We start from the raw sequence: 138,809 nt of genomic DNA on the forward strand, positions 1-138,809 counted from the left end.
CCTTAATTGACCATGATTTGCATTGCTGGAAATCTGATAGGGTTGATGCTATATTCTCCCTAGCTGAGGCCAGAGTTATCAAAGCTATCCTGTTGAGTTTTCTGGACTCTCCGGACTAGTTGTTCTGGCCTTGGACTCGTAGCGGAGTCTATTCGGTAAAAGCGGGGTACAATCTTGCTCGAGAGTGGGAGTCTCTAAATGCTCCGGGTGCCCCTGCCCAAACTATTTGCAATAACACTTGGAAAAAAATTTGGAACCTCCACATTCCAAACAGAATCTGTTCCCTCCTCTGGTGTGCCTCCAATGATTTGCTCCCCACTAAGGTTAATTTGACCCGTAGAAAGATGCTGTAAGTCGACACCTACCCCAATTGCAACCTGGAACCCGAGACAGTAGTTCATGCCCTATGGTCCTGTAAGAAACTTGACATCGTGTGGCTTCCAAAGTTTGCAAAACTTAAAGAAGTTTTTGCTTCTCTCTCCTGCTTCGCAAACCTTATGTTCTTAGCACTTTAGGATCCTATTTGTGTGGAAGAGTTCGCAAACACTATATCCCTGATTTGGATGACTAGAAACAGAGCATTCTTCAGTAGTGATTGCTTGCCCCTTGAAAAAATTCCAGATTAGGCCCGTGCCTTGGTGCAAGAATTCCACCATATTCGGCCAACCCATGCAAAAATCCCAAGAATTGCCCGTGCGGTCCGCTGGAAACCGCCACCCCCTGGTTTGGTGAAAGTAAATTTCGACGGTGCTATTTTCTCAACCTGTTCTTCAGCTGGTCTTGGTGTGATAATCCGTGACTAGGCTGGACTGGTATTGGCTGCCCTGTCACAAAATATTCCCCTACCTACTTCGGTGGAGACAGTGGAAGTGATGGCAGCGAGAAGAGCTCTCTTGTTTGCCAAAGAGCTTGGTTTTGAGAGAGTTGTGGTTGAAGGAGACTCAGAAGTGGTCATAAAAGCTATCAAGGAAAAATCCCTTCTCTCTTCTGGCTGGGGTCACCTTCTTAAAGATATCCATGCTCTATCTCTTTCTTTTAGTTGTATTTCTTTCCTTCATGTTAAGCGTTTGGGTAACCGGGTTGCTCATTCTTTAGCCCGTAGATCTTTTTGTAATCCTTTGCTAGTTTGGATGGAGGAACTTCCCCCAGACTCTGTTGATGTTTACAACCAAGATCTTGGTTTTATTAATGAATAGCCTCTGCCCTCTTTTGTGGGCTGACCTCTCAAAAAAAAAAATACATCAAGCTGGAGGCACCCTGCCGGAAGGTCAAATCTTCAAAATATCTTCCTCAAGTGGACAAACAAAAAATTGAATGACATTTCTTGCACCATGGTAAAATCTAAATTATCTCAATCATTGCAAATAAATTTGTAATTGATTATATATATATATATATATATTATATTATGTGTACTAACGAAATGATCATATCATAAATGTTTAACGTATTCAACTATCAGGTACTTTACTAATTGAACTAACTGGAACCTAACTATGACCTATGGTTAGAAGTTAAAAATTAACCCCAAAAAAACACCCATTATTGCTTATGGAAAAAAAATGAGATCAAAACATCCCAATTCTAGAGTTAGGCTCAAAGAATTGAGATAAAAAATCACTACGTAATTTTATATTAAATTTATATTGATGGGAATGACGAGATTACATCCCACAGACGAAGCTAACACTAATGACGAAGAAAGCACCCATGACGAAGTCATCCTGAATAACGAAGAAACCAGTCATCACTGACGAAGGCAGGGGAGTCATTCAATGCAGTCAATCGATGACCTGGGTAGTTACCAAATCAACCAGGCAGACCGTTGGGAGCCTCTTAAAAGTCCCATTATTGGACTAGAGGCGTTATCAAGGAAAGCATTAACAACCACAACGGCTAGCCCTTAAAACCACATGTATAAAGCCCTCACATAGTCAACAGAAGGTAGACACATACATTCACACTTTGAGAGAGCACTCTGGTTTTTTATCTTGTTTTTCATTTCATAAGGTGCTTTCATTATTCTGACTTTAGCATCGGAGGTGTTGTGGCAGGCATCACACCCGTGACCCTTATAGAGGATACACTCACACCAACGAGGAGTTCCATCTGCCCACTTTGACTGACGAGCTCGCGCTTCATCAGTTTGGCGTCGTCTGTGGGGAACGACATTTTCAGATTCATATTTGAAAACGTGGTTTCTATTAACCCTCTACATTCAGATGGAATCCAACCCAGATTCAGCAGCCTTGGCCCAGCAAGTTCAAGCCCTTGTAGCCACCATTGAAGAACTCACCAAACAAAACCAGGAAATGAAGTTACGACTCCAGCAGGTTCAACAGGCTCAACAGGACGAAAACCGGTCCAAGGGTAACCTAGAGGGAGAAGGGGATAGTCACAGGAGAGGTACCCCTCAAAGGCCGACTACTCCGGACGAACAGAACTCAGATCTCCTTCGAGAAATAAGGAAGGAGATGGATGAATTAAGGAGCGCCATTAAGGAGAAGACGGACCGAAGCATAGACAAAATGGTAAGGGCTACAGATTCGCCTTTCACCACAACAGTACTTGAATGCTTTGTACCGTCAAAGTTTCACTTACCTTAACTTGAGCCATTCGACAGACTAAAAGACCCTTAGGATCATCTTAATACCTTTAAGACAACTCTAGGTTTTCAACAACCACCTGACGAGATACTGTGTCGTTCCTTCCCAACCACTCTCAAAGGAGCTGTAGGAGAATGGTTCACGAAGTTGCCAACCTTGTCCATAGACAACTTCAATCAATTAAGTAGTGCCTTCTTGTGCCATTTCATGGGGGCAATGTCCAAAGAGGCCGGTAGACTACTTACTCACCATAAGACAGGGAGAGAAGGAAACTTTGAGGGCGTATGTCAAACGATTCACCTGGGAGACTCTAGAGGTGGATGAAGTCGATGACAAGGTGCAGCTGACGACCTTTAAGGCGGGGCTAAGGTCCAGAGATCTCGTGGCCTCCCTCGCAAAGAACCCCCTAAAGACGATGGCGGAAATGCTCCTGAAGGCATAGAAGTACATGAATGCTGAAGATGCTTTAGCTGCCATAAAGGATGCCGAGAAGCCAGGCGACAAGGCCAAGAGGGAAGACGACTGTAGGGGGCAGAAGAGAGATCGACCAGATCGTCGGAACAATGACGGGAACAGGAGGAAAGATGATAAAAGTCCTCAGACGGTAAGATTTACTCCTTTGGTTATGCCTGTTGACAAAATTTTCACACAGATCAAGGATGAGCATTATCTCAAATGGTCCAGACCATTGCACTCATCCCCCAATGTCCGTGACAAGAACAAGTACTGCCGGTTCCACAAATATCACAGCCACAACACGGAAGATTACAGAGACCTAAAGGAGCAAATAGAGGAGTTAATACGGAAAGAGAAGTTACAGAAATATGTGAAGAAAGGAGAATATAGCAAGTTCAGGGACGACAATAAAATCCAGCATGAATCTTTCTCCCGGGATAACGATCGTCCGTCCCAGCCTCCACACAAGGTGATCGGGGAGATAAACACGATTACAGGAGGGCTGTTTTCGGGAGGATCGTTTAAATCACTCAAAAAGGCATACCAGAGACAGATGAATAGCGTCCACGCCATACCTCCGTCCAAGCACCGACGAACATACCAGGACATGTCCTTCAGTGAAGGAGACACTATGGGAGTGAAGCAGTCCCACAACTAGGACTGTGCAAACCTTCACCGAAGCTGACAAGACCGATCGGCACCGACCTTCCCGCATCGACACTACCACCGACCGACGGAGCCGATGCCGGTGATCGGAATGCGAACGGAGTTTTGATGCCGGTGCGGTGAAGACATCGGAGAAGGAAACCCAGCACCGAGTGAGAGCTGAACCGAACCGATGAAGGTATATCTCTTTACTTTTGCTGCTTATGGCGTCGTTTACACCCAGACCCAATATCCTTTTTAATTTTTTTTACTAAAGCGTCGTCGTATTCGTATTATTATAAAATTTAAAAAAAAAAAAAAAAAAAAACACACACACAAACAAAACAGCACCGTTTTATGCTAGGTTTTCAGATTTCCCTAAGTATAAATTCACTATATTCTCTCTCATAACCCTTAACTCTCTTTCTCGCTCTCACCTCTAGCCTTTCACCGCTCGGAATTGGGAGTCAGTTTCAGAACTCTACTGATGAAGGAATTATACATTATAATCATATTCTAGATTACAGCTCCATTTGATTGTGATTACTTCTTGGCTTCTTGCAACCTTGGAAAAAAGTTTGTGCTGTCTGGTTTGTGTTCAAATGTGCTTTTCTGATTTGCGTATTTGTTGAAACTAAGGAAAACAGTTTGCTTTTCTGTTTGGTTTGTGTTCGGATGTGCTTTTCTGATTTGCCTATTTTCTTTTTGCATGTTGAACGCACTTTGCACTCGAGTGGGGGGAGTCTGTGGGGTGGACCATTTTCTTTTTCAATGTTGCATAGTGTATGAGTTATGGACAATCGGCAAAAACAAAGCCAGGCTATGAGTTAGGTGTATTGTGTAAATAAGCCCACTATGCAATGTTCCTTATATTTATTAAAGCAATGTATAGAGACACAAGTTAGAGATGTAATTAAGCCCACTACTCTGTGTTACTTATTTACATAAACTCACTATTTGATACTATTTTTATTGTACATGGATTACAGTATCTCAGCTCAAAAGTTGTGAATTTTTGTTTGTCATTAGACTTACTATGTTTGTAATAGGCCATTTGTGAGTGGTGCTTTTATTTTGATTAAATAAACAGACTTAATAGAAGTTCCATTACCATTATTTAAATTAATCCTTCCAAATCTTAGATTAGGAACATTGATTTAGCACTTAGCTGGTATCCCATTTTTCAGACTTACTATGTTGCTTTTTGTTTGTCATTAGACTTACTATGTTTGTAATGGTTTTTTTGGACAGTGAAACTGTGAAAGTGTTTGGACAGGTTTTGGAAAGATTTTTTTATTTATTTATGTGAACATATTTTTTTGCACAGGTTTTGGATCATTAGTGTTTGGGTGAACAGATTTTTTTTTTTTTAATTTTTTTAATTTTTTTTTTATAAAGTTTCTGTTGAACAGATTTTTTTTATAGGTTGAACAGATTTTTAAAAATAGATTGTTAATGTTTCAAACCGAACAAACCGATTAAACCAAGCCGATCAAACCGCACCGCTATAGGTCGAAAAACCGACTCTAATCGGTATGCATCGGTTTTAATTATTACAAAACTGACCCCTATTGGTTCGGTAACAAATTTGAAAAAAAAGGAGTCAACCGAATTGCGCACACCCCTACCCACAACGATCCCTTGGTCATAATGCTGAATATAGAAGGGTTCAATACCAAAAGGATCCTTGTCGATAATGGCAGCTCCGAGGACATCATCTACCTCCCAGCCTTCCATCAGCTGAGACTAGATTCAAAAAGACTGCGCCCTTTTGACTCTCCACTCGTCAACTTCAGCGGAGACGGGGTCTACTTCAGGGGCATAGTGACATTGACGGTGACGGCGGGGGCCTACCTAGTGCAATTGACCCGACAAGTAGACTTCCTGGTGGTAGATTGTCCCTCATCCTACAATGTCATCATTGGGAGGCCCACGCTCAACAAGTGGAAGGCGGCGATGTCAACCTACTGTTTGAAGGTAAAATTCCCAACAGATAATGGCGTCGGTGAAGTGAAAGGAGATCAAGTCCTGGCAAGAGAATGCTATCAAGCCGTCCTGGCTGGGAAGGAGAACCACACATGGATGATTGAAGAAAAGGAAGAAGACAGGATAGAGGCCCTGGAGACGGTGGAATTGGTAGAAGAAGAAGCGAACAAGACAACCAAGATAGGAACGACGTTGAGCCCCGAGATGAGAACAAGACTCATAAGGTTCCTTAAAGAGAATCTCGATGTTTTCGCATGGAGCCACGAGGACATGCCGGACATATCTCCAGAAGTCATCCAGCATAAGTTGAATGTGGACCCAGAACGGAAACCCGTCCAGCAATGACGAAGAACCTTCACCCCAGAACGAGATCAGGCAGTTGTAGAGGAAGTTACCAAACTCCTGACGGCAGGGTTCATCCGGGAGGTGTATTATCCTGAATGGCTCACAAACGTCGTCCTAGTAAAGAAAACAAATGGGAAATGGAGGATGTGTGTAGACTTCATCGACCTGAACAAGGCATGCCTAAAGGACAGCTTCCTTCTACCATGAATAGACCAGCTCGTGGACTCCACAGCCGGGCACAAGTTACCGACATTCATGGATGCCTTCTCAGGGTACAACCAGATAAAGATGGCTGAGGAAGACCAGGAAAAGATCGCCTTCATCACAAGTCAAGGACTCTATTGTTACAAGGTAATGCCTTTTGGATTGAAGAATGCCGGGGCTACGTATCAGAGGTTGGTGAACAAAATGTTCAGCCAATAGATTGGCAGGAACATGGAAGTGTACATGGACGATATGCTCGTTAAGAGCAAAGAAGAGCTCGCACATCTGGACGACCTGAAGGAGACATTTGCAACCCTCAAAACACACCAGATGAGGTTGAATCCAAGTAAGTGTGTCTTTGGGGTAGCATCGGGAAAATTCCTAGGATTCATGGTGTCCCAAAGAGGAATAGAAGCAAACCCAGAGAAACTGTAAGCCATCATCGACATGACGTCACCCAGGACTGTCAAGGAAGTTCAAAAACTCATAGGAAGAATAGTAGCATTGAACAGGTTCGTTTCTAGGACTACAGACAAATGCCTGCCCTTTTTCAAGACCTTGAAGCAGGCCTTTGCCTGGACCGACGAATGTGAAACTGCGTTCCAGGAACTAAAACGTTACCTGAGCAGTCCACCCCTTCTAAGCCCGTCTAAAGAACGGGAAAACCTATACTTATACCTGGCAGTGTCAGCCTCGGCAGTAAGTGCAGCCCTGGTCAGAGAAGAGAGCAAGAAGTAGCTCCTGGTTTACTACGTCAGCCAAGCCTTCCAAGGAGTTGAGTCCAAGTACCCAAGGATCGAAAAGATCGCGTTTGCGCTAATAGTAGCCTCGCGCAAGCTAAGGCAATACTTCCAGGCAAATCCCATCCTTGTAATGACAAACCAACTAATAAAGAAATCAATGAACAAGCACGAAGCAGCAGGAAGAATGGTCCAGTGGGCAATTGAACTTAGTCAATTTGACATCGAGTACCATCCCAGAACGGCGATCAAGACGCAAGCTCTGGCGGACTTCATCGCAGAGTTCACTCTTCCAGTTGAAGATAGGATTACCGACGAGGTAGATAAATGGACAATACAAATTGATGGTTCGTCAGCCCAGAGGAAGGGGGGAGTAGGGGTCGTCATAACCACCCCTGACGGAGAAGTGCTGAAATATGGGGTCCAACTAAAATTCTCGGCCACCAACAACGAAGCTAAATACGAGGGGATACTGACGGGACTGAGGCTTGGAAAGGCACTTGGTGTTAAAAACTTGTTGATCCAAAGTGATTCAAAGCTAGTGATCGGGCAGATTAGGGGAGAGTACGAAGCAAAGGAAGAAAGGATGCAAAAATACCTCAAGCTGAAGAAACATCTAACTCAGGAGTTCGACATAGTGGAGTTCGTGCAGATCCCAAGGAGTCAGAATATGGGGGCTGACGAAGTCTCAAAACTAGCGTCATCAAAAGAAGGGGAGATTAGCATAGATCTGGCGATGGAAGTCCAGAAACACCCCAGTATTGAAGAAATTGCAACATTCACCATCCAGAGCACAAACAGTTGGATGACACCCATAATATCCTACCTCCAGGACGGGCACCTCCCTCAGAACACGGAGGAAGTTAAAAAGATCAAGAAAAGGGTGGCCAGGTTCACGATCCTTAATGACGCCTTATACAAGAAAGGCTTCTCTATACCTTACTTGAAGTGTGTCGACGAAAAAGAAGCTAGATACATCCTGGAAGAAATCCACGGAGGAATTTGCGGTGACCACGCTGGCCCAGATCCTTGGTGAACAAGATAGTACGAATAGGATATTTTTAGCCAACCATGCAGGTAGACGCTGCTGAGATCGTCAAGAGGTGCGACAAGTGCTAGCGATACGGGAATATGCAACGGCTTCCTACAGAGAGACTGACGACTATAACTTCCCCATGGCCATTCACACAATGGGGAATTGACATCGTCGGCCCACTATCCCAAGGTAAAGGTCAGGTAAAGTTTCTGCTTGTTACTATTGATTATTTCACAAAGTGGGTTGAAGTAGAGGCTCTAGCAACGATTACTGAGGCTTGAATTCGAAAATTTGTGTGGAAGAACATAATCTGCAGGTTCGGGATTCCCTTGACAATCATATCAGATAATGGGAGGCAGTTCGACAGTCAAGATTTTAGAGAATTCTATTCAAACCTTGGAATCAAGAATCCGTTCTCATCCCCGAGGCATCCCCAGGCAAACGGGCAGATGGAAGTGACGAACCGGACGTTGCTCAAGATTATCAAAACTAGGCTAGACGATACGAAGGGTGCCTGGCCAAAAGAATTACCTAATGTCCTGTAGGCTTACAGAACCACAGCCAGAACCTCGACAGGAGAGACCCCCTTCAGGCTTACCTATGGCACGGAAGCAGTAATCCCAGTCAAAGTGGGGTAACGAGCATCAGAAGAGGAACGTTCAGCGAAGGACTCAATGACGATGAACTGCGACTCAACCTGGACTTTCTAGACGAAGTAAGAGACAACGCATCCAGCAAGATGACAAAGTATCAGAAAAAGATGGTCGAGTACTATAATAAGAGGGTTAAACTCAGGCAACTGGATATAGGAGACCTTGTCCTGCGCAAGACCACCACAACAACTAAAGACCCTACTTAAGGAAAGCTGGGTCCTACATGGGAAGGACCTTACCGAGTCATTCATTACTCAAGACAAGGAAGTTACCACCTAGAAACCATGGACGGACAAAGGCTCCCTCAATCATGGAACATTGAGCATTTAAAAAAGTACCACCAGTAGATGTAATAGACGAATGCATTCATTCTTGAATTTAATAAAAGGATTATTCCTCTGATGTCTTTGTGCAAGCAGGTCTAGTCAATCATAAGGCATACAAAAACTAAGTAACAAGATTCCGTCTCGATGGATGTAAATTACTGACGACAACCCCAACGGGTATGAGACATACTAAAGTAACAAGATTCCACCTCGACGGATGTAAGTTACTGATGACAACCCCAACGGGTATAAGACACCAAAAGTAACAAGATTCCGCCTTGGCGGATGTAAGTTACTGACGACCCTTATAACGGGTACAAAGGCTATCAAAACTAAGTGATAAGATTCCGCTAAGACGGATGTAAGTCACTAACGTAGCCTGAGTGACAAGATTCCTTAAATGGATGTAGGTCGCCAAAAAATGACTAAGTGATAAGATTCCACTTTGACGGATGTAAGTCACCAACGAAGCCATAAACGCAAAAAATGTCCCTTAAAGTACATAGGTCAGACGAGAAGGGCCCGCCTCGATGGTAGCAGGTGCCAGTGACAAGATCTCGACTGACGGATTCAGGCTACTGACGAATCCACACAAAAATAAAATAAAAAAGAAAAGAGAAAAAGAAAAGGGACAAGAACCTTGCAACAAATTTAAACAACACTCAGACTGCATCCAAGCTCGTCAAAATAGTCAAGTAACAGATCATTGACGAATAAAGAGATCGCAGCAACGAATCCATGTGCAAAGTGCAAAATATGGACGAATGTAAATCGGCCAAAACATCTGTTAAACAAGTAAGTATGCTTCATTAAAAACCCATAAACACTGGGCCACAGGCATTGTTTTCAAAATAAGATAACAATTAATTGTTTCGGAATTAGATTTACAAAAAAAAAAAAAAAAAGGCCCAAAACATACGGGCATCCACCAAAAATAAACAAAAGAAAAATTTTCTAAGTAACAAAGTCAGGCGTTAGCAGCGGCATCTTCACCGGTAGGGGCAGGGGAATCACCATCTGGGGCAGAAGACTGAGCAGCTTCGTCCATCGCCATCTCCTTATCCACCTCCTCCAGGTCCAGACTCTCCATGTCGACCCTAGCAGGATGCTTGACCAGATACCTCCTAAAAAGCTCGAAGCCTTTAAAGTACCAACTGGAAAGTACGGTATTGTACTCGTCAGTGGTCTGGAAAGCCTCCACAGATTTGGCAGCGATGGTTATAAGTTTCTCCTTGGCGGAAAGAAGCTGCTCATCTTTCTCCTGAGTCAATTTGCGCTCGACCCTGAGGTCGTCATCCAATGTCTTGACCTTCTCCTTCAAAGAAGTTGTCTCGTCCATAGAGGCAATCAAATTCTTCTTCAGGTCAAAATTCTCTTTCTCCAAAGCCTCCATCCAAGATGTCAGAGATGCCACCTTGGCCTCTTGAGTGAGGTATTCAGAGGTAATATGAAGGCTCCCCCCACACCTAGAAAGAAATCATATAGTTGTCAGTAAATAAAAAAAAAAAAGAAAAAGGGAAAGAGAACACCGTACTTGGACGAGCTTGTGGACATGATGAGACGCGACCTCGTTCAGTGACATGTCGGAATGAGCCCTCAAATCTGCTGGAGTGACGACCTCGTGAGCCCTGTCCACGGCCAACCTTTCATCATCCCATATTATGGACGAACGGGTATCAACCTTCTCCTTTTCCTTGCCAGTCACATGTGGCGTTTTGGAGCTTGGAGTAAGGATCTCCTCTATTGACGTGGTCGGAGAGGCCGTCCTCATCGTCTTAGTAGTAGAAGCTATGGGAGGGACGGAGCTGAGAGGATTGGGGGCGGGGCCCTTCCCGATCACACGCACGGTTTTCTTTCCTAGGTTGGACAGCGGTTCGTCCTTTTTGGACCTCATCTTCGCATACATGTTTTTGTTAAATTTAGTCGTCATCTCTGCAAGAGGAAAACGTTTAACAGGAAATCCTAAGTGTACATGAGAAGAATCAACACTGACGAGGATAATACTTACTTTTTTTGCCCTCAATTCCGATTTGACGAAGAACATAAGGAGACGAGTCAGGACTGAGGTTGTAGAAAGCGAGGGTCTGGGGATCAACCAAGTTGTCCCAGTTCTCGATCATCTCAGCGTACCTGATTGCAGTTTCAATGCGCTCCTTGTGCTTGCTCTTAAGCTTAGGCCGTTTCTTAACTGTACCAAATAGGAAATAAAGGAGATAGCAATACTAAAGCCTCAGAGGTGGCAAAATTAAAACGACGGGGAGAAATACTGACACACCTAAGGTCGGGGTTCCCCACCGACGAAGCAACCTTGGGATATCGCCCCAATCACTGCTGGATTGAGTCTCAAAATCATCCCCAGACACAAAGAAAAAGCACGACTTCCAATATCTGAAAGACGAAGGTAAACCCTTAACAATCCTCGTTCTTCTCTCCCAAGGGACTAACTCATAATACCCACACTTCTTGGACTCTTTCAAACGGTATAGATAGGTGAGTTCACCCATCCTGATCATATCTACATTGGAGACCAACCATATTTGCATACAGTTGATCACGATCCTCCACGAGTTGGGCATGAGCTGCCTGGAGCAATACCAAAATGGGCCAAAAGTTCCATTAGGAACGGATGGACGGGGAGCCTAAGCCCGCAGGAGAAGGTCGACTCATAAAAACACACTTCACCCGGAAAAAAGTGGCTGGCCCTATCTTCGTCCTTGGGTAGATGGACACAAACTCGCGCCGGAAACTGGAACCTATCCTTGAATCTATTCACAGTTTCGGCATCTAAACCACACGCCTCCCTGAGGGCATAAAAAGCCCTAACCTCCCGAGGAGCAGAGACGGCTGTGTCCCCTTCCACTGGGTCGCCATTAGATGAGAACCCAGTCTCGAGATCGCTAGACCTAACCTCAGACATCACTTCTCTCCTTACTAAACCCTCGAACCAATTAAGCGATTGACGAAGCAAAGGCAGTAAGTCGCCCAAAACCATAATTAGACAATTGCCCTCAAACACAAAATTTTCCAAATACGGGAAAACACCCAAGGACCCCTCTAGGCGCGCAAAAAGAAAGGAGATCGATAGGCAAGCTATCCTAACCTCCAAACTATCAACCATGGAAATATAGAAAACAGAGGGCAAAGAAAGACAACACAAGCTAAATCCCCTAGAAAATCAAAGACCGACAAAAGCAAAGGAAGAAAAGAAAAAGAGAATCAGAAACTACACTACAGTAAGATAAAAGGAAAAGATAAGGAAAAGACCGGTAAGGAAAAACATACCTCCAATGGCGAAACACCAAGGCGTAACACAACGGTTTGGAGAAGAAGGAAGTCTTGAGAAAAATGATCGGAGTACCGTTTGGGTGTTTTTGTTTTGCTTTCTGAAAAGTAAAAGAAATTAGAAGAGGAGAAGTTTTAAACTTAGGCCAAAAAACAATTGAAAAACCAGCGGGAAACCCAAGAGTCTAGCCCTTAACTCCACGGATCAGCACGCGCCACGTGGCCACGTTGCGTGTAGCACCGCCACTAAGCATTAAATTCGGAACGGAACCCCAAGAGTCACAGACAGCTCAAGAAAACTTTTCATCTTCCGTGATCGTCATGACACGTCACAGACGACCACAGAACCTAGGGGGCAACTGATGGGAATGACGAGATTATATCCCACAGACGAAGCTAACACTAATGACGAAGAAAGCACCCATGACGAAGTCGTCCTGAATAATAAAAAAACCAGTCATCACTAACGAAGGCAGGGGAGACATTCAATGCAGTCAATCAATGACCTGGGCAGTTACCAAATCAACTAGGCAGACCGTTGGGAGCCTCTTAAAAGTCCCATAATTGGACCAGAGGTGTTACCAGGTAAAGCATTAACAACCACAATGGCTAGCCCCTAAAGCCACATGTATAAAGCCCTCACATAGTCAACAGAAGGTAGACACATACATTCACACTTTAAGAGAGCACTTTGGTTTTTTATCTTGTTTTTCATTTCATAAGGTGCTTTCATTATTCTGACTTTGGCATCGGAGGCGTTGTGATAGGCACCATATCGGTGACCCTTATAGAGGATACACTCATACCAACAAGGAGTTCCATCTGCCCACTTTGACTGATGAGTTCACGTTTCATCATATATTATCAACAAAAATGCCTCTCAATAGAAAAAATAATTGACAAAATAAAAAAACTTCACGGTTGAGATTGAAAAAAAATCTATGTACATATTAAAAGCCAAAATTAAGAGAAAATCAAATTAGAATCCAAATAAAATTTCAATTGGAGTCTAATTTTGTGCCATGTATCCTATTTAATTTTTAATTTTTGTGCCAAGTAAATTATTGAATGTAAATTTTTTTGTAACAAATGAATTATTGGGTACAAAAAATAAAAAGTTTAAATTCAATTAAATTCTAAATCATATATATATGATGAAAAACCATTACATATTTTAGAAATATATGGTTTAAAAAATGTGTAAGTTAACACTATGTATAATTTGAATTTTTTCTTATAAAAATATATAATTTAAACTATGTAATTGTGATTGTTTTTAATTGGACCCGTGCACATGCACGAGGTTATACACACATACACACACACACTATTAATAACATGATTTCCTATTTGAGTTTCAACATTTAGCGTACTAAAATACCCTTACACAATTTCTTAAACTCTCTAAAATACCCCGATCTTTTAGTTAAATAATTTTAAATTATAAAATACAAATTGGTTAAAAGAGTAATTTACTGTTCCTAAATTTTAAGTCTTTTCCTCTATATGGACACTATCTTTATCTCATTTTTAAACATTATTTTACATTGTCTTACCTCTTTCTTAAAAAAAAAAAAAAAAATACAAACAGTTATCTATATAACACTTTTAAACATTATAACACTAAACCAAAAAAACAAATAAATAAAAAAGAGCATTATTGCATACGCAAAGCTTGTGTGATGAGTCTAGTATATATATATATATATATATATATATATATATATATTAGAGTTCAACTTTGCACCACGTATCCTGTGGGGCCAAAGAGTTTGACGATCCCGGCCCACTTTGTACTGGGCCCAAGGCCCGCGCCCAGGAGGGAAAAATGTCCGAGGACGTAAAAAAGAAAGCCCAAATGGCCTAGAGATGTTGCTGAGGACGATCCTGTCCTCGGCATTCCAGACCCCGGAAGGAAAGAATGGCACGCCATCAAAGGCAGCTTCCCAGAGCACTTGTAGAAGAAAGGATGAGTACAATAGGACACACACGGGGGTATGGTGTAGGAGCAATTTAAGGAGAAGCTGTCACCTCCACATTGAATGCACCCAACTAATGTTCTGGTCGCATTAATGAGGAAAAGACCCCTAAACTGTGCGGCCTTGGTTGCCGTAACTCACAGAGGGTTTGGGAAGGTGGCTAATGGGACGAGCACTCGAGTAATGACCTACACGATCAACAGGTGGAGGGTCAAGATCAACTGGAAAAAGGTATATAATGTGAGAAACTCTCCAGGAATGGGGGATTGCGGAAAAAGAGCAGGAGGAGAGAAAAAGGAGAAAACGGTGGTAGTCTGCATGGTCTTGAAAACTACTGTAACCTAGTACTGAAAGTAGAAGAAGAAGAATACTAAGTTCCTCGGACAAAATGCCCGAGGACAAAATTCCATACTTTAAACCACTTCTTTATTGGTCAGCCCGCATCTGACTGTGTCTAGTGATTATGGTTCAGATTAAGACCTAGTTCTTAAACCCATTCTCTAAAAATTTATTGTATTGGGCTACTTAGGCTTGAGACCTTTCGTCCAGTAGGAGGAGCGCTTAAACACACCTCCTACATATCCTATCTAATTTTTAAATTTTTGTGTCAAGTGAATTATTAGATGAAAAATTGAGTAGTCTAAATCCAATTATATTCTTGTTAGGACATATGTGAATCATGTTAGGAAAATATGTCAATTAGAATTGGTTAATCATTTGACAAAATATATTTTACTTGTAATTGGGTATATCTAGGATGTGTTTAATAATTCAAGGAACAAGAGTTCAAGTCCAAGTGTTAAAACCATGCAAATCTGTCTAAAAAATAAGTGAAGAAGTGCTGAATTTTAAAACTTGACAGCTAACTCCACAGATATTATCTATCGAGGTTTAAAAGGATTGTTTAGCCTGATGCTCGACAGCTTCTTGATAGATAACCTATTTATCGAGATTTACGAAAATCAGTTTTTTAGATCTGATTTCACACCAATTCGTGTATATTTGTTTAGCTTTTCTTTTCTCATAACCCTAAACATATATAAGAATTATTTTAAGGATCGTCACAATTGATGCAACTTAATGCAAAAAATTTTCATAAGCATATTGTGACCGAAGACATATGCTTTAGTCCATCTTTCTCTTGAAGAAGTTGCTGCGTTTGTGCGTCGTAGAATTTTGTAACCAAGGAGTTTCGTGATCTTCATCGTGTTGATGAACTGAAGAACTTTGTAGTTAACATTCTTCTCAAGTTGGTAGTTAGTTACGTACTTGGATTCGTGCATCGATTGGTTAGTCACGTACTGAGAGCAGTGCATTGAAAATGAGAGATTGTCACTACAGAACAAGTCCAATTGGGTATTAAGGTAAGGGTTTAATTGTAGGTTGGTATAAAGTACTGAGATTCCTTTACTTGTAACAGCTTGTTACGATAATAGTTAATTTTCGGGAGTAGTGACCTTAAATTCACTCGGTGGGGTTTTGCCTTGGAGGTTTTCCCCATTTGTAAACAAATCACTGTGTCAACTTTATTTTCCGCTGCATATTAATTTAGTTGGTGATTTGTTTGTGCTACCATGTGTATTGCATGTTAATTGAATTAATTAATTAAATTGACTAATTAATTGATTAATTTATCACAAGGGATCAATACATTCTTGACCTATCAATTCTAAATTGGATTTCAATTGGATTTGCAACAAGGAATTTACTAATAACAATTTGAGGGTAGGACTTAGCTCTAGTGGTTCAGTGTATAGGATCTGACACAATGCAAACATGGGGGAAAAGTTAGATGTGTGTCTATATTGTGTTGGTTTACTCTCTCTCTCTCTCTCTCTTTTGAACAAAAATCAAAAGAGAGAGAGAGAGAGAGAGAGAGAGAGAGAGAGAGAGAGTACTCACAGTTTTTGTGTGAAAAAAATATGGATTGATTGAAATAAATGATATCAAATTTATACAAAATAAGATGGAGAGAAGAAGAGTCAAAATATAAGAAAGGAAATGATAAAGGAAGTTCAATGGTAAAGTAAATAGTAGTAGGAAGATAAAGAGGCAAAAAAGGAGAGGAAATGTTGGAGGAAGAGAAGAAGAGTTTTTATTTTTTTTATTTATTAAAATAGGATGATGAAAAGTTTAAATATTCAATTTTAATAATTACTTGAAATTAGAAAGAAAATAATGAAAAGTTGAAATCAATTTGGGTAGTTGAATATAATAAAACATTTGCATCTAATAAATAGTAACGTTTATAATGAATAGTCAAATATGTGCATATATCTACTAAAAAGATAATAGATTATTCAATTTTAACAATTACTTGAAATTAGAAAGAAGAAAATGAAAAGTTGATATCAAATTGGGTGACTGAATAGTCAAATATTTGCATTTAAAACAAATAAATAGTAACATGTTGAATAGTAATGGAGTGCATTAACAGGTTTGTCCATAAACTATATTTAATTATTTTATACAAAATAAAATAGAAAAATTATAAAGAATTTATTATTTATTTTTTTAAGTATAACATGATTGATAAGGTGGCTCAACAGGAGAATATTAACATTAAATTCTACATCTCCTCTTTTAGATATATATAGGCAATATATTATTACACTACTCTATATAAGTTGTTTATTTTTCTATTATACAAACACTTCTACGCTCTTTACTCTCTGTCTTTTTTACTCTCTTGAATTTTTTTTTTTTTTCTTTTTTCTTTTTTCTTGGAATTAGAAAGTATTCCATCATTGAAAAAAAACCAATCATGTATTGCCCATTTTTCCTAGCAAGTTCCCTTCTCTTGGTACCTAGCGAAAGATACAAGAAACAGAGCTTTGGGATACGCTTTGAGATTTAAGAAAATTCACTGGATGGACAAAATTGCCTGTCATTTAACCCAAAAAAAAAAAAAAACACATGACGCGTTCTATCCATTCACCTTGCATCAGTTTGGTTTGTTATTATTTTTATTATTATATTAAGGAATTTTTGTAAACAAAGGAATACAACTTGTCATCTACCTAAAGTTCTAAACCATCAACGACACGACAAGCCGCTCGCCGCACAAGGCTAGCAAATGATTCTTCCCTCAAAGCTACATGTAGTTTGTGTACGAGATAGCTTAAATCGATTATCTCTAATACAAACCGTTAAGGTCCCATACTAGTTAGTTGAAGTTAGTTTTCTCTGTTATTGTTAAATCTGTTTGGGAAGTTATTTCACTTAACGGTTAGTTTGTCACATCTGAGATCGATTTCGTCTGCTATAAACACCAAGCCATGTAATTGTACATAGCGGTGAATAGTCAATGCAATCAGATGAGTAAAATCAGTCTTCTTTCTCATTAGAGCATCAAATCCATCTATTAGTTCTCCTCGTTCAGCAGTGAAAGAGAGCCGAGAGCTCACGGTGCAAGAACATCTACATATATTATCTTAAATGGCTTAATTGCATTTGGATTTGTAATAGGCACAACTTCTATCCAAGGCATAGTTTAATTTAACCTCAATGTCAACCCATTCGATATTTTACAGTCATTGTACAAAAACAGAAACTTTACATTACCATGCAGGGGAAATGGGGAATGCTTAATTACCTGCTGTAGTTACTCTATGCATATTAAAGAAGAATCACACAATATTATTGTCAACTTACATATACAAATAAGGTTAAAATTCAATTTAATTAGCCTTGTAGCTCAGCATCAAGCGTTTCGTAACTATTGTATAAAATTAATTAAGTAGTAAATGACTTAGTACAATAAGGACTACTACATAGCATAGTCTACATCAATTGGTAGGATAAGAACCTCTCTCAACAATACTTTCTTATAGCAACTCAGAATTTGTGCCCCCTATGCAACTCTGAAGAATAATCCTCAACTCACCTCTTCCTGCTCTGTCCATTCTCTAGAGCTTGCTGGCATGGATCAACTTTGGCCATCCACTTCACTGATTATGGCAGTTCAATTGTCCAGCAATGGCTAACTTCCCTTCTCATCAAGTTCAAAACCAGAGAAATAACATCAATGGCTTACTTACAAACCATTTTCACAACCTGTGGAATATTTGGACTCATAGAAACAGGGTGATTTATGAAGGATTAACACCTAATCCTATGAGTGTAATCTTAATATCTCAATCAATGTCTTGCAGGTACAAGGAAGCTTTCTCTGAACAGCCAAGACACACCAGTCAGCCAAGAAGGACTAACATAGACTAATATCCACCTTCAGGACAGTGGCAACTGATTGTTAAATTAGCAGGAGCTAGGAGCAGGAAGCCCAAGAGATGGTCTTCTGCCTATGAAGCTATTAACATGCAGGGAGATAGCATTTTCTACGGTGTAACTAGTAGTGCATCCAGGACAACTTGTGGAGCAATGCTGGATGCTGTGGTAAAAGCTGGGATCAGAGCAAAGAACCATGGTTATCAGCGAGTTTTATTTCTATGAGCTAGCAGAAAATTAGTCCGAGTCTTTAGGCATTGGAAGACTCCAGATTGGCTTCAACAGACTAGATTAGCTGATCTAAATTTTCTGAACCAGAATGGACTTAGCTGCAATATGTTCTTAGTGCCCCACTTGATTGTAAAACCTGTTTGGTCAGTAGCTAAATTGGCAACTCAAATGCCAATGAACTATTGCTGGTACAATCCAGCACTTTTGTAACTTTGTATCTCCCTCTGTTTGGTCACAAAAAAAAAAAAAAAAAAATTCTTAATCCAAAAATATATTATGTAGAAAGCATGTTTATATATACTTTTAACAAAGTGGGTGAGGAGTGGAAGTAAAGTATAAAGACTATCGATAGAAGAATAATTTTTCATCACATGTTTACACCATGGATACATATAGAGCTCACGGATAGCCTTTCCATTAATTTGATTCTAGGTATCAAAATAAATTTCAAAACCTAATTACATGACCTGTATAACCGCATGACTATCATAACATTTATGTATCAAAACATTTGATAATAAGGACAATAACGTTTGGCTATTGAATTGAGCAACTAAATGGGTGAATAGCTAACATGGCGGAATATTTATTTATTTATGAAAATACTGAGTATTTTAATACACACGCAAAAAGAGAGATGAAAAAGTCAAAAGATATAAGTATGAAAATATCATGGAATATATATATCATTAGTTAAATGACTATTTAATCAACATTATGATTGTTACAAAAATACTCTCAAAATCTTCACCAAGTTATCTTATGACTTTTTACACAAAAAAAAAAAAACCTCCAAGTTATCTTATGACTTTTTACAAAAAAAGAAAAAGAAAAAACGTGTTGGCAATGTTGAGATTGTTGGGGTTGTTAATCCAGGCTTACAAAATACAAACAAAGTCATGTGCATCAATCTATGAATATTGTGTAGCATCCATCACCGTGAAAACTTCCAACTACAATTCAACATATAAATCTAGCAAAACAAAAATCAGATCCATTTCCCAAAAACAACAAATCAAGATTTGAAAGTGAACACCGGAATTTTTTACCAGCTGCATGTGGAGGATGAGGGGAGACTTTGATGACTCCCGTACCTTTTGATAATAAGTTAGACACCAACTGGTTTAAATCATTAAATGTGAACACCTGACTTTTTTGACCAGCTTGTTCTTCCGACAGTTGGGTCTGGACGTGGACCACGTAGGACTAAAAATTTCTAAAATCATGAAGATATTTTTACTAAAATGCTCCCACAAAATTCCAAGAATGAAAATCCAAAAAAACTCTATCCTAATTAACCATGATGGCAATTCATCAAAAGACATTATCCACAATAATCTTAAATCCCAGAAAACCAGCAAAGAAAAAGTCTATGAAACTACGTGAAACCCAATATGGATGGGTAAAATAAATTCATTTAGCAAACAACTACTAAAATTTTCCAATTATACTCTAAAGACATCTAACTCAACCAAATTACAATGATTCAGCACAGGTATTTATCATCTCTTGGGATTCTGAAACACATTGAAATCGGCTCTTTTCCAATTATATTAAATATTCAACTGTTTGTGGTTATTCATCCTCGGACAATTCGGTGCTATCTGAAGCACATCTGCCATATCTGTTCATCTCAATCGGAGAAGATTCTCCCGGAAAATCATTACAGGTTAATCCATCAATGGGATAGTCATATTCACCATCCTTCCTTGCAGCATCTGCGCTCTCTTGCAACTGCAGTGCATGTTCAATTTCTACCTCCACTTCACCAATTGTGGGACGATCCTTTGCCTTTTTTCGCACGCAAGAACTCGCAATGTCAACGTAAATCTTGAAACACTCTGGAGCTATCTTCCCCATCAGATACGGATCAATTATCTCATTGATGGTTCCTTCTCGTTTACATTTGCCAGCCCAGCTAATCAGTTGCTGTTCTTCCACTTCTAATCTCTTATTCAATACAATTCTGCCACAGAGTACCTCAAACAGTACTACACCGAAAGAGTAGACGTCGGATTTATCGGTCAGCACCCCGTGCTGGATATACTCGGGATCAGCGTATCCGTAAGTACCCCTCACATGAGATTCGATCCTAATTAAAGCCCTTGACAAACTCGGGGGACCCATTTTGAACAACCGGAAATCACCCAACTTGGCTTCCAATTTCTGGTCCAACAGAATAACGCTCGTCTTCACTTCACGGAGGACAATAGTACGCTTTAGCCCAGTGTGAAGATAGTGCAGTCCACGCGCGACTCCGATACAAATCGCTAGTCTTTGTTTCCACGGGAGGGGATCGTGGTCAGTGCCGTAGATGTGTTGGCCCAGGCTTTCATTGACCATGAATTCGTAGACAAGGTACCCTTCGCCTTCATCAATGCAATATCCGATGAAAGGGATGAGGTTAGGGTGGCGTAGCTGGCAAAGCAACACCACCTCCTTCGTTAACTCGCGAACTGAGTCGATATCCAAACGCTTTATTGCAACGCTTATGCCACGGTCATCAATAAACCCCTTATAGACTTTGCCAAACCTCCACTTGCCAATTACTAAATCGTCAGCGAAGTCATTGGTAGCTTTCTTGATCTCACCGAGTGAAAATCGACGACATAAATCCTCAGGAAGAACTGATGAGAAGTGTTTTGTTTTGTCTGACCTTCCCTTCCCGAATGTCCATACTAACTTTGAAATAGACTCTGATATACCTTCCATTGATGCTTCGGTCCTATAACCACGAGCTTGACGACGAGAGAATGATACAGGATTAGTTTTGGATCCCCTACAAACAACTTCAACAAGTAAAGTGTTGTTTTTGTTTTGTGCGTGTATTTTCTGGGAGCAGATAAGGGTAATTAATTATGGGTGGTCTTTGTTGTATGTTCATTTACACTGGAGTGGCAATTTGTACTCATCTTATGTTGACTCAGGAGCATTCGTTTATACGAGCCAAGCCAACATTGACTTGACATATTTATTAAACGAGCTAAAATTCTTTTTATCTTAATAAAAAATTATTTATTAAATGGGTTAATTTTGTCAACTCGTTTATTAGATTTTATCAAAGTAAAAAAAAAAAATATATATATATATATATATATATATTAACCAAATTGATCCAAACTATAAAAAACAAGATTTTGAAATCCAGACCGTTCATTGAACCGTAAAAGAGAGGTTCAAGGTTTTTGAGGTCGAACCATGGTGACATCATAATTAATTTAATAATTATTTTAAATATATATAAAAATATTAAATTAATAAAAATTAAAAAATTAACTAAAATAGTTGAATTAAAATAAAAATCCAAATTTCAAATATATTTTTCATATCATAATTTTTACAAAATAAATAAAAGAATATCAAATCTTAAGCAAATATAGATATAGTATTTATTTATTTATTTATATGTTAATTAGTAAAACCTTGGTAATAATAATAGTATAATAATTATTATTGTGAGTACATGACTCGCACCAATCGGTATTTGTCCGCTTTGGGGAGCCAGTCCCTCACGGTTTTGTCCTCGTCCCCGAGTGTGGAACCCTAGGATTTTTGCCCTTGTGGTGATTGACACCTAGGCTCACCCGAATCCCACATCGGTTAGAGAACCCTCCCACTCATGGTCGCTCCAGAAACTTATAAACCATGAGTGGGAGGGTTCTCTAACCGATGTAGGATTCGGGTGAGCCTAGGTGTCAATCACCACAAGGGCAAAAATTCTGGGGTTCCACACTCGGGGACGAGGACAAAACCGTGAGAGATTGGCTCCCCAAAGCGGACAAATACCGATTGGTGCGAGTCATGTACTCCCAATTATAATATAAGAACTTGTGGGATTGTGGCAAATTGGCAATACATGTCACATCACATCACATCACGTTGGGTTCAAGGTTGCTCAAAGCTCAGCTCATTTGAATTAAGGTTATGTTATGCTTGACAGCCCTAGTCATTTAGATGGTCAACTATGTATTGAATTTCAAAAATAAACCGCAAAACCAGAGGAGTGGTAAGGAGTGGTAGACTTGCCATTAAAAAATTAGTTAAATAATGAAGAAAGGGTCAAAGGGTTGCCCAAGTAAGTGGTTGACAGCCAAGCATCTGGTACAAGTAAAAGAAGAAAGGGGCAAAGGGCTGATACTTTACACTTTGACAGCCACATTTACTGATTTGTGGAAGACCGTGATAGAAAAAAGTAAAAATTTCATCTTCATCATCGGCAAATGGGCGAAGAATAGCAGACTTTAGAAAGAGTAAAAATGCCGAAACGGCAAAAACGCAAAAAGAAAGAAAGAGAGACAAAGAAGAAAAAGAAGAAGAAAAATAAAGAAGAAGAAATGGAGATGCAAGTTCAAGGTCTGACAACATCTCACTGTGGTTGAGAAGTTTTAACAATGGTTGTAAGTATCAAAAAAAAATATTTCTAACTTGAAGTTGAATCTTTGAGAACGGTCCACAGTTCTTAAAACTGGCAGGTTCAATTGCGGTTAGTTCGATTCACTGCTTTTTTTACATATGCCGATTTTGGAAGCTAAAAGAAGGGTTTTGATGAACGGTTCCCGGTTAACTCGGTCGGACTGTACGATTCGGTCCGGGTTTCAAAACCTTGATAAAAACCAAACAAATAAATTTTTCTAATATAAAATTCAAAACTAATGAGTAACTACATCACAAATAATCATTTAAAATTAAAACATATCTTAATATCACAAATAATTAATCATAAGTCATAACATGTGAAAGAAAATAAACCAAAATAAGTTTATATATCAGGGTTTGAAGGGTAGTTAAATAGTCATTTAGTTAAATGGGATAAACAGGTTAAGTGGGTGCCATGGGTGGGACATGAACCTGACTTGTTTATTAAACAGGTAAGTTGTGTCAACTTAAATATGATACAATCCTGTTAAGGCTCAACTCATAACTGTTAATTTCATGTTGTGTCATGTCGTATTAAGTTTATGCATCGTGTCGAATTTTGCCACTCCTAATTTACACAGCCCAAAACAATTGAATTCCTAAATTTAAGTTGGAACTTAAAATCACAATTTTAGTAATGTTTGTTTGTAGCATAGTTTTTTCATTTAATTATTGGGGAATGTCTATTACACACAATTACACAAACTTTGAAATCTTGACTTGAGGTAAACTAAAGATTTTTTTTTTCCTATTAATTTCATGCTCTTGTTAATGAGAGAGAGAATTGAAGATCCTTTACTATAAAATAAAAAAAATAAAAATTCTAGATCATATGTTTAGCTATAGTATTTTAATATTTCTAGGTTGTATTTTTTATTTTAAATTAATCCCTTTTTATTGTAGCTTATATTTAACTTAAACATTGATAATTTCATTTAATTTTTTCTTATTTTAAATATTCTATCGTATAGTTTCAAGGAGTTGTTTTGATCCTAATTGTAAGGACCAGATTTGAACTCTTAACCCACTACGTGGATGGACGTAGGCCTAAAAAGTCCAAAACAATGAATTTGTAGAGTATGGGTTTGGATACTGGGCTTTAGTTGATCAAACAAACACAAAAATGGATTCAGATCACAGCAGAATGAAAGAAAAAGAGAGGCTCGTATTGAAGAAAAATCGTCCTTAGAAAAATCTGAGGAGGTCTGATCTTATGTATTGAGTTCAAGTTTAGTTCTTAGATGCTATAGTATTTTTCTTGTGAATGCTCGATCCCCTCTCTTGTTTCCCCCCTTTCTTTATATACTCTCATTCCTTCTCTTCTCCTTCTTCTACGTGCGTGCTAGCCAGTCGGTCTTGATACTTGTCCCATCTATACCTTTAATAAGTCTTCATGTAATAGCTGTAAGGCTGAAATACACTGTTCAAGTATCACCTTCACATTAATGCGGCCAGGATGTTAGCTGCAGTGCATTTAATGTGGTGGCAGCTGCTTTCTCTTTAGATATTTTAGGGCATTCTTCTGATCACCACTCTAACAATGCTTATCACTACTGATAAGACTTCTTGGAATATTACTCTTGAATGACCGACAACCTTTTTGAACCTCGGCCTTGGCTAGCCGAGAATGAATTTATCCTCGGCCCATCCCTTGAGCCATAGTGGTCAAAGTTGACTTTTATTCACTAACACAACCTTGCCTAACAAAGATTTCTCGTCCTCGGACAAACCCTTGTCTTCGGATTGGGCCCTAAATCCATAACACAAACAAATGACGGACTCCCAGGCCCAATATCCCTACACTAATCAACATGTATATACTTACAATTTGGTCAATAATTTATCATTTTTTTAGGTACTAAAACGAAACTAATCAGTTGCCACATGTTGCGTCTAACATATTACATAGTTCATAAAATGCCACATATTATCCCAAGATCAATCTTAAGGTGATTTAGATCATTCGTATTTATACAAAAAGAAAGATTAAATTAGGTGTATAATTAGTTTTATTTATTTATTTTATAATATGGTTCATTTAATGTTGGACTCTTCGTTTTTTTCAATGAATAATTAACTTGGCACCAATAAATAAATAAATAAATAAACTTAAATTGGATATGTGGCGCAAAATTGAACTTCAATTGAAATCCAATTTAGCACTAATTGTATTTTCTCTCAATTTTGATTATATATATATATATGGTTTGGTATCATAGGTTGAGAAAAGCACAATCTTAATAAGTTCTTTACACAAGAGCCCATTAATGATTTTTTTTTTTTTTATAAGAACTATAAAGACTGAATTGGATTAGACCCAATATAGGATTGGGTTTTAGCCCAAGAAGCCCAAACAATAAATTTATAGAGCATGGATGAAAGAACTAGATCTACTCCATAAGAAAGACGATATAATTTGCCAATTTAAGGCTACTAAATACAAGTAAGATAAGAAAGTCTGTCCTCGAAATGGTCTGGGAAGCTTATATTATAATGTCTTGTTAACAAAGTTTTACAAGAGTTTACAGTCTTATCGTAAAAATTGCTTGATTTCTTCCCGATCCCTTTTTTTAGTACATCTTCCCATGCTATATACTACAATCTTGCTGTCATCTCTACCATACACGTGTAGGTTAGATTCAGAGAACTCCTTGCTGTCCCATCCAACACCTCCTAGATCCATCAACTAATAGTTGTAAGGTTGCTTGACCACTATTCAAGCATCACCTCCACATTAATGCGGCCAGAAAGTTGGTTGGGAGGCATTTAATGTGGAGGTAGCAGCTTTTTGAAAATATTTACTGCCCTTCCCCTTTCTTACCCCTTGTCCAATGTCCAACTCTCAGTTGTGATGTAATTTCGAAGAAAATCCATGATGATATGACACTCTTACTGATCTTGGACTCTTGTTATCGAGGTGGCTTTTCTCCTTAGACCTTTGTTGGACTTATCTCATATTATCTCTGCTCTTCTCTTTACTCCATTCCCCTTATAATCTTATCTGGATATCCTCGGATGGCTTAATGTCCTCGGATTGGGGTATAGGCCCAGTTAGTACAGCCTTAACAGTACCTCCTGATTAACTGGCCTACAAGAACAATTCAATTATCACCCAAGAAAAACCTATGGATTGGATTGGGTTGGTCAACCAAGCATTGTATATCTTAGGCTTTTTTCCCCTAAATAAATTAATGAAAAAAGAAGTAATGGTATCTAAAAAAAAATGGTTTTAAACCTTTTTTTTAATTTAAAAATGACTTACGATGCCGTTAATTACAGCATTTTGTCTTTTTTTTTGCAGCTTAATTGCAACTCCATGTAATATTTTTGTAACTTTTAAGTTGTGGGACCAGCTTCATAAAGAAAAATATATATCAAAATAAATTGTGGGGTTAATTTTATGTCTTTTTTTCTATTTATTTAAATTTTTTTATTAAATGGACCCACATTAATACAACCTTACCAAAGTACCAATTTGTTCACATTTGCCTATTTTATATACATGTTGTATTAGGCACAATGTCTACCTCAACGTGACACATCACAATGTTATGAATCTCATTTGGAATCTCAACCTGGAGGAGATACAAAGTAAAATGGGAGAAAAAAGAAGCTTAAATCTTAATTGGTGTGAATTGTGCATTTGGAATGTATTGACGTACCCAATTTTGAAACTGGGTATGGGTTCATAGTTTTAAAGGTAGTAATCATTCTTCTGACAAAAAATAAAATAAAATGAGATTTTAATTTTGGACTGGGTTGGAATAGAAAGATAAGAAAGTAAAAGTAACTGTGGTTACAATTTTGAACCGGACAATGATGGCTACAGAGGCATGTTTGTGGGGTTATTTAAGAAAAGGTGAATGTGGAAGCTAGGTACAAATAAATAAGGGAGTTTCAGAGAGAGATTTGGGGATTTTTCAAAAGTGGGTTAAGATAGAACTTATTTTGTTTATTTTGTTGAAATTAAAAATTAAAAATTAAAAATACTATAGTAAAATAATTTTTAAATATATAAATAGTATTATGAAATTCATTTTTAATAAAAAATTATTAAAAAGTGAGATTTGTGCATGTATTAATAAGAGAATAATAAAAAATTACTGTTTTTTTTTTTTCGGTAAAACAAGCTTAATCATTACTTAGGAATTCACAAGTCTATTACAACGTAAATTAGCCTTGTCAAAAGCTAATATATCCTCCACCACAGACGGTGGGTTACAAAAAGTTACAAAACTAGACAAAAATTGCGCTCCTAATTTAGCCAAAGCATCAGCGCATTGGTTTGCTTCCCGGAAGGCATGGATCACGCGCTTGCTTGGGATTTCCTTCAGTAAATAAAGCTCTGAAACGCGTGCCAAAAAAAAAATAAAAATAAAACGCAAACGTGGACGCAGAGTATGTGCATCCAACCCCACACCTAGTTAGGGACTGACTGACTAAGCATAATAGAAACTGTGTGTCCCTCCTGTGTAACCGTCCCAGAGAAAGAGAATAAAGAGGTTGAGCTACTACTTTCCAGTGCTATAGGGTCTGTTTGGATAGAACTTATTTTGCTGAAACTGAAAACTGAAAATTGAAAACACTGTAGCAAAATAATTTTTAAATGTATGAATAGTGTTGTGGGACCCATTTTTAATGAAAAAGTTGATAAAAAGTGGAGTTTGTGGGACCCATGAACAGTGCACAAATGCACTGTTCACAGCAGACCGGGTCAACAGTTGCGGCTGGGGAGAAAAAAAAAAAAAAAAAAAAAAAACGCAGAAAGAAAACGCAGACGGGCAAACGCCCTATCCAAACTGCACCATAGTGTGATTTATTAAAACCACGCGCTACTGAACTTTAGTGGAAAATGGCCATCACTTGTTTATAACACACTTTTTTTTTTTTTTTTTTTTTTGAGGATTTATAACACACACATTAATACCATTCTCCCTGCAACTCCATGCGACATTCCGGGAATTAAAAATGATACTTTTTTTTTTTTTTAATTTGTATAGAATTCACTTATTAAATTTATAGTAAATTTTACCATGAATGTAAAAGAAGAAAGAATCATTTCTTTGTAATATGGAAGGAATTGAGATCTGGTGCAATTAACCTCTCTCATTCTTATAACAATTTTTTACTATTCTTACTTTTTTTAATTTTTCTCATTTTTTTTTAATTTAATAGTGGAGTTTAGATTTGCTTTTTTATAACTTTAAATCTTAGCCATCCATAGCAATTGTGTCAAGTGAAATATTTACTTTAGGTATTGCACAAGATTTCAATCTGACCCTCTGAGAGGAAAATTTATTCAATCCTCCTAGAGCAATGCTCCCCCCTCTCGCATGAGGGGTGGGATTCATGTGTACAGTGTAGGACCCACTCCTCATGTGAGAAAGTAGTGACTCCAAAAAAAATTTCCAAGATGGTCATTTAGAAACTTAAATTAAACAATTTAATAAAAAGAGAACTTTATATATTGATAACAAAAAAAAATTGTTTATATTATTTTTGGTAGGAGATGAATCTTGGGTATATGATTTATGTATCAAATATTTGTCCATAATACTAGCAAAAAATAAACAATAAACTATAAGTTCAATTGAAATATTATTTCTTGATATAATAAAAATATTAATAATTTTTATGTCCATATCATGACTCTATTAACAATTTTATCCAACATAAATATTTGTTGTTTAGTTGTTTCATTATTTTTCTTTATTGACCACTAACAGTCTAGCACACACCCCATTACCACAATGTAAAGTCTAAACTAGTAAATACAATGCCTCATCCCACTGCCTTACAATTGCATAGTTTAATTTTTTGTTTCTTTTTTAATTATTTGTTTACTTACTTTACTATCACTAGTCAGCTAGTCCATTACCCCAATTGCCCAAAGCATACCCAAAGCTCCCATTTTGGCTTGTCCATTAGAACAAAATATTTTAATACCAGTCTATTTCGGTGTACTATTACGAAGTTTCCATTATTATAAATATATATGTATAATATTTGATTAAAACTCATATAAATTATTAAAGGGTCTTAAAATTATAAGTCATATTTCTATTAGTATTAACAATCAATTTTTAAAAATATAATAAGATTAAAATGTATTTAATAATGAAAAAAAAGAAAAGAAAAGAAGAAGAAGTAGACATAAGCTGAATTTTAAAAAAAAAAAAAGAAAAAAGAAAAAAGAAAAAAAAAAGATGATAACGTGGAGGCAAGAGGCTTAAAGTCAGGCAAAATTTGCCAAACAGTGAAAATTCTGAAAAATTTTAGCCGGACAGCACGCGTTGAAACTTATTTAGTTAGTTAGACTGTTTTTGAAAGTCGAGTTTGGCAAACTCGACTTTGGGCTGGAATACAGACACAATAGTGGCGTTTTTTTTAGTGGCGTTTGTTAAAAACGCCACTATAGGTCACCTATAGTGGCGTTTTCTATAAACGCTGCTATAGCCACTAAAAAACGCCACTATAGTGTTCGTTTTTCAGCCCAAAGTCGAGTTTGCCAAACTCGACTTTCAAAAACAGTCTAACTTACTAAATAACTTTGAACACATGCCACGCGCCTAATTTTTCCCCACAAATAGTCTGTTTGGCAATTTTTTCCCTTAAAGTCAGTATAAAAAGCTGAATTTCAGCTTCCTTTTCAAATACTACTTGTACTAGTCACGCACTTGTCACGTGAAGGTTGACAAAACTAAAAATAATATTACACAAAACTAGGCAATAAAGTTGAAGTGAGCAGACAACTCAAGGATTAGAAAAATTGAAAAGAACTGCAGAGGAAATGTAGAACGAAGAAGAAGGAGAAGAAGAAGAAGAAGAGGGAGAAGGAAGAGGAGGAGGCGACAGCTGTGATGGGCTGCATTCCTTCAGGTGACCGGGAATGCGACTGGATGGGTTGATTTAGGCCATTCTTGAGGTTGAAGCGATGAAGGCTGGGTCAGTGGGTCTGGGATTAGTGGTGGTTGGGACAGTGGGACAGAGACAGTGGCTCTGCCGTCTAGTAATGAAAGGGGCTAGAGCGAACTGCCAAGTGCCAAGAGGTTGAAGATATTTCCCCTTTAGGTTACGATATTTTTTTTTAATCAAAATTTGATTGGGTTGGGACGATAGGATAGAGACCGTGGGTCTTTCTTTAATTTTCATATTTTAGTTTTATAAATTTGTTTGGGCGAAAATGGCCAACTGGCCTTAAAAACCAAACTATCTAGTTAGTAGGCTTTCTTTAGAAACATATTTCATTTATAGCATCTCGAGTCTTAAAGACTCGATCTTGGGCTTCAAAATCGAGTCTTTAAGGCTTGATTTGTATGCTTGACCACCTCTGATGTGGCAGGGTTGCCATCTGGCATTGACATGGAAATCGAGTCTCTTAGACTCGATTTCCACATGTATTCCAACCGGAAATCGAGTCTTAGAGACTCGGTTTCCAATTGGGGATTTTCAAAATTAACGTCTTCGTCTATTGCATTTGTCTCACTTTCACTCACACTCACGCTCACACCCTCTCACTCTCACACAAACCAGAGCGCTCTCACTCTCTCACCCTCAGTCTTACATTTTCATTTCCCACACTCACAAAACTCTCTCATTTTCTCTCTATCTCTCACACGGCCTCTGACATTCACACACGCTTACACACACATAGAACCCCGCCGGCGTCGACGAGCAGAGCCCAGCCCAGCCCAGCGACGACGCCGACGAGGCTGAGCCCAGCCATCGGCTCCTCTCCTTGTCGATCTCTCTCTCCCTCACTAGGAGATCCTTTCTCCTTTTCTCCCTCTCTCTCATTACCACCCCCATACCCATTCATTTTTCCTCACCATACCCATACCCATACCCATTCCGATTTTGGTTGGTAAGTTATTTATATGATTTTTTGTTTTGATTAATGTGAAATTTTGGGTTTGGATTTGGATACTTAACATCTAGGTTATTTATTTAATTTTCAGTTTTGATTTTTGTGAAATTTGGGTTTGGATTTTGTGGTAGATACTTTATTTAATTTTTATTTTATGATTTTTATGAAATTTGGGTTTGGATTTGGTGAGTGCAGATGACATTCAACTCTCTTTGGCTGAAGTCAAACTTGCTTGGTTACCCATTCCGATTTTGCTTGGTAAGTTATTTATTTGATTTTTTGTTTTGATTATTGTGAAATTTTGGGTTTGGATTTGGATACTTAACATTTAGGTTATTTATTTAATTTTCAGTTTTGATTTTTGTGAAATTTGGGTTTGGATTTTGTGGTAGATACTTTATTTAATTTTTATTTAATGATTTTTATGAAATTTGGGTTTGGATTTGGTGAGTGCAGATGACATTCTTGCTTGGATAGTGCATATTGTTGCTGCCATCCTTAAGACTTTCCAAATTTCTGGCTTCAGGTTAGATTGTTATTGCTGATTAGGATTATAGCTTTTACGAGAGAATTGTATATCTCATTAGGCCCATTTGCTTGTCTATTAAGAGCTTAGAACTTACAAGTTTATATGAAATAGTTATCTCATATATTTATAGTGCTTGCGTACCATTACAAATTACTAAATTATATGCATATAAAAAAGCACTTAGTAGTTTGCTATTGAAGAAACAAATTACACAGTCTTTTTTCAGTTATGTATTTTGGTTGATTGGTTATGATTTAGGTTTTTGGGTTAGGAATGGTTTTGTTTAATTAGTTTAAATAGATGGATTAGATTTAGTTTTGATTAAGGGATTTTGGTTAGAAGTTTTGTTTACGTTAGCTGGCTTGGCATAAATTGGTTTTAGGTATGTAGAATCGATTTTGCATATTTGGGTGGCTTTGATTCGGTGAACAAAGCACATAGAACTTACGGCTTTAAGCTACGGGTGCTTTTGAACTCTAGGAACCAAATGCCTCTTTGAAAACAAAACCTAAACCCTATTCAATTATTGAGGGGGATTTAAACGCTGTTTTCCTTATAAAAGAGATCAGGAAATGTCACTAAATTACAAGATTCTTGGCCCATTTAAACTGATTCTAAAGCAGAATTGGACCACAATATCTCTAGAAAGTTTAGATGTTCAAACAAGCATATCTCATCCAATTTAGTCTTATTTAGAACTGGGTTCTAAGTTGGCTATGGAAAAGTTAACAAATTTTTTTCTTGGTCATTAATATTAGTATAAAACGCAAATAATGTGTCACATCATATTATTTTTCAAGTATAAGCATGATTTGTCAATTATCACCAAAGTTGTATCAACACCACTTTAAATGCTATTTTTACTAGCGTTGTCAACTTGTCATTAGAATCTGGCTTATTAGCCACTTCTTTTTTGTTTCTTTTTTTATTTTTTTCTCCCCTTCTTATTTTTTTTTGTTTTTGATCAGTCATTAGCTACTTCACAATTTGTCTACATCGGCATTCCTCTTTTACCAAACTTTTGCATAAGATTTCTCATTCCGAAGGGATAAAATAAAATAAAATAGAGAAAAGTCAAAATATCCTCCATTTAAGATTATGTCTTACTGCTTTACCACTATTAAAACTTAAATTATCATTAAAAATAACCCAATTGATGGGTTTCCAAGAGATTTTAAGAAAAAGTACAAAGAACAGTGGGCAATTTATTATGCCATAATGCTGTATGAAGAAAGCAACTAGTCTTTGTTGAGCAGATAATAACTGCTTGTTTGAGGAATTGGTTTTCTATTTGATGGTAACTGCCAGGTTGGCTCCCTCTCAGACAAGCAGTTAAATAAAGAACATCAGTTACTGAAACCATAAGATCTTTAAAAAAGGAATAATTGAACTTCAAACTAAAAGTTGCTACAAAGGTATTGTGTCAATGTTTTTTTGATACATTTTAAGTTGGGCGTGGGGATTTAAACCCTACATGTCTCTGTTGGAAACACCAAGCAATGCCATTGAACTATAAGGCTTCTTGGCAAAAGTAGTGAATCAAAGTTAAATTATTATTAAATAAAATGCATTACTATAGCCGCAATATACCTTGTCAAGGTCCTTAACAATTTTAGCCTCTGGTGAAGAATTCTCCTCATATTTTGAGAAAAAATCACCTATTTCCTGGGCTGCAATTTATAAATAGGAAGTCAAAAATTGTCAAACAACTAATTACTTTCAGGTAGAGGAATAACAAATTCATTTTCCTCACATTGACAACAACACGTGCGCACATATAGAGTTAGTGAATAAAGTACCTCTTGACCCTCCACCAAGTAATTTGCACATGTGGTCTAATGCTTCTCGTTCTTGTCGACTCTTCTCTTCCTTTGAAATCCCATCTGAAGGTGTAATGTCCCCAACAATGGCTATTCAAAAAAAATTTCACATTGAATGGAATAACTTTTAATCGTTCACCAAGAGAATTTACTAAAGAAAAGCACAAATAAGTAGAGATTATACAATGATCCTCATAAATCACGACTAATAGAACTTTTAAACATTTAAGGTCACATAATTGTAGTGTACTTGTAAAAGGATTAGTTCAATTTGCTGCAATATCATATGGATCCAATCCACTTACGTGTGGCTTTGGACCATTATTCAATATAGGGGAAAAAATGGGAAGGTTATGAACACCTAAGTGTTCTCATTGGAGTATAGTAATTCTAGTTAGACCTAAGTGATCTCATTGAGATTCTAATCAGCAAGTTTATATAGCTAGTAAAATATTAAATTATCATATTTTTGTTTTATTTAGCTCAGAAAAAACTTTTGCACCATCATATCTATGTTTACTTGCAATGTCAATATTACGTGCTAATTGCTTATCATTCTTGTGCAGTATGGATGCTGCAAATGCTGGACGGATTGACCATACACGGCCTGGCCCTATTGACGATTCGGTGTTAACGTTGCAGTCCACCCATCGATCAGAAGCTATTTGGAATGGGCAGGTACAATACAGCAGTAAATATTTATGTAAAATGTACACGTATTTAATTCATACAATATACATGCAGACGTTTCTCATATGTTAATCCAAGGATTCGTTTTGTGCAGGATCCAGGGGCCCTTACTTGCCGTGGCCGTACTGAAGAGTTCTCCAACCGAGAACCAATGGTAGATGATCGAGTTGTTGATATTATTAAGGTATTGGGCTTGGAGGGACTGCTGAGACAGCCGGGTAGAGAGCTTGACCACGGCCTAATTACAGCCTTAGTGGAGCGATGGCGGCCCGAGACTCACACCTTCCACATGCCACATGGTGAGATGACCATTACATTGCAGGATGTGGAGGTGATTCTCGGGCTTCCTATCGATGGTGACGCTGTAACAGGGAGCACACAGAAAACTTGGACGACTGTGTGCGAGGAGTTCCTTGGCTTTCAACCTATAACTCAAGACCAGCATAAGGAACTTCATGGCCAAAGGATTCTCATCAAACGGCTTTTGGAGCAAGTTGCTAATCCATTGCCGCCTAATGCCGAAGAGGATGAGCTGCATAAGTACGCACGATGCTATATCCTAGCGCTACTGGGGGACACAATATTCATGGAAAAATCTGGCGATAGGGTGCATCTAATGTGGGTGCAGCAGTTGAAAGACCTTCGCAACCCACGAAGGTACAGTTGGGGGAGTGCTTGCCTTGCATGGTTGTACCGAGAGCTATGCAGGGCAAGCCATAAGGAAACCAGTCAAATCGGTGGATGCTTATTGTTGGTGCAGTATTGGGTATGGGCCAGGTTCCCTTATTTGTGCCCGGCAATTGAGCGTGGCCCACCAGTAGGCGCTTATGGTCCTCCAGCGCGTGGTCCTCTGTACCTGAAGTAAGTCTCTACCTTATAAGGATTATTTCTTATTGTAGTGATATTATTAATTGCCTAGTTTTTATCTATAACATTATCTTAGTAGTTATATGTGATAACATTATAGTTTTAGTCATGACATTATCTTAGTAGGAAAGTTATAAATATTGATCTTTTGTTCTTGACAACACTTGTAGGTGGGCGTGGGTCCCAAATAAGAAAAACAAGCCTGCCCACATCTTCAGGGATAGGTATCGCCAGCAAATAGCTTCAATGCTGCCAAGCCAAGTATGAAAATGCCTTGTTTAACATGTTAACATGTTTAGGAACAAGATATATGTTTGGTGAATTTTGAAATATAAACATAGTTGCCTAATATGTTGCGTACTTGTTTTTGGGCTACTGTAGGTGGTGTGGCAGCCATATGAAGCCGATTTTGAGGACCTTCCGCCATGGTGCGTTGCAGGGAGGGCTGTGTGGACGGCAACGGTGCCGCTTGTATGTTTCCACCTAGTAGAGATACATACACCGGATCGTGTCGTTCGTCAATTTGGGATGATCCAAGAAATTCCCGAAGATGTTAACACTGACCCCGTGCTTCATGCCATTGATTTGAGGGGGAAGGTGGGCGTTGATTGGATGCGGAAACATGCTCTGCATTTACTAAATTGGGGTAACCGCCTTCAACGGTGTTGTCAAGCAGTGCTTGGTGATATGCCTCCACAGCATGAGTACTTCGACTGGTTCAAAAGGGTGACTCGGAGGTTCATTGATGTTCCTGGTGCTACATTGACTATACTGGTAACTTCTCCACATCTTGTACATTTTACCGTACTCCTTAGCATGAAACAATATTGCATGCATGAAGCAACATTACAAATTTGATAAAAATCAATTTCAGAAAATTCGGTAAACATGTTACTAATTTATTCAAAAAGAGGGTATAGAAGAGCGGATATGAAGAAATTAGGTTTTATACCATTGGTGCTAAGAATAAGGAAGCATCTGCAACCCGGGCAGTTATTATCACGTTTGGCTGGCACTTCTCCAAACATTCAACAATAGGACCAGCTCCCAGATATGTACTGGCACCCTTAATACATTAAGACAAAAAGATAGGATTCAGATTTACAAAGTAGTAATAAAAAAGAGGGGAATTTCAATAGTGATTAAATAATTCATTAAAAGAAAAGGTTTATTTATGCAAGCATCACATGGTAATGAAAAGGTGCCTCAGATTATGTAGCCAGTGTAGTGAAAGGGAAAAAAAAAAATGAACTTAAGGCACATCCTCGTGAGTTGACAAAAAAGTGCTCTCCTGAGTGAACCAAGGTACTGAACTCTAAATATAAATATTATAAATTGTATGTATCTAATGCTTGTTAGGCATGGTTTGAATTTTTCAAACTTTACAGTAATCTCATATATACAATTAAAAAAAAAAAAAAGGGAGAGAACCAACTATTAAAGCTAAAAGATTATGATTGAAATCTAAAAAAATATATATATTTCTAAATTGATGCAGAAAGAAAGAGAGGTGAGAAAGAAGAATGCAAGAGAAAGACACACCCACTAACTTGAATTGAAGTATATAACTATCCTTTTTTGCCAAATTACAAAACTGCCTCTCTTTTTCTTTTCTTTTTTTCCTTTTTGCTGAATTTCATTGAGACTCTTGCCTCAAATGCCTTATAGTCTGTTTAAGGTGCTCAGGTGGTTGCCTAGAAGGCAAGAGTCTAGGCGAGTGCCTAGATGGCCTTTGACTACACTGTATGTGGCTAACATGTAACAACAGAAGTTTGAAAAATAAAAAAATAAAAAGGAGTACACAAGTTTTTTTTTTTTATTTGAACATCAAATACTAATGAAGAGAACATGCAAGAGAAGAATCTTACGCCTCCCATTAAATATGATTTCTCGAGTGAGGATGGTGATCCTGGATACATAATGAAAATAATTGGGTTGTAAGTTGAAAGTCATTGCATCAAAACATAAAGGGAAAGAAACATCTGCATGGTATTCAATTAAATTTCCTAATTGACCTTGATAGATATAAAGGTTGCACAGTAGTGGTTTTTCAGTAATGTGACAATCTTTATATAATTCATTTAGCATTCTCTTATGCAACTAAGAGTACCTGATTCTGTGACAAAAGTCTCATGAGCCACGGCAATAGAGACACTAATCATTTGAAAGCCATCACAGTCCAGCTTACTCACAATCATTTGAAAGCCTTTCAAATGATATTTTCTGGCCATCAAAATATGACCAAAAATTTTGCTCAATCTATCCATCTCACAAAAAACCCATTAACTATTTTTCAACTACCAGTCAATAACTCTCATTAATTCCACCAAATTAGTAATCAAATGGTTCAATTTTACTTAGTATTAGCAAAGCTCATCTTTTGGTTTGTAGTATACAATAAAAGATGTCTTTTTTTGGTCAAACAAAATACTAAAAACGCTTGAGAGAAACATAGACTCACCGCAAAAGCTTTGTTGAAGGTGATGAAACAGGGAAACTGCTGCTGTAATGTAATGAGCCGGTGTACAACTGTGAAGAAATCAAGTCAAATTTTGGAGCTTATGATTTTTTGGGCCTGAAGTCCAAAAAAATAATTACTTTTAAATTATTTTTGTAAATGAATTAAACTCTATTTGGATATCTTGGGAAAAAAACAGCACAGCGTATTACGTTAGTTTTTGGCGAAAATGGCCAACTGGCCTTAAAAACGAAACTATCTAGTTAGTACGCTCTCTTTAGAACATGATATATGTGGTCCAATGTATGTTTAGCATCAACGAAGTAGGTTAAAGTTGTTTTCTACGTAAGATTCCTTATAGAGAACTTTATTTGTTTACCTTATAGAGAACTTTGTTGATTTCAAAATCTAATTTCAAAATCGAAGGTCATATTTCTTATTTCAGCCTTTAGAGTTATGGTATATATTCTTCTTCCCAATTTTTTATGGAATAACTTGAATTGCCCTACAAGCAGAGGGCCCATAAAACATTGATTGTTCATTCATACATACATAAACTGTATTGCATTACTAATATACTTGGTTTTTCCATGTGCAGATTGAAGGATACCTCCGTTTGTTGAGCCGTCACCCGGTGGGCACGGAGGACCACCAGGATATTATAGATGTGTTGACTGCAGTACAGGCGATTGGCCGTGTACGACCTCGGGACCCTGAGGTCCCGAATGAGGAGGCAGCTACTCCTGCCGCAGCAGCTACTCAGAGGCCAAGCACTACTGAGAGCCCAAGCACGAGCATAGCTCCCACTAGACGTTTGCGTGTTCGTACCCCTCGAGTTGTCCCTACCTCTGATCCCCCTCCACCCACCCCACATCCATCCCTTAGCCCCACAATCCCTTCACCCACCCTACATCCATCTCGTAGTCCCACCATCCCCCCATTGACTCCACATCCTTGTGTTGGGCCTGACATTCGTCCACCCACCCCACGGTCATTTCCCGATGTGTCACCCATTCCATCCTTTGACTTGGGTATTCATCTAACCCCACCTGACATACAGCAGGAGCCACCCTCTGGCAGTATGTCTACTGGCCCTTCATCAGCCATCACCCCACCCCATGTTCATGTTGAGGAAGCTAGTGGGTTACCTGTTCAACAAGAAGGTCGGCCGAAACGCATATCAAAGGCACCTCCTTGTGGGACAGGAGGGCACAAACATGGACACAACGCTGGGCCCGAGGCATCTGACGAAGGACATGCAAGACCTCCTCCTTATTATACAAGACGGCATAAGGTCCAAAAAAGGTAACTAAAATGACACATTTTCAAAGTTTATTTTACAATAAATGACCAGCTAAAAAGCATTATTTGTCATATAATAATTACTTAATCATTATGGTTTGTTCATTAATTATGTTCATGAAGATGATGATGCTATGAAAAGGCCGGAAGCACCAAAATTCAAGTTCAGCACAATAAAAGTAGCAACAAATAACCTTTCCAATGCCAATAAGGTTGGAGGAGGCAGCTTTTAGGTCGATTTTGAAGTGGCTGGTAATTTGCTTGGACATCTGTTGTGTTATAGAAGTAGCATTCTAGCCTATCTAATTAACTTTCTTTGTCAATGCAGAAGTACCTCGCTGATATACTCTCCGTTCTGGCTCTCACCATGTCTACTGAGGGAGAAAGGGTACGACTGAAGTTTATTGTATTGTTTTTGCTGATTTGTTTAGTTGATTCTCTTTACAATTGCTAAAGTAAATTCGTTTTATGTTATTTGGGACTAACATATATTTCATTGCTTTTCTATTGCTGAAAATTCTTTTAGGAGAGCTTAAAATATAGATTGGAGGGTTCAGGAGGTGATATTGGCTCATGGGGCCATGAATATGTGAGGTGAGTGTCGTCTGATTAAAATACATTGTGGTCTCTATTGGGTTTTTAGGTGGTGGTAGGTAGTTTGATCTGGTCAAATCAAAGTTCATTGTATGGCTTTTAGGTTATGGTAGTGTTTGAAGTTCAATCCATATAAATGAATATTAACCTCACTCACTATTGATTATTATTATTTTTTATGTGTAATCAGGAACGTAGCTGGAGAAATTTCACAGGAATATGGTAAGCGACAGGTTAGAAATCAATGCTATTAACGAAATATGTTTCTAAGTCTCGCCTACTAACTAGATAGTTTGGTTTTTAAGGCCAGTTGGCCATTTTCGCCATTTTCTCTCTACCTACAACAACACCAACAGCAACAACACACACAGTCTCTCTCTCTCTCCTAGATTTTCTCGCTGTAGATTATTATTATTATTTTTTTTTTGCATGTAGCTTGGTCTTCTTTCTCTGACCAAAATTTTCTTTTGTGGTTTTTACCCAAAAAAGAAAAACAGAAAAAAAGAAGTTTGGTTCAAATTTTAACTGAACCATGGAGGTTTTTACAGAGGCTTTGTAGTAGTACATTATTGTTTTTACCGGAAGTAGCTTCAGAATCAGAGAGGGTTTCTTGCTTTCTCGTCTGGGAGAGGTAAATTTTCTTAACCGTTATTCTTGGAAGTAAGATTTTCGGTTTTTTTTTTTTTTTTTGTTGATAATTAGAGATGTTAACTTTTAAGCATGTTTGTTATTCTCTGTTTGGTTGAAGAAATGGAAAGATTGTACTTCTTTTGTTTCGTGGTTTTTGGATTTTTTTTGTTTTGAATTTGGGGGAAAGAGAATGTCTTGGACTGTACGATTCACTTGAAAGTGGGTTTTTCATTTCATTGAATTTTAAACTACATGCAGAATAGGAGGGAGTTTCTGGGATTCTCTCTTTTTTCTTGGAAATGAGTTTCTCAGATTTTTTTCTTAGCAAATAAACGGATGTGTTAGATTTATTTTGCTGAATATTGTGGCGGATAATTGTTTTTTGGTGCAAAACAAAGAGGTTGGGATATTGAAAATTAGGGTTTTATGTTGTTCCAAGTCTTCAAGAGGGTTTTGGAACATTTGGGAAATAAATTGTGAAAAGAAATGCTAGGGACACCCCATTCTTGCACCTTGCTTATGTGTCAACTCTTGATTGGATTTGAGCTTTTTCAAGTACATGTGGTGGACCCATGGGAAAGTGTTGGAATCCAATCAAAAGTTGACATGTAAGCAGGGCGTAGATTTGGGTTGTGGAAATGGGTGTGTCCCTAGCATTTCTCAAATTGTGAGGCTCTAGTTAGGGATCTATATGATTGATAAGGGTTAATTTAGTCACATTTTTTCTTCGGGCTGTGTTTGGCGAGGTTTGTAATTGGTTTTGGATAAGGCATTGAGTAGTCAATGTATGAGCAAAGGATGTATCGAGTCATTGTATGAACAAATGACTGAGTTTACCTCTAAACTGGGTTGGAGAGAATTCCTCCAAACCACTACGTGGACCATTCACACAATCTTCTAGTCACATATCCTATTTAATGAGTCATGTTATTTAACACACCTGGATGGTTTTATGAATCACCACATAATGGGTTGGAAGAGATTCCTCAAAGCTGGTTTGGAGGAAAATGTGTACATGAGCAAATGTTATACTTGAGAGAGTTTGGTTGATTGCAAATCAATGCCGTTGAGTTCACATAGGAGATTAGAGATCTGATAGATTCGTTTTAAGTGGTCTTAACATTAATAAATTCATGCTTGACCTGATTATTGGTGTGATTAGCATCTGAAGTTCTGCGTTCTGTCTTAAGTCCTTTTAAGTACAAACATTTGTAGAAAAGCATAGATAAATAATCATTGCATTGGTTCATGTAAGATGACAAAATCTGAGAAACTTTTCATTTTGTATTGTTTTACTAAGTAAGTACACAGACTATCCTTAATGAAATTGGACACTGAAAATAAATGCAGGTATTCATGAACCCAAAGTATGTTAATAATTAGTAGTATTATGGACTAGGATGTATAGACAAATGATTGGTAGGCCTATATCTACAGACATAGCTATTGCTATATATTGCTTGTAACTTGGTCAGATCAATTTCGAACTTTTTCATTTCAGAGGGTTCTGTACTCTCATTTTCTGTTTTTCTAGAAGAGACATACGATTATGTATGGCAATTAGTGCAATCCACAAGCTCTTGTATTCTTCCAAGTTTTGGGCGACTCCATTTATAAATAGAGTATTTCTGTTGAAGTTATGGACTCTTTCACTTTTTTGGATTGGGAAATCGATTTAAAAGATTTTTAGCTGCTAATTTAATGTTTCTGTCAATTATCATAAATTTTATGATTTTCCCATTTTTTAGCTACATGTTTGGGGTATCTCTGCTGGGTATGTAGAAATGCTTTCAGGAAACATGACCAACCTTGTATGATCAGACATGTAAGCTTGGTGTTGTCATTATGATTGTGAAAATCTGTAGGCTACAGTCATGATTATTTAGTTACATTGTCCTTTAGGCTTTGTTTGGTTGGGAGGATGGTAATTGTTGAGAGGATAAAAAAGTGGGAGGATAGAAAGTATTTGTGTTTTCTATCATGTGTGTTTGGTAGAGATGATGGAAAAGTGGAAAATTGTTGTTTTTAAAAAAAGAAGAAGAGATTTTTGTTTTTACATTGTGCTTATAAGAATATACAACTGATTCTATGCGTTACAGTGAATTGGTTATGATGGCTTGTACTCTGTAAGATATTGATCAAATTTGACCAAAAGATTTTGGTCAAATTGTTTTGGACTAAAAACTGATGGCCCCACTTGATTTGATAGGTTCTAGCGTATATTTGAACAAAGAAAATGTTGATATTTCAAAGTTATGTGATCATCCTAACATCTCACCTCATAAATTTATTATGGGACTTGAGTATTATCCTGGGTCCTGGTCTACTATTAGCAAACAGCTTATATAAGTCATAAGGTGCATAATGTAAACTTTTGGAATTTAATATTTGTCATTAGTTCTGTAATGATTTATTGCACGATAATATGCCTCTATTTGGTACTTATTTCCTTATTTGTATTCCTGAACAGCTTGGAAACCTCAACTTTGCACAAAGCTAGAGATTACAGAGAAATGGTACTGTTTGTTATTCATTATAGCTTTATATTTGTTAATAGATATAATTTTGGTATCATTTTACTTTCATAATAATTTTTTTCTTTTTAACAAACGAAAATGGCTTGAATGACCAGTAAATGACTAAATATTAGGGAAAACAAAACCGATTTGGTTATCTATATATTTCTGCCAACTGTGATTTCAATTCAATACATCATGCATGTCTGTGTTTTTGTTTATACTTGAGCAGGATAGGGATGCTTCTGGTGTTGAGGGTGACAACTGTGACTGGAACAGTGAAGACGAGCGGGAAATTGATGACTTCTCTTTATCTTCTTCTTCAAGTTTGACACCTCCAAATGAAGAAACTGTTACTGGCTCTAGGGAGGTAAATAGCAGCCTATTCTGAATTTCCTTATTGTTTTCAACATTGAAAATATTTATATACAGGCGTTGAAATTAGTAGCAAAAGGGTTCCAGTTATTAAATTTTATGGTTTAATTATGAAGATGGCTTGAGATGGAAGACTTCATATTTGTTAGTATCATGGAAATATTCAAATGTGAATTTGAGGCATCTGGTGGATATTAAATCAAGGAATGATACACAAAAGAAATGAGATACTGATTTCTGATCAAGTGTCATGCATATACTTAATATTGTTAAAAAAGAAATGCCCAATTCTTATTGAAAATATTTCTCTCCTGAGCTAGCTTCTGAAAAATTTTGTATGTACTTGTTCATATGGTTTTATCATCCATCTTTAGATAGTAATTTAACCAGATTATGCATTTTTAATTTCATTAGTCAGTTTATTGTTGGATGTTCCTGGTTAATGCATTTCTCCAACAATTTAAACAACAAAAAAAAAAAAAAAAGGAAAAGGAAAAAAAAAAACATGTTTAACCAAAATGGTTCAAGTAACTTAACAGATAGATGTGGTAGATATCTAAGCATATAATTTAATTGGTCATCCAAGATTTAAGTGTGACTGTCAATGTTGTCTCTTGAGGTTCATTCTTGTTAAGCATATGTTTTATTGTACTAAGCTTAAGGATTTTTACTAGATCATAAAAATCTTAAGCGTCTATAGGTATTCCATTTGTGGTCTAGTCTTGGAGGGATATCACAAAATTCTATCTCTTCTCGTTTAAATGCCCTCTCATAATTCATAATATACAAAAGGATTACCCTATGTTCTTTTCCATAAGGAAACCAACATCTCTGTTGCTTGAATTCATATTGTGGAATTTAGGAAGATTTTCCATGCATTTATTTACTTTGTAGGGTACCTTGTTGTATTTCTATTGAGCTGCGTAGACTTGTTGGCTTCCGATAATATGTTAATCCAGCCGGTTATTATTTTTACTTTTCATCATCCATAAGAATGCATATGCATATGTTATATGTTCCCTTTGTTTGAGATAACTATTTATGCCTCATTTATTCATAATAAATACTTCCTTCTGGTTAGCTTCAACCACATGCAATGATTTTTATACAAAATTGCTTACTACTAAAATACTATGTTCATTCATTTATGTGCACAAGAAGATTTATGTAGAAATACAGATTGTTCATTAAATAACTATTTATCTTTGTTTTTATGTCTCAAGGCAAGCTCATCTGCTGGTTCCTCCAACTCCAAATTATTTGATAAGTTCATAGGGATGGGCTTTACTGAAAAGATGGTTGCAAAAGCAATTCAGGAAAATGGTATAAGCTCCATCTTACTTTTGTGCACATGTTTTTAACTTATAAGCATTATAAATAACCCTTCTCTGATGAATATCCAGGAGAGGACAATACAGATTCAATTCTAAATACACTCCTTACATACTCGGTGAGTTAGTGATGCAGGGAGTACAATTAAAATTATTTTTGAATTGATTATTTTTATCTTGTACTTATTTGAGATACCCGATCTCATATTTGAATTTTTTAATTGAATTTGTGCTTTAATGCTATTGAGGATTTTTTTTCAATGCAACGTAATTGTGTCTTGATGTAACCTTGAAGCCATTAAAAACAACCTCTAGGAATTGTTTGAGACAGTACAATTTGAATATAAAATCTCCGATTTAAGAGTTTTCTCTAAAGCTTGGTTGTGAAGCCTAGGATTTTCTTCCCTCCCACCCCTCCCCTTTTTTATTTCTTATTGATGCAAACCCGTTTTATAGCGTACTCCAAGTCTTTGTCATAGCCCAAAACTGTGAAAACCACCACTGAACCCACACACCCCACAGTCAAGATAAGGTTGTATAATTTATTCCACCCATTGATATGATCATTCTAAATGAATTTAATACAGTGGGACAACAAGCTTCTTTGGTTTTAGTACAACTTCAAGTGCTCCAAGAGTTTTTGCAAGTGTTAATTGCAAAAGTTCTTATCATAAGTACTTCAAATTTGAGGTCTTCACCAACCAAGGTGTGATGCCGGGGGTACAACCAAAATTATTTTAGATTTTTACTCATTTTATACATGATACCAGTTATTAATTATTGAATTCAAATTTGGGCTTCAATATTGTTGAGGATCTAATGGGATGTAATTGTGACCTTATGTAATCCTTGAAGCCCTAAAAATGAGGCTGGGGGTGGGGGGAGAATCTGCTATAGGTATAGTTTGAGACAATTTTGAATTAAAAAAAAAAAAAAAGTTAAAAGAGTTTTCTCTATAGCTTTGGTGATTCCAAGCACCCATAGGTGGTGTAGCCTAAGATTTTCTTTTTCTCATTTTAATTCTTATTCATGCAAACCCATTTTGAAAATGTGTTGTATGATTATGTTGTTTATCAGGACCGTATCTATTTTTGAACTTTGCTCTGTACGTAGGGTCCAAGGAAACTGATGAAAAGGCTACGAGGTTCTAAAGTTGGATATCTTGGACTGTTGGACGCCAGAAAATCACTATGGATGGACTGAATCTAAGTGTTAAACATTTCTAGGTTTAGACCATCTATAATGATTTTCTGGAGTCCAACCGTCCAAGCTATCAAACTTTAGAACCTCGTCAGCCTTTTCATCAGTTTCCTTGGACCCTACCTCTGAGGTCCACGAAAATGGAGGTGTATCATAAGAAGTCGGGTAGGTGTATTCAATCGATAAGTGGACCAAATGGGGACTGTATGCCCGTCAGCTACTCCAGCTCAGTACATGGTCTTCTTCTTCGGGCTCTATCTGGTTGCTTTGGGGACTGGTGGGATCAAACCTTGTGTTGATCAGTACTGCCTTGATGATTTAGGTTAGTTTTTAGTGCGCGTAGCGCTGCTGCTTGGTTTTCTTTCCTTTTTGGGTGGACATCATACTATGTTGCTTTTGTCATGGTTTTATTTCTGCGCAAACGGCTTCTCATTTATTGAAATATCTTTGATATGGGTAGGAGCTGGCAGAACCATCGATAAGAGATGCATTTTTTTCTTGCATTCAACAAGGTGCAGATCATGTGATTGTAAGCCCATTTTTCTCTTCCTTGGACGACACTGGCATCAGGTAGCTCGGCTTACTTTCCTCTGGTGCCTTGATTATAGATATACTGTACAGAATTGGTGACTAGATTGATTTTTTCTTTTTTGTTTTAATAAAAATGCTTTCTGTCACTTTACAGGATATTCCTTCGTTAGCTGTTGAAGCTGCAAAAGAACACCCTGATGTGTCATATATCGTTACTGCAAAAGAATTGTCTATTTGCTTAATTTTTTAGCTGAAATGAAAGTTGTGTTAGTGGTGCTGATCTGGATGGAACTCATGTAGACAAGTCTTGGTAATTTTGTTTATTATTTAATGTGCAATGACACTACATAGTAGCTGTTATTGAAGTATTGTCACTATAATGATAGATCTAGTCATATTCATGTTTTGTTCACTATAAAGAACTTGTTCTTTATAATTAATGCTTTGTTCAACACAAATTACTTATCTTTGTGTAGAATTGTACTGATGACATGAGATCATTTCACTGTATGTACCTGCATGAAAGCTTGACATTTTTCCCAACTTTGTCAACTGCATAACAAATTTTGCCCCAGGAAAAAAATTCACTGTTAATTTATTTTTGCTGCACAGGTGCCTTGATAAAGCCGCTGTAGTGTCAGATGCTGAGAGCAAAAGTGAGGAATTGTCCAATCCATGGAGGCTTTGCACTGTAACACAGGTGGAAGAATTGAAGATTGTGATCTGCATGTTTCCAATCTGGGCTACTGGAATTGTCTTTTCTGCTGTTTATGCCCAGATGTGTACAATGTTTGTGGAGCAAGGAATGATGATGGACACAAGCATTGGTTCTTTCACCATTCCCGCAGCCTCTCTCTCATCCTTTGATGTCATCAGTTTTATTTTTTGGGTCCCCATGTATGATAGGGTAATTATTCCAATTGCAAGGAAATTTTTTGCCAAGGAGCGAGATTGTATGACAAGGTTTATATTATGAGATTTGTATTACTGGAAAGGTTTGCTCTGTAGAAATTTGTATTACAAGATTTATATTATGAGATTGTATGCTGGGCATTTACAAAGTTGGACAGTAATGTTCTTGGTGTATTTTATAATAATACATTTTGTAATTTCAAAATGCAATACATTTTGTTTTTAATGTACTACATTCACGTTTTTTATGCTCTTAGAACTAGTCTAGATAGGTGATTACCGAATACAACCTTTTGAATCGAGTTTCTGGTTTACACCTACAAGAATGCAAAACAAATGAAAAAAAAAAAAAACTTCCCGGTGGAAATCGAGTTTCCAAAACTCGATTTCCAGTGAAACATTTACAAAAATGCCACTTCAATTACAGGAATGCAAAACAAATGAAAAAAAAAAAAAAAAAAACTTCAGTGGAAACGAGTTTCTAAAACTCGATTTCCAGTAAAATTTACAAAAATGCCACTTCAATACAGGAATGCAAAACAAATAAAAAATAAAAAATAAAAAACCTTCCCAGTGGAAATCGAGTTTCTAAAACTCGATTTCCCTTTGAATCACATTTCTGGTTTACACCTACAGGAATGCAAAACAAATGAAAAAAAAAAAAACTTCCCAGTAGAAATCGAGTTTCTAAAACTTGATTTCCATTTGGGTGGCATTATTGCAAATAAATTACAATAAGCAATTTACAAAAATGCCACTTCAATGGAAATCGAGTTTTAGAAACTCGATTTCCACTGGGGAATTTTCCTCACAACCCGAGAGCAAAATCTTTTAGGGGGAAGTGTGAGAGCAAACTTCCCAGTGGAAATCGAGTTTTAGAAACTCAATTTCCATTGACCGTGGCATTTTTGTAAATTGGTTTGTGTATATTATTTGCGATAATGCCACCCAAATGGAAATCGAGTTTTAGAAACTCGATTTCCACTGGGAAGTATTTTTTTTTTTTCCCGTTTGTTTTGCAGTCCTGTAGGTGTAAACCAGAATTACTTTTGTCCCTTCCCCTACAATAGTAAAAGAGATCTAGAACACATCACATGGTCAGCGGTAAAGAAGTAGATACAAGCATAATCACCAATCAAGGAGAGAGTACATCAGATGCAAACAATCGGATTCAAACAGTTACTATTCATGGGCATTTTAGTTGCCCTTAGCACACAAAAACAGTCAATACATTATCATCGGTTCAAACAAGGCCGCTGTGGTTGAAGTTGGCAAAGTAGTAGCTACATTGTCAATGCCATATCATTGCATTACAGGCAAAAGCTGCACAACGCAATTAATGTAACGAGTACAATGGATAACAAATATTCAATTAGCACAATATTTAGCAATAAACAAAATAAAAACTAAGTCAATACAACATAGTCTACATAGTCGTCTAACACTTGTCCATACTGATACAACATACTCTACATAGTCACCTATAACTTTTCCATACTGATACAACATAGTCTACATAGAATTTGCTGCACTTGTCCATACCGAACATAACCACAAGTCCCACGTACAATGCCATTCAAAAATCCAGTCTCCACTCGCCTGACAACCACGAAGGTACAGTTGTTAGTTTCCAAATGTGAAGAACAACAACCAAATGACATTCTGAGCATATTATATAAAAACAGTGACAACACTTACCTAGTTTGCAGCACTACCACTTGTCGAAGCCCCATGGGAATTGGGACAACATCTGCGGTTATGCCCCTCTTGATGACACACTCCACATCGTTGCCTTGGTTGAATCTCCCTCAAGTCCGGATCTTCCCTCCGGCTTCCCCATTCTCGTCGTATCCCATCCATTTCATTCCTTAATCTTGACTTCACAGGACGACCTTTGCCCCGCAACAGCTGTGGGTCAGGCACCCACCGTGGTCCGCAAACATCCCTCCACAATGACTCTGATTTTGGCACCACAAAATGATGTGAATATGTCTGAATGGCGTTGTTCAAACTGTAACATGGGTCAATATAGCTGGTCGCATCGAGGTGCAGACCTTTAAGAACTTTAATTGCATGTGAATAAGGGATCTTCAAGTTTTGCCACTTTCCACAACCACATGTTTGCTCAATTACGTGCACTTCATGACTGTGGTTTCCCCCTCCACCTCTATGGTCGTTATACGGGGTAACCACTTGATATACACCAATTTCATGATTAAAATTCCTCAGAGTGTGTCCTGCAGTTTTCTGCTCATTTTTGTTATAGATCTTCATTACATAATCACTCCACACCTTACCTTGAGAGAGATCAGAAAGAATTTTTTCATGTCGATCGTAGAAATATGCAACAAGTTTGGACCATGTGAACTCAACCATTGCAGCAATGGGCAAACCGCGGGCACCTTTAAGTACCCCATTAAAACACTCAGAGATATTGGTTGTCATTGCCCCGTAACGTCTTCCACCATCCTGTGACTGGGTCCATTTATCAACATCCTCACTCATTAGATATGTGTAAGGCATATAGCTTAGGATGTGGCGATCAGTAGGGTCTACACCCCTCAGTAAATTAATCTCGGCCTCCTTAATGGTTTGCATTATGGACGTGAATTTTGCTTCATGAGTTGCATATCCAGCTTTCAAGGCCAATGCCTTTAAAGTCGGGTCCTTAAATTTTGTGTTGAAGTTGCTAGCAACATGTCGAAGGCAATATCGATGATATACCTGTTCTCTTCCGTCCTCACCTATAGGCCACTCTCGAATGGCGCATTTGATACCTTTATGTCAGTCAGAAATAATGCAAATGCCATCCTTAGGTATGACATGCTCTATGGAAGTCCTAACACACTCTAAAAACCAACCCCAACTAGGCCCTGACTCATTGTCTACAACAGTAAAGGCGAGAGGCAAAACCTTTTGGTTAGCATCAGTTGCCATTGCAATCATCAACACCCCTTTGTATTTACCATACAAATGAGTCCCATCAATACTGATCACTGGCCTGCAATATTTGAATGCAGCAATGCATGGAGCGAATGCCCAATATACATAGTGAAGTACCGCAATACTTTCGTATGGCCTAGGTATGGTGTGATAGCTGTACTTGGTACCTGAGTCCTGATCCAAGTATGCCAACAACAATTTCCGCAACCTTTGGTAAGACTCCTCCCAATCCCTAAATATCTTAGCAATTGCCTTTTGTTTTGCGTCCCATACTTTATAGTAAGAAAGCTCATGATTATACTTAGTACGTATGATCTCCCAGAGCTCATCAATACGAGCAGTGTGATTTTGTCGCAATTTTTCCACAATTTCTGATGCAACAAAATTAGAATCCATCATTCTACCGTCTCTTTGCAGGCCAAAGGGTATACAAGTGTGTGGACCCACATAAGACGTGACCACCCACAGACCATTAAGTTTATTCTTCTTGAATGCCCCAACATACTACTTGCAGTTGTCATCAACGCATGCGACGCACAATTTTGTGGTGCTCGACCTCCGGGTTATAAAATTTCTATTATCATTTGCTGCGTATATTGTCAATGCACGTTTCACCGCCGATTTATTTGCAAAAGTCAACCCTTTACAAAAGTGCATCCCATCTTGCCAAGTACAAACAAATGGTTCTAATAGACGTGAAGGATCAAACATATTTTCCAAGTATTTGCGTAGAATGAGTCGGCAGGAGGTCTGTAGCCAGTGGTCGTATTTGTATCACGCTGGATGCCAATATCATCGTCTGCATCATCTTCATCATGGAACTCCATATTTTCCTCTTCAAAATGGGGAACGACTTCATGGTCATCCACATCGTTCTCAAGGTCACCTCGTTCAATCCTCTCTTCGTACTCATCCACACCATCAATACTTTCACCATCATTCGTAGCATGATCTTCGTCTTCGTCTTCGTCTTCAACATAGTCTTCGTCTTCGTCATCCTCCTCTAAATGTGTCTCTTGACAATGGAGGGTTTCACCAGTATTTACAACATGATCTTGAGATGGGAGCATATAATCTCCCATTGTATACCCTCCCATTGCAGTGCATCCATCATCAAGGGCTGTAAATAGTAAAGACGTAGTTGTTTGTTGCACCATCTCAGTATCAACTTCCGCAAGCGGCTCTGAACTTATGTATAACTCAGTAGCATTTACTTGGGGCATTTTCTGGATCCTATTAAACATCATCTTCACATGTTTGTCTTCTTTAATTGCCATATACCCATAATTTATCCGTTCATGTAGGACTTCTTGTGGGTAACGATAAATAATCTTGATGTCATACCAAGCAGAGTTCAAATTCAATTCGTCCATTATTTTCAACTTCAAATCATTCAACGTCTTCAACTTACGACGTATCATCATGGGGTAGCATTGGATACCCGGCCCTGTAAATGGAAATCCTTCAATCCCCCCAGGATTGTTAAGAGGTCCACCGTAGTATACATTTATATCAATATTCTTCAGATGTTGTGAACCTATTAAAGAGTCAAGTATAATATGTTAGCGACATATTTTTTTTCTTTCATTTAACATCAATTACAAAACCTTTTCTATCTACTCAAAGTACAAAAATCACAAATTCTCACCCCACAATTGCATATACTCACCCCACATCACATACAAACACACTCAATCATTATCATTTCGTACTCAAACAAATAAAAAAACTAAAAACAAAACTCACCCCCATTACAAAATTTCAACTCAGCTCTAACTAATATAAATAAAAATATCAAACCAAACAACAAGAAAAATAGCCATGATAAAAGCCTAGCAATACAAATATATATCTACAATATTTTTTACTTGTTATAAAATCCTAGCAAATATATACATTAACTTGCAAAAATAGTCATGATAAAAGCCTAACAATACAAATATATATCTACAATATTTTTTACTTGTTATAAAATCCTAGCAAATATATACATTAACTTGCAAAAATAGTCATGATAAAAGCCTAACAATACAAATATATATCTACAATATTTTTTACTTTGTATAAATCCTAGCAAATTATATACACTAACTTGCAAAATTAGTCATGATAAAAGCCTAACAATACAAATATATATACTACAATATTTTTTACTTTGTATAAAATCCTAGCAAATATATACATTAACTTGCAAAAATAGTCATGATAAAAGCCTAACAATACAAATATATATCTACAATATTTTTTACTTTGTATAAATCCTAGCAAATTATATACACTAACTTGCAAAATTAGTCATGATAAAAGCCTAACAATACAAATATATACCTAAATATATTTTTTACTTTGTATAAAATCCTAGCAAATATATACACTACCAAATATAACTTCTTACAAACCCTACATTTGCATATTCACATACAAACACACCCAATCATTATCATTTGTTTCCAAAATAAAATAAAAAATAAAAAATCATTAATTATACTAAAAAAAAACTAAACACACAACTCACCCCATTACAAACCTTCAAATCATTCTATCAAAAATATAAAAAACAATATCAAACCAAACAAAAAAAATTAATCATGATACACATACCCATAAAAAAACCTAATAATATATATATATATATATATTATATTTATATATGAAACTAACAATTAGAGAGATTGAGAAACCTTACCTGACATGAGGATGTGGGGTGAGTTGATTTGAAGTTTGTAATGGGGTGAGATTTGAATGAGAGTAAAACAGCACAGCCAGATGTAGAATTTTATGCTGAAATGAAAATGAGTGAGAGGAAGGATGTGGGTACTAGCATGTGTGTACCTATAAGCCAGACAACTGAATGTAACCTACAATGAGTGAGCATGTGCAAACTGCAAAGGCTGACTCCTGAGAAACCCCAGACCAGACAAAAAACGAGCTGAGCTGTGGGACTTGACATGACCAGACATCAGACACGAATAAAGCAAGAGAACTGTACTCAAAAATCGAGTTTGTGAGACTCGTTTTCCAGCTGGAAATCGAGTCTTAGAAACTCGATTTTCACGTGGAAATCGAGTCTAAAAGACTCGATTTCCAGCTGGACCATTCCACCGTGTACAGGCCAGATCACACAAGAAAATCGAGGCTTAAAGGCTCGATTTTGAGACCAAAATCGAGCCTCTGAGGCTCGAGATGCTATTAACGAAATATGTTTCTAAGTCTCGCCTACTAACTAGATAGTTTGGTTTTTAAGGCCAGTTGGCCATTTTCGCCATTTGTTTGAAAGACCACATCTTTATGAGACCAAATTATGGACCAATATTTAATTTTTTTGGGCTTAAAAATTTTTTAGAGTTGTCACGACTCTTTTTTAAAGGGTGGGCAAATATAAAAATTTTAAATTATTATATATAATTTTTTTTCCTAAGTTAGGGTGATCCTGTGATTACCTTGACCTGAACGTGGCACTGCCTTTGATGTAAGAGGAAAAATAATTGCTCTGGAAGTACACAATAACCTCTCCTCTTAGAGTACTTAAGAAATTTCCCCCTTCTTCATCACTCTTTTGACATTTCTTTTTTTGCCAAAAAGAGGCATTTGTTAGTTTCTTATTTTTTGTGGACATGATAAAATCAATCTTATGAAAAGGGGGAGGAATTCTAAAAAAACAAGAATAGTAAAACGAGATTTTTTTTTTTAAAACAAAATTTTGGTTGCGGTGAAAAGTAAAAAAAAAAAAAAAAAAAGTGTGATAAAAAAAATGAGAATTTTTTTATCTTGCCGCTTTCTATTATTTCACTTTTAATAATAAAAATATATTAGTAATTTACTCATTATTTTTTACTTTTTCATCTTTCTTCACCAAACATACATGATAAAAAATACAAATACTATTTATTATCTTAATTTTCTATTCTTTCGATCAATATTTTTCGCCCTCCCTCTTTTTCATTCTCCCAGCATTAACCAATCTAAATTTGTATGGGTCATATGTTTTGACCCATACTAGACCTGAAAACAAACAAATCAAGATGGTATAAAAACCTGAAAACATATGGGTCATATATACTGAGTTTATTTGGCCCAAAAAAGACCATGCAAGGATGATAAAATAGCATTATGTTTTCCTGTTTTAGTCCGATACATTTGTGACTCCTACATGGTTTGATTTGTACCTAATTGGTTCAAAAAAGTTCAAACACAAATCTATTTGACTTGATTCATTAGTCTTTATTTTTTCTTTTTAAGAAAAATTTATCAAGTCTAGTATAAAGTGATGATGGTGTAGTTTTGAAACAAAGCTATTTGTGAAAATTCCCACACAAAAAAAAGAAGAAGCTATTTGCGGAAAAAAAAAAATCTTTTGTCCCACTCTTAATTTTTCACTTTATAATTCATTAACTATTGTACGTTATACGTCTAATTTTTTTTTTTTTTTTTTTAAATCAAAATGAGATAGAGGATTTTTATTTATAACTTACCAATATAAATACAGATAGCATTCCATGTATTAGTGCTCTTTTCCATTTTTAATTTCTTTGTGTACATTAAGATAAAGATCACAGGCTCACGGTGAGATTATGACGAATCTGATGATCAATGGCATAACCGTATAATGATTAACAAAATCGTGATCTGAATCGGAATAAAATCATTGTAAGACAACAAAATTGAAGTAAAACTGCATACATGTTGGACCATCCATTTTTTAGCCTACGCATATCTTTTTGAGAACCATTTAGAGTCCAAACTAAATTCTTTGAATTTGAGCCCAAAGTGAAAAGAAATATATTAATAATAAATCGAGAGTATTGTAGCTCAACTAATTTACATCTTTTGGTATTTGCAACAAAAACATCTAGAATTCAAATGTCCCTCCCTCTCCAACTATCGAATTAAAAAAAAAAAAAAAGGAACAACTTCTTGTTGTGCATGTGTTTTTTTCCCCATACTTCTAATTTCTTGGGTATTTGATTCTTTTGAATTTTAGGAAAATTTAAAAATTTACAATCATGTTGGGGCTATATAAATAGTTATGCATAGTTGCACACCAATTGTAACTTACATTAATGTTTACAAAATATAACGTAAATGTGATTAAATGACAAATGATATCTTGACAATAGAATACTCTTTGGGAGCCGCACACACGAGTTGTACAACGTCATAATTTGCTTGTGTGCAGTGGAGCCTAGAGGGATGCTATATAAGATAGACGAAAGAGATACTTTCTCGGCTGTTTGGGAGAGTCTCACAACGACTAGAGATGGAAAGTTTGAGAAGTTTAGGACTCCTAAACACCACTTGGGTTAGCGTTTTGGGCTCAAAGGATCGAACTAGGTGTTACAAATAATATTAGAGCATTATCCTACTTTTGAACTGAGGGCAGGGTCGGCCCAAGCGTTTGGAGGCCAATGACGAAATCTTCAAATAAGGCCTTTATGTTATCACTTAAATAATATTTAACTAGCATTTTATATAAGAGTTTTTTTAAAATCCATTCTTTTTACTTTCTAATATGATTTTTTTTTTTTAGAAAATGTAAAGTTATAACAAATTTTACTACAAACTGGTGATGTAATGAATATGATCAATAACAAGAGGTTTACAAAAATACTAGAAATATTATAAAATTTACAACATGAAAATTACAAAAATATATCACCAATCACAAATATTCATTCAAAAATGCATTCAATAGTTTGTTAAAATCTATCTATCATATTCATTGTCACATCAAATTATGAAAGTTATGGAAACCACTACGTACCTTTGGTGCAGTGATCACTCCACAAATATAAGTTCTTGTGGGGTGTGGGAGGGTAATAGCCGAGATTTAAGTCTTTAGAAGAGAGTTTTGCATACATATACACTTAGATTAGGTCAGAATAAATTTTTTATCTTGTATAAAAATAATTAAATAAATAAAAGTTATGTAGTAAAATTTATAGTATTTTTAACATTTTCCTATTTGAATTACTTGTGATTAGTAACACATCTATTTTTAAGACCTATTTATTTAAATTTGTATCTATCTCTAGCATTACTTAATTTTTTGAGTCTTCTTAATAATGAAAAAAAATTTAAATTAAAATATTTTAATATCTCCCAAAAATATTTATATAAAAATAAATAAAATAATTTGCCTCCAAATTTGGGGCCTTCTCTAGTAAGGCGCCCTAGGCAATGGCCTACTTGGCCTAAGCCTAGGGCCGGCCCTGACTGAGGGTTAGTAATTGTTGTATTTGAATATATATATATATATATATATATATATATATAGGTCTTAATTTTCTAATTGGCCTGCATGATATTTTTTTTCGTCTTTTTAATGAGTACCATGCTAGTTGACTGACATAGTCCCAATTAGACCCACCTGCTATAATTTTGACACAGTCCCAATTACATCCACCTCCTATAATTTTGGCATTGTTACACAATTAAAAATGTTGTTGACATATCACTACTTTTTTTATTAGACATGTATTTTTGACAAATATAGTCATTAGGATTAGGATTTATGATATTTCTTTCTCTTTTATCTTCTTTGTAACAAAAACAAAGATTGCAGTAGAGAAGCTTTAGAATTTAGAAGAAAAGTTTATATAAACAGTAAGTCCGTTTTACCGAATGATCACCCTTATTTTCTAAGCTTAATTCAGAAAAATAATGGAAAGCATGTGTTGGACTACTGTCACCAGTCATTTGATGGTTAACCTTGATCCACTGGATGCATAAATAACATGGAGATGACATCATATAGAAATCCAAACAGACTACTGTCAAGCTTTAACACAGAAAAAGAATTGAACTCGAAGTATAGTAGGGAAATAACTCTTATACACGCTAACACACATAAACGAACACATGTGAGATTTAAACTGAAGTTGTGACTTCAAATCAAACAATAGATGACTATAAATTAAATCAAGTATCGAGTCAAGATTCTCTTTATGGTGACTCCTCGCAGCTGCAAACTTCAAATATTATTGTAGGCACAAAATCATTCTTTCACCTTGCTATCCAGTAGTTGCTCCCATTAATGTACCTACACATGAAACAAACCATTTCATAGGCGATTCTTTGTAACCACTATAGGTGCTATAATTTGCTATTTGTGCTAATAAAGGAGTAACAAGTGCCATGGCAGTTAATCGACTTCAGTTCCTCCTATGGTCCCAATTATAGTCACCTGCTACAACTTTTGGCATTTTTACACAACTTAATATCTTTCTATTGGATTAGGATTAGCATTGTGACATTTCTTTCTCTCATCTTCTTTTTAACAAAACTAAAGGTTGCAGTAGAGAAGCTAAAGAATTTAGAAAATAAGTTTACACAAACCTTTTGAGTGCGTTTTACCAAATGATCACCCTTGTATTCAAAGCTCAATTCAGAAAAGTAATGGAAGGCACGTGCTGGACTTTGTAGAAATCCTCTCCTCCTTCTTCAAGCCTATGTTTGAATGCTCTTGGCATCCATCGAATCTCCAGTTCCTGAAGTGCGCTGACAAACTTCAATCCATCTGGAACCGTCTCCAACTTGTTGCAATCTGTAATCTCTAAACGGAAAAGACTTGGCATGGCACCTGCATCCACTATCCACTCTTGTAAATTAGGCAAGCCCCGTAGCAGTAAAGATTTGAGTTGAGGAAACCCTTTTTCAGAACAAACCATTTGCCTTCCAATGAAGGCTTCCCATCCTCTTAAGACCCTCAAGTAAGGTAGCTTCTCGAGTATTGGCATTGGATCTTCCACAAGTCTAGATCCCCACAAAGTTAACTTGGCAAGGTATGGAGGAAATTCCTGGTGATTTGGTAGTTTGTTAATCCGCCCTTCTATGTGCAGCTTGTGAAGACGAGGACAGCCTTGTACTACTTGCTCTATGTCTACTACCTTATCAGGGAATGAAAGCATTTCAGTCTTCATGGACAAGGACCGAAGGTTGCTTAATTTTTTATTAGGAGGATTGAAGATTTCCCCAAACTCTTGGAAATCTCTCGGGTCATTTAGCACCAATTTTTTAAGATTGGTCAAACTGAGAAGATCTCTTACATCACATTTGTTTGTGGGAAAGTTCACTAGCGTCTGCAAGTTGCTCAGTTTTGCTAGTTGCAGCTTATCATCAGTTAAATAGTTACACCACTTTGGAAGATATAGATGTCTCAACTTTTTCATCTTCCATATCACTGTCGGTATTAGTACAGTTGATTCCCAACTCAGTTCTTCAATGGTTTCTAAATTTAGGGTCTCTAAACACACCAAATTGACTATGGAGGAAGGCAATTCTCGTATATGAGTTTTCTTCAAGCTTAAGAACCTCAAATGAATCAAGCTTCCTATTTGCTCTGGTAACTGTCCATCCAATGACTGGATTCCTTCCAGATCCAAAACTCTAAGCAATTTTGAGTACTTAAAAACTGATTTGACTTGCTCGCTAATATCATTGAAGTATATAAGGGACCTAATCTGGGGATTCTCTTTGAAATAATTATTTGTGGGAACATCAGAAAAGATGGCAAGCCTTCGAATACTACCGGTTGATGAATCAACTGTCTCATTTCTACTCCAAGGACTTAGTATGTGGAGGAAATTTTCCTGCTTTGCGTTTGACAAGCATAGGTCTCGCATAAGATCATGGAGACGGCAAGATTTAATCCTTCCATTTGACCCAATTACACCCACTTGAACCATGCATCTATTTATCAACTCAACCAAGTAGCGTTCTGCATAATCTTCCAACTTTTCATCTCCCTCTTGTTCATACTTCAGAGGCACAAAGCCTTCTGCCACCCATAGTCGAACCAATTTCTTTGCTGGTATATCGAAGTCCTCTGGGAAATGGCTCAGATAGAGGAAGCATGGTTTCAATTGGTAAGGCAATTCAAAGTAACTCAAAGCCAACACCTCGTAAACTTTTGATTGTTGACCACGGCCTCTACCTAAGTGTGACTTTATATTTCGATGCACAATATCCCATTCATCCAATGTTTCTTTTGTTGCCAAAAGTCCTCCAAGCACAATAATTGCCAGTGGTAAACCAGCACACCTTGCCACCATTTCCCTCCCTATATTCTCCATGTCTTTGGAAATTCTGAATTCTGCATCATGATGATAAACATATATAACGACAACACTAACACCATCAACAATAATGATAAAAGGAACTACATTAGAAAGTCTAACACTTTCAAGTATTAGAAGCTCAACATTGTTATTGGAAGCAAAAGTGATGTGGATGGAAGGGGTAGAAAGAGAAAATTAGAGGCACAACAAGTTTAAGAGATAGATAAATGGGACCTATGCTCAACCAAATGACAATATAGAATTAGTTCAAAATGCTTAATTTGGAATCCTACAGTTTACTATCATATATATAGTCTAGAGACAATACCACCCTCATTATTTCTACCACCTCCAACAATTGAAAGCACAACTCACAAGACAAACTCAAATTACAGGAGGTAAATAATTATACAGCTTATTTTCAAGACAAAGACTTAATTGACCAAGTCCACACTTTAAACTGACTTTTAATCTGCAATGACCGTCTCTTCAGATCTTGCTTGGAAATTACTTACATTTTTTCCCAGGTCGGAAAGAATTTGTCCTCTAGTTTACAATTTAAAATGATAGCCTTTCCCCTGATCTTTAAGAAGCCAAATAAATGATTCTAGTCCTTTTTAGCAAACAAGACAAACTAACAGGCTACTTATCAATCTTAAATCATTAGTGATATGCATTGTTGAATCAATTTCAATGCATAATCTTCTTTTCATTGATTGAGATTGAAGTTGTTTGCACCTAAATTACATTGTAGCTTTCGATAGCTGATTTGAAGCCCTACTCACAAGATTTAAGTAAATACCTTGATTAAATATTACCTAAATAAACTAAAAACTACAATAGAAAGAAACCACTTGCATTTCTCAGCTTTTAATACCTTGATCAAATAATAATTACAATAAAAACTACTATAATAAAAGAACATTTATGAGATTATAAGATGTTCTAAACATGAATCAAGATTTCCTCAATTTGTAGTGTGTCGATGCAATTGTACATATGTAAACCATAAAAGTGGTAGGATGAGAATATACCTGGATCTTGTCTCTGAAATGCCTTCTTTTGAAACAGCTCCCAGCTCTGTTCTTCGTTTAAACACCCCAGTTCATGTAGAAAACCACTTGGATCTATATGCAAGGCTACTTCTCGATTGCGAGTTGTTAGTAGAATTTTGCTACTAATTACCTGTCCTGATGGGAAGCCAGGACTAAGTAAATCCCATGCCTCTGTGCTCCAAATATCATCTAGGATCACCAAACATCTCTTCTCTTTCTGAACTTGATTAAGCTTCTTTGCCACCTCTTCATCTCTCATTTTCGAAATTTGATCCCTCTCATCTTTGGTTGGAGAGGTAAGTTTGATTAATATTCCTTCCCAAACATCCCTTGTTTTGCATTGCTGGGATATATAAGCCCAAGCGAAACCATCAAAATGACGCCTAACATCACTGTGATGGTAAACTTTCTTAGCAAGAGTGGTCTTTCCTAGACCACCCATCCCACAAATAGACACAACTTGACACTGTTTATCTTCATTCACCAACTGACCAACAACTTCTTTTATATTTTCATCCAATCCCACAATATACTCTTCAACAATATGGGAATATGACCATCTCAATTGCCTTTGCCTGTCCAAAGATAAACTCGAACCCTCTTCTTTCATGGGAGTCACACCATAAGTTTGTAAGCTTCTAGTGAGATCGGAAATTTTTGTTTTAATGGACTCAATCTTGGACCCCACTTTGTGAAGCTTTCTACTGTTGTTGAAGCTAGGAACATATCTCTTGACTGGGTTGTTGTCTCTGTTCTTTGAAGCGATCTCAAGGGCGAAAGTTTCAATGACATCCTGAACGTCGTAGGCAGCTTCCCGAATCTCTGAAACCCAATTTTGAACACTTTCATCATCGTTTTGCCTTTTGTCTGCGTCTTTTAAGAAGCACTGCATCCGCTTTAGTTCGATTTGAATCTGATTTACTTGCTGGTTCACTCCTTGTAAAAACGCTGCTTCTTCAATTAGAAGGTTGCCTAGCCTTTCCACAACAAAGGACACTACGGACTCGGCCATGCTGTGCGTCTCCTCCTGCTTTTTCCTTCTTGAACCAGAACAACAAGCAGTGGCAACACTTCTAGCATGAAAATATCAAACTAAAATAAATTACCAAATGTGGTTCTGGTTCGGCTCAATTGATTTGAATGTGAACAGACTTTTTTGACTAGCTGCCCTTTTTTTTTTTTTTTTTGAGATCTCAATTGATTTGAACGTGTGAACACAGACTTTTTTGACCAGCGCAAGTGGAGGATGAGGAGAAATGCTGGTGACAGTGTGACCCACATTTATGCACAATTTTATGTCACAATTTTTTATTTGGTGAGATGTGGTTGATTAGAGTATGTTAGTAGGTCATGTGGGGACAAGTGTGTCACCAGCATTTTCTGGAGGATGAGGCCCAAGAGGGTAGAATCTGATGGCTTTTTTATTTATTTTTTGAGAATATGCACTGATGACTTAGGGTTTGTATGGTAATATCGTTCTAGTAACTTTGTTTGTATTTTTTTGAAATGTGTATAAGTGAAAAAGTGTGTAAAAATACGTGTAAATTGTTTAAAAACTGAAAACATGTTAAATAAATCTACCAAATGGGGCCTTAAGAATTAAGAGCATCAACATTGCCAAAATTATTGAAAAGAAAAATGTGTTAAATTTACCCCGATGACTTTCTTTTTATTTTATTTTATTTTATTTTTGAGCGTTTCCATTTATAATAGAAAAATGTGTTAAATTTACACATTTTTTATCTTAAAAATAACTCACACTAGTTTATGTATAATTGAATAAATTTACAAATTTGCTACAATAACTTGCATTGACAATATTCATTTTACATTTAGTTATTTATTCTTTCTTTAAATATGTAGAGAATTTTAATATTTTAATAATATTCTTTCTTTAAATAATAAGCAAAATTTATACTTAATATTTGAAAATACACTTTAATTAAAATATTAAAACAAAAAATTTTAATTATAAAATAAGATAATTTTGAAAACCTATCCTTAAGCAAAGGACAAGTTTGTACACAATATTGTTGTAACTATATTAATTGAGTTATGTTAATTGACACTTTTGATATCTATAAAGAAGATGTTTAATGTTTGAATCCACTTTCCTAATTGTCCTAACTATTAATTTTTAGAAGGTATAGAATAAAAAAAAATGTTTATTTTTTTAACTTAAAATATCTTCTAGTTTTAGAATAAATATATTAGTTTCCTAATATTATTTTGGTACCATTTGGCAGTCTACAGGTTGGTTCTTAAGATAAAAGACCTTTTCCTCCAAGTTTCTATCACTGTAACAACTGAATTTTTAATTTTTACCCTCTTGTCAAAAAGAAACTAAAAGTTAGAAATTGAAATTAACACCCTTGCTAACGGGCAGATATTTTTATTTCGACAATACATTACTTTTTCTCTCTCTCCCTCTCATATCATCATTTCTCTCTTATTTTTCCCTTTTCTTTTTCAGAATATCGGCAACATAATTACTGAAATTAGCCTCTCTTATTATTTTTCAAATAAGTTCATACATTATCTATATTACAAAGAAACTTCATTTTCTATAATATTCAACCAAAAGGCTCTCATATTGAGCCAAACACAGTTTTAATCCTAGCATTTTTATTTTTTTTTTACTTTTCCAGACTTACCGATGTTTTTATTATTATTTATTTCTATCGGAGAAAAGAGTCAACACTCTTTTGATCAGATAAAAAAAAAATTCATACATTATTTTAAAAATAACATTATACACAATTTATCCATATTTTTATTTTACGAATTTTTTTTTAAAAAACTATTATTTAAATCCACGTACGAAACGGCCATGATTGTTCCGACAGTGTCCGAGTTTGGACCACAGCACCACAAATATCTAAAACAAAAATATAAAATATGGCGTGAAGATGTTTTTACCGACATGCTTCCGTACAATCAATTAATAAATTAGTCAGGGTTTTGGTGTTTAGCAATCAGTCAGAATGCAAGAGTGGATTGATGCGTTGGGCTTTGGGCTTTGGGCCCCAATAAAAAATTATATAATAAGGAAAAGAATGACAATTATAAGTAAAGGTGCATTTGAAGCTTCTCGTGACTGTGGTCAGAAAAGAAAAATTCTATTGGCACATTAATATTATATTTTTTGGCTTTTGTTTACCTTTGTTTATAATATGAAAGACCTAACAAGTATTTTTAGGATATTAGTTATAAATTCAATTAAAGAAAATTTTGATATTATTTTTATAAAAAATAAAAAAAAATTATTAAAATATTAATTTTTTTTTTATAAAAACTTTCTTTAACTGAATTCTTAATCAATATCTTAAGAGCATTAGTTAGTATGATGCTTATAACATTACTAAGTTTTGGTGGTCCATTGTATCAAAAAAAAAAAAAAAAAAAGTTTTGATGGTCCAAATTTTGATGCTCGCAATTACTACTTTGTTGAATCATGTTGCATTTTAAGGAGGTGCTCAAATTATCCATATTGGAACAACTTTTTGAATTAATCTTCCTTGGGCCAAAGCTAAGATTGATTTGATTAGAATTAATGGCCTAAACCTTCAGAGTATGTAATGCAGAATAGCAGCAACCAGATGCATGTCATTTTCCATGACGGTGATATCTCTATTCCATAGGTTGATATATGCATGGTAAAATTTTCCTTTAAGAGAAGCAAAAGCAATTTGTTGGGCAATGGAAATAACAAAGCAAAAGAATATGATATCTAGATTATTTCGATCATCGGAAATTTAAAGCTACAAGTGACAAATTAAATTTGATCGAAAGCTGTTAGTTCGTTTACAACCTAACAAAACCAGCTGCAAGTTAATGCTGCTATTACGCTACAAAGTCGAATATAATATAATTCTATTTTTTTTTTTAAAAAAAATTACTTTTCAATAAGGGAAGGAGATTCAAATTAAAGTTCTCTTCTATGGAGACCCTAATAATAATAAGATAGAATAAATATACAATATTTTAGAATTATAATGACATTTAAAATCGCAACAAACTATTTAAACATTAGAATAAAAACTGCAATAATATATGATGCCATTCATAGGACACTCAGTACTACCATAATGACCTATTCATCAAAAAACTTAACCATGATGACCTTAAATCTCAGAAAACCAGCAAAGAAAAAGTCTGAAACTACATGAAACTCAAATTCGTTTACAAGCAGCAAACAAGCTCTAAAGACATTGAACTCAACCAAATTACAAGGATTCAGCACCGGTATTTATCATCTCCGGTGATTCCAAAACATCAAAATTGGCTCTTTTCCAATTATATTTAATATTTAATTAGCTGTTTGTGATAAATCAGATAATTCGGTGCTATCTGAATCCCAAAAAGGATTCCCAACCGTAGACGGAGAAGCACCTCTGCCATATCTGTTCATCTCCATCGGAGAATCATTACAGGTTAATTCATCAATGGGATAGTCATATTCACCTTCCTCCCTTGCAGCATCTGCTCTCTCTTGCAACTGCAGTGAATGTTCAAGTCCTACCTCCACTTCACCCATTGCCGGACGATCCTTTCCCTTATCTCGCACGCAAGAACTCGCAATGTCGACGTAAATCTTGAAACACTCTGGAGCTATCTTCCCCATCAGATACGGATCAATTATCTCATTTAAGGTCCCTTCTCGTTTACATCGGCGGGCCCAGCTAACCAGATCCACCCGTTCCTTTTCCAATTTCACATCCAATACTGATCTGCCACAGAGTAGCTCAAACAGTAGTACACCGAAAGAGTAGACGTCGGTTTTATCGGTCACCTCCTGTCGCCGGGCATAATCGGGATCCAAGTATCCAAGAGTACCCTTCACTCCAGATTCGAGCCTAATTAAAGCCTTTGACAAACTCGGGGGACCCATCTTGGACAACCCGAAATCTGCCAACTTGGCCTCCCATTTCTCGTCCAACAGAATGTTGTCCATCTTCACGTCACGGTGGATAATAGTATGCTTTAGCCCAGTGTGAAGATAGTGCAGTCCACGCGCGACTCCGATGCAAATCGCTAGTCTTTGTTTCCACGGGAGGGGATCGTGGTCAGTGCCGCAGATGAAGATGTGTTGGCGCGGGTTTCCATTGACCATGAATCCGTAGACAAGGCACCGTTCGCTTTTATCAATACAATATCCGATGAGAGGGATGAGGTTAGGGTGGCGTATCTGGCAAAGCAACACCACCTCGTTCGTTAACTCGCCAACACCCTCACTTGAGCTGTATTTCAAACGCTTTATTGCAACGCTTATGCCTTGGTCATCAATAAATCCCTTATAGACTTTGCCAACAGCCCCCTCACCAATTAATAAATCGTCAGCGAAGTCATTGGTAGCTTTCTTGATCTCACCGAGTGAAAATCGACGACATAATCCCTCAGGAAGATCTGAAGAGTAATTTTGTTTTTTTTCGTCTGACCTTCCCTTCCCGGACAGCCTTAATAACTTTGAAATAGACTGAGATATACCTTCCATCGACGCTTCGGTCCTATGCCCACGAACGACGAGAGAATGATGCACTCGGAGTGGAAAGGATTATTGTTTTGGAACCTCCTGCAAACAATTTTAGCAAGTTTTGTTGTTATTGCTGTTGTTTATTTATTTATTTTGTTTCTTGGAGCAGATATGGTAATTAATTATGGGCTAAGTTTGTTGCATATATTTTCTGCGTTTACCTTTGGTTCAAAACCACTCGTAATATTTGTGTGTAACAAAATTTTCTCAAGGGTATATATAATATAAAAATGTTTATATATCTCAAGATAAAAGAATAGAGTAGATGTTGTGATTTTCTGTGAAGAAATATAAACAATTAACTCATTCCAATGTGTATATAATATTGTGGGGCCGAGAAGTTTACAATCCGATCCAAACTCTGTCTGGGTCCGGGGCCCATGCCGAGGATGTCTTGTGCCGAGGACGAAAGGTCGATGGCCGGGGTGCCAAGGGGAGCGGCTGAGGATTACCCTGTCCTCGGCACCCCGAGGCTTCAATGAGAAGACCATCGTCCTAGTGAAGGCTATCCCTAAACAGCCCTTTGAAGGAGATGTGAATGGAATAAAGCCCACGTGGAAGTACGGTGCGTAGCAGGCTCAAGGAAGGTACGTCCCCTCCGCATTAAATGCACCTGCCAACGTCCAGATCCGATTAATGAGAAAAGATGTTTGGACGGTGTAAGTTTCGATCTTCGTAACTAGTAAAAAGTAAGAGGGGACAATTGATGGGATGGATACTGAAATAAACATCTGCCCGACCAACAAGTGGAAGGCTAGGATCAATCAAGATGGACTATATAAGGAAAAAGGGAGTTACGCCAAAAAGGAGCTGGGAAAAAATGGCCAAAAACCAGAGCCTCCCAGCCCACCTCCAGGAGTAAGACTCTAGGGATGAAGAGAACCTAACCATGTATGAACACCACGGAAAACTCACCGTCTGGTGACCAGGGCCTAACCTTTCAAACACACGCTCTACAAATGATATTGTATGGGCCTTTTTACGTGCGAATCCAACCCTGTTGTGGTTTGATACGAATCGTGTCCTTACAATTGGCGCCGTCTGTGGGGAAGGCTTGTGTGTTGGCATAGATGGTAGGTTGAGAGAGTTCCTTTGCCATTTTTAACAACTGGTTATGGAGTTTTAGTGTAAAGCTCCGCTAAGGTCTATGATTCTTGACTAGGGGCTACGTTTACTAGCGTCAATCGCTTGGATAACTCTAGGGGCTCGGCCGAGGAGCTAACTCCCCTAAAGCCAAGGTCCCACGCAATGAGAAAACTAGGTTTTGGACAGAACCAAGGCATTGCATGGTCCTCGGACCCAAGCCTATGGGGAAACCAACTACTTGGATGAGGAAAACTAGGTTTTGGACAGAATCAAGGTATTGCATGGTCCTCGGACTCAAGCTTATGGGGAAACCAACTACTTGGAGAGGCATTGCATGGTCCTCGGACCCAAGCCTATGGGGAAACCAACTACTTGGATGAGGAAAACTAGGTTTTGGACAGAACCAAGGTATTGCATGGTCCTCGGACTCAAGCCTATGGGGAAACCAACTACTTGGATGAGGAAAACTAGGTTTTGGACAGAACCAAGGCATTGCATGGTCCTCGGACTCAAGCCTATGGGGAAACCAACTACTTGGATGAGGAAAACTAGGTTTTGGACAGAACCAAGGTATTGCATGGTCCTCGGACCCAAGCCTATGGGGAAACCAACTACTTGGATGAGGAAAACTAGGTTTTGGATAGAATCAAGTTATTGCATGGTCCTCGGACTCAAGCCTATGGGGAAACCAACTACTTGGATGAGGAAAACTAGGTTTTGGATAGAACCAAGGCATTGCATGGTCCTCGGACTCAAACCTATGGGGAAACCAACTACTTGGATGAGGAAAACTAGGTTTTGGACAGAACCAAGGTATTGCATGGTCCTCGGACTCAAGCCTATGGGGAAACCAACTACTTGGATGAGAAGATTAGGCATTAAGCAAGACCTAGCTACTATGCGTGACGTCGAAAATGGTGCCTATACTTTCGTTAAATGAGGGTTAGAAATGAGTCTAAAGCCTCGGCGGGTGCAAGTAAACTAGGGTTTGGGGAACATGATGATAAATGTATGGCATGCATAGATATTCGTACACGTTAAAATAAATCAGCGCAGAATTTACAAACAATATTGCGTATCAACGAGGGCAGCTAATGATGTAACCAGAAGGAAAAAGGAAAAACAAGATTTCATATATACATGTTCAAATGCTTGCAAATCATCCATAAGTTAGGAAGTTTTTGAAATAAAAAGAAACAAGTTAATCGTTAAAATAGAAACGAATACAAAAGCCTAGCCAATACCTCTACTTTTCTGCCTTTTCGTCGGTCACGTCCTGAGAAGAAGGTACGGGATCGGCTTCGACGCCCGGAAGGATGGTCCCCTCTGGGGAGGGCTGAACAGGGTCAGCACTGGTACTCTGAGGGATCACAGCAAGGGGAATGGCCTGTGGCTGCTGGGCAAGTGTGGCTGGCTCCTCTGTACTAGACACCTGAATGCCAACCACAGGCTCAGTAACCTCTTTAGGTGCCTCAGGATCCGTATGCTGGGATATCACTATCACCTCCTGAAGTTCTCCCTTTTTGGGCGCCTTGCTGGAGGAGCCGCTGGCCTGTAAGTCCTCCGACGGGGTGACCTCTTCCCCGGGTTGATCATCCGTAACTGCAGGGCTGGTAGAAGTGGCCTCGCGGATGGCCGCCGGGTAGAATATGCTCTCCGCCTTCCACAAATCAGATGAAGCATCCACCCCAGCTTGCTTCAATGCTTCTTCCCAAACTTGGGAGCAATAAAACCTGCACACTCCAGGAATCTGCGCCTTAAGGGTGGCCTGGGTTTCGGCTACTCCCACATTGTAACCATCCTCCTCGGCCGTTTCCTTGGCGACCTCCGCCTCGTTCCTAGCAAACTCAGCCTCTTGCTTTGCCCTTTGGGCTTCATCACGGGCATATTCTGCCACTCCCTTTTCATGCACAGCCGCGGCCAGCTGCTTATTTAAATCCTCGATCAGGTCTTTGGCTATTCGCAGCTGGTCATCGGCTTCAAGTGCACGCTTTGTTTGGTCCTTGGCCTATTTTTGGGCGCTAACTAGACCCGCCGAAACGTTATCCCTCTCACGGGTAGTTATTGTTAAGTCAGCCTTGACTTTGGCAAGTTCATCCTCAGAAGCTTCAAGAGTCTTCGAGGTCGTTATGTGCCTCTTGCGTTCGTTCTCAGCCGTTTTACTCCTGTCATTCACTTCTTCCTCCATCCTATAGGTTGCCTGGAGAGCCTGTCCAGAGAGATGAGCGTGTAGTGAGGGACAAACCCGTGGCAAGAGTTAATACAGTTTTAGGTTTCAAGAAATCTTACCATTGCCAACTACCTCTTAGTACTGAGGAAGACCTCCTGCATCCTCATTTTCTTCAGTTCATCCATGTCATTAGGGAGCAGCATGGTTCTCCCTAATGCGTCTGCCACGTAGCCACTCTCGCCATCTCCGAGGTCCCTCAGGGATGCCGTTTCAAGTAGTGGAACCCCGTGAAGCATTGGGGCAGGAAGCCAGGCACTCGGTAAGGGCTGGGTGTCAGTCCCTTTCCCCTTGCCATGGGAGGATTGGGCTGCAGTTTCTTTGCCCTTGCTTGGAGGCCCGATCTTCAGTTGTTTAGTGCGTGGAGCCTCCTCCTTCTCCTTAGGAGTGGGGGATTTTCCCCTATCCAGAACTTCCTTGCCCTTTGGACTCCTCTTTCTTTTCGGATCAGTGCCTTCGGGTCGAGGAGGGCGAGCTGGTTGGGAGGAGGCAGGAGGTTCGGGGCGAGGGGGCTGCGGCTGTGATTTGGCAGAAGAGGACTGGTTTGTATAACCTGAGGCCGAGGGGGTAGGGGAGGAGCCTCGGGTTGCGGCGTTTCCTGCGTATCCTTCCCAGGCTGACCCTCGAGGAGTTGGAGAAGGGGGGTCAAGGGTTTTCTCTTGAGTCCCATTTCAGCTTGAGAAGAGGTGCCTATCAATGACAGTTCCGCCTCGGACAGGGTTGGGTCACCTATATCACCAGAAGGATCCTCGGATTGACAGATAAGATCAAATGCCCCAAAACCTTCCTCGGACCGATCTGGCTCGCCTTCGTCCTCTGCTGCTTGATGAGGCGAGGAGGGGCTTGCCTGTGGGATGTTCTCGGGGACGGCTAGCTCCTGGGAGATTAAAAATCCAGTTTCAACTACGGTAATTTTTGGAAGCCAAGGACGGCGGGTGCTGATCACGTGCCTTGCGTCCGCAAATGACTTCTGAACGGGAGGGTACCCTAGTATTTTGTGAGCTACTCGGACTTGACCGTCTTTGTCATTTACGAAAACTGCCGCTTGTAAAACGGTCTCCAAGTCCGCCCGGTTGACTAAGTGAAAATGTCGCCTGTGGGCGTGTGGATCTACAAAAAAGACAAACACGTATGCTTGGTCAGTCACCGAACTAACATTAAATTAGAGTGGCGTAAAGGGTCATCATCCTTCCATTCCTAGTACCCCACCTGGTTCTCCTTCTACTGTGGGGCACGGGTCGCCATCGTGCCATTCCCTAGAGACGATAAGGAAATCCTTGTTCAGCCCCTTGTTGGAGTCAGGGAGGTACTGGATTAATCGAACCCTTTCGTCCCTCGACTTCATGTAATAAATTTTCCCCTTCAATTTTTGAAGGTTATAACACCAGTTCACATCATGATAGGTCAGTCTTAACCCCATCTTCTCATTTAAAGCGTCTACGCAACCCAGAATCTTAAAAACGTTGCCGACACACTGGGTGGGGGCTAAACGGAAATGTCTGAGGTAACCCCTCGTCACTGGTCCCATAGGGATTCTCATACCTCCCTCTACAAAGGCGAGGACGGGAATTACAACCGAGCCCGTATCCCTTCTGTAGTGCCATTCCCCCATCTTACAGTGCTTCAGACTTACGTTGGGGGGAATCCTATAATCAACGATGAACTTATTCATCGCCTCTTCAGTATCGACTAATTTCCTCAGTCTAAGTTTAGTCATTTTTGTGATTTACTAGACAAACCCGACTCGCGACGAGAAAGAGAAGAGAGCCAAGGAGAAATAAACCCAGAAAAGAAAAAGTACGAGTTAACGGAGGTAGGGAACTTACATAAGAGAAGAATTACGCTTCGGATAGGCTTTATGTGCTTGAGATAGACTTGAATTTGGGCGGAAGTTCAGATGAACCCACAATACACGCACTAAAACTCTTAAGTGCAGAACTGAAGAGACTGATCCATCCCCAGAGAAAAAATCTTTTATACTTTCTAGGGTAACTGCCCACCTTTTTCCCGCCCAAAGAGGCCAGAAGATCACCACCGTTCGATTTCCATCATACCGTTGAACGTGGGAAGCACGAAGCCGCCTATATTTAATGAGGCCACGTTTCTCCTTCCAAGCGCGTTAGGAACGTGTCTCGGGCAGATGAAAAGCCTCGGGAACCGATGGGTGACTAGGACTAACAGGCGTGAGCGGGTACTTGACGTCATCAAAACCCTCCTATCCGTCCGAGGAGACGGATAGCAGGATTTTGAGGGGCTATTGTGGGGCCGAGAAGTTTACAATCCGGCCCAAACTCTGTCTGGGCCCGAGGCCCGTGCCGAGGATGTCTTGTGCCGAGGACGAAAGGTCGATGGCCGGGGTGCCAAGGGGAGCGGCTGAGGATTACCCTGTCCTCGGCACCCCAAGGCTTCAATGAGAAGACCATCGTCCTAGTGAAGACTATCCCCAAACAGTCCTTTGAAGGAGATGTGAATGGAATAAAGCCCACGTGGAAGTACGGTGCGTAGCAGGCTCAAGGAAGGTACGTCCCCTCCGCATTAAATGCACCTGCCAACGTCCAGATCCGATTAATGAGAAAAGATGTTTGGACGGTGTAAGTTTCGATCTTAGTAACTAGTAAAAAGTAAGAGGGGACAATTGATGGGATGGATACTGAAATAAACATCTGCCCGACCAACAAGTGGAGGGCTAGGATCAATCAAGATGGACTACATAAGGAAAAAGGGAGTTACGCCAAAAAGGGGCTGGGAAAAAATGGCCAAAAACCAGAGCCTCCCAGCCCACTTCCAGGAGTAAGACTCTAGGGATGAAGAGAACCTAACCATGTATGAACACCACGGAAAACCCATCGTCTGGTGACCAGGGCCTAGCCTTTCAAACCCACGCTCTACAAATAATATTATATGGACCTTTTTACGTGCGAATCCAACCCTGTTGTGGTTTGATACTAATCGTGTCCTTACAAATATAAAAGTCAGATGCGGGTTTATATTGTTTCCAATGTGTATATAGTATGCGGGTTTATATTGTTTCCAATGTGTATATAATATACAAGTCAGATGCGGGTTTATATTGTTTCCAATGTGTATACAGTATGCGGGTTTATATTGTTTCCAATGTTTATATAATATAAAAGTCAGATGCGTGTTTATATTGTGTTGACTTTAGTGCATTGGAGAGCTAAATTTTTCAAAAGAAAGAGCCTACGCTACGGTCCAAAAGGAAAACGACAAGATACAACGAATCCATTCCAATTTGTTGCTTCTCATCATAATAGATGTAAAAGTCCGTTCCAAGGGTGTTACATCCAGCATTCTAGAACAGACTAGTCTTGGTGCTAGGCTGTTAATGAATGTTAAACGAGTGGTGGATAGAATGTATTTGACATGATTAGTAGTTATTTTCGCAATTGAAAAAATAGATAGGGGCGAAAATCTGACTTCCATACATGGTCATTACTCTAGTACCTCTTAACCACCATAATTTCGTAACTGCTTCCAACTAGACTCCTATTATGAAAGCAATATATAGGGGTATAAGGAGCACCAATAACTTGTTAGAGTAAGGACTTGAACCCACAATCAAAGTCGTGCTAGCCCAAGTTCCTTACGTTGGTACATGAATTGTTGTAATTAACCTATTTCACATGATGAGTTTATTTGGATATCGTTTATTTTACTGAAAACTGAAAACTTATTGCTAAAAATAATTAAAAAGAAAATTTCTGAGTTAATATTCACTGCTGAAAATACTATAACTTTGCCTTAATGCACTGTTCACGGGATTGTTCATGTCAGTGCAAGAGGTGCTGGTCAAAAAAAGAAAAGAAAAGAAAATTAGTTTGAATTATGTGCATTTTCTGTGCTCAATCGGTGGTGAAATACATGTAAAGCTTGATTTGTGTTCTGTCTAACAGACTGAAATGTAAAATGCGTACCTTATAATGATATTTTTGAGGCTTTTTTTAATTTTGAATGAATCTTTGTATGAATAATCCTGACTCTTATGTTATATATTTGAAAAGTGATAGGTATTATAAGAAGGATTGGTTTTGTGACGGATTGGCTTATAAAATTAATGAATCTTGAAGATATGTTTTTACCAAAATGCTCCCATAAAATCAATGAATTAGTCAGGTTTAGCAAATCAGTCAGTGTGTTACATCCAGCATACATGCCGATAAACAAGAGAAATTTGTGGCTGGACTCCTCTCTAGGGTCTCCATCCAGTCCAGCGTGATTGAAAGCAAGCAATCCTAGCGGCACTTTTCTTTTCTAAAGTAAGAAAATATTCCATCATCGAAACTGGGACCTCTACAACAAAGAAGCCATTAACTTTTCAAAAGAAAGAGACTACACTAGTCCGAAAGAAAAACCAATCAAAAAAGGTGTGATTGGTTTTTCTTTCGGACAGGCTGGCTTTTGTATTGGGAGTGTGTAGATCAAGTCTGATACAACTAGAGGGTTAAAGTTAGTGATTTAGCTACCAGATTAGATTACGGAATTGTGTTGTGCTTATTCACTTTTTTTTTTTTTTTTTTTTTTTTTTTGAGAGCAATTACATTAATTATCACTTTGATCCCTTGGTCTTAGTGGCTCGTGTATAACATCGAGCTGGAGGCACCCTGCCGGAAGGTCAAATCTTCAAAATATCTTCCTCAAGTGGACAAACAAATAATTGAATGACATTTCTTGCACCATGGTAAAGTCTAAATTATCTCAATCATTGCAAATAAATTTGTAATTGATTATATATATATATTGTAAGGACGCGTTTCGTGGCGGACCGTAACAGTGTCGGGTTCGCGCGTGAAAAGGCCCCTAACAATATCATTTGTAGAGCGTGGGTTTGGAAGGCTAGGCCTTGGTTGACAGGCGGTGGGCTTTTCGTGGTGTACATACAAGTTTCGGTTTTCCTTCACCCCTGGAGTCTTTCTCCTGGAGGTGGGTTGGGAGGCTCTGGTTTCTGGCCATTTTTCCCAACCCCCCCCCTTGGTGCGCCTTCCTTTTTATTATATATCCGTCTTGGTTGATCCTGACCCTCCACTTGTAGGTCAGGCAGGAGCTCACTTCGGTATCCATCCCATCAACTGTCCCATCTAACTTTCTATTAGTTGCATGGGTCGACGTTTGTACCGCCCAAACGTCTTTTCTCATTAACCAGCTCTGGGTATTGGCAGGTGCATTTACTGAAGGGGGTGGGACGCGCTTTCCTTGGTTCGAGTTCACGCCTTGCTTCCCTATGGGCCCCTTTCCGTTCACATCCCCTTGAGGGGGCTGTTTGGGGATTGCCTATATCAGAATGTTGGTCTTCCCGTTGAAGCTATGGAATGCCGAGGACAGGGTAAGTCCTCAGCCGTCTCCCTTGCTACCTCGGCCACTGATCACTCGTCTTCAGCAAGGTATCTCCTCGGCACGGGCCTTGGGCCCAGACAGGGTTTGGGCCGGACGGCAGAGTTCTCGGACCCACATATATATATTATATTATGTGTACTAACGAAATGATTATATGATAAATGTTTAATATATTCAACTATCAGAAACTTTACTAATTGAACTAACTGAAATCTAACTATATCTTATGGTTAGAAGTTAAAAATTAACTCCAAAAAAAAAAAACACCCATTATTGTTTATGGAAAAAAATGAGATCAAAACATCCCAATTCTAGAGTTAGGCTTAAAGAATTGGGATAAAAAATCACTACGTAATTTTATATTAAATTTATATTATCAACAAAAATGCCTCTCAATAGAAAAAATAATTGACAAAATAAAAAACTTCACGGTTGAGATTGACAAAAAATCTATATACATATTTGTGGGGCCAGGGAACTTGTGATCCGGCCCACGCTCTATTAGGGCCCGGGGCCCGTGCCGAGGAGGGTATTTGTCGAGGATGAATGAGGAAAGGCCGAAGTGTCGAGTGGAACAGCCGAGGATGACCCTGTCCTCGGCACTCTAGGACTTCAAGGAGAAGAGCAATGTCTCGATGATGGCTGCCCCCAAAAAGCCCCCTGAAGGAAATGCGAGTAGAATGGGACCCACATGGGGGTACGGTGTGAAACTGGTTCAGGGTAAATACGTCATCTCCGCATTAAATGCACCCGCTAGCGTCCTGACCATGTTAATGAGAAAAGACGCCTGGACAGGGTGACTTCGATCATCGCAACTAACAGAAAGCAAGGAGGGACAACTGATGGGACGAGTACAGAAGTAGGCACCTGCCTGATCAACAAGTGGAGGGCTAAGATCAACCAAGAAAGGCTATATAATGTGAAGGTTAATGCACCAAAAAAGAGGCTGGGAAAAATGGCCAAAAACCAAAGCCTCCCAGCCCGCCTCTAGGAGAAAGACTCCTAGAGCGAACACGATTTAATTATGTATGAACACCACGAAAAAATCACTGTCTGGTGATCAAGGCCTAACCTTTCAAACCCACACTCTATAAATGATATTGTTTGGGCCTTTTTACGTGCGAACCCAACATTATTATGGGTCGTCACAAATCGAGTCCTTACAATATTAAAAGCCAAAATTGAGAGAAAATCAAATTAGAATCCAAATAAAATTTCAATTGGAGTCTAATTTTGTGCCATGTGTCCTATTTAATTTTTGTGCCAAGTAAATTATTGAATGTAAACTTTTTTGTAACAAATGAATTATTGGGTACAAAAAATAAAAAGTTTAAATTCAATTAAATTCTAAATCATATATATATATATATATATATATATATATATATATATAATGAGAAACCATTAGATATTTTAGAAATATATGGTTTAAAAAATGTGTAAGTTAACACTATGTATAATTTGAATCTTTTCTTATAAAAATATATAATTTAAACTATGTAATTGTGATTGTTTTTAATTGGACCCGTGCATATGCACGAGGTTATACACACATACACACACACTATTAGTAACAGGATTTCTTATTTGGGTTTCAACATTTTGCGTACTAAAATATCCTTACACAATTTCTTAAACTCTCTAAAATACCCCGATCTTTTAGTTAAATAATTTTAAATTATAAAATACAAATTGGTTAAAAGAGTAATTTACTGTTCCTAAATTTTAAGTCTTTTCCTCTATATGGACACTATCTTTATCTCATTTTTAAACATTATTTTACATTGTCTTACCTCTTTCTTAAAAAAAAAAAAAAAATACAAATAGTTATCTATATAACACTTTTAAACATTATAACACTAAACCAAAAAAAAAATAATAATAAAAAAGAGCATTATTGCACACGCAAAGCGTGTGTGATGAGTCTAGTGTGTATATATATATATATATATATATATATATATATATATATATTAGAGTTCAACTTTGCACCATGTATCCTGTGGGGCCAAAGAGCTTGACGACCCCGGCCCACTTTGTACTGGGCCCAAGGCCCCCGCCGAGGAGGGAAAAATGTCCGAGGACGTACAAAGAAAGCCCAAATGGCCTAGAGATGTTGCTGAGGACGATGCTGTCCTCGGCATTCCAGACCCCAGAAGGAAAGAACGGCACGCCATGAAAGGCAGCTTCCCAGAGCACCCCCAGAAGAAAGGACGAGTACAATAGGACACACACGGGGGTATGGTGTAGGAGCAATTCAAGGAGAAGCTGTCACCTCCACATTGAATGCACCCAACTAACGTTCTGGCCGCATTAATCACTACAAAAAACATTGCTATTTGCGACGAAACTTTTTTGACGATTACAAAAAGCCATCGTAAAAACTAGCTTTTTCGACGGCAAGTTTCTTCCATCGACAATGTCTCGTCAAATATCAACACATTTGTGATGACAAAATAAGTCTGTCGAAAATGCCTATTATTTTTGTCGAAAATGTGATTTTTTTTGGAGGGAAATGTTCCCGCCTTACCTTTTACGACGGCATAAAAATATTTGTCGCTAATAAGGTATTATTTATGACGACTAAACAAAAACCGTCGAAACTATTAACACTTGTGACGGCTTTGGTACATCGAAAATGCAAAATATATATTTTTTGTGGTATTAGTATTTGCGACAAACCATCTTCCATCGTAAATATAAAAGAGGGTATTATTTACAACGACAGAAGAAACACCATCGACACTATTAACACTTGTGACGGCCTTTGTGCATCGAAAATGCAAAATATATATTTTTTATGATGTTATTATTTGCGACAAATATGATTCCATCGTAAATATAAAAAAGGTATCAATGACAGATAGGAAGCCATCGAAAATGTTAAAATATTTTGGAGGAAAAATTGCCCCTTACTTTTCACATTAGTGACAACATTTATCCATCGCAATTATTATTTTTTTATCTAATTGAGTTTGTATTTACGACAAACATGCTAACTGTCATAAATAGTTAATTTGCTTTAAAAGAAATAATATATACTTTATAATTTGGCAGCAAATTTTTTTTTCCTTCACCGCCACCCCTTCCCTCCTACCCTCACCCCCACTCAAAATTTAGAATTTGGCAACAAAAAATTTAAAATTCAGATCATCCAAAAAAAAATTAATTTTTACTTTAAAATTTTATAATTGACCCTTATAAATTTGTCAAAAAAAATTCAAAAAAGAAAACAAAGTTAGTACAACAATGGAAAAAAACCCATCTTCTCAAAAAAAAAAGGGGGTTAAAAAACCCAAAAAATATAGGAAATTCCTTTCAAGTAAACCTATCCCTAATCACAAAACAAAACAAAAAAAGCCCAAATCTGTCTTCCTCAACAAATCCCTAATTTTCAGTACAAAAACCAAAAAATAGAAAAATAAAAAAATAAAAAACACAACACTGTCTTATAGTTACTTTCTTGTGCCGTCAGTATCTTTGCTTATCTCTACACCATCGTTCTCCATACTTGCCAGAATCCAATTGCCTTGCTAAGCCACTGGTATCACTTACTCTCTCTCACTCTCTTTCTCTGAACTTTAGTTTTTTGTACAATTTGAAATAATACTGCAGCGTTCTTGTTAAATGAATCCAATAGATATATAGATTTGGATTAGGCGTTTTCTGCCCAATCCTGCGTTTGCTTTTTTTTTTTTTTTTTTTTCACGCGTTTTGGGTGTTGCGGCTACTGTTCATGCACTGTTCAATGAACAGTAGCCGCAAACTTTGACTTTTCAAATTTTTTTGGACCAATCACAGCACATCGTGTACTGTTCATGGACCCACAAATTTCACTTTTCAGCAACTTTTTCATTAAAAATGGGTCCCACAATACTATTCACACATTTAAAAATTATTTCGCTACAGTATTTTTCAGTTTTCAGTTTTCAGCTGTATCCAAACGGACCCTAGTGATAGAGGATGGTTGGGTGCTGCTGAGCCAAAAAGCTAGTGAATGAATGGCTGAAATTGGTTTTATTAAAAAAATATATTTGAAAGGATGGTGGTGCTCATGTATTTGTGTGGTGGATATTTAATAATATAATATTGATTATTAGTGTACCGTTTGAATAATTTTTTGACTGTGAAACTTCAGGGGACTTGATGAATGGTATTATTGACCACTTTTCAATGATATGAGTGTTTGGTGAAGCTTTAATTATAGTATTTGTGTTGTGAATATATAATAATATATGTGTTCCAGTAAAAGTAACTTTAGCATCTTTCTTTTTCTTTTCTTTTTTTGGCTCTAAACTTTAGCAGTTCGTTAAGAAAAATTTGTGGCTTCTCTCCACGCTTAACGCACAAAGGAATAGAAAAAGATTAAGGTCATGTAGAGGAATTTATTGTAATATTATTTGTTTTTTTTTTTTAAATATGTATAAATGAAAAAATATATATAAAAATATATATAATATTATTTAAAAATTAAAAATATATATTTAAAATGCTTTACCAAATAGCCTAAGTGATTGAGCATAGAAAAATCTGCAGTAATAATGCCGAAGTAGGGACTTGATGAAAAAGAAAAAACCTTTTGCGCCTAGCCTTTGAGTACTGACATGCCATCATGAAAAAGAAAATTAAAAAGAAAAGAAATAATGGTTGTTTTTCCCATAAGGCCTTGTGCCTAACTGTACTTGGAGTTATCATCTCAAAAGATTATAATGGTGGCAGGTGGTAGGGAAAATATATATAAATATAAATATATATATATATATATATATATATAATGGTATCCATAGAAGCCTAGGTGATTTGATTTAGATGGTTATTTAGTTTTGTCCTTATCTCAAAAGTGAACTAAGTGGCAGGTGGCAGAAAGTAAAGTGTGCATATATATATATATATATATATATATATATGTTTTGAATATGTGAATTTTTTGTGTGAGTTAATAATGAAGAAATTATTAGTTTCTTTTAGCCGTCTCTTTTTTGGTCAGATACTGTTATTTGTATATAATTATTTAATTAAATTAGTGGACCTTTAAAATTTAATTAAGTTTTTCATGTTAGTTAGTTTACAATATATTCATAGATGGTGTTGTTAATTTAGTACTTTTATTTTTAACTTTTATAATAAGCATATTTATTACAATTTAGACAAGAATAATTGTTAATATTTATGTCATTTTTGAAGGGTGTAGATATAATGCCGGTTGATAAATCTTGGATCAATCTTTCTAGTAGGTCATGTGAGGAATATATAAATGGAGTAACAGAGTTTGTTGATTATGCATTTCAACGTATTAAAGATGAAGATATGAAGATAAAATGTCCTTGTAATGATTGTAACAATAGATATAGAAGAACACGAGTTGAGGTTACAAGAGACCTCTTATGGAAAGGGATGAGGCGTGATTATACTAGATGGCATCTCCATGGAGAGGGAAATAGTGATGAGGACGATGAAGGTAGTGATGAGAATGAGGATAATAGTAGTGATGATGAACAAAATATTGATGATATCCATAATATGATACGAGATGCTTATCCTCGTATGAGAGATGTTGAGGAAACAAGTGGGAGTGAATCGCAAGATCCAAATGAAGAAGCAAAGGAGTTTTATAGATTGGTTGAAGAGGCAGATCAACCACTTTATTTGGGATGTAAAAAGTATTCCAATTTGTCCTTCATTGTCAAATTAATGCACATAAAGTGCAAGAATTCATGGAGCAACAACTCATTCACAATTTTGCTGGAGCTACTGAAGGATGCATTTCCAATGTGTGAAAAATTGCCCATATCCCACTATGGGGCAAAGAAGATTGTGAGTGATCTTGGTCTAAACTATGAAAAGATCGATGCATGCAAAAATGATTGTATGCTATATTACAAGGAGCATTCGGAAGCAGATAAGTGCTCAGTTTGTCGGATCTCAAGATGGAAGTTGAATAGCAAGGGTGGTAAAAGGGATGCTAAAAAAGTCCCATGGAAGGTATTGCGATATTTTCCTCTTAAGCCGAGGCTACAAAGATTATTTATGTCATCAAAAACAGCTCCAGACATGAGATGGCACCATGAGAATCGTTCTAATGATGAAGTACTAAGGCATCCCGCAGACGCTGAGGCTTGGAAATCATTTGATCGAACTCATGAGTCCTTTTCCTCAGATCCTCGCAATGTAAGGCTTGGGTTAGCTACCGATGGATTTAATCCTTTTGGAAACATGAGTGTTAGCTATAGTTGTTGGCCTGTTGTCGTATTCCCTTACAACATTCCCCCGTGGATGTGTATGAAAGAGCCTTACCTATTCATGTCTCTACTTATTCCGGGCCAAAAGGGTCCTGGCAATGATATCGATGTATTTTTAAGGCCATTAATTGATGAGTTAAAAGAATTATGGGAAAAGGGTGCTGAAACCTATGATGCTTCAACGCAGGAAAACTTTCAAATGAGAGTTGCATTAATGTGGACTATCAATGACTTTCCTGCGTACGCTTATACCTCGGGTTGGAGTACACAAGGGAATCTTGCATGCCCTTGCTGTGGTAGTGAGACTTCTCATCATAGGTTAAAGCATGGTAGCAAAATGTGCTATATGGGTCATCGTCGATTTCTTCCTCCTGACCATAAATGGCGATCACAAAAAGCACAATTTGATGGTAAGAGAGAGAGAAAAGGGGCACCAAAACGATTATCTGGTGATGATGTGCTGAATCAACTTGGTACTCTGCCACCAATAACACTAGGCAAGGCCGTTAAAAGGAAAAGGTTACCTGGGCGTGGAAAGTGCCACAATTGGAAGAAGCATAGTATTTTCTTTGATTTGCCGTATTGGAGAACATTGTTATTGCGTCATAATTTGGATGTGATGCACATTGAGAAAAATATATGTGATAGTGTGATGGGGACAGTATTAGATATTGATAAGAAAAGTAAAGATTCCTTAAATGCTAGGCTCGATCTAAAAATGATGGGTATACGAAAGGAACTTCATCCTGAAGATGGGAAGACTACTTTTCCTCGTGCTTGTTATACACTCTCAAAAGATGAGAAAAAGGCTGTGTTTCAGTGGTTGCAAAATCTAAAGGTTCCGGATGGTTACTCTGCAAATTTGTCTCGGTGTGTGAATGTAGGAGAACAGAAGATTTTTGGTATGAAAACTCATGACTGTCATGTCTTCATGGAGAGATTACTCCCTCTTGTAGTGCGTGAATTATTACCTAAAAAGGTATCTGATGCTTTGATCAAGCTTAGCAATTTTTTAAAAGAATTATGCTCTAAAGTTTTACGGTTGGAGGACTTGGAGCATATGGAGCACACAATTCCTATAATTCTTTGTAAGTTAGAAAGAATTTTTCCACCTGCTTTCTTTGATGTAATGGTACACTTGCCAATTCATCTACCTTGGGAAGCTAAAGTTGCCGGTCCAGTGCAATATCGATGGATGTATCCGATTGAAAGGTAAAATGATTTTTTTTTTTTTTTATAAGTGAAAGTTAAATTGAGATATTATTTGCAATATAGTTTTTTTTTTTTTAATTACTCATATTAATTTGATGCATCAATAGGTATTTGTGTAAGCTCAAGGGTTATGTTCGTAACAAGGCACACCCAGAAGGGTCGATTGCAGAAGGGTATGTGGCAGATGAATGTCTAACATTTTGCTCACGGTATCTAATTGGGATCGAAACAATATTTAATCGACCTGAGCGAAATGATGATCAATGTCCAGCAACATGTGATGATACCCCTCGATTACCCATATTCTCTAGGAGAGGCCGCCCTTATGGGAAGAGTGTAGTTCGAGAGTTAAACAACACTGATTATTATGTAGCATCGCTTTATGTCCTACAAAATTGTGATGAGATCGAGCCCCTTGTTCAGTAAGACTTACTTCTTGTACATCAACTCTTTAATATTCTTGTATAAACTTTGAAGATTGACTATTATGATATCTTATATGTAGAGAACATAGGAACATCCTTGTAGACTTGGGTGTCAATGTTGACGAGATGCCTAGACATGAGTTCATTTGTTCGTTCAAAGAAAGGGTACAATCACATTGGTTCTTCCATTTAAAAAAAAAAAAAAATTAAAGCATGAATCTTACATTATTTATATATATTTGCAGATCACAAAACTTTATAATGATGGAAACGAGCAAGTTGACGAGCATGTGCGATCATTGGCTTGGGGTCCAGATAAACGAGCTACACACTACCCTTGTTACAATGTCAATGGGTTTAGGTTTCGTACTAAACTACGTGATGATGGTAAAAAAACACAAAATAGTGGTGTTATGGTGAAAGGGGAATATCAAAATATGTCTTATTATGGATTGATAACAGACATCATCGAACTCCGTTACACAAAGGGGAATTCTGTTGTTTTGTTTAAATGTGATTGGTATGATGTAGCTCGAGAAGGAATTGGTTATAAGCTAGATCGTCATGGGATCACTAGTATTAATAGAACACGTAAGCTAAACACACAAGAGCCATTTGTGTTAGCGTGTCAAGCAATACAAGTTTACTATGTAAGTTGTATAAAAGATCTAGCATGGAGCACTGTGATTGAGACCAAGCCAAGAAATCTTTATGACATGCCAGCAAATGAAGAAGAGCCTTATCAAGAAGAAGAGGTTCAAAGATTCAATACACATGTGGCTGGAGCAAATGAAGAAGATGATGAGATGAACTAGAATAGATGGGCTTTAATTCTATGCAAGAACCTACTACACAAGTATGTTTATATATTTTTCAGTATAATCAACATTAATATTTTTTGCTATTTTCTTAAGGATGTTGTAATACGTTTCAATATCTTTATTATGTATTATAAATATAACTGGCATAGTAATAATTTTTTTGTATACTTATTTAGTTTAATCAAAATATTGCAGACCAATGCTGTAGGAGGAAATAAAAATGTGGACAAAAACACAGAAGATGGCTTTAAGGAGGAAAATGACTCAGATGGCTCTCAAAAGGAGAATACTGACTCAAATGATGACTGATTTTCCAATATTTATGTTTTCAAGTTTGGTGAAGGATATTATAGCTTTCAAGTAGACGTTTTAATATTTTTTATTCTATTTTGCAGAAGTTTTAATATTTTTTATTGCATTATGCACTTTTTAGATTTTGACAATTATGGATTTGTTTTAAAAGAAAGAATGTATTAGTATAATTATTTGACATTTTTAAATACCACGTCAGCATTTCAATTTTCTAGATTACTGTTCACACCAAAACGCAAAACGCCAATCCAAACCAAAGGGGTCAACATCGTACTGGAGACCGTTTCGGTGTAGCTTTGAAAACAATATATTTCGGTACCGATTAATATCGGTGTATCGTTTCGAGATTACCGCTAATAATAATAATAATTTTTATTAACATTTAAAACAAATAAATTTAATAGTTGTTAAATAATTATTGGGTCAATCTATACAATTCTGTTGTAGTGTTGGTCAATACCATAAACATCTATATTAACTCAATCCCAATCCTTTTTTATTATTAAAAAATAAAAGCTTAATCCCTTTGTGTTCAAAAAATAAAAGTCTCATCACTGCATACTCTTGATACAATGATTACTCCAAAAATATAAATATTGGTAGGATATAAGAGACAAAAACTAAGATTTAAGTCTTTAAAAAGAAGTTTTACAAATATATATACACTTTAGAATTCTATCTAATATAAAAAAATAAAACACCAGCCCTTTTTCCATATATATATATTTTTTTCCTACTCCATCTTGTCTAGTCAACTTTATCTTTTTGTATATATATATATTTTTTTTATTACTATGTCCTTACATTTTAATTCCCATCCATAGATTTTCAAATGAGTCTTGTCTTAAGATCCACGTCAACTTTATCTTTTTGTTTATTTATTTTCTTTTTTATTACTATGTTCTTTCTCTTTAATTCCCATCCACACATTTTCAAATGTTCAGATTGAATCTTATCTTAAGATCCACTACACAGTACCCACGTTGTCCTTCAGTACTTCTCCCTCACAAATCTGCTTTTTTTCATTCTCTCTCTAGTCTCTGACGCATACCTTTCCCATCAAAAGATTTAAAACTAACCCATAATCTCAGTAAGATCTATTTCTCTCTTTCCCTCACAGATTAGCCCACGTGTATTAATTCACACTATGGAAATGAGCACTGGTTTTGATTTTTGTTTTGTGTGGAGCACAAGGATTGGATGATGAAGTTTTGAGCTTCTGTGAAAGTATTTGATCTGAGATTTTGATGCTGGTTTTGAAAAACCTATGTGTATAATTATTGTCCATTTCTTTTGATTCGGTGCTTACGATTTCGTTTGACCTTCAAGCTATAGATTTTTTTTTGGTACAAGTAATTTAGCTATTTCTCATTTATTTTGAAATTTATCTATCTTTCTTTCTTTCTCTTTCTCTCTCTTTTTTTTTTTTCTCAAGTTGCAGAGGAATTACATTCCGGGCCGAAATGCATTTTTCGGCCGGAATGACCGAAATTCACCGGAAAGGCCGATGCAAACCGGAATAGTCCGGTATTTAAAACGAAACGAAATAAAGGTCTACCAGTACCGGATTGTTCACCGGTACAAAACGAATAGTCCTTTCTCTTTCTCTCTCTCTCTCTAAACTCAGATCATGGTTTAAAATGTTCTAATGATAATAATAATAAAAAAAATGGTTTGATGATTTTTAAAGTATATACACTTTTGACAACACACTCAAAAAAGAAAAGAAAAAAAAATCGTTTAAAACTGAAAAAGTAAAATTTTTCTTTGTTTTTTATTTTTTTAATTAAAATTAAAATTGAGGAATTAATTTTTTTTTTAATTTCTTATTAATTAAAATACTGCCGTATCATTTAAAAAATGTCAAATAAATTTTTAATCATATTTTAATAGTCACGTAAGTGTTACATCAACGCCACGTTAGCAAACAGGATGTCCTGTTCGAATGGTCATTTCCTAGCTTTGATATCGTATTTCAGCCATTTTGAATGGACAGATTGTGTTAACAAGTTAATCAAAGTTTTCCAGTCTATTAAACTTCGTCAAATCTTGAGAAATTTCATCAAAAGTCTATTAAACTTAGTCAATCTTTGGTCAAAATTCAAAGTTGGTTCTAAGACCACTGAATTTGATCAAATGTTCAAGTAGGTTTTAAGTGAGTTTTGGGTATTGATCGGTATTTTAAGATCTTCTTGGATTTCATGTTTTCATCAGTGTATTGGATATTTTTATTAATTGAAGTTTCATTATAGGCGGATATGACACGCATCCATCTTATGCCATAGTCAGATTTAAAATTTGACCATTGGATTGAAAAAGTAAGATAAAATATTAGTTTTGATGAATTTTGAGCTCAATCAAACGGTTGGATTAGGAGAACGTGTCCAATCAAAATTTCTTGGTGTGTTGGTACAACAACACATGTCCATAATGCTTTAGACTCAAATCCAAAATCCAACCGTTGCATTGGAAGAACGTGGTAAGATATTGGTATTGGTGAAGTATGGCATTAGTTAGATGGATAGATTATGAAAAATGAATAGTCAAAGTTTACAAAACTTGGTCAATATTTGGTCAAACATGATCAATCATCAAAGTTGGGTCTATGATCACTCGATAGGATCAAATTATGTTGAGTAGGGAAGTTTTGAGTGTGTTTTGGGTATTGGTCAGTGATTTATAAGGTTTTTCTTGGTTTTCATGCTTTTATTAGTTTCAAGTTTTAAAATGGCAAAGTCAAAAGTCATATGTAAATCCATTCGAGGTCATTTTATAGGTTTTGGGTTGTATTTTGCATATCACTTTCTCGATTCTTAGTAATATTTATATAGTGTATAACTCTCTTAATTAATAGAATATTGGATATTTTTAGTTATTGAAGTTTCATTATAGGCAGATACGAAATGCCTCCATCTTGTGTCATAACTAGATTTAAAATTTGACTATTGGTTTGAAAAAATATGATAAAATATTGGTTTTGACAAATTTTGAGCTCAATCAAACGGTTGGATGAGGAGAACATGACCGACTCACCAAGAAAATGTTAATGGGATGTCAAGTGGAAAATTTTTTTTCCCGTCAAATGGGGTGGTTTTGCCAAATAAAATACTTAATTTTTTTTAGTAGTTATTATTGGTTATTAATTTGGTAGTTTTTATCAATATATGAGATAACGACATGCATCCATCATGTGCCAAACTCATATTCAAAGTTTGACAATTATATTGAAAGAGTGGGGATTGTGTCAATGGGGTTAATGGTGTATTTCAGCCATTTTGGATGGTCAGATTGTGTTAATAGGGTTCATCAAAGTTTTTTAGTGGGTGGGTACAACGACACATGTCCATCATGCAACTAGATGGAGATCCAAAATTTGACCGTTAGATTGGTAGAATGTGGTGAAATATTTGATTTTGTAAATTACAGTGACAATCCAATGGTTAGATTGTGAGAACAGAGTAATCAAATCTTATGAAACTTCGTTAAAGTCTATTAGACTTGGTCAATCTTTGGTTAAATTCAAAGTCGGTTCCAAGTCCACTGAATTTGATAAAATTAGGTTGATCAAGGAGGTTTTAAGTGGGTTTTGAATATTGGCCAGTGTTTTAAGGTTTTTTTTGGTTTTCATGCCTTTATCTATGTCAAGTTTTAAAATGCCAAAGTCAAAAGTCAAATTTGACCATTGGATTGAAATAGTAGGATAAAATATTGGTTTTGATGAATTATGAGCTCAATCGAATGGTTGGATTAGAAGAAAGTAACCAATCAAAATTTCTTGATATGTTGGTACAACAACATATGTCCAAAATGCTCTAGACTCAATTCCAAAATTTGTCCTTTGGATTGGAAGAATATTTTAAATACTCTTTAAATAATTTTTTTTTGAGAATATTTTAAAAATGCGGTTTTGACTGATCAATAGCTATTTAGTTATACATTTAACAAAAAAAAAAAATCGATATTTAGTTAAACATGGCACATATTTATCCTTTCATTTAAAATGACAATGATTCTTATACTGCTATTCTAAGATTTTTCTTTACACGTCCATACTAGAGCTACTTCATAGGTCTTAGAATACAACATTTTTAATATTAATTAAAAAAAAAATTGGTTAATGAGATTTCAAGTGAAAAATGTTTTTTTCCTGGGGTTGTTTTGCCAAATAAAATACACAATTTTTTTTTTTTAATATTGAGGTTATATTTTTGTACAAAAAAATCCACCTACGCAATATTGAGGCTGTATTTCCCTGACTTTTGAAACTTCCTATTTGAGATGGAATAAAATTGCAACATCGGTTAAAATTTTCTTTACCGCCACCCCTTCCCTCCTATCCCTACCTCTCTCAAAATTTAGAATTTGGCAGCAAAAAATTTAAAATTTAGATCATCCAAAAAAAAAATAATTTATACTTTAAAATTTTATAATTGACCCTTATAAATTTGTTGAAAAAAAATTCAAAAAATAAAATAAAGTTGGTACAACAATGTTAACAAACCCATCTTCTCAACAAAAAATAAAAATTTTAAAAACCCAAAAAATATATGAAATTCCTTTTAGGTAAACATATCCTTAATTACAAAACAAAACAAAAAAAAGCCCAAATTTGTCTTCCTCAACAAATCCCTAATTCTCATTACAAAAACCAAAAAACAGAAACATAAAAAAAAAAAAGAAAAAGAAACACAACTCTGTCTTGTTACTCTCTTGCGCCGTCAGTATCTTTGCTTGTCTCTACACCATCGTTCTCCATACTTGCCAGAATCCAATCGTCTTGTTGAGCCACTGGTATCACTTACTCTATCTCACTCTCTTTGTCTGCACTTTAGTTTTTGGTACAGTTATAAGTTATACTGCGTACTGGTTAAATGAATCACCTCAATAGAGATATAGTGATAGTGGATGGTTGGGTAGAATGAATGGCTGAAATTTATTTTGATTAAAAAAATATATTTGAATGAATGGTTGTAGGGATGGCAATGGGGCGGGGCGGGGCCGAAGGATGAGATCTTCGCCCCCGCCCCGCATGGATTTTTCTTACCCCATCCCCGCCTCGCCCCGCATGACGGGGAAAATTTCTTACCCCATCCCTGCCCCTTAAGGCCCCGCGAAGACCCGCGAAGCCCCTCCCTACACCGTAAAACTTTATTTCTTGTTAATTTTCCCTACAACTATTACCATTTTTTCAAATAAAATGACATGTTTCAATAATAAAATATACTTGAAATTATAAATAAATTTATCCTATCAAATTAAACTAATTTTTAGCAAAAACTAAATAATATTATCTAAATGTTTAACAAGACAATATCACAACAAAAATCTCATAACATGATAAAATAAAATTTTAACAAGCTTAAAGAAACAGTGTTGTTAAGCAGCCAAATGCCCACACAAAATTAAAAAACAATGACACAGACACATATTTAGAGCCACAGACCCGTAACTCATTAAAAAAATATATATTATGTTCATGATGAAAAGTAAGTTGAGAAAGACCATATGAATCATGAATGAAATCATCAATTCAATAGTATATAAATTTGTTTCCAATAAAGACAAAAAAAAAGAGTTAAAATTGGTACCTTATTTCCAACTTTGCTAGAGAGAAAAAAGAGGTAGAGCCACGTTAAGTAGAATAAAATAAGCTGATGATATTTTTATTGAAATAGTAGGGTTTTAGGGTACAATAAAATTACAATTTAACCCTTATTAATGCGGGGCGGGGCGGGGTGGGTCTAAAAAGTGTAAACCCATCCCCACCCCGCCCCATGGTGTGGGTCTAAAATCTCGCCTCATCCCCGCCCCACCACCTTTGCGGGGCGGGGAAAACCCGCACGGGGCGAAGCGGGGAGGGGCGGGTCAAGCGAGGCGGGGAAAAATTGCCATCCCTAAATGGTTGGTGTTTGATGTGGATATATAATAATATAATATTGATTAGTGTACCGTTGACTATTCCATTGTCTGTAAATTTGCAAGGAGACTAGAATCTCTTATTGAGCACTTTTCAATAATTTAAGCATTTGTTTTGTTAAAGCTGTGACCCTATAATAATAGTATTATAATGATAATATTTGTCTTATAGATATATAATAATATAAGGGGTACTGTAAAAAGTAACTTTAGTTTTTTTTTTTTTTTTTGGCTAAACTTTAGCAATCTGTTGAAGCTATACATGTTATTTATATATAATTATTTAATTAAATTAATGGATCTCTCAAATTTGATTAAGCTTTTCATGTTAGTTAGTTTACAATAAATTTAGAGGTGGTGTTGTTAAGTTAATTTTTTGGTTTTTAACTTTTATAATAAGTTAATCTATCACATTTTTTTTTTAATCTTTATATTGATATTTCTAATATGGTCCTTGGTTTTAATTATGTTTTTGTTGATTAAATAATTACAACTTATCAATGATGTGCCTTTCTTTTTAACTACGTTACAGGTGAAATGGCAAAGAAAAGTAAGAAACGAGCTATAAAACAAGCAAGAGATAAAGGTGATAGTGGTAGTCAATCATAAATTACACCTTCATCATCTGAGTCACCAACTAATGAAGCACTTGCTTCTTCTAATAGTGTGATTAATGGGGGCAGCGAAGGTGATACTTAATATTTTCCTAAAGTTTATATGCTAATATATCAATTTTATGCTTACAGCTTATTTATTTATTTTTACTTATTCCATTATTGGTAGGATCTACTGTACAAAAGAAAAGAGGTCGGGGAAAGGCTAAGGGTGTTTATCCAGGTCATAACCGCAAGTGTGAGATACATGACAGAAGGTCTTTTTTCCCTATTTTTTGGTTACTTTAATCATTTATTTTTTAGTGCTTACATTTCATTTATATGTAATATTTTACATGCTTTGTGTTTCTTTCATTTTATTAGATTCATAGAAAAGAAAATACCCCAAGAGATTACTATTAAGTTCCACCAAAACATTACTGGGCCATGGACAACTTTTTCAGAATACCCTAAAGAACAACTGAATATGCTTTATGAGTTATACAAAGAAGCAAAATTTGAGACAAATGACTTAGTTCTTGAGAGGGAGGTATTTGATGAGCATGTCAAACGACGCTATCCTGATTGGATGTGGCACCTTAGGAAACACTGTTTAACAAATGAAATTCCTCAAAAAGAATGGTACAAGCATCCCCATGATGATGTAACTCCAACTATTTGGAAAGAGATGTGCAACAAATGGAATAATGGCAAGTGGCAGGTGATTATAAAATGAACTTTATTAACAGTTTTTTTTTAATAATTTTTTTTTTTTTGTAAAATCTTTCTTAGAAGCACATGTTTGATAATTAACTCATTTAGTGTATTTTTTTTCATGTAACCAGGAAAAGAGTGATAGAAACAAAAGAAATCGCAAAGAAAATCAAGCTATCATTGCGACTACAGGTTCTGTACCAATGGCTAAGTGTAGAAAAGAATTGGTATGATAAAATTGCCATGTTAAATTTCTATAACATTAGTTCGTATATTGAATTGATTTATCTTATGATTTTCCTTTTAACATGGTCATAGGAGGAGAAGAATGGATGTGAACCAAGTCCAATCGAATGTTTCAGGTCGATGCATATGAAAAAGGATGGTGTTACTTTTGCCAGTGAAAAAGCACAAAAATTATATGTAAGTTATTATTATTACTATTATTATTTTTAAATGTCTTTTTGAATTTAAAGTTTGTATATATCTAATAACGGAATAAATCTTGTTTTAGGAAAAAATGGATGCAAGGAAATCAGAGGTTGCATCTCAAGGTGAGATTGTTAATGATAGTCAAATATTCTTTGAAGTGACTGGACCTCCTACTCGTGGTCGTGTGCTTGGCATGGGTGCTGGTGTCAAGCCTAGAGATGTGTATGGCCCAAGTTCATCTAGCCAGTGTAGTAAGCGATGTCAAGTGGATCGCTTAAAAGAAAAGGAGGATTTTGAGCTTCGTTTTAAAGAATCAGAGGATAAAAATTCTACTGAGAAAATGAAATTGCAAGGAGAAATCAATCAATTGAAAGAGGAAATGCCTAGTATGATAAGGTTTGCTTTGGAAAAGATGGGCTTTAATTCTATGCAAGAACCTACTACACAGGTATATTTATATATTTTTCAGTATAATCAACATTAATATTTTTTGCTATTTTCTTGAGGTTGTTGAAATAAGTTGTAAAGTTGCTCATTATGGATTTCAATTATTTGGATAGCTAAATTTAGATTAAAAAAATGTTATTTAAATTAGTATATCTTTACCTATCCATGCAAAGTACATGATTTGTAGTGTTTGTTATGAAAATGTTATTAATGTGACTACTGGTGGCAAATTTATTCTTTGAAGTTCTCATTCACAAGAGAACTACAAGGTTCTTGTTAGTAAGGATCTTGTATTCTTTGATGTTGATAATACCATTGTTATTCATTGTGGGGATTGTTGTTGATGTTGTTAAATTAATACGTTTCAATATCTTTACTATGTATTGTAAATATAATTTGCATAGTAATAATTTTTTTTTATACTTATTTAGTTTAATCAAAATATTACAGATCAATGCTGGAGAAGGAAATCAAAATGTGGACGAAAATACAGAAGATGACTCTGAGGAGGAAGATGACTCTGAAGAAGAAGATGACTCCGATGGCTCTCAGAAGGAGAATACTGACTCAGATGATGATTGATCTTCCAATATTTATGTTTTCAAGTTTGGTGAAGGATATTATAGCTTTCATTTAGACGTTTTAATTAAAATTTTTTATTCTATTTTATAGATGTTTTAATATTTTTTTCTATTGCATTATGTACTTTCTAGATTTGGACAATTATGGATTTGTGCTTGTTATTTGAATAGAAAAACTTTTGGGAGATTTATGTTTCCTCGCAATTAAAATATTAGAAATGATCTCTCTTTTATTATTGACAGAGTTATTTTATTGCAAATAATGTATCACTGACGTGGTGAATAGGTTTCCATAATGGTCAAAGTTCATTGAAAAAGGTAAATGGTCACATTGATAATGTATTATTGACAAAAAACCAATTATTTTACAATGGCTTTTAGTCGTTGAAAAACTACATTAACGACAACTATAGTTCATCGCAAAAGTTATTTTCGACGACAAACCAAGTACTTATGACAGCTTTTATTCGTCAAAACAAGGGCATTAACAACGGCCTTAGTTCGTCGTAAAAAGTATTTGGTCGTTTGACTTCCTCGTATGAAGTTACATTGTCGACGACAAACCAAGTAATTACGACGGCTTGTATTCGTCAAAAAATGTATTAACAACGGCCTCAGTTCATCGTAGAAAGTATTTGGTCGTTTGACTTCCTCGTATGAAGTTACATTGTCGACGACAAACCAAGTAATTACGACAGCTTTTATTCGTCAAAAAAGGTATTAACAACGGCCTTAGTTCGTCGTAGAAAGTATTTGGTCGTTTGACTTCCTCGTATGAAGTTGTATTGTCGATGACAAATGAAATAACTACGACGGCATTTTGTCGTCGAAACTATGCATTAACGATGGCTGAAGGTCGTCACAAAAGGTATTTGGTCGTCCAACTTCCTCGTATGAAGTTGAATCTATGACGGCAATTATCAAGTACTTACGACGGAGTGGTGCTGTCGAAAATGAGTGTTAGCAACGGTCTCGTCGATAATATAGTATTATCGACAAGGCTTTTTCCGACGGCAGTCGACGGCCTTTTACCGTCGACAATACTAATCTGCGACGGCTTTTTGTGTTGTTTCGACGAACTCTGGCCATCGCTAATAGCAATCTTTTTTGTAGTGAATGAGAATGAGGAAAGGACCCCTGAACAGTGCGGCCTTGGTTGCTGCAACTCACAGAGGGTTTGAGAAGGTGGTTGATGGGACGAGCACTCGAATAATGACCTGCACTATCAACAGGTGGAGGGTCAAGATCGACTGGAAAGAGGTATATAATGTGAGAAACCCTCCAGGAATAGGGGATCACGGAAAAAGAGCAGGAGGAGAGAAAAAGGAGAAAACGGTGGCAGTCTGCATGGTCTTGAAAACGACTGTAACCTAGTACTGAAAGTAGAAGAAGAAGAATACTAAGTTCCTCGGACGAAATGCCTAAGGACAAAATTCCATACTTTAATCCACTTCTTTATTGCTCAGCCCGCACCTAACCATGTCTAGTGATTATGGTTCAGACTAAGACCTAGTTCTTAAACACATTCTTTAAAAATTTATTGTATTGAGCTAGTTGGGCTTGAGACCTTTCGTCAAGTAGGAGGAGCGCTCAAACCCACCCCCTACATATCCTATCTAATTTTTAAATTTTTGTGTCAAGTGAATTATTAGATGAAAAATTGAGTAGTCTAAATCCAATTATATTCTTGTTAGGACATATGTGAATCATGTTAGAAAAATATGTCAATTAGAATTGGTTAATCATTTGACAAAATGCATTTTACTTGTAATTGGGTAGATTTAGGATGTGTTTAATATTTCAAGGAACAAGAGTTCAAGTCCAAGTGTTAAGCCATGCAAATCTGTCTAAGAAGTAAGTGAAGAAGTGCTGAATTTTAAAACTCAACAACTAGTTTGACAGATATCATCTATCGAGGTTTAAAAGGTTTGTTTAGCCTGATGCTCGACAGCTTCTCGATAGATAACCTATTTATCGAGATTTACGAAAATCAGATTTTCAGATCTGATTTCACACCAATCCGTGTATATTTGTTTAGGTTTTCTTTTCTCATAACCCTAAACATATATAAGAATTATTTTAAGGATCGTCACAATTGATGCAACTTAATGCAAAAAATTTTCATAAGCATATTGTGACCGAAGACATATGCTTTAGTCCATCTTTCTCTTGAAGAAGTTGCTGCGTTTGTGCGTCGTAGAATTTTGTAACCAAGGAGTTTCGTGATCTTCATCGTGTTGATGAACTGAAGAACTTTGTAGTTAACATTCTTCTCAAGTTGGTAGTTAGTTACGTACTTGGATTCGTGCATCGATTGGTTAGTCACGTACTGAGAGCAGTGCATTGAAAATGAGAGATTGTCACTACAGAACAAGTCCAATTGGGTATTAAGGTAAGGGTTTAATTGTAGGTTGGTATAAAGTACTGAGATTCCTTTACTTGTAACAGCTTGTTACGATAATAGTTAATTTTCGGGAGTAGTGACCTTAAATTCACTCGGTGGGGTTTTGCCTTGGAGGTTTTCCCCATTTGTAAACAAATCACTGTGTCAACTTTATTTTCCGCTGCATATTAATTTAGTTGGTGATTTGTTTGTGCTACCATGTGTATTGCATGTTAATTGAATTAATTAATTAAATTGACTAATTAATTGATTAATTTATCACAAGGGATCAATACATTCTTGACCTATCAATTCTAAATTGGATTTCAATTGGATTTGCAACAAGGAATTTACTAATAACAATTTGAGGGTAGGACTTAGCTCTAGTGGTTCAGTGTATAGGATCTGACACAATGCAAACATGGGGGAAAAGTTAGATGTGTGTCTATATTGTGTTGGTTTACTCTCTCTCTCTCTCTCTCTTTTGAACAAAAATCAAAAGAGAGAGAGAGAGAGAGAGAGAGAGAGAGAGAGAGAGAGTACTCACAGTTTTTGTGTGAAAAAAATATGGATTGATTGAAATAAATGATATCAAATTTATACAAAATAAGATGGAGAGAAGAAGAGTCAAAATATAAGAAAGGAAATGATAAAGGAAGTTCAATGGTAAAGTAAATAGTAGTAGGAAGATAAAGAGGCAAAAAAGGAGAGGAAATGTTGGAGGAAGAGAAGAAGAGTTTTTATTTTTTTTATTTATTAAAATAGGATGATGAAAAGTTTAAATATTCAATTTTAATAATTACTTGAAATTAGAAAGAAAATAATGAAAAGTTGAAATCAATTTGGGTAGTTGAATATAATAAAACATTTGCATCTAATAAATAGTAACGTTTATAATGAATAGTCAAATATGTGCATATATCTACTAAAAAGATAATAGATTATTCAATTTTAACAATTACTTGAAATTAGAAAGAAGAAAATGAAAAGTTGATATCAAATTGGGTGACTGAATAGTCAAATATTTGCATTTAAAACAAATAAATAGTAACATGTTGAATAGTAATGGAGTGCATTAACAGGTTTGTCCATAAACTATATTTAATTATTTTATACAAAATAAAATAGAAAAATTATAAAGAATTTATTATTTATTTTTTTAAGTATAACATGATTGATAAGGTGGCTCAACAGGAGAATATTAACATTAAATTCTACATCTCCTCTTTTAGATATATATAGGCAATATATTATTACACTACTCTATATAAGTTGTTTATTTTTCTATTATACAAACACTTCTACTGTCTTTACTCTCTTGAATTTTTTTTTTTTTTCTTTTTTCTTTTTTCTTGGAATTAGAAAGTATTCCATCATTGAAAAAAAACCAATCATGTATTGCCCATTTTTCCTAGCAAGTTCCCTTCTCTTGGTACCTAGCGAAAGATACAAGAAACAGAGCTTTGGGATACGCTTTGAGATTTAAGAAAATTCACTGGATGGACAAAATTGCCTGTCATTTAACCCAAAAAAAAAAAAAAACACATGACGCGTTCTATCCATTCACCTTGCATCAGTTTGGTTTGTTATTATTTTTATTATTATATTAAGGAATTTTTGTAAACAAAGGAATACAACTTGTCATCTACCTAAAGTTCTAAACCATCAACGACACGACAAGCCGCTCGCCGCACAAGGCTAGCAAATGATTCTTCCCTCAAAGCTACATGTAGTTTGTGTACGAGATAGCTTAAATCGATTATCTCTAATACAAACCGTTAAGGTCCCATACTAGTTAGTTGAAGTTAGTTTTCTCTGTTATTGTTAAATCTGTTTGGGAAGTTATTTCACTTAACGGTTAGTTTGTCACATCTGAGATCGATTTCGTCTGCTATAAACACCAAGCCATGTAATTGTACATAGCGGTGAATAGTCAATGCAATCAGATGAGTAAAATCAGTCTTCTTTCTCATTAGAGCATCAAATCCATCTATTAGTTCTCCTCGTTCAGCAGTGAAAGAGAGCCGAGAGCTCACGGTGCAAGAACATCTACATATATTATCTTAAATGGCTTAATTGCATTTGGATTTGTAATAGGCACAACTTCTATCCAAGGCATAGTTTAATTTAACCTCAATGTCAACCCATTCGATATTTTACAGTCATTGTACAAAAACAGAAACTTTACATTACCATGCAGGGGAAATGGGGAATGCTTAATTACCTGCTGTAGTTACTCTATGCATATTAAAGAAGAATCACACAATATTATTGTCAACTTACATATACAAATAAGGTTAAAATTCAATTTAATTAGCCTTGTAGCTCAGCATCAAGCGTTTCGTAACTATTGTATAAAATTAATTAAGTAGTAAATGACTTAGTACAATAAGGACTACTACATAGCATAGTCTACATCAATTGGTAGGATAAGAACCTCTCTCAACAATACTTTCTTATAGCAACTCAGAATTTGTGCCCCCTATGCAACTCTGAAGAATAATCCTCAACTCACCTCTTCCTGCTCTGTCCATTCTCTAGAGCTTGCTGGCATGGATCAACTTTGGCCATCCACTTCACTGATTATGGCAGTTCAATTGTCCAGCAATGGCTAACTTCCCTTCTCATCAAGTTCAAAACCAGAGAAATAACATCAATGGCTTACTTACAAACCATTTTCACAACCTGTGGAATATTTGGACTCATAGAAACAGGGTGATTTATGAAGGATTAACACCTAATCCTATGAGTGTAATCTTAATATCTCAATCAATGTCTTGCAGGTACAAGGAAGCTTTCTCTGAACAGCCAAGACACACCAGTCAGCCAAGAAGGACTAACATAGACTAATATCCACCTTCAGGACAGTGGCAACTGATTGTTAAATTAGCAGGAGCTAGGAGCAGGAAGCCCAAGAGATGGTCTTCTGCCTATGAAGCTATTAACATGCAGGGAGATAGCATTTTCTACGGTGTAACTAGTAGTGCATCCAGGACAACTTGTGGAGCAATGCTGGATGCTGTGGTAAAAGCTGGGATCAGAGCAAAGAACCATGGTTATCAGCGAGTTTTATTTCTATGAGCTAGCAGAAAATTAGTCCGAGTCTTTAGGCATTGGAAGACTCCAGATTGGCTTCAACAGACTAGATTAGCTGATCTAAATTTTCTGAACCAGAATGGACTTAGCTGCAATATGTTCTTAGTGCCCCACTTGATTGTAAAACCTGTTTGGTCAGTAGCTAAATTGGCAACTCAAATGCCAATGAACTATTGCTGGTACAATCCAGCACTTTTGTAACTTTGTATCTCCCTCTGTTTGGTCACAAAAAAAAAAAAAAAAAAATTCTTAATCCAAAAATATATTATGTAGAAAGCATGTTTATATATACTTTTAACAAAGTGGGTGAGGAGTGGAAGTAAAGTATAAAGACTATCGATAGAAGAATAATTTTTCATCACATGTTTACACCATGGATACATATAGAGCTCACGGATAGCCTTTCCATTAATTTGATTCTAGGTATCAAAATAAATTTCAAAACCTAATTACATGACCTGTATAACCGCATGACTATCATAACATTTATGTATCAAAACATTTGATAATAAGGACAATAACGTTTGGCTATTGAATTGAGCAACTAAATGGGTGAATAGCTAACATGGCGGAATATTTATTTATTTATGAAAATACTGAGTATTTTAATACACACGCAAAAAGAGAGATGAAAAAGTCAAAAGATATAAGTATGAAAATATCATGGAATATATATATCATTAGTTAAATGACTATTTAATCAACATTATGATTGTTACAAAAATACTCTTCAAAATCTTCACCAAGTTATCTTATGACTTTTTACACAAAAAAAAAAAAACCTCCAAGTTATCTTATGACTTTTTACAAAAAAAGAAAAAGAAAAAACGTGTTGGCAATGTTGAGATTGTTGGGGTTGTTAATCCAGGCTTACAAAATACAAACAAAGTCATGTGCATCAATCTATGAATATTGTGTAGCATCCATCACCGTGAAAACTTCCAACTACAATTCAACATATAAATCTAGCAAAACAAAAATCAGATCCATTTCCCAAAAACAACAAATCAAGATTTGAAAGTGAACACCGCAATTTTTTACCAGCTGCATGTGGAGGATGAGGGGAGACTTTGATGACTCCCGTACCTTTTGATAATAAGTTAGACACCAACTGGTTTAAATCATTAAATGTGAACACCTGACTTTTTTGACCAGCTTGTTCTTCCGAGAGTTGGGTCTGGACGTGGACCACATAGGACTACAAATTTCTAAAATCATGAAGATATTTTTACTAAAATGCTCCCACAAAATTCCAAGAATAAAAATCCAAAAAAAACTCTATCCTAATTAACCATGATGGCAATTCATCAAAAGACATTATCCACAATAATCTTAAATCCCAGAAAACCAGCAAAGAAAAAATCTATGAAACTACGTGAAACCCAGTATGGATGGGTAAAATAAATTCATTTAGCAAACAACTACTAAAATTTTCCAATTATACTCTAAAGACATCGAACTCAACCAAATTACAATGATTCAGCGCAGGTATTTATCATCTCTTGGGATTCTGAAACACAATGAAATTGGCTCTTTTCCAATTATATTCAATATTCAACTGTTTGTGGTTATTCATCCTCGGACAATTCGGTGCTATCTGAAGCATTTTTGCCATATCTGTTCATCTCAATGGGAGAAGATTCTCCCGGAAAATCATTACAGGTTAATCCATCAATGGGATAGTCATATTCACCATCCTTCCTTGCAGCATCTGCGCTCTCTTGCAACTGCAGTGCATGTTCAATTTCTACCTCCACTTCACCAATTGTGGGACGATCCTTTTCCTTTTTTCGCACGCAAGAACTTGCAATGTCAACGTAAATCTTGAAACACTCTGGAGCTATCTTCCCCATCAGATACGGATCAATTATCTCATTGATGGTTCCTTCTCGTTTACATTTGCCAGCCCAGCTAATCAGTTGCTGTTCTTCCACTTTTAATCTCTTATTCAATACAATTCTGCCCCAGAGTAGCTCAAACAGTAATACACCTAAAGAGTAGACGTCGGATTTATCGGTCAGCACCCCGTGCTGGAAATACTCGGGATCAGCGTATCCATAAGTACCCCTCACATGAGATTCGATCCTAATTAAAGCATTTGACAAACTCGGGGGACCCATTTTGGACAACCGGAAACCTCCCAACTTGGCTTCCAATTTCTCGTCCAACAGAATGTCGCTCGTCTTCACTTCCCATAGGATAACAGTACGCTTTAGCCCAGTGTGAAGATAGTGCAGTCCACGCGCGACTCCGCTACAAATCGCTAGTCTTTGTTTCCACGAGAGTTGATCGTGGTCAGTGCCGTAGATGTGTTGGCCCAGGATTCCATTGACCATGAATTTATAGACAAGGCACGTCTCGCCTTCATCAATACAATATCCGATGAAAGGGATGAGGTTAGGGTGGCGTAGCTGGCAAAGCAACACCACCTCCTTCGTTAACTCGCGAATACCCTACCTTAAGTCCATATCCAAACGCTTTATTGCAACGCTTATGCCACGGTCATCAATAAACCCCTTATAGACTTTGCCAAAACCCCTCTCACCCATTACTAAATCGTCAGTGAAGTCATTGGTAGCTTTCTTGATCTCACCGAGTGAAAATCGACGACATAATCCCTCAGGAAGAACTGATGAAAATTGTTTTGTTTCGTCTGACCTTCCCTTCCCAGACGTCCATACTAACTTTGAAATAGACTCTGATATACCTTCCATTGATGCTTCGGTCCTATAACCACGAGCTTGACGACGAGAGAATGATGCAGGATTAGTTTTGGATCCCCTACAAACAACTTCAACAAGTAAAGTGGTGTTGTTTTTGTTTTGTGCGTGTATTTTTTGGGAGCAGAGAAGGGTAATTAATTATGGGTGGTCTTTGTTGTATGTTTTTTTGATGAACCGAACACTTTATTAAAGAAGAAGAAACAAACTACAACACCCTACTGGACTCTCTCACAACAACAGAAGAGAGACAGTCCGGGCAAAAACCACAGCCAAAAGAGCCAAAAAAATTACAAGATAAACTCCATTTTGCTAAGATGTGGGCAGCCTGATTACACAGCCTAGGAACCCACGACACAAACACGTTACCATGGAGAGCAAGTAGCGACCTCAAATCAACACAAAGCGACCTGATTCTCCAAGGAGGAGGTAATGTCAAATTTGAAAGAAGCTGGACAACAACTTGAGAGTTAGACCCCACAAGAACAGAATCACCATCCAGAGTAGGAGCTAAAGAGATCACCCATCTAACTGCTTCTGCTTCAGCTTGAAGAGGGAGGGTGGTGTTCACTTTCATGGAGCCAGCAAACACCAACTCCCCTCTCCAATCTCTCACAACTATAGCGATGGTAGAAAAGCGAGGACCCACTGCTGCGTCTACATTTATTTTTATGTCTCGCCTTGAAGGAGGAAACCAAACCTGAGGAGAGGCCGAAGCCAGATGACTAGTAGAGGAGGCTCTTGAATTTTTATGTTCAGCAAAAAGGCTAGAAATTCTTGACTCAACTCCATCCAAATTAGGCACAGCGGAATCAAACAGGGAACTATTTCTAAGCTTCTATATAACATCACAGAGGATGGCACCAAACAGCAAAAAATCTTCTCTTTGACAAGGATTCAGATTGTCCACAAACGGAGGAGAAATGAAAAAACCAATAAAGTCCGAAGTGGACTCAAATCCAGCCGCTTCCATCCTCAACCCCCACTGACTTTGAAATCATACAGCTTTAGCAATAGCACAAATCGTAAATAGGTGAAGGGAAGACTCATTAGCCGAACCGCACAACGGACAACAACTATCAATATTCTCATTAAATCTACTGATTACCTCTTTAGAAGGCAGTACGTTGGTAGCGATTCTCCATAAAAGCATCTTAAGGCGCTCATGAAGCTTGGATTTCCATATTTGACCCCTATTAGCATCAATATTCGAGGGGGACAAGTCTGCTCTGCACAGCCAATAAGCAGACTTGGCTGAAAATGACCCCAAGTTTGTGACAGTCCATGACCAACTATCCTCAGAATGGTTAATTGGGATGGGGATTTTCAGAATGAGTTCAACCACTGTCTCATCAAAGAAATAGTTCAGTTTGTGAATATCCCATCTACATAGATCCGAGGAAAAGAGTTGAGACACAACCAAGGCCAAGTCTGGATTAGCATCAACCTTAGGGGAAGGAATGTAGCCTGGAAGATCGGGGATCCAAGGATTAGACCATATTCTAATAGAATCCCCACTGCCCAAAACAATACATGCAGCCTTGGCGATGATGTGCTTAACACCTAACAAGTTTTTCCAAAATGGGGAAGCATGGCCATGATAGGAATGAGTCAGCCAGTTATTACGGATCTTGTATTTCGCCTTCAGCACATTAACACAAAGACAATCTTTTCTTGTTAAAATCCACCAGCCAAATTTGGAGAGGAGAGCTTGGTCGAAGTCCTAGAGATTCCTGAAACCCAAGCCTCCCTCCTTTTAGGGCCAACAAAGAGTAGACCAAGACACTGGAGTCCCGTATGAACCGGACTTAAGATTTAGGATTCCACCAAAATCTGCGAGTTGACGCATCAAGTTGCTCACATAGACCTTTAGGAAGCTAGATGGCAGACATAGTATAGGCTAGAATGGCTTAGGCCACTGATTTGATAAGAGTTGCTATCCCAGACCAAGACAAATTTTTGCTTTTCCGTCCACTTAGCTTACTATCCAGCCTCTCTTTAATGTATCTGAAGTCTTGATTCCTGCTCCTAGAAAGAAAGAGAGGAACACCAAGGTAGGTGGTGTTATTTGATAGAATGTTTAGACCCCAACTACATCTCACTTGATTGATAAATTGAGGGCTCACCCCTTTGGAGGGGAAACAACCAGGTTTTTCTATGTTAATGGACTGACCCAACCAAGAGCAATACTTCTCCAGGCAAACTTTGAGGGTGGCTAGCTCAGAAGATTTTGCCTTGCAAAATAATATGATGTCATCAGCATAACACAGCTTAGAAATGGGAGGAGCCGTATTGGACACTTTAACACCAGATAGCCTCTGTTGATCAATTTCCCTGTTTATAAGCCTCAAAAGAACTTCACTGCCCAGAATAAATAGATAAGATGATATTGGGTCACCTTGCCTAAGGCCTCGGGAGGGGGAGAAACTTGGACATTTGACCCCATTTAATAGAAGTGAGAATTCAACTGAAGATAGACATTGATGAATAAGGTTAACAAAGGTGTAGTTGAAACCAAAAGCTCTAAGAACCTCCAACAGAAAACTCCATTCCATTCTATCATATGCTTTTTGAAAGTCTAGTTTGATTCCAAGAAAGCCCTTCTACTTCCCTGCGTGTTTGAAACTGTGCACAATCTCATGAGCCAGAACCATATTTTCATTTATCCATCTATTCGGTATAAAGGCCACTTGGGCTAGATCCACCATTTTATCTAAAAGAGGTCTCAGTCTATTAACAATGATTTTCGATATCACGTTATAACTCACATTACACAGACCGATAGGACGAAAATGATTAAAATTATGCGCACCTTTCTTTTTTGGAATAAGGGAGATGAAGGTTTTATTGAAATCTTTCTGCAGCTAGCCATTAAGAAAGAAACTCTGGATAGCAAAAATTAGCTGGTCACCCACAATGTCCCAGTAATGCTTATAAAAAAGAGCTAGGAAGCCATCTGGACCTGGAGCTTTAAGGGCTTTCATCTCAAACACCACTTTTTTAATCTCATCTCTAGAGGGAACTTTACATAGCCCCAGATTTTCTTGATCAGAAACACACGGATGAATGAGATTCTCAAGATTCACAGGGGACTGGGGTTGACAAGAATTGTATAGAGTGGAGAAATTATCCAAAAAATATCTTTGGATATCCTCCTGATCTCTAATCCACAACCCATCATCCAACTTTATCTCTGAAATGCAATTCCTGCGCCTTTTGATGATGGTTGAGAGATGGAAAAATCTAGAATTACGATCCCCCTCTTTAACCCATGGCTCTCTAGAACTCTGCTGTAACCGCAGGTCTTCTCTTGCGAGCCATTCATCAAGTTCTAAATTTAGAGAAGCCTCAGTGTTCAAATTCTCTCTTGAAGGAACCGCTTGTTGAATCAAAGAAATTTTATTTTGGAGATCTCTAATTTTTTCCTTTGTGTTTCCAAATTTTTCCTTATTCCACCGCAAAAGATCACGGCAAGTCACAGAAAGCTTTTTAGCTAGTTTAAAGCCATGAGAACCCTCCACCCGAGTCTGCCAAGCACCTTCCACCACCCGTCTGCTACCCTCCTCCTTGGTCCACATAGCTTCAAAACGAAATGGTCGAGGCCACTTCCCAGAATCTAAATGGGTGTCAAGCATTATCGGATTATGATTCGAGTTGGAGTTGCACAGGTGTCTGACCCCAGCCTTGGGGAATAAGGTCTGCCACTCTTGATCACATAGACATTGGTCCAATCTCTCTTTTATATTGGCCAAACCTTCCCCTCTATTAGACCATATGAATGAAGGACCAATAAATCCAAGATCAATTGCACCCGTATTCATCATAAAATCTCTAAGATGATTCACTGAGCTATCAGCCACTAACCGACCACCACATTTCTCTTTCGCCCTCTTGATGCAATTGAAATCTCCAATCACAGCCCAAGGCCCCGAAAATGAAGAAACCATGTTCTCTAGCAATTCCCAGAAATTTTTCCTTTTAGACCTTTGGAAAGGACCATAGATAGCAAAAAGAAGCCAAGGTGCTTCAGTAGGATCTGAATAAACTAGAGCCACTATCATATTCCTATCAGAAAACACTAATTCTAATTCAACACCAAGTCTCCAAAAAAGGGCAAGACCACCAGATCTTCCATTAGAATCAACATACCACGAGTCAGCAAACTTTAATCTATTGCATAACTTATTTACCTTTAGAGAATTTATTTTTGTTTCCGAGAGGAAAACTATGTCCGGATTAGACTCTCGGATAAGCTCCTTAAAAGCTCTAACTGTCGGAGCTCTGCCAGCATCCTGACAGTTCCATGCAATGGTTCTCATGGCGAGGAGGGGGACATGGTAATGCCCGCCTCCCCGGCCATATCAGATACATTTGAGGAAGATGTAGAAAAAGAGCAGAGAGATATAAAGGAATCATCCTTACCATTTTTTAATTTCTGAGCACGGGAAACGGCCTTTGTTTTGGCAAGCACTTTGAGTGATTTTCTCCTGTGAGGACTGGAATGTTTTTGTAAAGGATGGGAAGGAGTGTGAGTGAGCTTGGGCGAGGTGTGGGTGACATTGTGTTTTGATTTTTGGGCAAGGTATTTAGGGATTCTGAGGGGCTTAAGTGCCTTGCCTTTCTTTTATTTCCTAGCAACGGATGGGGATGTGGGCTAGTTTTGTTTGGAGGTTGAGAGGTAGATCTTTTTGTGATATTGGGTCTTGTATAAGATGGGCCAGCTCTCTTGTGTATGGGAGAGTCCAAAGGATAGCAGTCAGGGCCCCAACGATTGGGTTGAAATGTAACTAGATTGGAACAAGGAATGGGACTTACTAAGGATTTTGACAGGACATCAGTAACCTTTTCCAATGAAGTCCCATCATTCTGAAGGAGAGTCACCATCCTACACTGCTCGAGGACCTCCACTGGTTCTTCTCTTTTGCCATGTGCCTCCCTTGTAATCATTTCATCCCGAGAAACCATGGCTGTTTGGATCTGACTGGACTGGTCTATCTGAACAGAGGGCCTTGAAGCTGGGATAGTGGACACCATTGCTTGACGATTTGGAATGAGAAAATCATCCAGCTTGATACCCGGTTGAAATTCATCATTATCTACTCTTAGCCATTTTCCAAAGATACCACAGTTCTAGACTCCCAAATCCTGGCAGTTACGGAGATCATGGCCAAGCAAACCACAACCAAAACAAAAATTCCCCAATTTTTCAAACTTAAATGGGATCCACAGTACAGGAAAATTATCCTTTTCCAAAGGGAAACCTGGCACTAATGGGCAACAAATGTCCAATTCAACCCAAACTCTAACACTTTTGCTCCAAATCCCAGAACCAGGACCAACCAAATCAGTATCCAAAGCTTTACCCACTATACTACCAATTTTTAGCACGTTCTCCTTACTTCTTCTGTTAAGTGAGAGACCATGGATCTGAATCCAGAATTCGGTGGTGGAGAAATCTACTTCAAACACACTGATATCAAAGCAGAAACGTTTTCGGATTAAATGATCTCCCTTGACTGTCCAGGGCCTTCTATCCCAAGCATGTCTCACGTCTGCCTCATGTAGAAAAGAAAACATAAAAACGTTCTTGTCTACTACTGTCACTTCTATATCATTTATCACATTCCAAGCTTTCACCAAAATTTCTTTGACTAAACTCCTTGGAAAGGACTTGTTGGATAGAATCTTACCAATCAGAAGCTTCTTTGAACTTTCACTAAAGGATGTGACCACCTCTAGATTGATCTTACCTTTAAGCCAGCTGAGTTTGGCTGCTTGTGAAGTTATTGTGTCAACCGAGTCTTCTGCCATGACAGTAAGGACTCAGCTAAAAGGAAAAAGACAAGGCCGATAGGGTCAACAGATTAGGAAGCAATAACGTGAAAATAGAGAGTGGGATGGTATAATATCAGGGGATAAGAGAATCCAAGAGCTTCACTGGGAAGATAGGAACACTCATGAGGAGAAAAAAAGCTTCACTAGGAGTGGCAACAAATACTCTTTTTTGGCTCAAAATCTTTTTTTGGCTCAACACAACAAATCCTCTTTGTTGTATGTTCATTTACAGTGGAGTGGCAATTTGTACTCATCTTTTGTTGACTTAGGAGCATTCGTTTATATAAGCCAAGTAGCCAACATTGACTTGACATATTTATTAAACGAGCTAAAATTTTTTCTATCTTAATAAAAAATTGTTTATTAAATGGGTCAATTTTGTCAACTCGTTTATTAGATTTTATCAAAGCAAAAAAAAAAAAAAAAAAAAATTAACCAAATTGATCCAAACTATAAAAAACAAGATTTTGAAACCGGACCGTTCATTGAACCGTAAAAGAGAGGTTCAAGGTTTTTGAGATCGAACCGTGATGATGTCATAATTAATTTAATAATTATTTTAAATATATATAAAAAATATTAAATTAATAAAAATTGAAAAATTAACTAAAATAGTTGAATTAAAATAAAAACCCAAATTTCAAATATATTTTTCATATCATAATTTTTACAAAATAAATAAAAGTATATCAAATCTTAAGCAAATATAGATATAGTATTTATTTATTTATATGTTAATTAGTAAAACCTTGGTAATAATAATAGTATAATAATTATTATAATATAAGAACTTGTGGGCTTGTGGCAAATTGGCAATACATGTCACATCACGTTGGGTTCATGGTTGCTCAAAGCTCAGCTCATTTGAATTAATGTTATGTTATGCCCGACAGCGCAAGTCGTTTAAATGGTCAATTATGTATTGAATTTCAAAAATAAACCGCAAAACCAAAGGAGTGGCAGATTGGCCATTAAAAAATTAGTTAAATAATGAAGAAAGGGACAAAGGGTTGCCCAAGTAAGTGGTTGACAGCCAAGCATCTGGTACAAGTAAAAGAAGAACGGGACAAAGGGCTGATACTTTACACTTGACAGCCACATTTATTGACTTGTGGAAGACCGTGATAGAAAAAAGTAAAAATTTCATCTTCATCATCGGCAAACGGGCGAAGAATAGCAGACTTCAGAAAGAGTAAAAATGCAGAAACGGCAAAAACGCAGAAAGAAAGAAAGAAAGACAAAGAAGAAAAAGAAGAAGACAAATGAAGAAGAAGAAATGGAGATGCAAGCTCAAGGTCTGACAACATCTCACTGTGGTTGAGAAGTTTCAACAATGGTTGTAAGTATCCAAAAAAAAAAAAAAAAAAAAAAAATCTGCCTTGAAGTTGAACATTTGAGAACCGTCCACAGTTCTTAAAACCGGTAGGTTCAACTGCGATTCGTGTGGTTCGTTGCTTTTTTTACATATGCCGGTTTTGGAAGCTAAAAGAAAGGTTTTGATGAACGGTTCCCGGTTAAGCCGGTCGGACCGTACGGTTTGGTTCGGGTTTCAAAACCTTAATAAAAACCAAACAAATAAATTTTTCTAATATAAAATTCAAAACTAATGAGTAACTACATCACAAATAATTATTTAAAATTAAAATATATCTTAATATTACAAATAATTAATCATAAGTCATAACATGTGAAAGAAAATAAACCAAAACAACTAATAAGTTTATATATCAGGGTTTGAAGGGTAGTTAGATAGTCATTTAGTTAAACGGGATAAACAGGTTAAGTGGGTGCCATGGGTGGGACATGAACCTGACTCGTTTATTAAACAGGTAATTTGTGTCAACTTAAATATGATACAATCCTGTTAAGACTCAACTCATAACTGTTAATTTCATGTTGTGTCATGTCGTATTAAGTTCATGCATCGTGTCGAATTTTGCCACTCCTAATCTACACAGCCCAAAACAATTGAATTCCTAAATTTAAACAGGTAAGTTGTGTCAACTTAAATATGATACAATCCTGTTAAGACTCAACTCATAATTGTTAATTTCATGTTGTGTCATGTCGTATTAAGTTCATGCATCGTGTCGAATTTTGCCACTCCTAATCTACACAGCCCAAAACAATTGAATTCCTAAATTTAATTTGGAACTTAAAATCACAATTTTAGTAATGTTTGTTTGTAGCATAATTTTTTCATTTAATTATTGGGGAATGTCTATTACACACAATTACACAAACTTTGAAATCTTGACTTGAGGTAAACTAAAGATTTTTTTTTCCTATTAATTTCATGCTCTTGTTAATGAGAAAGAGAATTAAATCACCAAATGTTGCTTCAAGTAAACAACTTCAATCAAGATAATAAAATAGATCAGGGGCTATGTAAGAATAAGGAACTCTGCATATGTAGAGCTTCAAAAACAACAGTATAGTTGCAAAACGCATCAAATTTACAAGTCAATAGAAAAGTTCAGACATTCAGGCAGTAGGAAATTAAATGATTCATATAAAAGAAAATAGAGAAGGTGAAGGCCGAGGCAAGATAAAGTTGGAGATTCACTTTGACAAAATATTCCAAATGAAGTGCAGCATAAAAGGCTACACAAGACTTAGGGTGTGTTTGGTTCAGCTTTTTGAAGTTGGGTTTTTTGAAAAAGTTGAGTTTTCAAAAAATGCCTAACGAAAAAGTGATTTTTCAAAAAAGCTAAGTATTTGGAAAAAATTGTTAAAAAGTGCTTTTTGAAAAAATTGAGTGTTTGGTTAACACTTATAAAAGTGGCGGTTTGAGTGGTAAATTACCAAAAAGGACAATGTATATGTAAAGTATTGTGAAAATACTTTCTAATTTTTTTTTTTAATAAAACTTTCTAAAATTTTTTTTTAAGAAGAACTTCCAAAGTTTCTAAAAAAATTATTTTTTTCAAATGAATATTAACTAATAATAACCTATCACTTAAGATTTATTGTGAAAATATTGTGATTGCATTTCTCAATTTTAATTTCTCATTCTTTATTTTATTTTTCTCTTATTTCTTTACTTTTTTTTTTCATCCATATTTCCTTCTTTTTTTTTCTTTTTTTTTTCCCTCTTTTTTTCTCCTCCACACGTACCCTTCTAATTATTTTTTATTATTATTCTTTTCCCTTTCTTTCCCTTTTGCCCTACCCGGACACTCCAGAACATTCCACTTTTCTTTTTTTTCTTTTTTCTTTTTTCCTTCTTTCCCTTTTTCCCTTACCACTTCTTCCTCCAGAACGTTCCACTTTCTTTTTTTTTTTCCTTCTTTCCCCTTTTTCCCTACCACCTCCAGAGTGTTCCCACTTTTCTTTTTCTTTTTCCTCCTTATTTCCCCCTTTTCCCAACCACTTCCTTTAGAAAATTCCAGTTGCCGCAGAGCTTGTTCGGTCTAGTCGAGTAAGCAACTGAAGAAATTTCGTATACAGGATTTCAGTATTAGAAAGGTCTGGGTGATTGCAGTATATTTAGACCTATAGTTAGCTCTGCTTGGGCAGCACCCCCATTGTGAGAAGCTACAAGGAAGAGAGAAGATCCCTTAAGTCTTTGCCACCACTGGGTTTGTATTTGATTTTGATTTTGGGTTTGGGTTATGGGTTTTCAGTTGATGGTTTAATTTTGAGTTGATTTTCTGTGGATTTTGGGTTTGATTTTGAGTTAATTTTGTTTTGGGTTGATTTTGAGTTGGGTTTGGGATGGGTTTTTCCAATGGGGTTTGAATTGATTTTAAGTTGTTTTGTGTTGATTTTGAGTTATTTTTGGTTTGGTTTTGTTGATTTTGTGTTTGGATTATCAAATGTTGAAATGGGTTTTGTTGATTTTGTTGATTGTGGTGGTAGACCGGTGATAGTTGGGTGGTGCTATGTTTTAGCAGCACGGTGAGGGTAGAGCAGAGAGAAGAGATGATAGGAATAAGGAACAGGCGTGAGAACTGAGAATTGATGAAGGTAATTTGGTAAGTGCCCAACTCACCCTAATGGATATATCAAAACACGCACGGACTTTTGGCAAAATGGACCTAAAGAGCTCCTTTCAAGGATTGCACATTCTCTTCGCAAGTATAAAACGCAACTTTTTCCAAAAAGTTGCATTTTATTCTAACCAAACGCACTTAAAGGGCTGGCTTTTTTCAAAACGTGATTTTTGGGTTGAAAAAGTTGAAACAAACGGGCACTTAATCAACAGAAAATATGCTAATTGAACTCATAACATCTTCATCCACATAAATTTGGTAAAAAGAAATTATATGCCCAATAAAAACTTGCAACCTGGCACCTGAAATTTAAAAATAGTTTCATGCCAACACGCACAAATCTTCATAGGCTTTGAACATATGCGGGTCCTTTCCTAGAGAAGAATGAATATATAACTGGAAGATTAAAGTTCTTTTAAATTATCAAGCTGCCACAATTTGTTTTCATGGTATTGAATTCCAATTTCAAGCACAAATGCACACATCCAGTACACATGGGTATTCGAGACACGAAGCAAACCAATTGATTTTAGCCAATTTCCTCATTTATAATGGTTCAATACAATGTTTATTCAAGGGGGGTTGGGGGGAAACCTATGATATCAATTCAGTAGAAGGTTCATGTACATCAATCCATGAATACTGTGTAGCATCCATCACTGCAAAAACTTCAAACTACATTTCAACATAAAAACCTAACAGAACTAAAAAATCAAATCCATTTCCCAGTTCTGTTCCTAAAGCAGTGCAAAAACTACTCAGCCACTGTGCTCTCGTTTTGGTTACTCCTAACTTTGAAATGGAGAGGAGCATCCCTATCATTGGAAATGTGATTTTGATAATTGATTATGGTTAATCATTGGCCGTTTGGGTTTTGGACAGAGATGTCCAAGGACAATTCAACTGATGTGGTGCTATTCCAATCCGAAATAGATTCCTTAGGCTCAAGCAGAGAAGCACTAAAGGTATATTCAAGAACAGGATAGTTATATTGATCACTACCAGGATCCACATCCTTTCTCGCAACATCTGTGCTCTCTTGCAGCTCTAGTGCCTTTTCAAGGATTACCTCCACTTCACCCATCGTGGGACGATCTTTACCCTCAAATCGCACACAAGAAGTGGCAATGTCCATGTATATCTTGAAACACTCTAGGGCTATCTTCCCCATCAGATACGGATCAATTATCTGAGTGAAGGTCCCTTCTTGTATGCATATTTGGGGCCATAAAGCTCGATTAATCTGATCCCTCTCCAATTTCATGTTCCGCTGCTTTTCTTCCATAGAGCACTTGCAACAATACCACACCAAAAGAGTAGACATCGGATTTATCGGTTAGCACCTTGTTGAGGAGACAATTGGGATCCAAGTATCCTAAAGTACCCACCACCTCCTCAGATTCTATCCTAAGTAAATCCTTTGACAAACTCGGAGGACCCATCTTGCAATCCTCCAAAATCGATCAACTTGGCCTCCAATTTCTCGTCCAATAGAACGTTGCTAGTCTTCACGTTACAGTGGATGATACTATGCTTCACCTCGGACAAAAGCTAGTGTAGTGTACGTGCCACTCCAATGCAACTCTGGAGTCTTTGTTTCCACGAGAGGGGTTCATGGTGGCTAGTTCCGCAGAGGTGGTCGCCTAGGTTTCCATTGACTACAAATTCAAAGACAAGAAACCCCTTGTCATCATCCTCAACACAATATCCGATGATATGGATGACATTAGGGTGGCGTAGCTGGCAAAGCAACACCACCTCCTTCATTAACCCGTCTAAACCCGACCATGACTTGATATTCAAAGTCCTTATTGCAACGCTTATGGTACGATTATCAATAAACCCCTTGTATACTTTCCCATAACCATAAGCCCCCTCACCTTTTAGTAAATTACTGTCCAAGTTATTGGTAGCTGTCTTGATCTTAGGGAGTGAAAATCGACGGCACGGAAGAACTGAATAAGATTCATCTGATCTTCTATTCCAAGACTTCCTTAATAACTTTGATATAGATTCTGAAATACCTTTCATACCAACGAGCTTGAAATGATGCAGTAGGGAAGTAGATTGTGGCTGCTTGCCCTGGCGATCACGGATAAGATCCCCTTCCAGAAAGAGACAAACTAACAAGTGGAGGAGATCAACAAAATATGGATAACTCTCAGTCAATAAATGAGAATAAAAAGCTGTCTTTTACGCTATCCAAATCCCTCATTTCTAAGAGCATTTTTAGCTGTCTTTTCAAATATTTTTTAGTTTTTGAAGTAGGGTTAGCTTCTTTTTCAAATATATTGTCAATAGACTCTTTATCTTTTATTTAAAATTATTTATTTATTTTTTTTCATCTTCATTTATTTAATTCTAATGATTATATTTTTTCAACTACCCAACAACCATATTTTTGAAAATTCCAATGGTAATATTTTTAAAATTTTCCTAATGAGTGAGTTGTAGCTGATGAAGCGTGACTTCGTCAGTTGAGTTAAATGTGTCTAGATGGATCCAAGCTCTCGTCTGGATAATTGCGTAAATGAAAAGATAGCTCCTTTCAAGGTGGTCATCGGTGTGGTGCCTGCTACAACGTCTCCGATGCCAAAGTCAGAATAGGAAAGTGCTTTGAAAAATGAAACAAAATAGCAGAATAAAAATAAGTGTCTCTCCGAGTGTCTATGTACCTTGTGTTGGCAATGTAAGGGCTTTATATATGTTGCCTTGGATTCTAGTTTTTGTGATTGATATTGTGACGTTAATACCTTTCTTGGTAACGCCTCCTGCCTAGTAATGGGGCTTTAATATGCTCATAACGATCTGTACAGTTGGTTTTGTAACCATCAGGGGCATTATTGGTGGCATTGAATGATTCAGCTACCTTCGTTGGTGATGTGGGCACTTGTTTGTCTTGTTGAGCTCATCTGTAGTTAATTTTGTCGGTCCCATCAGCTGCCCTTGGATTCTATGGTTGTCGTGACATGCCATGATGACCATAGAAGATGAAAGGTTTTTGGACTGTAAGCGACTCTTGGGGTTTCGCGCCATATTAAATGCGTAGTGGTGGCACCATACATGTCGTGGTCACGTGGCGCGTGCTGATCGGTGGGTTTATTTGCATGACCCTTGAGTTTCCCGCTATTTTTTAGTTGTTTGGGCTTTAGTTTTTAAACTTTCTTTTCCTTTCATTTCCCCCTTCACTTTTTCCAATTTCTTTAATCATTGCTCTGAGTTTCTTCTTTTCCATTTATTCTTGTGACTGTTCCTACCTTATTCCGGCGACATCCTTTGAGTTTTTCTCCGATTGAGCTACACCTTTTCAAGGTACGTTTCTCTTTTCCTCTTCCTCTATTTCCTTTTTTCTTCATAATCTATTATAAGTTCCTGATTTTTCCTTTCTCTTTCCTTTGCTTTGGTTGTTTTTGTTTTCTGGCTTTTGGGATTTTATTATTTACCTCTTTCTTCTGTGTTTTTTCTGGGTGTCCATGTTTAGTAGCTCTGAGGTTAGGATAGCTTGCCCCTCAATTTCTTTCCTTTTCGCATGTTTAGGGGGGGTCTTTAGGCATTTTCCCAAACCTTGAGGACTTTGTTTTTTAGGGTAATAGTTTGGGTGTTGCATTGGCTGAGTTGTTGCTTTTGCTTCGTCAATAAATTGATTGGTTTGAGGGTTTGGTGAAAGAGTGGAGGACTATGTCTGAGGTTAGATCCAATGAACTCGAGACTAGGTTATCGTCTAGCGGTGACCCGGTGGGTGGGGATACTGCCGTTTCTACCCCTCGAGAGGTTAGGGCTTTTTACGCCCTTGAGGAGGTGTGTGGGCTGGATGCTGATACCGTGGGTAGATTTAAAGATAGGTTTCAATTTCTAGAGCGGGTTCGTGTTCGTCGACCCAATGACGAGGATAGGGCTTGCCACTTCTTCCCAAGCGAGGTATGCTTCTATGAGGCTGCCTTCACTTGTGGACTTAGGCTCCCCGTCCACCCGTTCATGATGGAGCTTTTAGATCATCTTGGTATTGCTCCCGAGCAACTTATACCTAATTCATGGAGGATAGTGGTCAACTATATGGAAATACGGTTGGCTGTTAACGGGGACATGATTAATGTAGGTGAACTCATCTATCTATATCGTTTGAAAGAGTCTAAAGAGTACGGATACTATGAGTTAGTACGCTGGGAGAAGAGAACTAGGATTGTCAGGGGTTTACCTTTGTCCTTCAGGTATTGGAAATCAAGATTTTTCTTTGTGTCTGGGGACGATTTTGAGACTCCCTCCAGCGGGGATTGGGGTGATATCCCGAGGTTGCTTCATCGGTTGGGAACCCCGACCTTAGGTGCGTCAGTATTTCTTCCTGTCGTCTTTAGTTTTTTTGTTTTTGCTGTTATCGTCATTGACTCCTTTGCTTCTTGTTTTGCGCAGTTAAGAGATGGCCTAAGCTCAAAAGTAGGCATAAGGAGCGTGTTAAGAAGGCGATAGAATACACCCTAACGATCGAAAGTTAGGATGATTTGGTAGATCCGCGGACCCTTGCATTTTATAACCTTGGTCCTGACCCGTCTCCCTACGTCTTGTGCAACATCGACATCGAAGGAAAAAAGAGTAAGTATTGAGTTCGTCAGTGTTGATTCTCTTGTATACACTTGGATTTTTTTTTTTTTTTTTTAACAAGTGTTTTCTTCTTGTAGAAATGACGATCAAGTTCAACAAGGATATGTATGCAAAGATGAGGTCCAAGAAGGACAAGCCGCTGTCCAACATTGGGAAGAAAGGAGTGCGTGTTATAGGGAAGGGTCCGTCTGTTACTCTAGTTGCTTCTGCAACTCCCATCATCTTCGGCGTTGAGACTGTGAGGATGGCCTCTCTAGCCACTTCGGTTGAAAAGATCCTTACTCCTTCCTCAAAAAGGCTGTGCTTATCAGGCAAGGAGAAGGAAAAGGCCGATTCTTGCTCGTCTACCATCTGGGATGACGAGGGACTGGCGGTGGACAGGGCACACGGGGTCGTGACTACTGAGGACCTGAAGGCTTTTTTTGGTGTGCCATTCATCATGGTTGCGAATCAGCACGTCCAGGTAAAATGCTCGTGCGTCTTTTAGTCTTTTTCTTTCTCTTTGTACTGACGGCTTTAATTTTCTTTTCAGGTATTGGGGGAGAGTCTCCATATTGCTTTTGAGTACCTTACTCAGGAGGCCAAGGTGGCATCTCTAACATCCAGGATGGAGGCTTTGGAAGAGGATAATTATACACTGAAGAAGAAGTTCATCGACTCCATGCATGAGGCCAACACTTTAAAGGAAAACGCCAGGACCTTGACTGACGATCTCCGAGTTGAGTGTCAGCTAACCCTAGAGAAGGACGACCAACTTCTGGCTGCCAAGGAGAAGCTCAAGACAATTGCTACCAGGTCTGTTGAGGCTTTCCAGCAAACTGACGAGTACAACATAGTGCTCTTCAGTTGGTACTTTAAAGGCTTTGAGCTTTTGAGGAGGTACCTCGTCAAGCATCCCACTGGAGTCGACCTGCAGTACCTGGATCTTGAAGTGGTGCACTAGGAGATGGCGATTGACGAGGCTGCCCAGTCTTCAACTCTTAAGGATGACGCCCTCGAGAAAGCTCTTGCTGATGATGCCCCTACTGGTGATGATGTTGCTGCTGACGCCTGAACCTAATACTTATGAAAATTTTCTTTTTTCTTTTTTCTTTGGGTGCCTGTTATGTTTTGGGCTTTTGTAAATCTAATTTCAGAACAATTTCCTTTTAATCTGTCTTGAGAACAATATTTTTAGCCCAGTGTTTATGGGCCTTTGGATGTGAAAAACAATGGTAACTACTCGTTGTTTTTGGGCTTTAATTAAATTTATGACTACATACTTACTTGCATTTGTGATTGCATACTTATTGGCTCGTGATATGCTTGTGGTGTCTTTCATCCGTCCGTGCTTTGTACTTAGTAAAATTTTTGGTTGTGACTTTCCTTTTTCTTCATCCACGATCTCGTCTGTGCTGGTTCTGTTACTTAGTTGGTTTCCTGCAACTCGCACCTCTTCAAGGGATCTCGTCGAGGGTTTGGTGAACTAGTTGGGAGCTCAGATTCAGCCTGAACTTTGTTCTGATTTGTTGCAAGGTTCTTGTCTTCTTCTTCTTCTTCTTCTTTTTATTTTTTTATTTTTTATTTTTATTTTTTGTCTTACATCCTCATAGGGACTTTGTCATGCTTATGGCTTCGTCAGTAATTTACATCCGTCAAGGCGGAATCTTGTTACTTTGTCAAAAAATTTTGCGACTTACACCCATTTAAGGGATTTTGTCATGTTTATGGCTTCATCAGTAACTTACATCCATCAAGGTGGAATCTTGTTACTTTGGCATTTTCTTTTGTGACTTACACCCATTTAAGGGATCTTGTCATGCTTGTGGTTTCATCAGTAACTTATATCCATCAAGGCGGAATCTTGTTACTTAGCCAAAAAATTTTGTGACTTACACCCATTTAAGGGATTTTGTCATGTTTATGGCTTCGTCAGTAACTTACATCCGTCAAGGCAGAATCTTGTTACTTAGCCATTTTCTTTTGTGACTTACACCCATTTAAGGGATCATGTCATGTTTATGGCTTCGTCAGTAACTTACATCCATCAAGGCAGAATCTTGTTACTTAGCCATTTTCTTTTGTGACTTACACCCATTTAAGGGATCTTGTCATGTTTATGACTTCGTCAGTAACTTACATCCGTCAAGGCAGAATCTTGTTACTTAGCCATTTTTGGTTTTATAGCTGACTAGACCTGCTTGCACGAAGACATTAGCTGAATAATTCTTTTATTAATTTCGGGAATGAATATATTTATTTGTTACATCTATTGGTGGTACTTCTTCAAGTGCTCAATGTTCCATGGCTGCAGGAGCTTCTATCCGTCTAGGGTTTCCAGGTGATAGCTGCCTTACCGGGAGTAGTGGACGACTTGGTAGGGTCCTTCCCATGTGGGGCCAAGCTTTCCTTGGGCAGAGTCTCTAGTCGTTGTGGTGACCTTGCACAGGACTAGGTCACCTATGTCAAGTCGTCTGAGCTTTACCCTCTTGTTGTAGTATTCGGCCATCTTCTGCTGGTATTTCGTCATTCTACTAGAAGCTTTGTCTCTTACTTCGTCTAGACAGTCCAGGTTGATTCGTAGCTGATCGTTGTTGTCTTCTTCGTGCAGTACCTTTCGCCTGATGCTGGCTACTCCTACCTTGACCGAGATTACTGCTTCAGTGCCATAGGTGAGTTTAAAGGGGGTTTCTCCAGTTGGGGTTCTTGCAGTGGTCCTATAGGCCCACAAGACATTGGGCAACTCTTTTGGCCAAGCACCCTTCGCGTCGTCCAGCTTAGCTTTGATAATCTTGAGCAGTTTCTGATTCATCACCTCCATCTGTCCGTTTTCTAGTGGATGCCCTAGGGATGAGAACTGGTTCTTGATGCCTAGGCCTAAACAGAAGTCTCTGAAACCTTGGCTGTCGAATTGCCACCCCTTATCTGATATGATCGTCTTTGGAATCCCAAACCTGCAAATTATATTCATCCACACAAAGCTCCGGATTCTTGCTTCAGTGATGGTTGCTAATAACTCTGCTTCAACCCACTTTGTGAAGTAATCAATAGCAACTAGTAGGAATTTTACCTGCCCTTTACCTTAGGGCAGCGGGCCGACGATGTTGATTCCCCATTGTGTAAATGGCCTCGGGGATGTTATCATCGTCAGTTTCTCTACTGGAAGTCGCTGGACATTCTTAAACCTTTGGCACTTATTACACTTCTTGACGAGCTCTACTGCATCTACCTGCATAGTAGGCTAGAAATAACCTGTTCGAATGACCTTGCTTACTAGGGATCAAGGGCCAGCATGGTCCTCGCAAACTCCTTCGTGGATTTCTTCCAGGATGTACTTGACGTCCTCTTCGTCGATACACTTCAAGTAAGGCATGGAGAAGCCTCTCTTGTATAAGACATCATATAGGATCGTAAATCTGGCTGCCCTCTTCTTGATTTTCTTGGCCTCCTCTGCGTCCTAAGGGAGGCGCCCGTCTTGGAGGAAAGATACGATCGGTGTCATCCAGCTGTTTGTGCTTTGAATTGCAATGTTGGGACGTCTTCGATGCTGGGGCGCTTTTGGTCCTCCATGTCTAACTCCATGCTCGTTGACCTTTCCTTTGACGAAACCATCTTTGTGATCTCGTTTGCTGCCATGTTCTGGCCTCTTGGGACCTGCACGAATTCCAATTTATCAAACTCCTAGGCTAGATGTTTCATCAGCTTGAGGTATTTCTGCATTTTTTTCTCCTTTGCTTCATACTCTTCTTTGATTTGCCCTATTACTAATTTCGAATCGCTCTAGATGAGCAGGTTCTTAGTTTCAAGCGCCTTCCTGAGTTTTAGCCCCATCAGTATTCCTTTGTATTTGGCCTCGTTATTGGTGGCTGGGAACTTTAGTCGAACTCCGTACTTGAGCATTTCTCCGTCGGGGGTGATTATGATGATCCCTACTCCCCATCTCTTTTGAGCTGATGAACCATCAGTTTGGATCGTCCACCATTCTGTCTCACTGGTGGGGTTATCGTTTTCTGGGAAGGTGAACTCGGCAATGAAGTCCACCAAAGCTTGTGCTTTGATGGCTGTTCTGGGGTGGTATTTGATGTCGAATTGGCTGAGTTCAATCACCCATTGGACCATTCTCCTTGCTGCCTCGGGGTTGTTCATGGATTTTTTGATGGGCTAATCCGTCATTACCAGGATGGGGTTCGCTTGGAAGTACGGTCGCAATTTGTGTGAGGCTACTATTAATGCGAATGTGATCTTTTCAATCCTTGGGTAGTTGGCCTCAGCCCCTTGGAAAGCCTGACTAACGTAGTAAATTGGGAGCTACTTCTTGTCTTCTCCTCGGATTAGGGCTACACTCATGGCTGTAGCTAATATTGCCAGATACAGATATAAGTCTTCTCCTTGCTTGGACGGGCTCAAGAGAGGTGGATTGCTTAGATAACGTTTGAGTTCTTGAAACATTGTCTCACATTCGTCAGTCCAGGCAAAAGCCCGTTTCAACGTTTTAAAGAAGGGCAGACATTTGTCCGTCACTTTAGAGACGAACCTATTAAGTGCCGTGATCCTCCCTGTGAGCTTCTGGACTTCTTTGACGGTCTTGGGTGACATCATGTCGAGGATGGCTTACACCTTCTCCAGGTTTGCTTCTATTCCTCTCTAGGACACCATGAATCCCAAAAGCTTTCCCGAGGCTACACCAAAAGCACACTTATTAGGGTTGAGCTTCATCTGGTATTGTCTGAGTGTGGCGAACGTCTCCTTCAGATCGTCTAGATGTGTTAGTTCTTCCTTACTCTTGACGAGCATGTCATTCACATATACTTCCATGTTTCTTCCAATTTGTTCGCTGAACATTTTATTCACCAACCTCTTGTAGGTTACCCCTGCATTTTTTAATCCAAAGGGCATTACCTTATAGTAGTAGAGCCCTTGACTTGTGATGAAAGTAGTTTGCTCCTGGTCTTCTTTAGCCATCTTTATTTGGTTGTACCCCGAGAAAGTGTCCATGAACATCAGTAGTTTATGCTCAGCTGTAGAGTCTACTAGCTGGTCTATCCTCGGTAAGGGGAAACTGTCCTTTGGGCAAACTTTGTTCAGGTCCGTGAAGTCCACACACATTCTCCATTTTCCGTTTTCCTTCTTCACTAAGACGACATTCACGAGCCATTCTGGATAATACATTTCGCGTATGAAGCCTGCTATCATTAATTTGTTAACCTCATCTGTAATAGCCTAGTTCTGTTCTGGGGCAAAGACTTGTCGTTTCTGTTGGACGGGCTTCTTTTTGGGATTCACGTTTAACTTGTGCTCGATAACTTTCGGCGATATGCCAGGCATGTCCTCATGGCTCCATGTGAAGACGTCAAGATTTTCCTTAAGGAACTGAACAAGCATTGACCTTATCTCGGGACTCAATGTCGTCCCTATCCTTGTTGTCTTGGTTGTCTTTCCTTCTACCAACTCCATTTCTTCTAAGGCTTCTACTTTATCTTCTTCCTTTTCCTCGATCATCCACGTATGGTTCTCCTTGGCAGCCAATACAGCCTGGTAGCATTCACTTGCCATGACTTGATCTCCTTTTACCTCGCCTACACCGTTCTCTGTTGGAAACTTCACCTTCAGGCAATAGGTGGACGTGGCTGATTTCCATTTGTTGAGTGTGGGCCTCCCAATGATTACATTGTATGATGAGGGGCAGTCCACCACTAAGAAGTCTAACTGACGGGTCAACTGCTTCGGATAGATCCCCATTATCACTGTCAATGTCACTTTGCCCTTGGGGTATACCCTGTCTCTACTGAAGCTAACGAGAGGGGAGTCAAATGGGCGCAGTCTTCCAGGATCTAGCTTCAGCTGTTGAAAAGCGGGTAGGTAGATGATGTCTGCGGAGCTGCCATTGTCCACGAGGATCCTCTTGGTATTGAACCCTTCAATCGTGAGTGTTATGACCAAGGGGTCATTATGAGGCTGCTTCACCCCCCTTGCGTCTTCCTCGTTGAAAGACATATCTTAGTTCGTTTGTCTCTTCTTGAACGGGGGTACCATGTGGACGTTGTTCACCTGCCTCTAGCATGCTTTCTTGAGGGATCTGAATGACCCTCCTGTGAATGGCCCCCCTACGATCGTTGTTATTTCCCTAATCACATTCTGTGGGGGCTGGAATGGGAGATCCTCGTCCCTAGACGAGGACTCGTGTTGGCTTTTATTGCCGTCTCTGAACCTGCTGGGCTCCCCCTTCTTCACATACTTCTACAATTTTCCTTTCTGTATCAACTCCTCTATTTGTTCTTTTAGGTCCCGGTAATCCTCTGTGTAATGACCATGATCTTTGTGGAACTAGCAGTACTTGTTTTTGTCACGGAGGTTAGGGGATGAATGCAACGGCCTTGGCCACTTGAGGTAGTGTTCATCCTTAATCTGTGCCAAAATTTTATCAATAGGCATAATTAGAGGAGTGAATTTAATTATTTTGGGAGTTTTCTCATCTTTCCTTTTACCCCCATCATTGATCCGTTGGTCTGGATGCTCCCTTTTTTGTCCTTTACGATCGTCCTCCTTTTTTCCCTTATCTCCCGGCTTTTCTACATTCTTTATGGTGGCTAAAGCATCCTCGGCGTTCATATACTTCTTTATCTTCAGGAGCATCTCCGCCATCATTTTAGGTGGATTCTTCGCAAGTGAAACCACAAAATCTCTAGACTTCAATCCTGCTTTAAAGGTCGTCAGCTGCACCATGTCATCAGGGTTTCTTTTCCCCCTTGTTTGATAGTGAGTAAATGATCAGCTGGTCTCTTTGGACATTGTCCTCCATTGAAGTGGCGCAAAAAAGCATTGCTTAATTGCTCAAAACTGTCGACAGACGATTTTGGTAACTTCGTGAACCACTCCCTTGCAACTCCCTTGAGAGTTGTGGGGAAGGAACGACACAGTATCTCGTCAGGAGGCTGTTGGAGGTCCAGAGTCATCTTGAAAGTGTTGAGGTGGTCCAGAGGGTCCTTAAGCCTGTCAAATGGCTCAAGTTGAGGTAATCGGAATTTAGACGGCATAGGGCACTCCAAGACTGCCGTGGTGAACGACGAATCTGTTGTCCTGACCATCCTATCCAAATTCCGATCCATCTGCCCTTTAATGGCCTTCCTCAGCTTATCCATCTCTTTTCTCATCTCTCGGAGAAGATCTAAGTGGGGTTCATCTAAGGTAGTCGGCCCTCGACGGTCACTCCTTCTGAGGCTATCTCCTTTGTCCTCTTGATTGGCTTCAGACTGATTTTCCTCCTGCTGAAGCCGTAGCTTCATCTCTTGATTCTGTTTGGTGAGCTCCTTGACAGTGGCTACAAGAGCCCGAACTTGTTGAGGCAGAGCTGCAGAATCTTGGTTGATTCCATTTGAATGTGGAAGTTGATTGGAAACTACGCTTTCGACTTTGAGTACAAAAATGTTGTTCCCCACAGACGGCGCCAAACTGATGAAGCGTGACTTCGTTAGTTGAGTTAAATGTGTCCAAATGGATCCAAGCTCTCGTCTGGATAATTGCGTAAATGAAAAGACAGCTCTTTTCAAGGTGGTCATCGGTGTGGTGCTTGCCACAACGTCTTCAATGCCAAAGTTAGAACAGGAAAGTGCTTTGAAAAATGAAATAGAATAGCATAATAAAAATAAGTGTCTCTCTAAGTGTCTATGTACCTTGTGTTGGCAATGTGAGGGCTTTATATATGTTGCCTTGGATTCTAGTCGTTGTGATAGATATTGTGACATTAATGCCTTTCTTGGTAATGCCTCCTACCTAGTAATGGGGCTTTAATATGCTCTCAACGGTCTGTACAGTTGGTTTTGTAATCGTCCGGGGCATTATTGGCGACATTGAATGATTCTGTTACCTTTGTCGGTGACATGGGCACTTGTTTGGGCTCATCTCAGAGAATGGTCTCATCTGTCTTGTTGAGCTCGTCTATAGTTAGTTTCATCAATCCCATCAGTAGGTCATTTAATTTTAACTAATAATCATTTAAAAAAAAATTAATTATTAAAAATGCTACATTCATAATATTTTTTAAATACTTTCACAGTAAATTTTACTAGGTGATAAATTATTGCTGGTTTTAATTTAAACTCACCAATCACAACTGAAATTATGTTTTTCTCACCAATAATAGTCAGTAACAACCTACCACTTAAAATTTATTATGAAAATATTGTAATAGCATTTCTTAATTTTAATTTCTTATTCCTTCTTTTTCCCTTTTTTTTTTTAATTTTTTTTATCCATACAATTTCTTCTTTTCTTTTATTTTTCCCTCTTTTTTCTCCTCCACACACGTATCCTTACTCTTTCCTTTTTTCCCTCCTTTCCTCTTTTGTCTCCTACCACTTCATGCAAACTCCAGAACATACCAAAGCTCTCTCTCTCTCTCTCTCTCTCTCTCTCTCTCTCTCTCTCTCTCTCTCTCTCTCTCTCCCTCTCTTTTTCCTACCACTTCATCCAAACTAGAGACGATACCAGAGCTCTCTCTTTCTTTCTCTGTCTTACAAACAGAGATTGCTGGAGGATAACTTGTCCTCTCCATCACCGCTTGTCCTCCCCTCCACAACGATTCAAATGGGTCAAACTTGCTTTTTTTTTTTTATTATTATTATTAGTTTTAAGATTGTGATTTGAGTTTGTATTTTAATTGTGATAGAGTTTAGAGATGTTCGAGAGAGAAAAGATTTGGAATGGTTGAGTTGTAACCGTTGTGATTGTTGAGTAAAAATTGAATATTTTAATGGGTGTGTTGAATTTTTATTCCGATTAATTCTTTTGCTAATGAACAGTAGGTCATTAGACCAAGAGAGCTACTGTTCATTAGCAAAATGAATAGTTTTTTCCTAATAAACAATGAATTAGAGAGACTGTTGGAGCAAGCATTTGTGGGTTTTACTTTCCAAATTTTGGATTTAGAGAGCTTGTTGGAGACGCTCTTAAAACAAGATAAGGATAGGTAGGTAGCTCTGTTGTATACCACTATGGCACAATGAAATATATAGAACTCTTAATTAACTAAGTTGCAGTGGATGGGCCCCAAACTAAGATACACAATATAAATTTAAATAAATATTTATAACAATTAAAATATAATAATAATAATAATAATAATAATATTATTATTATTATTATTATTATTATTTTGGTTTAATATCATAATTTTTCATTCATTCATCTATTTTTGTGCACTGAAAATGTGTAGTAAATTTGAGTTCAAAATGAAAGAGAACGTATAAAAAGCAAGAAAAAAAATGTTTTTGTTTAAATTTAAAAAAGAATAAGAGATGAGGAGGAAAATAGAGTGCTTTTGATTAAATTTCAAAAGGATAAGAAATAAGAAAATTGTAAATTGTTGAGAATGTTGATCTAGTGGAGGGTTTTAAATTGAAAGCTTTTATTTTACGATTTTTTCCCCTTTAATTGAAAACCTATAAATGAGTAGGGAGATGATATTTTAGGGTATCCAAGAGTTAGAGTCCATCTTAATGGCTTAAAACCCCCTTAAATAGTAATAGCGTGAATAAATTAAAAAAAAAAAATATTGATGGGGATGCAAAAATCAGCCATTGTTGATAAGTGTCATCTAGAAGATAACGAGTAAACATCGTCCAAAGAAGAGTAGTTCATCTAAGTAGCATAAATACTTAGCAAAATTTGGGAAAACTCCCACCATCCAAGAAGTTGGTTACATCATGATCACCTAGTACAGGACGTAGGGTGAATTTCCTAAAATTTGCTCCACTCTCACCACTAAGTCCACCCATCTCCCATGATGGTAGTAGCACCTAACAAGTAGGTCCACTCAAAGTCCTCTATATAAAGAACTAGACCTCACCATACTAAGGTACGCACAACAAAGCTTATCATTTTTTGTACTTGAGTTCTTGAAAGAAATTTTGACGTAACCGTCGGAGGGTCTTTGGTTGGTACTACATGAGTACACTCTGATGGTTTTCATTTATTATTTATATTTTTATGCTATTTATGATATTTGGACTCTATAGCACATGCTTTCCTAGAGCAACAAGGGCGCTGAAAGTCACAACGCAAGATCAAGGAGGGTGCTAATAGAAGCCATCGAGGCAATGATGTCAAAATTGCTTGAAATTTGGTAGGTTGAAGGGAAACGACATTCTGATCCAAACTCAAGATTTCTCGAGCGTCACCTAAATTTAGGCAAATTCCTTCGTTAAGGCCCCGAAAACAGTGTTTTTGCTATTTATAGTAATATTTATTTTTTCTTAATAACTTTTAATTTAAAAGTTAGATTAAAGTCCCATATGTTTTAGGACGTCTCTTAGTGATAGTATTTTTGATTTCCGCAATTGTTTCAATTTTGCTATTTTGGCAAAAATTACTATTTTGTCGCCTAATTACATGATTAGCGCAAATTAGGGTTTCTAAGCATTGCCCTAGCCGCCTTAGGGTTTTTTTTTACTATTTAAACATATTGTAACTTTCAAGGCAATGGATTTTTTTAGATTTATAAAAATACAGACTTTGTCTATTTCTCTCTGGTAGATTCCAGAACCCTATCACCTTATGGATTTAAGGAACCCTCGTGGATTCAAGCTTTTTATTCAAAAGTTAATGTGTTTAGTTTATTTTTCCATTCAGAAAGCAATGTGTTTGTCTTCTTTTAGCTTCTGCAACATCACTATGACACTTTCATTTAAGGACCCAACAATTTTATTTTTATTTTTATTGTAGGTGATGTGATATATTGTGATTCAATCAACATTATTTATACTTGGATAATTAACGCTATTTTAATTATGCACAAATCATATTATTTTGCATAAAAATAAATAAATTTACAAATGTATTTGTTAGTGTAGTTTAGAAAATTTATTATGTTTTCTATGTTTGGTTCTAGTTGCTCTTCATCAAATTTTGATTTTTGGAACCATCCTGTTGACTCTTTTGTCTCATCCAATAATGTATAATATCCTGGGCAGTGTAACTCATTATCTATTATTTCAATATTTTTTAGATTATTTACACAGTCCAGCTAACAATGCCCTTAGGGGAATTAGTTAATGGAAATTAGTTATGGAAAATATAAAAAATTTTCAAAACATAGTTATTTTTTCGCATAAATTTTTTCTAAAAATATACCTTAAATCATCAATGCACTTAGGCATCCATTAATTTTTCCCACGGTTTAATAGGCATAAGATATTGCTAAGGCGTGATAATTTTTGCCTTGATACTACCAGACTATAACTAAGTTTTCAAGCACACATTTTTTGTTTTTACGTAATTGAGATTCAAATATTATTTTGGGAGTGTACTTTGTCTTGAAAACAGTCTAGATTTTTTGGTCATTTTGGAGACTGCTAGATTATTGAGAGAATGATTCAATTAGGAGCCTCTTTCTGCAATTTAAATTTTGGGAATAAAATAAGGGAGCGTTATATTTAGGCTTTGTAAATCATTGGCCCAATGTCAAGTTAGGGGAGAAGAGTGCACATTTTGCCTACATGATTGGTAGTCTTATTGAGAACTTGCTTCATGCTTCTCTGAAGCCTTATTGTTTTAACCAATCTTGGCCCCTTTAAGCTACAAATTGAGCTAACAACTTATACCCTATATTTAGAATGTCTTTGAGTAACTATATAGAGAGAGGCATTGGTTTTTCGGATTTCATATGATGAAGTACCCAAGGAAACTCGTTCATATTGGCCCTAACCTTGCAGCTTTCACTAGAGCTGCACTTCAAATGCATTAGCGTGGAGATAGATGTGATAGATTAATATGATGAAACTGGAATGCCCATCTCTGACGTCAATATGAGTGAGAACTTGAAAGCTGCTCTTGGGATAAGTGATGCATCTGCTCTTTGTGACAAAATAACTAAAACTCAGAGAAACAATGGTGCCTTCTACAAAGTAGGAGGGAAAACTCTTCCTAGGCATGCAAATGTGAATGCATGTCAATAAATTTTATAAGCACCAGCAGCCTTAACTACACGGAGAGGTCTTTGATATAGTCTGCCAATCTGCATCATATCCTCTTTTCTGATGAACAGAACTCCACTGCCACTCAAAAGTGAAAGCAATGTGGAGAAGCAAGGTTTCTGTGAGCAAAATCCTAAGCCAGTTGCAAACTGGAATGGATTAATTATACCATTCAGCAAGCCCCTGATCAATTAATTTACCTTCCTTTGCCTAATGACAGTTCACACCACTTCACGGATGTAGATTTTCATAACTTTTGACTAAGGACATTGCCCTAGCTAATTAAAAACATTGATCTTGCAGCCTTTGCCCAGCATAAAGAATCGTAGGGAGCTGAATCAAAGTAAAAGTTCCAGCGTACATTCAAGACAATTGGAAAATTTTAAGCAATGGAAAAGATGCCATGGAATCTTGCTTCAAAAAAATATGAGTACAAAAGCTTTCACCTAAAATTAAAAGCTTCATCATAGAGTTGGACAGATAAGGTTTCCATTTCATTCATCTCTGATAGAAACTTTTTTGTACTTCCACCAAAAGATAATTAAGCAATCCCAATAATCATTCAATGATCTGATTTTAAGCTTCATGCGTACTCAAGCTCTCAAAGTCCATTCAATGGTGAGCTTGAATCACTTAATTAGAAAGAGAAAATGTTCAAGAAGAATTGGCACTTAAGTCTTTTAATTATATGCTGCTAGTCTGATCAATGAAAATAGTAAATGATATATATGTCCATAGAGCACAAATTATAAACCGAAGGGGAGTTTTGGGGGGGGGGGGGGGGGGGGAGGAGAGGGCGGGGGAGATTCTTTACCTACATTGTGTTTACCAAGTGGTACCCATGATACATGTTGCAATTTGTGAACAGCTTGACTAATGTTAGGCATTTCAAGGCCCGGTCTCCTGTCAACTACTTCTTCAGTTGAATCCGCTGGAAATGCAACTGGATAGGTAATCAAAATCCTTGATTTCATGCTCCAGCTAATGAGAGAGAGAGAGAGAGAATTAAATCACCAAACGGCACTGAAATCTGGATAGCCAAGAGACAACAACCAGTAGTTTAAACTTTCAAGTTAACAACTTCAATCAAGATAATAAAATAGATCTGGGACGATGTAAGAATGAGGAACTTGGCATATGCAGAGCTTCATAATCAACAGTATACTTGCAAAACACATCAACTTTACAAGTCAAATAAAAGAAAAGTTCAGACATTCGGGCAGTAGGAGATGATTCATCTAAAAGAAAATAGAGGAGGTGGAGGCAGGGCAAGATAAAGTTGGAGATTCACCCTGACAAAATATTTCTAAATGAAGTGCAGCATAAAAGGTTGCACAACTGAACTCAGAACATCTTAATCCAAAGGAATTTGAATAAAAAATAAAAATAAAATTATTGTCCAATAAAAACTTGCAACCTGCCACCTGAAATTTAAAAATAGTTTTATACAAATACACACAAATCTTCATAGGTTTTGAACATATACAGGTCCTTTCCAAGAGAAGAATGAATATATGAATGGAAAGCTTAAAGTTCTCTTAAATTATCAAGATGCCACACACCTTGATTTCATGGTATTGAATTTGGTTTTTTGATTATTGATTCCATGTGTGCCTGAAAGCCATTCAATCCAATTTCAAGCATGAATGCACACATGCAGTACATATGGGTGTTCAAGACACCAAGCAAACCGATTGATTTCAGCCAATTTCCTCATTTATCATGGTTCAGTACAATGTTTACTCGGGGAGTGGGGGAACACCTATGATATAGATTCAGTAGTAGGTTCAAAGGTCTAAAGGACAAGTTTAAACCAAGAGAACCAATCAAATTATCAACTAATTCCTTATGATATAACTGTATAAGGGTGATATAAAAAAAAATCTTGGGAATATGATCACACCTAATAAATTCTTTTATTTTAATTTTACATCCCAAACAGTCAAACCCCCTAATCTCTTGCCGGAAGCATATCACTTGCAGTTGGTGAATGTGCAATCCCTGCAATCATAGCTTGGAATTTTAGTTCAAGTTGTCTTCTATTACCTATCAAAATTATTATTAAAAAAAAAACTTGTTTTTTATTACTTTACAGGCTTTCTAGTTTACCAGTCCAATTAAGGGTTTGTTTATTGTCAAAATAGGAGTTCTAGTTTTATTAGTAAAAGTTAAGATCTGGAGTCTATACCAATTTATGACTATCTTAAGTAATTTGCAGCATAAAAGCTATGTGCCCGTTTGAATTCAAATGAATCCAGCGTTTTCAGAGTCTGCGTTTTCTGATTTTTTATTTTTTTTTTCCAGCCGCATTATTTGACCAAGTCAACCGTGAACAGTGCATTTGTGCACTGTTCACGGACCCACAAATTCCACTTTTCAGCAATTTTTTCATTAAAAATGGGTCCCACGATACTATTCACACATTTAAAAATCATTTTGCTACAGTGTTTTCAATTTCAGTTTTCAGTTTCAGCAAAAATAAGCTCAATCCAAAAGGCACTTATCTCTTACAACTCAAGACCATCATCATTGCAACAAACAAAAGGCCCCTAACCTATCTTACATCATAAATGTTGAAATGATCTAGAGGCAACTTGTGATTATTTCAAGTGTTCAACTTCTCCATCAGGAAACCAGAGAATACATTGTCATTGAAACAAGTGGCTCTTTAACAAAAAAAAAAAAAAAACCAATCATTTAAAAGCAAGTGAATAAGACTGACCAACCTTCTCCAAGTTATCTTATGACGTTTTACCCAAAAAAAAAAAAAAAAGTCTTGACAATGTTGAGATTGTTGTGGTTGTTAATTCAGGCATACAAAATAGTGAAATACAAACAAAGTTATGTACATCAATCTATGAATACTGTGTAGCATTCATCACCATGAAAACTTCAAACTATAATTCAACATAAAAAATCTAACAAGACTAAAATGAGATCCACTTCCCCAAAACTAGAGCACACCTATCGTGGCAGTGATATCTGAATCCGAAACAGATTCCTCTGCTCAGACTCAGGGGGAGAAGCACTACAGGTATATTCAACAATGGGATAGTTATAATGATCACCACCAGGATCCACATCTTTCCTCGCAGCATCAGCACTCTCTTGTAGCTCCAGTGCGTGTTCAAGGATTACCTCCACCTCACCAATCGTGGGACGATTCTTTCCCTTATTTTGCACACAAGAAGTGGCAATGTCGACGTATTTCTTGAAACACTCTGGAGCTATCTTCCCCATCAGATACGGTCCCTTCTCGTTTGCATTTTCTGACCCACTCTAGAAGATGCCGCTGCTCTAATGTTTTTCTGCCACAGAGTAGTTGCAGCAGTACCAACCCAAAAGAATAGACATCGGATTTATCAATCAGCTCCCCGCATACGAAATACTCGGGATCCAAGTGTTCTAAAGTACTACTCACTCCAATGTAGGCACTAGAATCCACCCTAATCAAAGCCTTTGACAAATTCAGTGGACCCATCTTGTACGACAAAAAATCTGCCAACTTGGGCTCCCATTTTTCGTCCAAAAGAATGTTGCTCGGCTTCACGTTACGGTGGATGATAGTATGCTTCAGCCCAGTGTGAAGGTAATGCAGAACACGCGCCACTCCAATGGAAATCCGGAGTCTTTGTTTCCATGGGAAGGGATTATCGTGGTTAGTGACGTAGAGGTGGTCGCCGAGGTTTCCATTGAACATGAATTGGTAGACTAGGATCAACTGTTGATCATCGAGACAATATCCAATGAGAGGGACGAGGTTAGAGTGGCGTAGCTGGCATAGCACCAGCAACTCAGTCGTTAACTCGTGAAAACCCGCCCTTGAATCGATATTAACACGCTTTATTGCAACGCTTATTGTAGTAGGGTCATCGATAAACCCCTTGTACACTTTCCCATAATCCCCCTAACCAATTATGAAGTATTCATCGAAGTTATTGGTAGCTGTCTTGATCTCTGTTAGAAATACTGAATGAATGTATTGTATTTCATGAATCAAAGAATATACATCAGTGCCTTAATATAGGAGACCTATGTGTGCGGTACAAGTAAAGTGTAGTACAAGTACAAGTGTACTATACAAGTAACCTAGTTGGGCCTAAAGCCCATAACATAATATATGTTAACAGCCCCCCTCAAACTCAAGGTGGATGTGAGACCAGCTTGAGGTTGTCAAACAAATCACGAGTGCGTCCCTTAGGAAGTGACTTGGTGAAGATATCTGCAAGTTGATCTTTGGAGGTGACGGAGAAAAGCTTGAGAGCACCATGGACAAGATGATAACGGATAAAATGACAATCAATCTCGATGTGTTTAGTCCGTTCATGGAAGACATCATTGTGAGCAATATGAATGGCACTCTGGTTGTCACAATAAAGGGGAGTAGCAGAGGATGTGGACACACCTAAATCCTTAAGAAGCCATCGTAGCCAAAGGAGCTCAGATGTGGTATCAGCAAGGGCACGATATTTTGCTTCAGTACTAGAGCGGGCCACAAAGGTTTGTTTCTTACTTCGCCAAGAAATCAAAGAAGAACCAAGGAGAAAGCAATAACCTGTAGTGGACCTGCGATCAGTGGGATCTCCTGCCCAATCAGCATCAGAGAATGCACGGAGTACAAGAGGAGACTGAGCTGAGTAGAAAAGGCCATGGAAGAGGGTGCCCTTCAGGTATCGAAGAATGCGCAAAACAGCAGCATAGTGAGTTGATCGTGGAGCAGACAGATACTGGCTCACCTGATGAACAGCATAGGAGATGTCTGGACGAGTAACTGTGAGATAAACTAGGCTGCCAACCAATCGTCTGTAAAGAGAGGGATTAGACAATGGTTTCCCCCCTAAGGGAGTCAGATGCGCATTAAGCTCAACTGGAGTGTCAACAGTCTTGCTATCAGTGAGTCCAGCTCGAGACAAGAGTTCAGAAGCATACTTAGTTTGAGTAAGATAAAGTCCATCTGCAGAATGAGTGATTTCAAGACCCAAGAAGTAGCTGAGATGTCCAAGATCTTTCATCTCAAATTGCTGACTGAGAAAACCCTTGAGTTCTTGAATGCCACTGAGGTCATCACCAGTTATGATCATATCATCCACATATAGGAGAAGTAAAATAGTGCCTTTGTCAGTGCGACGAAGAAATAAGGCAGAATCATAATGACTGGCCATGTAACCCAAATGAGAGATGGTAGAGCTGAATTTGGCAAACCAAGCTCGTGGAGCTTGTTTAAGGCCATAAAGTGCACGTCGAAGGTAACAAACCTTGTTTGAGTCAACAGAGAGACCAGGAGGAGGTTGCATATAAACTTCTTCATTTAAATCCCCATTAAGGAATGCATTTTTGACATCCATCTGAAAAAGATCCCATTTACGGGCAGCAGCAACAGCTAAGAGGGCACGGACAGATGAGATACGAGCAACCGGAGCAAAGGTCTCTTCATAATCAATCCCATACTCCTGTGTAAAACCTTTTGCAACAAGACGAGCTTTGTAGCGCTCAATGGACCCATCAGAGCGAGTCTTAATCTTGTAGATCCACTTACAACCAACCACAGATTTCCCGGGAGGGAGTGTCACCAAATCCCAAGTATGATTTTTAGATAATGCATCAAGTTCCTCTTTCATTGCAATCTGCCATAAAGGGTCAGTGGAAGCCTCACGATAGGTGTGAGGCTCATGTAGTGTAGCAAGAGCAGTGTAACAATGATAGTCAAGTAAATGTGCAGGAATAGATCTTACTCGAGTTGAGTGACGAGGTGGAATGTCTTGTGCAAGATCTTCAGGCGGAGCAGGAGCAGGGGACCCAAGCTCAGGGTTGGGGTTGGGTAGCTCGTCTTCAACCTGTTCATCTTCCACCTGTTCATTAAAGGGTGAACTAGGAAAGGGATCAGTGATATCTGGTGGTTGGACAGAGAAGTCTACAAGAGAATCAGGAGCAACTACAGGAGGATCAGGAGCAGCTACAGAAGGAATATGTGCCTCATCTGGAAAAAGATCTAAAACAGAGGAGGAAGATAGGGAGGCACGAAAGTGAGAGAGCTCGACAAAGAGGCGATGTTCCCAAAAGACAACATTGCGGGAAACACGAAGACGATGAGAGACAGGGTCATAACACCGATACCCCTTTTGAGTTTCGCCATAGCCAAGAAAACAACAAAGCCTTGACCGAGGCTCAAGTTTGTTATGCTCATGTGGCTGAAGAAGAACGAAACAAGCAGAACCAAAGGAGCGAAGGTGGTGATAGTCTGGAGATGACCCAAAAAGGCGCTCATATGGAGTTTGATTTTGGATAACCGGACTCGGAATGCGATTAATAGCATGAACAGCATGAAGAGCAGCTTCGCCCCAAAAAGGAGCAGGAACTTTGGCAGAGAGAAGGAGAGCACGAACAGTGTCAAGAATATGACGAAGTTTCCGTTCGGCTCTACCATTTTGCTGAGAGGTACCTGGACAAGTTAGTTGATGAACAGTGCCATAGGAATGCAAAACAGCTTGGAAAGCATATTGAGTATATTCAAGAGCATTATCAGATCGAAAAATTTTGATGCGTTTGGAAAACTGAGTTTCAACCATTTTTGCAAAATTAGAATATACTTGCAATAATTCAGAACGATGTTTCATATTAAAAATCCAGCTATAGCGAGAGTAATCATCAACAAAGACAACAAAATATCGAGACCCACCAATACTAGAGACAGAGGAAGGGCCCCAAACATCAGAATGAATAAGGTCAAAGATATCAGTGGATATTGATTCACTAGTATTGAAAGGCAAAGCTGGTTGTTTTCCTAATTGGCACGAAACACAATCAAAATTTTTTGTAGACACTGAACCTAACAAACCTCTAGAAGCTAATTGTTGTACCCGAGAGGAAGATGCATGACCAAGTCGAGCATGCCAAAGTGCAAGGGAAGGAATTGAAGAAGCTGTAGCAGCTGCAGCAACAGAAACAGGAGCAACAAGTGGAAGACGAAGGTTGTCCACGGGAAACATACGCCCAACTCTGGGACCAGTCCCAAGCTCCCGTCCCGTCCTCGGATCCTGCACAATACACCCAGAATAATCAAAGATAATGCGATAACCCAACTCAGCTAATTGTCCAACAGAAAACAAATTATAAGAAAGGTCAGGAACATTAAAGACTCCAGGAACCGAGAGATTGGAGGTCGCAACGGAACCTATATTATGACCAGACATTGTGGAACCATTTGCTGTGCGAATATTAAGAGGGTGCGGTGCAGGTCTAAGGTCAGAAAATAAGGACGAGTGAGGTGTCATGTGATTGCAACAAGCAGAATCCATAAGCCAAGAGGTAGGAGACATACCAGATAAAGCTGAGAGAGAAGAGGAATAAGATGCATTACCAACCATACGAATGACATTGGCGATGATATTTATAAGGTCATCTCTGGAAATGGTGAAAGTGGATCTAGAAGACTGAGACTTTGCAGAGATGTGAGCCATAGGTTGGACACTCTCAGTGTTAGCAACAGTAGCAGCAGAAATGGAAATAACTGATTTGTTGCGTTGATAGCAAGTCTCAATATTATGGCCAAAACGTTTGCAAAAATTGCAAAAACGTTTGTTGGATTGTCGGCGACGATTATTGCAAAAGGAAGAAGACTTGTCCTTATTCTTCATTTTGAAGCAAAATATGCAAAAATGGACTGCAAAAACGAAATCTACGCGAAAAACTGGGTAAGGAGCACCTGGACAGAAAAAGTCAACCCCGGAAAAGTCAACGGTCAAAGTCAACGGTCAACGGTGGTCAACGGTCAACGCTCGGTCAAAAGTCAACGCTCGGTCAACGGCCAGAAGATGACGTCACGGGATGACGTGGCGATGACGTCAGCAGAGCAGGTGAGGGCGCGTGCAGGCGCGTGGCAGAAAGTGACGGTGCGTGACGGCGCGTGGGCAGCGCGTGGCTTAAAAATTCGGCGCGTGGCGGCGCGTGTGGCGCGTGATCTTCGAAGCAGCAACTTTGATCGGCGCGTGATGGCGCGTGAGGTCTCCGATGGCGACGAGGCTTCCACGGATGTGTAGATCGGCGCAGGACGATCTCAGTGGTACCTTCAAAAATGAAATCGGAGCAATATTCGCAGCGGTGATGCAAAGAGCAGTGGTCTGTGTAGTGTGAAACTCCTGAACGACGGCGGCTGCAGGTCCGGAACCCAAGGACGACGGCTGGATGACGTCGGAGGTTCAACGGCGATAGGCTGCGGCGGCAGTTGTGATGGCGGAAGCGTTAGTGAAAGAAAGGAAGTCACACAATGAAGACAAGACTGCTAAGAAAAGGTCAGAGCAGTGGCTCTGATACCATGTTAGAAATACTGAATGAATGTATTGTATTTCATGAATCAAAGAATATACATCAGTGCCTTAATATAGGAGACCTATGTATGCGGTACAAGTAAAGTGTAGTACAAGTACAAGTGTACTATACAAGTAACCTAGTTGGGCCTAAAGCCCATAACATAATATATGTTAACAATCTCAGCTAGTGAAAATCGACGACATAATCCCTCAGGAAGAACTAAATCAGATTGTTTTTTTTCGTCTGACCTTATCTTCCTGGACGGCCTAAATAACTCTGAAATTCCATTCATTTGAGGCCACGGTCACCGCCTTTTTTCTTGTTTAAAAAAAAAAAAAAAAAAAAAACATATACACTGTGTTTTTAATTTTTATAATTGAAAATGTGAACAACACCCCTTTTTTACATTTTTGGTTGTTTTCATGAGCATATCCATTACCAATTGCACTGAATTTAATCAATGCAAGGAATTTGAACAAGAAGTAGCGCCATGTTGGTGTCATATGTACATGATTGGGCACGGGTCAAATTTGATGTGCTGCTCTTTCCAATTTGAACTCTACGTACCACTAGTATTTTGTCTTGTTATTTTATATTTTATATAGTTAGTAGTTAGTAATTGATATGAGTTCTAATTAGTTTAAATTAGTAAGTTGCCCATACGATGCATGGATAATGTTATAATGTTTTATGTAAGATGATTTTGAAGAATGTTGTATAAATATTATAATATAACTATTATAGAGCTTTATTTTTAATGAGTTTATTATAAAAAGTAACAATTATAAATTGTACACATATATTCATTATAATTATTCAATTGAAGTAGTGAAAAAAAAAAAAAAAAAAAACTTTGGAGGAATATTATAGAATAAAAGTTAATATAGAATGTGGCTTTTTCTTTCTCCTTAATTCTAAAAACAAATACACATCCTAAACACTTACGGTCAATCACACCATTTACAAAACCTACAAATTCACAACGTTCGACCTTAGCGTCAAAATAGTAATTGCTGTTGTCATTCAATATAAAATGCAAGCCACCTTTCATTGGTTGTAGCCAACTCATACGGGTTAGGATAAGATGAAACAACAATATTAGAACTAGGTAGATGTCGTCGAAAGATTGAAGGTAAATGACATCGTTTTTTGTCTGTGTGTAATGTGTATTTGACATAAGATAAAATGAAGGGTTATGGGTAGATATATATAAAGATGTAGAAGTAGAAGAGGTGAAAATGATGAATTAAAATGTAAAGAGGTTGTGTGTATGTATATCAAATGAAAATTCTTGAAACATTAAATCAAAGGATATAAATAATATTTATTTTTTAATTAGAAAAGTCTTGAAACATTGAATCAAATGAAACAAAAAGTCAATATTTAATTTTTTCTTATTTTGAGAATATTTCAACTTTTTTTTTTTGCATAGAATGCGCTACTTGGTATAATTTCATGCTTTCCACTTTTATTTTTAGTCACATTTAATCCATGAAGTTTTCTACTAAAACTAAATTTAAACTAAATACATTGTGGGAAAATTCATCTAATTCATGCAACCAAGAAATTTCATCAAATTACAGTTCATATTGTCACCTACAAACCTGTTGGTTCCTAAGTGTTTTTCTTGCATGATTTATGCTTTATATATCAACTAGCTATAGAAACTTCTAGAATTTCATGATAAAACAATAGAAAAAATAATGTCATAGTGATGCAATAATATCACAATTTAATCTCCAAATTTTAATTGAACTAAAAGTAGCCAAAAACAAATCCTTACCAAGTATATGCATCACACAAAAAACCAAAAATATAAATTGACACATAATATGAAAAACTAAGCCTAAATACATTACAATACACATAAGTAAAAACATAAACATAAAATCTAAAAAAAATATTTAAAACGAACATAATATTTTGAAAATTAACATACCTCATAGAAAAAAAACCAAAGATACTATGAGAAAAATTATGGAAGTTTAACCTCACAAAAAGAAAACCAAAGATACTATCAGAAAAATTATGGAAGTTTAATTTTTAAGTCCAATGGAAATGGGATTTAATTATATTGGACAAATGTGTAGACAAATAATACTTACCTAATTTATTGAATCTGACTCTTGCAATTCTGCGTTGCAATTAGTCTTATGCATAAAAATTGAAAAGTTTTCTTAATTCCTACATTTCTAATGACTTTTAAGATCCATTCATATCCATTCAAAGCAATTAGTTATTGTAAGGACACGATTAGTAACGAACCGTAACAGTGTTGGGTTCGCACGTAAAAAGGCCCAAACAATATCATTTGTAGAGCGTGGGTTTGAAAGGCTAGGCCTTGGTCACCAGGCGGTGGGTTTTTCGTGATATCCATACATGGTTAAGTCATCTTCGCCCCTGGAGTCTTTCTCCTGGAGGCGGGCTGGGAGGCTCTGGTTTTTGGCTATTTTTCCCAGCCTCCCCTATGAATTGCTTACTTTTCCTTTTATATTAGCCTGTGTTTTCTTATCCTTCATCCACGTGTAGGATCGACATTCCAAGACGGATACTTGTCCCATCAGCCCATACCCGGAGTGGTTGGGGGTGGTTGTAAAAGTTGGGGAGTATGGCTCTGTCAGGTGCAGAGTATTGAATGGCAGTAAGGGCAGCTTTCCCTGGTCGTTATACTTCCCAGCGTACCCTTTTCTATTGACGTAGATATTTTAGATTTTTTCCCCAAGCTATTTCTATGTCGTTTTTGTCCTTCTTTCTTGTGAGACCTCGGACATGCCGAGAACTGAATCGTCCTCGGCTGTATCCCAAGGCTATTTTGTACTTGTATTGTCGAGCTTGGGCCATAACCTTCCTCGGCTTGGGCCTTTGGGCCCCTACGAATAAATGGACCTGGCCCACAAATTATTGGGCCCCACAGTTATAAATATATACATTTTTTTCCTTTTTCCATAAATTTTTTTTTTTTTTTGAAATAAATGCATTTGCCATTAGTTAATACTTTGACATAAATGCTAAATGTAGATGAGATGGAAGCCTAAATGAAAAAAATACAATACAATATGCCATTTGGCAGAATCTCATACTTTCCTATATAAGGTCTCTACTTATATAAATATATATTGATGATTGTAAAATTTCTTAAATTTATTGAATCTATAAAATATAAAAAGTAATAAAATATAATAAAAAATAATTTTGGATTTTAATTTTTTTTTTTGGGGAACCATCCTTCTGACTTCTCATTAATGTCTCATCCAATGGTGAACATCCTACTTTATTGGGTTATTTAACTTATTTCAATATTTTTCATATTATTTACCCTAGATAGTTTTATTGGTACCGTATATTATTAAGGAGTGATCATTTTTGCCTTCAAGTGCACTATAACTAAATTTTCAAGCACACATTTTTGTTTTTTACATAACTGATATTCAAATATTGTTTTGGGAGTTTACTTTGTCTTAAAAGAAGAAGAAGTCTAGATGATTTGATATTTTGGAGATTGTAGATTATTGAGTGATCGACTCAATTATTAAATATATTCAATTAGGAGACCTTATTTTGTATTTTAAATTTTCGAGATTAAAATATTGGAATGTTACGTTTAGGCTATGCAAATTATTGCCCCATGAGTCATGTCAAATTAAGGGAAAATGGGGCACATTTTGCCAACATGATTGGAGGGATTATTGAGAACGTGCTTGATGCTTCTTTGAAGCGTCATTTTCTAGCCAGTCTTGGCCCTCATGGGCTAAACTTTGACGACCATATTACTGTTATTGGGGATTGAAATTGAGCTATCAGCACATATCCTGTAATTAGAATGTCTTTGAGCAACTACAAATAGAGGTATTGGTTTTTAGGAGCTCATATGGTGAAGCTCCCTGAAGATGTAGACTTTGAAAGGTAGCCAAGGAAACTCGTGCGTGTTGGAGCTAACCTTGCAACTTGCACTGAACCTGAACTAAAAATGCATTAGGGAGAAGATAGATGTGATAGATTATGAAAATGAAATTGGGATTCCCCATCTCTGATGTCAATATGGTTATATGGGTGAGAACTCGAATGCTACTCTTGGGACTAGTAATGCATCTGCTTCTGCTCTTTGTGAGAAAATAACTAAAACTTCGAAAGACAATGGTGGGCTTGAGATTTTTAAGAAGGGAGCATCAAGAAATCGTTATAAAATGGCGCCTTCTACATGGTAGGAGAATTTTCCTTTGTCACCATCAAG

At 37.4% G+C, this 138,809-nt stretch overlaps 12 protein-coding genes across 12 annotated transcripts; 6 read left to right on the forward strand and 6 right to left on the reverse strand.

Moving 5' to 3' along the window:
* Positions 1–20,291: 20,291 nt before the first annotated feature.
* LOC115990862 (receptor-like protein kinase FERONIA) lies at positions 20,292–21,428 on the reverse strand. The gene has a single exon (XM_031114634.1). It carries the CDS (start codon positions 21,426–21,428, stop codon positions 20,292–20,294), a length of 1,137 nt encoding a protein of 378 aa, XP_030970494.1.
* Positions 21,429–30,983: 9,555 nt separating this feature from the next.
* Positions 30,984–34,903, forward strand: LOC115990863 (serine/threonine-protein phosphatase 7 long form homolog). Its single transcript, XM_031114635.1, has 4 exons — positions 30,984–30,996; positions 31,456–31,525; positions 33,915–34,026; positions 34,133–34,903. Exons 3-4 carry the CDS (start codon positions 33,916–33,918, stop codon positions 34,901–34,903), a joined length of 882 nt encoding a protein of 293 aa, XP_030970495.1. The 5' UTR covers positions 30,984–30,996; positions 31,456–31,525; position 33,915.
* A 423-nt stretch (positions 34,904–35,326) lies between these two features.
* LOC115989228 (ESX-1 secretion-associated protein EspI-like) lies at positions 35,327–39,003 on the forward strand. Its single transcript, XM_031112896.1, has 4 exons — positions 35,327–35,679; positions 37,962–38,668; positions 38,789–38,917; positions 38,994–39,003. The coding sequence occupies exons 1-3, from the start codon at positions 35,434–35,436 to the stop codon at positions 38,790–38,792; spliced, it is 957 nt and encodes a 318-aa protein (XP_030968756.1). The 5' UTR covers positions 35,327–35,433; the 3' UTR covers positions 38,793–38,917; positions 38,994–39,003.
* Positions 39,004–39,679: 676 nt separating this feature from the next.
* Positions 39,680–44,280, forward strand: LOC115989229 (DNA (cytosine-5)-methyltransferase DRM2-like). The gene is made up of 5 exons (XM_031112897.1): positions 39,680–39,890; positions 42,360–42,405; positions 42,638–42,775; positions 44,004–44,103; positions 44,184–44,280. Exons 2-5 carry the CDS (start codon positions 42,403–42,405, stop codon positions 44,237–44,239), a joined length of 297 nt encoding a protein of 98 aa, XP_030968757.1. The 5' UTR covers positions 39,680–39,890; positions 42,360–42,402; the 3' UTR covers positions 44,240–44,280.
* A 1,695-nt stretch (positions 44,281–45,975) lies between these two features.
* On the forward strand, positions 45,976–46,818 carry LOC115990864 (protein NRT1/ PTR FAMILY 8.3-like). Its single transcript, XM_031114636.1, has 2 exons — positions 45,976–46,070; positions 46,455–46,818. Exons 1-2 carry the CDS (start codon positions 45,976–45,978, stop codon positions 46,816–46,818), a joined length of 459 nt encoding a protein of 152 aa, XP_030970496.1.
* Positions 46,819–48,193: 1,375 nt separating this feature from the next.
* Positions 48,194–49,275, reverse strand: LOC115988440. The gene is made up of 2 exons (XM_031112013.1): positions 48,453–49,275; positions 48,194–48,353 (listed from the first exon to the last, which is right to left on the reverse strand). The coding sequence occupies exon 1, from the start codon at positions 49,257–49,259 to the stop codon at positions 48,453–48,455; it is 807 nt and encodes a 268-aa protein (XP_030967873.1). The 5' UTR covers positions 49,260–49,275; the 3' UTR covers positions 48,194–48,353.
* A 7,765-nt stretch (positions 49,276–57,040) lies between these two features.
* Positions 57,041–60,950, reverse strand: LOC115992476 (putative disease resistance protein At1g50180). Its single transcript, XM_031116682.1, has 2 exons — positions 59,788–60,950; positions 57,041–58,788 (listed from the first exon to the last, which is right to left on the reverse strand). Exons 1-2 carry the CDS (start codon positions 60,818–60,820, stop codon positions 57,077–57,079), a joined length of 2,745 nt encoding a protein of 914 aa, XP_030972542.1. The 5' UTR covers positions 60,821–60,950; the 3' UTR covers positions 57,041–57,076.
* A 3,167-nt stretch (positions 60,951–64,117) lies between these two features.
* Positions 64,118–65,302, reverse strand: LOC115990865 (receptor-like protein kinase FERONIA). Its single transcript, XM_031114637.1, has one exon. It carries the CDS (start codon positions 65,300–65,302, stop codon positions 64,118–64,120), a length of 1,185 nt encoding a protein of 394 aa, XP_030970497.1.
* A 2,371-nt stretch (positions 65,303–67,673) lies between these two features.
* On the reverse strand, positions 67,674–68,615 carry LOC115990867. Its single transcript, XM_031114638.1, has 3 exons — positions 68,454–68,615; positions 68,217–68,351; positions 67,674–68,087 (listed from the first exon to the last, which is right to left on the reverse strand). The coding sequence occupies exons 1-3, from the start codon at positions 68,613–68,615 to the stop codon at positions 67,674–67,676; spliced, it is 711 nt and encodes a 236-aa protein (XP_030970498.1).
* Positions 68,616–79,202: 10,587 nt separating this feature from the next.
* On the forward strand, positions 79,203–82,697 carry LOC115990868. Its single transcript, XM_031114639.1, has 4 exons — positions 79,203–81,457; positions 81,565–81,879; positions 81,963–82,047; positions 82,128–82,697. Exons 1-4 carry the CDS (start codon positions 79,203–79,205, stop codon positions 82,695–82,697), a joined length of 3,225 nt encoding a protein of 1,074 aa, XP_030970499.1.
* A 4,894-nt stretch (positions 82,698–87,591) lies between these two features.
* Positions 87,592–91,832, forward strand: LOC115988466 (ATP-dependent RNA helicase drs1-like). The gene is made up of 8 exons (XM_031112040.1): positions 87,592–87,806; positions 89,464–89,619; positions 89,715–89,802; positions 89,909–90,245; positions 90,370–90,465; positions 90,557–90,661; positions 90,753–91,118; positions 91,568–91,832. Exons 4-8 carry the CDS (start codon positions 90,012–90,014, stop codon positions 91,697–91,699), a joined length of 933 nt encoding a protein of 310 aa, XP_030967900.1. The 5' UTR covers positions 87,592–87,806; positions 89,464–89,619; positions 89,715–89,802; positions 89,909–90,011; the 3' UTR covers positions 91,700–91,832.
* A 6,913-nt stretch (positions 91,833–98,745) lies between these two features.
* LOC115990869 (receptor-like protein kinase ANXUR2) lies at positions 98,746–99,513 on the reverse strand. The gene has a single exon (XM_031114640.1). It carries the CDS (start codon positions 99,511–99,513, stop codon positions 98,746–98,748), a length of 768 nt encoding a protein of 255 aa, XP_030970500.1.
* Positions 99,514–138,809: the final 39,296 nt, after the last annotated feature.

Source organism: Quercus lobata, chromosome 5, assembly GCF_001633185.2.
Source record: "Quercus lobata isolate SW786 chromosome 5, ValleyOak3.0 Primary Assembly, whole genome shotgun sequence".
NCBI lineage: Eukaryota > Viridiplantae > Streptophyta > Magnoliopsida > Fagales > Fagaceae > Quercus > Quercus lobata.

Bases quoted from the DNA above. Each gene is read 5' to 3' on its own strand.
- LOC115990865 (XM_031114637.1), bottom strand. From the start codon at position 65,302: ATGGAAGGTATATCTCAGTCTATTTCAAAGTTATTAAGGCTGTCCGGG.
- LOC115990868 (XM_031114639.1), top strand. From the start codon at position 79,203: ATGCCGGTTGATAAATCTTGGATCAATCTTTCTAGTAGGTCATGTGAG. The intron at 81,458-81,564 runs GTAAAATGATTT...ATGCATCAATAG, and splicing joins TGGATGTATCCGATTGAAAG to GTATTTGTGTAAGCTCAAGG. The intron at 81,880-81,962 runs GTAAGACTTACT...TCTTATATGTAG, and splicing joins GAGATCGAGCCCCTTGTTCA to AGAACATAGGAACATCCTTG.
- LOC115988466 (XM_031112040.1), top strand. From the start codon at position 90,012: ATGCTTTATGAGTTATACAAAGAAGCAAAATTTGAGACAAATGACTTA. The intron at 90,466-90,556 runs GTATGATAAAAT...ACATGGTCATAG, and splicing joins CTAAGTGTAGAAAAGAATTG to GAGGAGAAGAATGGATGTGA. The intron at 90,662-90,752 runs GTAAGTTATTAT...ATCTTGTTTTAG, and splicing joins AAAAAGCACAAAAATTATAT to GAAAAAATGGATGCAAGGAA.
- LOC115990864 (XM_031114636.1), top strand. From the start codon at position 45,976: ATGCTTTCTGTCACTTTACAGGATATTCCTTCGTTAGCTGTTGAAGCT. The intron at 46,071-46,454 runs GTCTATTTGCTT...TTTGCTGCACAG, and splicing joins ATCGTTACTGCAAAAGAATT to GTGCCTTGATAAAGCCGCTG.
- LOC115990867 (XM_031114638.1), bottom strand. From the start codon at position 68,615: ATGGAGGAAGAAGTGAATGACAGGAGTAAAACGGCTGAGAACGAACGC. The intron at 68,352-68,453 runs GTTAGCGCCCAA...TTAAATAAGCAG, and splicing joins ATAACGTTTCGGCGGGTCTA to CTGGCCGCGGCTGTGCATGA. The intron at 68,088-68,216 runs GTGGGAGTAGCC...GATTTGTGGAAG, and splicing joins CCGAGGAGGATGGTTACAAT to GCGGAGAGCATATTCTACCC.
- LOC115989229 (XM_031112897.1), top strand. The intron at 42,776-44,003 runs GTAAATAGCAGC...TTATGTCTCAAG, and splicing joins CTGTTACTGGCTCTAGGGAG to GCAAGCTCATCTGCTGGTTC. The intron at 44,104-44,183 runs GTATAAGCTCCA...ATGAATATCCAG, and splicing joins AAAAGCAATTCAGGAAAATG to GAGAGGACAATACAGATTCA.
- LOC115992476 (XM_031116682.1), bottom strand. From the start codon at position 60,820: ATGGCCGAGTCCGTAGTGTCCTTTGTTGTGGAAAGGCTAGGCAACCTT. The intron at 58,789-59,787 runs GTATATTCTCAT...ATCATGATGCAG, and splicing joins ATTTCAGAGACAAGATCCAG to AATTCAGAATTTCCAAAGAC.
- LOC115988440 (XM_031112013.1), bottom strand. From the start codon at position 49,259: ATGAGTGAGGATGTTGATAAATGGACCCAGTCACAGGATGGTGGAAGA.
- LOC115989228 (XM_031112896.1), top strand. From the start codon at position 35,434: ATGATCCAAGAAATTCCCGAAGATGTTAACACTGACCCCGTGCTTCAT. The intron at 35,680-37,961 runs GTAACTTCTCCA...TTCCATGTGCAG, and splicing joins GTGCTACATTGACTATACTG to ATTGAAGGATACCTCCGTTT.
- LOC115990862 (XM_031114634.1), bottom strand. From the start codon at position 21,428: ATGGAAGGTATATCAGAGTCTATTTCAAAGTTAGTATGGACATTCGGG.
- LOC115990863 (XM_031114635.1), top strand. From the start codon at position 33,916: ATGGATGCTGCAAATGCTGGACGGATTGACCATACACGGCCTGGCCCT. The intron at 34,027-34,132 runs GTACAATACAGC...CGTTTTGTGCAG, and splicing joins AAGCTATTTGGAATGGGCAG to GATCCAGGGGCCCTTACTTG.
- LOC115990869 (XM_031114640.1), bottom strand. From the start codon at position 99,513: ATGGTCAATGGAATCCTGGGCCAACACATCTACGGCACTGACCACGAT.